Source organism: Ixodes scapularis, unplaced genomic scaffold (genome assembly GCF_016920785.2).
Source record: "Ixodes scapularis isolate PalLabHiFi unplaced genomic scaffold, ASM1692078v2 PGA_scaffold12__126_contigs__length_90152505, whole genome shotgun sequence".
Lineage (NCBI taxonomy): Eukaryota > Metazoa > Arthropoda > Arachnida > Ixodida > Ixodidae > Ixodes > Ixodes scapularis.
In genome coordinates, this window is record NW_024609838.1 from 46762061 (window position 1) to 46906239 (window position 144179).

General features: G+C 45.6%; 1 protein-coding gene and 4 pseudogenes across 1 annotated transcript; 3 read left to right on the forward strand and 2 right to left on the reverse strand.

The window, feature by feature from the left end:
- Positions 1-21849: 21849 nt before the first annotated feature.
- On the reverse strand, positions 21850-26535 carry LOC115311164. The gene is made up of 2 exons (XM_042289197.1): positions 26460-26535; positions 21850-22703 (listed from the first exon to the last, which is right to left on the reverse strand). Exons 1-2 carry the CDS (start codon positions 26533-26535, stop codon positions 21850-21852), a joined length of 930 nt encoding a protein of 309 aa, XP_042145131.1.
- An 899-nt stretch (positions 26536-27434) lies between these two features.
- On the forward strand, positions 27435-33944 carry LOC115311165 (annotated as a pseudogene).
- A 7745-nt stretch (positions 33945-41689) lies between these two features.
- On the forward strand, positions 41690-77909 carry LOC115325274 (annotated as a pseudogene).
- Positions 77910-87199: 9290 nt separating this feature from the next.
- LOC115325348 lies at positions 87200-90460 on the forward strand (annotated as a pseudogene).
- Positions 90461-90685: 225 nt separating this feature from the next.
- LOC115325424 lies at positions 90686-111798 on the reverse strand (annotated as a pseudogene).
- Between the last annotated feature and the right edge of the window lie 32381 nt (positions 111799-144179).

Below are 144179 nucleotides of genomic sequence, written 5' to 3' on the forward strand. Positions count from 1 at the left end.
CAATACCTTCAGCTGCTACTGAATGTGATTTTCATCTTTGTTTCTCGGTGCTTCCCGTTGACCACTGTAAGGGGACCGAGGACCAGACAAGCTGCATATCGCAGCGTTTTTCCTCGGGCTCCCCCATCAAGATTGATGGAAATAAATATGGGATGGAAGCGGAAAGGAGCAGCACCTGAATGAATAAGTGCGTTTTCGTCATGGTGTCAGCAGCGATGTCAAGCCCAGCTGGCCGGGCGGTTGCAGAAGCTTTATTCTACACTGCACAGTCGATGTTCCTGGTCGCAAGGCGAGGTTTGGGAAGCTGGTTGGGCTTAGCAGAGTGAGCGAGTACTGCGTTGACGTGGTGTCATCTTTGAACAGATGATGTGCGTTGTCACAGAAACCATGGGCTTCGGTCGGGTAATCCCGTGCAAGCTTCGGTGGGATGGTAGGAGTCAGGAGAAGCACCTGAATCAACTAGCGTTTTCGTCACGGCGTCAGCAGCTAAGTTGATTCCAAGCTAGCCAGGCGGTTGCAGAACCTTGACTGCGGTGGAAGAAATCGGAAGAACTTCCAGTAGAGGGAACAGACACAGAGAACGACTCAGGTGTAATACGACATGATTAGCTACCACCAGCTCGCCTGCACTCTCACCGTCTTTTCACTAACGGTTGCAGAAGCTTTAATATGCACGCCACAGTCGATGTTCCTGGTTGGAGGGTGACGTTGGTGAAACTGGCTAGACTTAGCAGGGTGAGCGAGTATGGCGTTGATGCGGTGTCATCCTCGAACAGATGATGTGCGTCGTCACCAGGACCACCAAATTCAGTTACGCAATCCAGTGAAAGCTTCGGTGGGATGGGAGCAGACAGAAGCAGCACCTGAATCAACAAGTATGTTTTTGTCATCGAGTCAGCAGCGATGTGGAGCCCCAGCTGGCCGGCCAGTTGAAGCGGGTTTAGTAGACACTCCCAAATCGATGTTCCTGGTTGTAAGGCGAATTTCGCGAAACTGGCTGGGTGTCGCAAAGTGAGCGAGTACGGCGTTGATGCGGTGTGATCCTCGAACAGATGATGTGCGTCGTCACCGAGTCCACGGACTTTGGTCGGGTAATCCACTGCCAGCTTCTGGGGGATGGTAGTGTACAAGAACAGCACCTGATGGAACAAGTGCGTTTTCGTCATGGCGTCAGCAGCGATGTCGATCCCTAACTGCCATTGAGGTGTAAGCGGCTTTAGTAGATGCTCCTGTTTGGAGGGTGGCGTTGGTGAAACTGGCTAGGCTTAGCTGGGTGAGCGAGTGATCCACTGATGATGCGGTTCTGATGCGGTGTCATCCTTGAGCAGATGATGCGCGTCGTCACCGGGACCACGAACTTCGGTTAGGTAATCCAGTGCAAGCTTCGGTGAGATAGTGGCGGGCAGGAGCAGCACCCGAATGAACGAGTGCGTTTTCGTCTTGGCTCAGCAGGGATGTCGAACCGAAGCTGGCCAGGTGGGTGAAGTGGCTTTAGTAGACACTCACCTGTCAGTGTTCCTGGTTGCAAGGCGAAATTGGGCAAACTGTCTGGGCTTAGCAGAGTGAGCGATTACTTCATTGATCCGGTGTCATTCACGAACAGATGATGTGCATTGTCACAGGGACCACGGGCTTCTTTCGGGTTATTCACTGCAAGCTTCAGTGAAATGGTAGCGGACAGGAGTAGCACCTGAATGAACAGGTTGATTTCGTTATGGCGTCCGCTGCGATGTGAGCCCTAAGGGACGGGGTGGTTGAAGCGGCTTTAGTAGACACTCCCCAGTAGATCTTCCGGGTTGCATGTCCAAGTTGGGGAAACTGGCTGGGCTTAGCAGGGTGAGCGAGTACGGCATTGATGCGGTGTCAACCTCGAAGAGATGATGTGCGTCGTCACCGGAACTACGGGCTTCGGTCAGGTAGTCCACTGCAAGCTTCGGTGCGATTAAGTGGACAGGAGCAGCACTTGAATGAACAGGTTCGTTCTCGTCATGGCGTCTGCAGCGATGTGGAGCCCCAGCTGGCCGGGCGGTTTAAGTGGCCTTTGTAGACACCCCCGCTCGATGTTCCTGGTTGCCAGGTAAAGTTCAAGAAACTGGCTGGGCTTAGTAGGGTGAGGGAGTATGGCATTGATGTGGTGTACTCCTCGAACAGGTGATGAGCGTCGTCACCGGGACCATGGGCTTGGGTCGGGTATTCAACTGCAAGCTTCGGTGGGATGGTAGCGGTCAGGAGCAGCACCTTGATGAACAAGTGCGTTTTCGCCATGGCGTCAGCTGCGATGTTGAGCCCCATCTGCCGGCGGTTGAAGCGGCTTTGGAAGACACTCTCCAGTCGATGGTCCTGGTTGCAAGTCGAGTTGGGAAAACTGTTTGGGCTGAGCAGGGTAAGCAAGTACGGTGTTGATTCGGTTTCATCCTCGAACAGATGATGTGCGTCGTCAATGGGAACACAGGGTGCGGTCGGGTAATCCACTGAAAGCTTCGGTCGGGTTGTAGTGGACAGGAGCATAACCTGGATGAACAGGTACGTTTTCGTCATGGCGTCAGCAGCGATGTGGAGCCCCAGCTTGCCGGGCGGTTGAAGCGGCTTTAGTAGAAACTCCCCAGTCAATGTTTTTGGTTCCAAGTTGAAGTTGGAGAAACTGTCGAGGATTAGCAGGGTGAGCGAATACGACGTTGATGCGATGACATCCTCTAACAGTTGATGTGCGTCGTCACCGGGACCACGGGCTTCGGTCGGGTAATCCACTGCAAGCTCTGGTGAGATGGTAGCCGAGTGCGACAAGCTTCTCCGCGCACCCGCAGCTCTTCTTGCGTCCAGACCCTATTGAAAAAGGCCAATATGAACTCGGCTTATTGGAAATATTGTATTCCAATGAAGATGATGGAAACCAATAAAAACTTATTGTTATCCGATTAACCCAATACGCACGATGGGAATTCATATCGGAGCACAATATCCCGATATAGTATGCGGTTATTGGTATACAACAGGACATTGGAGCACAATATCCCGATATAACTTGCGGTTATTGGTATACAACACGATATCGGAGCACAATATCCCGATAGAACTTACGGTTATTGGAATAGAATACGACGTCGCGTGCATATTGGTGACCGACATGGAAATACTGTACGGCCACACGATATACAAATATCGGTCGTCAATCATGGGACCAAAGGAGAATACAATATGATATCGCGTGCATATATCTCAGAACGCGGATACCAAGTTACCAACATGAATCACGTTGGCATATCCACACGGCAATACGCGAGAAATATATTGGGTGTGGAATCACACATAACATGAACGTTCTGCGTTGCGAACATATTCACATTGATCGACAGTGCAAGTATGTACAGCTGTTAGTACGGCACACAGTACACACAGCCTCACGCGCTTAAAATGCTAGACAACCACCAAACCATTCAGAATAACTAGCCGGAACACCCGCCGCGACCTACCTTTTAATGAGAAAGACCAATAACGACGTGCTCATTGGAGTGATCGTTTTCCAACAAATGTTTATTGCAGTTGTAATGCAACAAAAGTTGATCGCCAAACGATAAACCCAACGTACCGGGATACAATTCGATGTTGCAACACAACATCGCAATACAACAAGAAACTATCGGTTTTGGTACACAACCACCACATCGAATACGATGTGAGAAATACAACATCAAACACGATATACTATTCCAAGTTACCGGTGTTGGGACCGAAATCGAACGCGATACGTGACAATGTCGGTTCGCACGATAAAATAATGAGGGTGAATAGGTTTGACAGGTCACGTGCAAGTAGTTGCTTCTTACGCGCACATTTATCGATATTGACCCACCTTTCTGTGTAATCCTACGTGGTACACAAAATCCACGACGACATGCGAGCACATTTCACCCAGCACTTTTCGTCGCCTGTTTCGCGAGATTCACACACTGTACAAAAAAGGACGTGAAAAATACGTGCATTTGCGCCATCAAACGATACGTTACAGCCTCGTTTTTCGAGAAAACTAGTTTCCATCGCCAACCCGCGCGCGCGCGCGCAAGCTCGCGTTCCGGAAGCAGTTTGAACTTCGAACTGTTCAAACTTCAAAGGGAGCGAGCCCGGCCGCCCGGCCGCCCGGCGAGCCCGCGCCCCGCGCTGAGAGAGTTGCCAAGCCGAGCATGCGCAGGCGCAGTGCGCAGCGGGCGGGCGTCGGTTGCGCGACCGGGCGACCCAGCCGGCGCCGTCGCGCTGCCGGCGTGATTGGCATTCGTCGCACTCTGTGCTCGTGGGCATCGAGCGAAACCTACACACTTTGAATTGCTTCGAAAGGTACGTATACACGACTCTATTACTTGCAGCATTGAGTGCTTTGGTGTACGCGGATCAAAGTAAGCACCGAAGGACGGAAAGGAGACGTGAAGTTTTTTAATCGCGGCCTTTTTGAACGCATGTGTCCCCTGTTGAAAGCCTTTAGGCACGACCACATTGGCGTCGCGGAGGCCTGCGGCGCGGCGGTCGGCGCAGCCGTTTGCCGACCCAAACCAGTTTTCGGCTTCAACGGCGCGACGTACGGCGCCGCAGAGTCAACCGCTCCGTGCGCGGTTCAAAGCCGGGCGCCGCACGCCGCAGAAGAGAGGAGCCAATGGGAAGTGCCGTAGATAGTGACGTCGCAATGCCATGGCAACGCTCAAGCCGGTCCTCGGCTCGTCTTTCACGTTCCGAAGGACGTGTTTCGCGTCGTCTGCTCTTCCTATTTTCCCCCCGATGCCTTCCCCAACGGAGCGGTTCCTTGAAACTGTGCGACTGTTTCCCTTTTTATATGACAAGACGCAGCCAGACTACCTAGATAAGGACGCTAAGAACAACCGCTGGGAAATTATAGGAGAGGAATTCGGAATTACAAGTGAGTTTCTCCGTGGCACTTGTTGCATGTCGTCTCTGTTGTGACGGATGTCGTGTTGATTTCGTGACACTTTCGAAAATAGCCTTCATCGGCGGCGCGCCCGACCTGTCCTGTCCCGCGGTGTTTCGGTAGAACCAACTCGGCCGGACCCAAAACCTGCGCCTCCTTCCCTTCAGAGCGCGGCGACGTCGCAAGATCAACGAACAGGCTAGGATAATCACATTCATGCTGATCACCAGGTCATTATGGATTCCTACCATGTGTGGCAGCGAGTGCGGAACGGAAGAATGTAACGAAGAGCAGACGACGAAAGAGCGGGAAATCCGACGGGAGGCGTGATCGCGGGAAGCAGTGCTGTCACGTGACGCCTGCAAAACGGAGGCCAATGTGGACTCCTCGCGTTGCGACGCCAGACGGCGGTGCCGCCCGGCGGCGCCGCCCGGTGGCGCCGTTCACGCTAGTGTGGTCGGGCCTTTTAGCTGTGCTCTGTTACAGGCGTCATTTCGACTGCGTGTGCTCCAATGTAACGTCAGTCACTGTTCACACTCGGCTAGCTTTGCCAGTTTGTTATCTCATGTGCGAAATGGACGTAGAAACCAGCGCCGCGTCTCTTTCGGATACCCTCCAGCCCCCTTCCTTCCGGCGTGCTTTCTGCCGCGACCGTTCGGCACATTGGATTCGCTGGCGCGTCAGGCTCGTTCGAAGAGGCGTTGTTTGAAGCTGACGAGTCGCCGATGTGTTACCGGAGCTTCTCTTTAGGAAAGTCGCAATCGACGCTCGGCGGCTCGGCTCCGCTCGTACTTTTCTCCTCCCGGGTAGACCATGAGTGCCGATGAACGAATTTGAAAAAACGCTAGCGAGTGACTTTGTGACGCCGCCCAACTGTCCTTCTATCAACGGTGCAAAGCAAATAATGTACAGAAAAAAAAAACGCGTTTTTTTATATTTTGTTGGCCATGTTTCGCCTCAACGCAAAGTGAATCGCGGCTGTACGTCGGTTGACTCATTACTGTGCCTAGATTGTAACGGAACCTTTTTGGTGTGATCTTATTCTGATATCGTTATATCTCGCCTTTTCATCTTGGCTGCACACTTCTAGACGACATTCTACACATTGCACTCCTTGTCGACATGTCGCTGGTGCTTGAGACTAATTGGAAGTCACTGTTTGCTCACTCCTTGGTGCACATAGTTTATGTTCAACATCAGTTATCTGAAGGCGGCTCCATAAAACCCTGGAATTTGTTTAGAGGTACCTCTAAATACTTAGGGTTGTTTGTTTTTTCGGGTTCTATATTTTTTTAAATTCGGGGGGGGGGGGGGGGGGGGTAAAACTTGGGTGCTATCTCTCAGCTGATAATCGGGGAGAAATCGGGTTTTCTGTGGGAACATTCCGAAATTCGGGTTTTTTGGGGTTGAATTTACAAATGTACTCAGTAAAAGATCCAATTTTTTTATTATTTAAGGGTATTACAAGCTACCTAACGCTAACACGTTAAAATTAGGGGTCTGTTTCAAGCTGGTAATCGGGGGACGTCAGGGTTTTCTAGCTCCGATTGCCGTCTGTCGCTTCAAGGGAAGCATCGCCCACGGAATCCTCCTCTCCCTCAGATGTCAACAAAAATTCCGACCGTTCGAGGGATGGTTATCTTCGAGCAGATATTTCGCTATGCAATAAACCTGTTAAATTATTCCGATCTGTTTACGCAACTGACAGACTCGGACATTCTTCGTGTGAAAGGTCGGACGCCAGTGAGATGGCCATGCTACCCCAGAGACCTTGCTGGGCGTCGACACCTAAGAGCGGTCGAAAGGGTATTGATAGTGCATTTCATTAGCTGCATGTAGCAGGGTCAAAGCTACATGGCGTGCCGAGGTGGTTCCACCTGCACAGCGGGGGGACGGAAATGTCCCTCCGAGGCCCCAACGCCTATTGTCGCTTTTCCTCAGCCGGCCTCCGTAAAATGGCACGGTGAGTTGGGCGGTTGGTTGAGAGCGGTGTAGGGGGGGGGGGGGGGGGGGGGAGGCGTCCGCAGTGCTGCACGCAGTTTGCGAAATGAACTATAGGTCACTGTTCTCCCGAGGTCAGGTAGATAGCGTGTGTGCATTGCGAACTCCACGCAGAGTAAAAAGAAATAGGTTGGTTATGTGGTTTTAGAATTCGGGGAGAAATCGGGTTTAACCCGATTTTTCTGAAACATGTTTGGGGTGTGAAAATCGGGTAAAATCGGGTTTCACCCGAAAATGAACAACCCTATACATACTGTATTAGAGTGCTGTTTTGTGTGTTGTAGTTTCGTACAAAACAAAATTGCACTTTGTAATATACCCTATGACTGTTTACTAGAATTAAAGTTGCAATGAAACATTGGCCACGAGAGGTGACTTGGCCAACGTGGCTGACAAATTCCTCGCATAATTTTCTCCATGGGTCATTTTGGATGTTGACAAATTTTCTTGTGAATAATGAGTGTTATGCACATATGTTTCTTCTACTTTTCGTACAGGTACTTCAGTTAGATAAACCCCAGCAAAGGCAGCAAGAGAGTCTCATAGGGTGACATCAAGGATAACGGCATTCCTGCTCGAGTCACGGGTCTTCTCACCGAACTTCACTGAACATAATGGTACATTCCCTTTCCTTAACTTCGTGGGAGCCAAGGGTGAAAGACGAGGCAGAGGGCACAGGACAGACGGTCGGCGGAGAAGTCACGAGCTGGCGCGAGACAGTGCGTGCTGAGCAAGGCTGGAGCTGGGCAGGAACATTGGAGCCGGGCTGCCTGGCCTGGCCCATGCCGAACCCCGGAGCGGTCCACCAGCGAGGTTCGAAGTCCGGACCGGTAGAAACGGCGAGTCCTGGCCATCTAGCCTAGGCCACGACGATCGTGGGGTGGTCCCGCAGCGAGACTCGGGCAGTGATAGCCCGGGACAGCCAGCCTACGCAGCGCTGGCGTGGCAAGGACGATCCGCAGGCCTGGACACTGACTCCGACTGTGAGCTCTGATCGACGGGCGACAACAAGGGTCGGCGTGCCTGGACTGCCGACTCTGAACGACTGGCAACCGTGAGCTACAGTCAACTTATTCGCTGTCTTCTTGTTACTGTATGTCACTCCCAGGGTGACGGGCGGAGCGCATACCGATTCTGCGGTGATTATTAGTAGCTAAGCGAACTCCATAAAGAAACCAACACTAAAATGGCACATCCAACGTGGGCCTCGTTCGGTATGCCTCTGCTTCTAGTCGTCCCCAGGGAGTCTCACGGATTCATTGAGCGGGTTGTTCACTAACGCTATCAATGCCCGTTGAGACAAATATGTTGAAATTTTGGCGACTTGTCTCACGGCAGAGCTCAGCAGGTGTTTCCTCGAACTGAGTACCCAAAGGGCTCGAAGAACGAGGTTGCAGACACGCTTTCTCGGGTATCCCAGATTGGTGGTTGGCAGGAGACGGGGAGCGCGTTTAAGATGTAAGAAAGTCGTCTTCAGAGGCAGAGGAGATCCACTGCATGTTCGCTGGAAGGCAGGATAACGAGTGGCAGGAGGGGAAGCAGCCAGGACTCATTGCAGATTTAGGCTTGGGGTGATGCGGTAGGCAAGTAAGCGCTTGTCGAGGCCTGGAGTGCAGATGGGTGTTTGTCAGTGGGTGTTGGAAAGATTGTGGAAATGGCAGTTGATACCGGGAAGACTGGCAGACGAGATAGTCAGCGGGTGTCGGGTAAACTGGCGGAAATTGCGGTTGGCACCGGGAACGCTGGCAGGCGAGTTAATGAGCACTATGATTTGTAACTGCTGGGCCAAGACGGCTAGTTGCTTCGCGTCAGTCCAACAATCGACGAAGGGCAGAGGGACGACTCTCCCTTGAGGGGGGTCGTTCCAAGAAAGCTACGAAATGATTTATGTGATTCTTTATCGACTTCACTCTGGCCGGTCGTGGCAGTGACAGCAAGACTTTTAATAAGTTATGTCGCGTCACGACCTGGCTAGGGATGCGGCGGTAGACATCTAGGTGGCTTGTAGCTGTCCAGCTTGCCTTGAGGTGTGAACGGTTGAAGCGGACTTGCTCGCTGAGAATGAACGGTGGAAGCGAGTCTAAGGCCCACTTCAGACGTGGCAATTTACCCCAGCAACTTAACGTCGCAACACCAGGAACACGGGCCGCCTGCGTTCACAAGCTGCAACGGAATTGCTACGACTTGCCATCATCATCATGAAATTTGATTTTTCTTGCACTATATAGACGCACAACTACGTGCTAAAAACATGTTTTTATATCTTTGAGTGCCGTTGAGAATACTCACTCATGTTTCTGAAAAAAGTTTATTTCCAAAAACGATCCATTTCAAACCAGGACCAAGTCTTCAGCTGTCATCCTCACCACCACAGGGGTGTCACGTGAAAATATTGCGTCCCCTATTGGCTGCTGCCGCTTCAAATTTCTCCAGTTTGTTCGAGTTGCCAGGGGTGGAACGGCTGCGCCATTTGCGCCATTTTGCGCCAGGCGCATGTGTCTGCGCCATCCTGCGCCACAGCCAATACCTCGCGCCATTATGCGCCAAATCGCAAAACGTGCGCCAAAAACTTTTTACTTTGCTTTGGTTTCGGTTTTATTTACTCGATGGGCAACAATGAACGCGTTTAGCTTGGATCGGTCTTGCAATCCTTTGTTTTTTTTATTCTCCCTGTGTATCCCGAGTCGGAAGCGCGCGAAAAAACTCGGATTCTAAGCGCTACACCACCTGCGACTGAATTGTTATTCTTCAACCATAAGCGGTTACACAAGTCGGCTGAGGTGAGGTCGAGACGTTAAGCGTCAGATTGCCTGAGGCTCAGCAGCCTAGGTTCCGGACGTCAGCCAGTTGAAAGCACATCAGCAAACGATTCCCTTTAGTACTCCATCGTTAGATGTCGGAACCGCATTCTCGCAAGATAAATCATGATTTGATATAACTGAAACGTGGTCCGATCCGAAACCTTGCCGGCTAGCAGCTCTTGCTCGAGTGGTAGATCTACTCGGCGTGCATTAACCTTGCTCCTGCTTATCGCTTCAAATACGATAACTTCGCTAATCGTAGTCTGCTGCTTCGATATCGAGTTGCACAATAGGATAAACTCGAAACTTGTTGCCCTGTTCCTCCGTGCAACTGCACGTCCGTTGTTTACGCACGTCACGTGGTTCGCACATATAATTACTATATCGAGCACGTGTGGGTTGTGCGATAAGCAGTGCTGTTTTGCGTTTTGAGCAGCTGAAAGCCATTCAGAAAATATCAAGGACGCTATATTCAGAAACATAGGGTACTTGCTTTTTGATTCTCATTAAGGCTCACAAAGTTTTCGCATCTGTTACACTGTTCCCCCATCTACCCGGGTCCCTAACCACTCATGTTCATCTTTGCTGCTAAGCACGATTGAAATTGCTCCCGTGCTTGTCTAAGACACAAGCTGAAGTGTAATGCAAACTGATCTGAGCTGCTCCTAGCCTGCTCCAGAACGTAGTTTTAGCTGCTCCCAACCTGCTCCAAAACAGCTGTTTCAGCTGCTCCCGTGGCTGCTCCCGACTATATTGCATGAGTTCCACCCCTGAGTTGCTTGTCTGCTTTGAGCCGAACCTGATCTCAGAAATTCGTGCTGATCTGGGAAAACCTAGGGAACAACTTGCCATCAACCTGAAAATTGCTAGAAAGGTTGCCCCGTCTGAAGCGGGCCTTAGGGAACTGAAATCAAGGGCAGTGGAGCTCTGGGTTCAAACCCACCTGGGGACGTTTCTTTTCTTTTTGCCTTTTTTTAGTATACTCTTAACGACTTAACTTTCGCGGGCTCAAATTTTTGCAAATCGGGCCAAAGCTGAAAATATGAAATTATTCGCGGGTTCTAATTTTCGCGAATCGAGCGTAGCTTCCGTAGTGTTCACATATTGCCCGAGTTGTTCGCGGGACATATTTTTCGCGTTTGTAGGCGATTCGCAAAATCGGCGAAAATTAGGTCCTCTCGAAAATTTAGTTTGTTTACATTATATATATATATTTTATATTTATAAATAATACTTTTTTTTTAAGTTTTAACGTATAGACTCATAATTTACACACTAATTCACATTCAGAAGTGCTTTTATTCACACACTGGCTCCCTAGTGCTTGCAATAGCTTCTTGTTGAGCTATTGCAAGCTCTGCAAAGGGAGGGGCATCTTCCCACCCTTTGCAGGCTGTAAAGCTGTGGCTTGCACAGCTCAAGCAGGTCGCAGCTCGCACACTGGCTCCATCATCAAGCATAGGGGCTGCATGAGTCGCGCCACTGTAAGGCTATATACGGTCGGGTCACAGCACCTGGGACCATTCGTCGCTGGATTCAGCTGTGGTATGGTGGCATGGTCAGGGCATGAAGCAGGGGTACAACTTGGAAATGCTCATCTTCATCACATTTGAAGCACATTTTTTTATTACTTTTGTGTCGATTTGTCAGCATTTTAAGGGTGAGGAAGCAAGCAGCAGCGAGAGCAAGAAAAAAAATTGAAAGCCGCTCTTATTGAGAATTTATTACAAGCACTAGGAAGCCGTGGAGTATTCTTAAAACGCTTCTAAAGCTGAATTAGCGTATAAATTATGTGCTAGTGCCTCAAAAATAAAAAGAAAAACAATTTAAGTATAATTAATAAGGATAAAAATATACACCAGGAGGACTTCAACCAGAACAACACAGTCTGTAAATTTGAAATTTGACACCATAAACCGCTTGGCCACCACCCAATTTTATTTTTAGGTCGTTTATCGAGGTATATGAATTTCGTTTGCAGCTGTGGGCTGCAAGAGAGATAGCCTTATTTTCATTTACTTTACTATTCCCACCAAATATGACAAGTGACCAAGAATAGAACCTCATTTGTCGGCCGAGGCACTGTACTTGCATCAAGGCAAACTAGCCTGGCTTGGTAGGCTTATATTTTGTTTCATCACCTGTTTAGGATTCTGTTGTCGCTCATCAAAAGAAAAAAAACTAAGTCTGACTTATTCTGGTGTACAGGTACCCTTGGCAGTAAACTCTGCTAAATGGGGCAAAATATATATTATACATTTTTTAGCAAATATGCATTGTTTTAGCAAAATGAGCTACACTATTTGACTAAGGTGAAACAGAACCAGCCTCTCCACCTGGGTCTGTTTTCATCTCTCGCAGACACTATTTCCTGCTTTTTGTGGTTTGTATCAGACCTTTGTGTCTGTCCGGCCAAAGCATCTGTGTTAGACTCAGACTGGTTTCTTTTTTGGATATGTGCAGGTATTCTTCGCAGCAAATGGCTGCCAATCAGGAACATGAGTTTGTTTTCGGCTACCAAGAGCAAGTATTTTCAAGGTGAGCTATTACCCGCCTATATGAGTTTTGTGTTGCATTCCTCTTGGATGCCGTTTCCTATGTGTTGTGGTCTTGCATTGGTATTTTGTTGTGTCTCTTCTGCAAAAACACCCAAGTTTGACTAAGATTGGGTTCTTTCTTATACATGCAGGTCTTGGTGGCAAGCCCCAGCCAATCAAGGCCAGAAGTTTGCTCTTTGCCGCTCATCGCAAGTGTTTTCAAGGTGAGTGATTGATGCCTATCTGAGTTGTGTGTTTTATTCCTCACAGACACTCTATTTCCTGTCTTTATAGTGGTCTTGTGTCAGGCTTTTGTGTCTCTGTCCTGCCAAAGCATCTGTATTAGACTAAGACTGGGTTCTTTAGGATATGTGCAGGTATTCTTCGCTGCACATGGCTGCCAATCAGGAACACGAGTTTGTTCTCGGCCACCAAGAGCAAGTATTTTCAAGGTGAGCTATTGCCTGCCTATATCAGTAATGTGATGGCTGCGCCAATAGTGCCAAACTGCGCCAAGGGGCTAACCCTGCTACATCCTGCTACATTTTGCCAAAATATGGGTAATCTGCGCCAAGCCTGCGCCAAAGGGCCAATTTTGGTCGCCTTTCAGAACTGAGACTAAACTAAGTACCGTAACTGAGCATGCATGAGCTAGGCGGCGCAAACGGCCGCCCGACACAAAATACCCTGCATCAATCGTCCATAGTTTTTTGCATGGTTTTTTCCGCCATGCCGTCGACGCTAGCGTGCTGGGTACCAGCCATGACGTGACGCTGTGAAACGAAACTATGTTTCGGCGCGGCGGGAGTTACTTTTTGAGCTGAAGCTCTCTCTCCTGAAATCAACGGCCACACGGCGTTGCAGATATGGAGCTTCCTAAACTGAAACATAAGGACCGCCGCATGTTCATCAACATTCACATTCTTGTTTAAAACATATGCTGCTACAAAAATCCCTCTCTAACTCAAAGACTGCTGTGTCGAAGTATTGATTACGTAGGTTTCTCTTGGTGGGCTTTCTTTCGAGAGGGACCCCGGTACGTGAAAAACTGTGTCGCGAAGAAAAGTTGAAGTGAGCTAAAGCAAAGAAGGGAATGTCTGCACGCTGAACCCGCAGAGTGCGCTTATTTGTCTCGAGTTCAGTCGTTGCACAAAGCGACCCTGGCTTGCGATGTCTTGCATCAATGCGCTCAGGTTCTTTTTTTTCTGTGTTTAGCTTGTACCTCGCCTGCCGGCCTTGCAAGCACGCGGCGCTGGACTCTTTTTTGTCGCATGCTGGGCAGTTACATTTTGCATAGACTTTTGGCAACCAGTTGGCGACGGAGCAGAAAGGCATGGTTTCGGTTTCGATCGAACAGCCGTTTCGCTCGCGCGACAAAGCACGTGCACCTGCAAGCCTGCCGGAGTTGCCCTCACGTGCATGCGAACCAGCGATGCGAACATAATTGCACGACAGAGGCACCAGCCGGGACGCTTGCAATTCATTGTTTTACATTTAATTACTTTTGACGATAATCTGGCACGTCGGCAATCAGTAAAACGGTGGCAAGCGGCTTTTCGGAATTGCTTGGCAACACCTACAGCACTGTACACTTGTGGGATGTCGCAATGTCTCTTTGGAGACATTGAAATTGGACATTCATTACTACCCTAAGCTAAATAAAGCAAAGCTTGCTCCAGCCTTGCAGAATGTTTCGAAAAGCAAAAAGAAATCTGTCATGTCATTGGAATTTCAGTTACATCTTGAAAGACTCCCAGGTGGCCGAACTTGACCATAATTGGTTTATTTCGGCGAGCAAGATTCTCTTCGCGTGTCCAGCATTTAAGACAAATATTTTTATTTTTATTAGAATATCTGCTTTAAAAGCTACTTTTTCTGCTCCAAAACACTGTTTTGGCTGCTCCAAAAGACGCTTCAAAATGGCTTAGGCCAATCACATCACTGCTATATGAGTTTCAGCATTTGTCAAGGAGCGCAAAAATCAAACCCCGGGGGTTGGCCATTGCAAAAATGTTGACTCGGAAGCGCATAGGGAGGAAGCTTTACAAAAGTATCCACCTGCCTCTAGAAGTGAAACCGAAACTAAGAATGTGGGTTCCATTTGAAAAAAGAAACATTGTCAGCCCGAATTAACTCGGGGGCGGCACGGAGCAAAGAAGCCACGGTACGAGTAGGCTTGGTTCAGGCTTTTGTAGGGGTGGTCGATGACTTGGTGTTTTCTAAAAAGTTACCTTTTCTAAAAGTGTGGTGGTCGAATATTCGGGGATGGGCATTGAGTCAGGATCTTAAGGTAAAAATTTCATCCACATGCCGGGATTCATGTGCCTTGTCCCCCTAGCGAGGGGGACAAGGCCTTCAAAATTTTAGGTTCGCAAAAGGGGTGCGTCAGTATACGTCTCATTTTACGTCAGGCCTTTCATTTTAAAACTCCCTATGAATGACATGGCTAAAATTCGTTTGGGTGTACTTCCTCCCAGCAAGTATATGGTTCTGTCTCAAAAGGTCTAATTTGATGTTGACTGCACCTCAGGTCTCCACCGACGATTCATCAGGACGAGACCCATCCGGGACACTAGGGAGGAGCGGCTTAAGCAAGGGAGGCTACATATACGACAGCTTCTTGCGGACAAGAAACGAAAATAGATAGATGGTGAGTGTTTCAATTGCTAAGCCTTTTGGCATGCACATTCTGTTTGTTATGATTGAAGATTCCTGCAGAGTTCAATTTCAACTATTGTTAAATACCGAGCATGCGCTCAGATCGCAGAAGCGCCTACCCTCTGATTCGAAACGATCCGCAACTAATTAAAGGGCATACCAGACACCCACCCACCTGTTTTCAGCAGTGCTCAAAATATTAAAAGAGCACATCAAGCGCCAGGTGCTTTGGCGTCTTTGCCACAATGGCACCAGTTGCAGAGCTGACACACCTGTGACTGGCACAAGCCATGGCATGGCCTTTGGGAGCCAGGGAATCGAGATTAAAGAAGTAGCGGAGAAATTGGAGGCGGGTGGTGAAGGTGAGCAGAGTTAATGGAAAACAAGGATGAAGGGGGTCCGTCGCATGAGGCATCTATGTCCCGTGCATGTAATTTGAATGTGCTGTAGGCAGCTACTCGAAAAAAATTGTTACTTGTACGTAACTAATCAAAAATCTCTCTTGCAGTTTCCACGGCCCACAAGCCAGCAGGTGCCAGTTCGCTCTCGTTCAAAGGTGAGGATTGCAGATTTTCTAGTTTGCTCTGAAGCAGCAATACTTAAGCCAAACAAGCGGTACGGCATATTTAATTGACGGAACTTAGAACGACTGGGGACGCTTTCACTGAAGCTTGTTTTGCTGCAATATACGCGTGTATTGTAGCAAAACAAGCTTCAGTGAAAGCGTCCCCAGTCGTTCTGAGCTCCGTCAATTAAATATGCCGTATCGCTTGTCTGTCTGGCTTCAGTGTTGCTGTAGGCGACAAAACATGTGCCCAGTTTTGTCACAAGAGGCATATTATGTCACGCACATGTAATTTTGATTTTATCTGGCTTAGTGTGCTGTAGGCGGCTGGTCAAAGAAATTGGTACTTGGACGCAGCTATTCGCAAATCTTTCTGACAGTTTCCAAGGCTTAAGAGCCAGCAGGTCCCAGTTTGCTTCTCCTCAGAGGTGAGAATTCCAGATTCCCGAAGCAGGAATACTGAAGGCAGACGACCGGTACAGCATTTTTAATTGACAGAGCTCGGAACGACTGGGGGCTCGTGCATTGAAGCTTATTTTTCTGTAATACACGCAAGCGACATTGACGTATGCCCAGTTATGTTGCAAGAGGTTATCTATGTCCTGCGCATGTAATTGTTTTAATCTTTTCGACTTAGTGTACTTTACGGGGCTACTCAATGTAATTGCTACTTGAACGCAACTAATCGCAAATCTCTCTTCCAGTTTCCATGGCCTACAAGCAAGCAAGCACCAGTTTGTTTTTCCTCAAAGGTGAGCATTCCAGATACTTTAGTTAGGTGCAAAGCAGGAACTGTACGACTTGCGCGTCCGAAGGGGTCCAAGGGCTTTGGCGCAAGCACGAACGACACCGAGAGACTCGAGCACTGTAGAGCACTGCATGGTAGCGCAGAAAGAGCAGCTCCTACCTCGGTGCCCTTCCTGGCTGCGCAGGAGCCTTTCGGACTCGGGGTCCGGTTGGTCCCGTCGCGATTGGCGATCTGGCGCGGCGAAGTGCGGAGGCGTCCTCAAAGCGTGCGCACACACGTCGCCTCTGGTCCAGAGTGACCAGGCGACCCGGCCTAGTGCCCTAAACGCCTGGGTTTTGATGTTTCTTCCGTCTCGTAACTTCTTCCACAGCACCGAAGACAGCGGGCACGATCTTTACGTTCACTGAACGTATCGAAAGGCCTCCACGTGCGATGCACCGGAAAACGTGGTGCGGCTGGTGACAGAACTGCGTAACTTCTAGCTTTGACATGGCGTGGCGCAACCTTCAACAACTCTTCACGGAGACGTCTTGGGGCGACTAGTATCACATGCTTGTGCACCACAAGCATTCGACCGCATAAAAAAGCCGACCTGCACGGCAACAAACCGATCGTGACACCAAGCCACGGATACCGCATCGCCGGTCGACAGCGGCAAACGGCCCGTTGCTCGTATCGAGGGCCGTGACTCGTGGGCCGTGACGTCGCAACAAGCCGCAAACCCACCAGCCCGCAACCGTAGCCGACGTCGGAGGAAGGCAAACCGAAACATAAAGCTTCCGCCCAGCGGCTTCCGCTACCGCGGCTTTTCTAACTTCCCGGCTTCCACGCTTCCGTCGTCGCGCGGAGTTGGAGAAAATGTAGGGATGTGGGGGTCTTTGGCTCGTTCTACGTTTTACGGGACAGATGTTTTGCGGTTCGTTTCTACTGTGTCTCTGGTTCTGAACTCGACGGCGCCTCTCATAGTTCAACCAGGCCTGGTCATCCGGGGTCAGCGCAGCGCGGCCGGCTCGCCTCGTCCGATCGCCGGACCGCCGGCGACTTCCAAGTTCAGCGGATAGGCCAAGGATCCGAAGGCGTCTGTCTTTCTGTGAAGCGGTAAGTGAATCTCGTCCCGTTTACCTTCTACTTTTAGATTATATTAGCTGCGCTACAATATAAACATGCGTGCCAAGCGTTCGTAGCAATTTTGAGCTTGCATAATTGTGCTTAATCACGGTTTTTCATTTACCGGAAATGTAAATCGGGCCGATGAACGAGGAGCCATGCTTGGAAACGGTATACGATATTAACTTGTACTGTGGCGGCTTAAAACAAAAAGAAGACAACTGGGTATGGCTGGATGCTAGGCTGGTCCCAATGCAATGGTAAGCACTTAGCGCGACTTTCTGAACGGCATGTGAGCAATATAGCGATCAGCGAAACAAGCGGCGACGACAAGCTACGTGTGCCTGCGACCAGCGACAAAGATTTGTCACTGTCACTGCTTGCGGTTCGCGGTTTTGGGGTTTATAGAGAACGTCCCTCATCGCCTTGGACGTTTGCACCAATCGCTTTCATAAGGTGTGTCTCGTCGCGCGGCTGACTGAGCGACAGCGAGCCCTCGTCGTTGTCGCTTCTATCGTCGCTCGCCAAATCGCTTACATGAAGTATAACGCCTTACACATCTCTGCACCGGTGCAGGAGGAGCATGTAAATTGAACGAAGCTTTTATACACCGCGAGCGTTCTCTTGACCAACTCATACTAGCGATTATGTTCACCCTGTCGATTACATTTATGCAAAACGGGGCTGCTGGTTCATTATATCAAGCAACCATTTATATTTAATTAACACGCGTCACTGACCTAAAAAAAATACAGCTATCCTAGAGTTTATGCTATAGAAATGTATCTATTCGGATAAATTTGTTAATTTTTACTTTTAGTCCCTGCCCCGCCAGATACAACATCTGGCCTAAAGCAGTGTTCCGGATCTCCTTCCAAGACCTCAGGCGGGTCGTCATTCAATCCAGGAGTCGGCGGCGCCTCATGGGTGTGTTGCTGGTGCTTCTTACTGAATGGTGCTACCGTGGGAAAGGTGATCATGCTTGGGGAAGGGAAGTAGGATAAGTATGGCCGCCGTGAGTATAGACCGACACTCGGGCTTGACGTCATGGAGCTGCGGCGGCGCTGCGATCGCGCCGGAGCCGGGGTGTGTGGGTAAAAGCGCGCACGTTTCGCATGGTCGTCATAGCGTTTCAGCATGCCGCGAAGCTGCGTTTCCGTTAATTGCACAGAAATGTACAAGAAAAGCAGTGGAGTGAGTTTCCACAAGTTCCCGGCAGACTCTGAAAGGCATAGAAGGTGGATAATATCCGTCGATAAAAAAAAAATGGTCACCTCGCGCGAACGACCGTTTGTGCGGCAAATACTCAATTTAAGGCAAGTCCGGCTTCCATTTCAATCTCCGTCCCGAGGCTTGCTTATGATCAGGGAAACGGTCGTCTGATCGAGACCACCCGGATTTTGTTCCCATGGTGTTCGTTCACAAAGCATTCGGCTAAGCGCTCGTCGGAGGCTCATTACGCCCGTGCTACCCAGCAGAAAGGGATCGGCGACAAAACGGCACTGCTGTAGGCGTTACCGGAAAAAAAATTAACGAAATAGGTTACGCGTTACTTGCAAATAAAAGGTACGCGTTACTGAGCTATGTTACCTAAAAGTAAAAGGAACGCGTTACCGCTACCGATAAAAAGTAACGCACGTTATTTCTGCGTTGCTTTTTTTAAGTTGTGATTTATCACATTTTACGGTTTTGACGATACAGGTCATATATCAAGAAACATTACGTTCATGCAGAAACTGAACATAATTACTTTATCTCTTTTTCGGGTTTCACCTAAATACTCACGAAAAAAAACGCAAAGAAAAACATGGTTTGACGCCTAAAACACGGAAAAAATTGAAGTGTAATTTTTTTAAGACTTGGGAAGTAGTAACAAGTAATGTAACTACTTTACTTGAAATAATAACGTAGGTACGTTACCATCACTGTGTCGAAAAGGTAACGAGTGGGTTACTAGGTTACTGAAAAAAGTAACGCGTGACCAATAACGCCGTTACTTGTAACCTATTACCGCCAAGACTGCAGAACGGTCAAAGCGTTACTGCTTGTCATGCCTTGTGGTCATGAGACTAGGAAAAATATAATATTTCGACTTGAAGTCGCTGTGTGTATTGAATCAATTAATGAATACACACACTTCCGCACACCCACAGTCTGCTGATCCAGCCGGCAATGCGGAAACCGACTCGAAGTAATCGTAGGCCTCGCCAGACTTCTACGCCTACACCGTGTCCGCCTTCCGCAAAACATGTTTCGAGCGTGTTCCTTATGAAACATGGTGGCCAGCGGCCGAGAACAGGCGAGAGACGAGCGCAGCGAGCCGCGCGCCTTTCAGCCGAATTGAAAGCACACAGGACGCGTTAGTTCTCGTTCGATGTCTTTTATACACAGTAAAGTCTCCAAGCGGCGGACGTAGCTACGTGCAAAGGTACGTACGTGCGTCGTCGGCGGTCGGCGGCATCGGTACACTGTAAAAAAATTTGCACCCTCAAGGGTACTTTTTTTCTGAGGACACCCTTTCTACACCCTTTTGTTTTGTATGTTTTATGAAAATGCGTGTAGCCATCGCCTGAAAGCCCTTAAAACACCCATGCACCTTTTAAAGGTGCGTAGGTGCAAAGGTGTTGAAGATTAGTAGGGTGTATGGGTGCATTTATAGATATATTCGCAGCACCCTATCCTATAGAGCTCATGCAGTTACCACTTATTTTTAAGTGGCAGATTTCAGACTAATCTTTGCATGGACAGGCTCGCGAGCGATGCACACATATAGTACGCGCTTGTTATTAAGCGTATGGCTTGTTAATTAAGAAAAATAAAGAGGGACTCATAAGTGTATCAGCACATGCTTACCGAAATTTCTTCACCTTGCTGCCGCGCATGCTGATTTTTAAGCTCTGTGAACCAAGTGTGACATGCACACACCGGGCGTCTCAGGTAGCATGCAGCAAATTTGAAGAGAACGTCTAAGTACCCTTTAGGTGGATGAAACCAATCGGGTAAGCAGTCGTGCTGAGATGGCGTCACCATTTGTTTTATTGTGGCTAACTAATTATGTAAAAATAATTAGTCAAACTTTTTACTTATTGATAAAAGAGCCCACTTGAGACTTAGAAAGATGTAGAGCAGCATGAGAAACACCAGATTGCGGTGCTTCCCAGCAGAGTGGGCTTTCCGTACTTCAGTTCACAATGGAAGAACGAAACGCCCACGGAAACTGAGAAAACACGTGACCACGCGCTTTCAAATCGTGGCCCACTGGGACGCGCTTCGTGGACGTCCTTTCTTGCCATGTAAACAAAACCATGCAAAGCACACCTTGTTGGAAACATCATAATGTGAGGTTTCTCATACCGCTCTACAACTTTCCATGTCACTCATGAGGTCTTAATGACTCAGTAATTCGATCTAGTTAATTAGTTATCCTCAGTTAAACAATAGTGACGCTATCTCAGCACGACTGCTAACTAGGGCTGGGCAATCGATCGATTAATCTACCTATTAATCGATTAATGCTTTAATTGCAATTAAATTGTTTAACCGGTTAATCGGTATAATTTTGACGAACCAAAATTAAATAAAAATGAAACGTTTTCACTATGCAGACATGAACGAGCACTCCAACATGAAGTGGAAAATTTAGGTGAAGTATTAACTTAAGCTAAACTGTAAGGGGGAGATTTGTAATTTCAGACATGTGCAGAAGGTTACACATTTCCCAGCGACTTCAACGCCGTGCGAGTGTCCGTTTAGCGCAGCAGAGACTACTGTGAGCAATAAAAGGAGGTCGCCCTCCTCGGAGAATATCAGCGAACATTTTTGCCTCATGGAGCTGAAGTAATAATGCGTGAGCGTGAGTGTTTTTTTAACTGTTCTCAACTGTATATCGAAGTTGATTCATAAGTAAAATAATTGCGTCGTTTAACACATATTCAGCAAAAAACGTAGATGCAATTTTTTAATCAATATTATTATGCATAGAAATGAACGAGACCAATTAATCGATTAATAAATCAATTAAAGGGTGGAGATTAATCGGGTTAAAATTTTTAATCGACGCCCAGCACTACTGCTAACAGTTGGTTTCATCCGTGCTTACAATCTGGGATACCCCTATAGGTTTTTGAATTCTATTTGTGAATGCATGCATTCAACTCGCGCTTAGCAAAGCAAGCCACATTTTGTTATTGCAGATCACTCCATTTCCTTTTGCAAATAAGTTTTTTTTCTGTGTGTTGACTAATATGTTGAAAAGCAGACACACTTTCATGTTAATATATAAATTTAAAAGGGGGTGTTCCCTTGAAGAGTACAGTCATGATCTCGCTTACCATGAACATGGGTACGCCCGGCTATATGCTTCCAAGTTCACGCTAAGCGAGATCATGACTGTACATGTCACAAACAACACAACGTTGCAAGGCATGAAGCCAAACTTCAAACTACTTTTATTCATTGCAACAAAAAACACAAGAAAAAGTTCAAATAATGTACACTGAGCAGTTTCTGGGATGTGAAATCTATATCAGAGCATGGCGTACAGAAACAAGGATCTTGGTTCCTAAAACATGAATGGCCAGTGCGTCTGTCTGGTGGCTTGATACATCAGTCAAAATGCTAGTTTCTGAAGTTTTCCTGATCACGTATGCATGAAAATGTTCATCAAATTCTATTGTCTCAAGCTTCTCTACCTGGAGCAAGACATGCCGGCTAACTGAAAAAATACCAGTGACCATGACAAAAGTTGGCTGGTCGGAAGATAAGTCGATCACTTTAACACTGCCAACTGCATGTGCAGTGCCGCCAATATCAGCCGACACCAAAGAAAAGATGTTTTCAGTGCTCATCGCATTTGCACACATGAAATTCTTTACAACGAAAGGAAGATGCTCATACAGTAAGGGCTTGCATCCCCTGGTGGTCATGTTCATATCGCCGGTTTCACAACACTGCAGATACATCTCATAAGCTTGATGACGATTTGCCAAAGTGGACACGATATTCTTGAAGTTTTTAAGCTTTCTGGCTAAGTCCTTAAAGTATTGATGCTTGCCCTCATAGCGCATCGACCAAATCCGAACAAGTGGCCCATACATGAGCATGTGCCTAGGGTAATGAATCAGGAAGTGTAATTTGCAAGGTACACGAACAGCTGGAAACACATCTTTGAAGTCTACGGAGAAGCATGTGATCAGGCGTTCGAGGTATGCAATATACTCTACTGTTACTCGCTTGCTCATGATTATGTCTACTACCTTTCTGAACAAAAGGTACAACTCCCACACATTTTGGCCCCTTGGTATGCACTCCCCCACATAAAAAGGCAAGTACCGAAATAAGCAGTACAGCTGCGAAGCACTCCCTTTGATAGTTCCTTTTTTTGCAAACTATGTTTCGTGTTATCCGCAATTAAATCAGTATTTTGTTTTTACGTTTTCCGCTCTCATTGGCTTCTTCAAGTGCTGTAATGTCTATTAACTGGGAAACTTTGCTATGGTGGATCTCTGCGAAATAAAAGATGCAGCAAGCCGCGGCCGTCGAGCGCGAACAGTCTCTGTCACGCGAGCGTCAATTTCACGCTCACAAGGATCGCTTCATTTTGAAATAAAGATACACACATCCGACTCTTCCGGATATCGAAGATACATGATCGAACGAATCACACTTGAGTTCTTAGGAAAATAAAGATTAGTTGGAAGATTAATTAGTGTATACGCCCAGATCCAACTTTTTTATTTTAGTCTTAACGTAGGTTTTCATAACACAGGCAAACTTGGCACTGCATAAAATTCTTAATAGATAAAATAAGTTTTTATCACTTTTATATCAGAGCAAAATTATTGATGACTTTACTTTTCGTGTGCATGTGAACTTGTGAACAAACGCTTTATGTGAGTCCTGAACAAATTCCATGTCGTCGAACATAAGTGCGCTTGTGTGTGTGCCTGTGTGCGCCCAAACAGAACAGTTCGAACAAATGCGATATTGGCACGCTCGTCGCAGAGCGAGCGCGTACGTGCCGAGTGGTTACCTTGCTCGGCTGTCGAGCGGAGGATCTTGGTTCGATTCAAGGAACTGGAATGTTCTTTTATTTATTCTTTCTGTTTGGCGTTCTCACAAATTTTAGAACATCCTCGTCTGATCGAGTTACGAATGTTCTACGCGCCGAACGTTCTAAGCCGAATGTTCCAGGAACGTACGCGGCTACAAAAGGTGCCCCGCGTGGCAAGCCGGAGTCAGCTTTCGCCCCATGCGCTCGATCCTGCCGTTTCGCCGACATCGACGCCTGCAACGCTAACCTACCCTCTTTTGTTTTGTGCAAAAGTTCACACCATTAAGCGTTCAGTTTATTCAGTTATTCGCCTCCTCACCACTTGTCATTCGTGACAATATGTCCCGCGTGATCGTAACAAGTTGGACGCAAAACTAGTGTTATAGAATCCAAAACTGACGTCCGCGTCTGCACCTGTATCCGCGTGAATATCGAGATCGCCGTGGTACGCCGATGTTGCCAGAATTACGAGATCTCCACGCGTCTTCGAAAACAAGCCGCTTGCATTTTGCGGGGAACGAACGGCACAATTGTACTATACGCTGCACGGCTTTTTCCCAATCACGTATCTCTACACGTCGTCGAAAACGCACCCCTCACTTTTTTTCCAGGCACGACCGAGCACCATTGGCAGAATCCTTCGCACCCACCTTCAACTACGTCCAACAGGGTGTAGTTTCGCTTTGGCCAGCTCGAACACTCAAGGCGACGCCGCGCAGTTGATGAAGCGATACTGTTCTCGCACACGCTCTCCCGTGCACGAAAAACACGAAACAATTACATGCCGATGCCTCGGTTGATTCGTGGACACTTCATTGAATGTCTCACGTGTACGCAAGCTTCTACTGCGCCTTCAGGTAGGGTTACGTCACTTTCGCCAGGGAGGTGAAATAAAACAAGATGCGATGCTTTTTTTCTTGGACCCGTATGCTTCAGAAATACACACAAATCTACCTGACGTCCGGTTTTCGACATACCTTTTGCAATTTTCCGCTGAGAAAAACTTAGAAAATTGCGCTGCTCCTTCCTGCTCGTTCAGATATACACATAAAGATGGTCAACCGAAAGTTGTCTCGGCCCCAGGAAGTTCCGCCATTACCTTGGAATACTCTGTATATCTTTTTGTTTTTCTCCCGGTTTCTGGGTTTGGCGAGGGCGCTGTTTCCCCCGGTTAAGATACGCTCACGGGTATATTGTTCCAAATTCAACTGTTGAAGTGCAACTCGCTTTTACTTACCAGCAGAAATGTGCTGACATCAGTTGTAAGGCGGCCTCAAAGCACGGGTCAAGCTCGCTCGATTTGTGCGATCTCATCTGACGTCTCCCAGCAAATCCTTTGGCGAAGGCCGCGCGGCGTGGAGGGGGGGGGGGGGGGGGGGCGCCGGTAGCGCCGCTGGAGCTCAGTGGCAGAAAAAAAAAGAAGCGAAACCGCAACTAACTCTGGTTATGCTGAACCTGGCCACGTCGTAGTTTCGAATTATTTTTTTTCTGTCTTCTACCGTTTTTACGAACATAGTAATTATTTAGATAAATATGTTTTATATTGTGATGAACTTTTTGTTACATTTTGACCAAATTTAATTTTGTTATTAACGAAGCACGACCTCAAGCAACTTTTACGAAAGTGGCCGGCTGTAGCCGTATTTACATCCGGGTGTCGCATTAGCATCGTGGTTCGCGATTCGAACGTTGCGTGTTGCGTTGGGTCGCAATAAGGACATAGCATCGTGGTTCGCGATTCGAACGTTGCGTTGGGTAGCAATAAGCAACAATTAGCTCATTAGGTAGCCGAAGTTCGGCGCCTTCAGATACCGAAATGTCGGTTACGTGCCTCCTAACAGTGGTCACTAATGGTGCACGTCGTAGGTTGACACTTGAAGAAGCGAACCTACGTGGTATAAAGGCGTCCGCGAGCACCTGCAGTCTCCTGGCTTCAGAGATAAACTTTGAAAGCGACAGATTTGAGGTAATGTGAACATATTTGAAAACAATTCGAACACTGCCCGTGCATACATAGGTTTCTTAATGCTGATTTCTTGTGACCTGTGATAGTGTGTATTTTTGAATGAGTAAAGCTATACGCACTCCGGAGTGCACTTCAGACGAAATGGCTATACGCACTCCGCTAAATTCGAATAAAACGAATGGTCAGAACGAGTTTTCTTATCGGGGGCATAGCATATGTTAAAACGTCCGCTTTCTACGTAATGGGAGGCGGGTTTGATACTCGGTGGGCTTACTTTTTTTTTTTTTTTCTTTTTTTCTCGAACATTTTGTTTTGTCGAGGCATTCGACGATATTTACGACATTCTTTTTCGCGATGAGCACTAAAACAACCGAATGTTGTCGACGAAACTTTTCCAGAGGTGCGATCGGGGACAGCGGGGCTTGGGTTGCCGGCTGGACGCCGCGAAGCTGCGTGTACTGGTTAAGTTTTGTAATTAGTAGCCGATACTGTCGCCGCGAAGCGGCGTGAACGCAGGCGGTGGGCTGTGTTAACGAGCTCCCCAGTGATACACGCGCCGTTCGAAAAGGTTGGCCCGAGGGGCATGAGCTCTCGGCTTAGTGCGTATAGCCATTTCGTCCGAAGCGCACTCCGGAGTGCGTATAGCTTTACTCTTTTTTAATTTCTATAACGTATTGTCGCCAATGGCTTGGACCCGATTCCCGTCCTGTGTCGTCATCTGTACGAGCCGTGGGTAAAGCAACTTCTTGTCAGCCAAGAAAGGCAGTTTTGATGGTGCGAAATTATGCTTGTGAGAGCTAGCTGCAGGTGTTCGACACCAGTGACCACATCCATTGCCGCCAGTGAATACGTCCTATACGTAAGGAAAAAATCAATCTCAACATTGAATTAATCAAGACCTAAGTGACCTATGTTGAGATTGCGATCACTGGCTTGTGCAGGAATTTGTGAATCTTGCCTGCTCTCGTTCTGTTGCTGCTATATCTAGTCGTTCACACGCGTTGTGAACGCTTCACGTCAGTGCGTTCCCTCCCGCATGCAATGAGGCATACGAAATGATGCTCCAAGTTTGACGTTTTAATTTGCAATGATCAGTGGCGAATCACAACAACTTGTGGTATGCTGGAGCTTCGCCAAGTTGCCTTTGTAATCCGGCTTGCAAAACGTGTGGTGCTCTCTTAATATCATTACTAAAACCCGGAGATCGGGAAAATTGAAGGACAGCACAACAGAAAACCTTACCGGGGTTTTGCAGTAATTATGGTTAACCTTCACCTGCTGGTTTGCGCACTAACTTTTTGTGCTCTCTTAATTTTCCATGCGAAATAAAGGGATGACTGCGACGATACTCCGGAGATTAGTGACAGCATCATTGGACATTTTCAGCTATTACCAGAGCTAACACAGTTTCGAATAGACTGTTGTGGCTCTTTGCTAACGCTGCAATTCTAAGTCTACTGTTTACGTTTTGGACAGGTGCTCGACAAAGATTTTAACAAGTATGTTGACATACTTGACGAGGACAAAATTCATGACATGGCCCTTCTTCGTGCCGTGAAGACAGCACATGGCGGTGAAACTCCAAGTGGAGAGGGCAGTGCCACATCTTGCAACATTACAATGTGTATTATACTTTCACTTAACCTTTCCAACCTAATTGAATCCTGTAAAAGTAAGGACATTCACTTGTGCCTTCTTATTACTAGCTGCTGTGACATTCATTCTAAAGAAACATCTCTACTTTACTCCACTTGTCCATTGTATCAATGAGAAATTAGTTTGCCCGTTTCCCCTTGCAAAATGAGTGAGACAGAATCAATAACCCAGTGCATTCCTCTTTTCTACACTTGTTATGTTTTGGTGAAAAGTGTTATTGGAGCTGATGAGCAGATTTTTCTAAATGTATTTTCATGGTAACAAGAAACTAAATATATTTATTTTTTGTTTATAACTTTGAAGAACCTGTATAATCGTCAAATTGTCCTCGTACGCCTGGTAAATTGTGTTTTTCTTGTTAATTCACGTATTTGCAGGGAAGCTCAGTTGATGAAAACACTCCAGGAACTAGCCAGGAGCGGCATTTCAAAATGACACCAAGGTATGCTCAACGGCCTGCACTTATCACGCCCTTGGCGACGCAATTGAGATACAATGGCTTTCCAGAGAATATCGTCCCTATAAACGACGGCACCTCGTTTCGGAGCGTCAAAATTAATCTCACATACTCCCACTCCCCTCTGTATAACCTCTTGCCCTGAAGGTAATCGAAATAAATAGACTGTCCCTTTTTTTAACCCTTTCGTATTCAGTCATGGTGACGACGATGGGGCAGGATTTGTACTTCCGGACTTCGACTTTCTTAAAGCAGCTGCAGCAGGAGGCAAGCCACTCGGCTCCTATGTCACAACGAGAATTGTCGACGTTTTGTTCCAAGAAATGTCAACGCATACATTGTGAGTAAGCTTGCATCAAGTCGTATACCTCTGAAGCTGTCGCTACCTGTTAAGGCCAGTGCTGCAATGACAGCCAAATATGATTTTTGCAGGTACCCATCCAGAGCGTTTTACCAAAATGTGGGGCGGGCACTCGTATCTCAATACCCACAGCTGGCAGATACCTGTGGAAGTGGCCATGTAAGTGCCTTGTTGAGATGCATTTTCTGTTTAGTCTATTCTCCATAGTAGTACAAGCTCCTAATGGGCAGCTTTTTTGTTTATGACTAAAATATGATTTTTTAGTCATAAACATGTTCCTTTGTTTGTGCTGGAAGAGTGCAATATTTCCTTAAAATTTGCTGCAAATTAAAACTTTTACCTGTTTAGGGAAGGGGCGTAATGTAACAAAATCTTAGTCAAAATAAAAAAGGAACTGCAGAAAAATATCAAACTGTTGCTGTACATGTTGCGTTTTGTTTTTTTGCATCAACAATAGTGCAATTTTTCTGCATTGTTTGCAAACACGTGTGTTTGAAAACATGGGATTAGAGTTGTGCTCTCTGAGGAGTGCTTGCCCTGTTTTTAACTTTGTGACAGGTTGAAATAAACTGTTTTGCACTTTGGTGCTATACACAAGTAGGGGAAAAAGAAAAAAAAGGGAAACGCATCCTGCATGCTGGTTTTCTTGACTGACAGCGTTGGAACATAACCAACTATTTGACGAAAGTCACAGGTCAGAGTTAAATATAGCTTTGAGGGTAGAAAGGGAAAACCATTTGTATCGCAGAGCCACCACTGAACTGTAGTTATTGAGTTATCTGATATTTCAGGATTCTTGGGTCATGTTTATAAGGCAGAAGTTCAAAAATTAAAGGAGGAAACTGTCAACCGATCGTGTAATGAGCAGCAGAGAAAAGTATGGCAGTACCGCAAAGAAACCAAGAACTTCCAGTGGAACCACGACAGAAGAGCTGCAGCGTGGCAGCATTGGACAAACTTTGGTTAGTGCTTTAGATTACAGTTGTGTGATAGTTTTTTCTTTAGTTTCACTAAACACAACCTTATTTTCTACGCAGGCACAAAGTTCGACTTCTTGTGGAGAAGATGCGAGTAGTCTTGCGCAGCATGAGGCATGGCTTTGCCAAGAGTGGAAGAAACCAAATCCTGACAATCAGCAAATGCGCTGCAGACTGGAACTGACGCATCAGGCCAGAGTGGAACAATTAAGCAGACTGTCGGTTGCTGTGGCCGTCACCAAGTATCCGTACTTACGAGACGACGATTTGGTAAGTGCTTTATAATAACCTCAGTAGTATATTTGTGAGTTTTATTTGTCAAAGTTCAGATTCGGCACATGCCAAACATAAAATAAGGAAAAAAAAGATTTGACAAGAATTTAGCAGAATCGAAGTATGTATCTATGTCCTTACGTTGTGAATACACATTGTCAGGTGTCTGCTGAATCGTTTTCGAATCAACATCATTCAAATATTACTAGAAAATTGTTTTATTCATTTAGAAATACGTTTTGTTACCTTTTCTATCAAGACTGGTTTTTCTGCGCTGCTGTCACAGCTGAGACCTACTCTAAACAAATATATAAGCCCACAGGTATTATCTTCGTCCCCCTGCAAGTTTACCCTACAAGTTTGTTTCAGTTATAGCTATCCACGACGGCCAGCTCTGCATGCGAATACTGTATTTGAAGTGTGTTTCTATCTTTTTTAATTCTGCAAGCTTTTTGTTTTCTAAAATATTTCAGTTTTTCCACGACTTTAATATGCTACTCAAGAAAGATGGAGCTGCAGCTGTGGTGGAAGGGATGCAAATTGTCCTGAGCCTAGCCCTCGGGGATCGCTTGGGAGCCAAAAGAAAGGACACGATGCCTGTCCTGGAGGCTGACAATGCGACAGCTTGTGCAAGGCGCAAGAAACGTATGTTCATCAAGACTTGTTAAAAATTCAGTGCGGCCATGTTATGTCGATAGTGTTTGCTGTAGCCTACTAAGAATTCCATTCTGCTTTGTGCAAGTTTAGAGTCACCAGAGTGCACATTAGTGTTCTATGATACAACAGTGACCCAAGACATTCTTGGTATGCAGTGTATTCACTGAAACCGATCAGCACAGAAGCGTCATTACCATTGTAAGGTTCTCTGAGCAATTGAGTTAGTGAACTTATCCACCTCGAGATGAAACCACACTGCCACTAAAAGACAGAAATGGTAACTGCTTTCTTTTACTTTTTCGCTGATTGTTGTGGAATAAGATGCATTCAAAATCAGTTGTTCAGCTTATCCGAATAGAGGCTCAGCGAGCTTTTACAGCAGACGGAGGTGTAATAGCTGAGGAAGCTGATGTTTATAATTGGAAATGCACGTGGTGGACATTTGATTCGATAATGCTGTGATTTACTGAAGAATTTCATATTTCCCACTAGAATTACTTCAAACTACAATATTCAACAGAATACTTAGAATTCTGTGGCGAATAGTTTTAAAAAGCCGTATGGTGACCTTGTATTGTCCACGCTTTGATGGTAGCGCGACGGTAACGCCGCCTCCTTGTGTATCTCGGCGAATTGCCTTTATAAAGATTTCCAAATTTGCCGAGCAGTCGTTTTTATACTTACAGTGCTCTAAATCTTGCTTTAATATTGCAGCTTATAATGCAACAGGTCTGAATTTGCTACCAATATTTGTCTGAGAGGAACCAGCTTGTTTTAGGCAAAATATTTACAAGATACGCCTTGCATGGGGGGGGGGGGGGGTAGGAGTAAACAAGGGATGGCCGGAAACGAGATGAGGATGAGAAAAAGCGTTAGGTAAAGAAAAGACTAGTCTTACTTTCCAGTCTTTTTGGTTCTTAAACAGCACAAAGTTTATATTGAGAGAAAAATTAAGGAGTATGTGATGTGTTCATATTGCAGATATCCGGGCTGTACGAACCTTGCAACTCCTGGCGAAACTTGTTCATCAACCAAGAGCAATGGAAGCAATGTTTGTGCCTCTGGTAAGTTTATGCAACATAGGGCTATCCTGAAAGCTTGAAATTGAAATGCAGATATACCATCCTGTCATAACTGTGTGTTACATTAGCTTAACAACAGATAACGTTTTCTAACAGGTCCGTCTCTCACGTGGATAAGACAACAATTGTTGCGGCGATTAGGTCAAGCAGCACTGCACATATCCTGTTGCTTAAATTCTTCGCCTTCTTTGCTGTACCAGATGTATAGCAAAAGTTTAAACGGGGCTTGAGTAAAAAAAAACAAGAGGAAACTCTTTTCCACAAAAATGTTCTATAAATCACAAAGAGCCGAAAATTCGAGCTAAATATGTGACTGAAAGTACAATCAAAATCTCGCTTTGCGTGAACATTGAGGTACATGACTGGGTACTTTCGCGTTTAAAGAAAGCATATTACGACTGTACATGATCGTTTGATAAGCACTAGGTGCCTAATTTTTTTTTCTGGGGTGGGAAAGCCCAAGTCAATGTATTACATTCAAGCCCATACAAAAATGTCCTATGGTCGGCTATAGAAAATTCTTTGTATGGTCGGCTTTAGCTATTTGGCCCAATTAGCTAAAGAATTTTCTATGGCTGTCTTTAGCATTTTTTATGGTCGAATTTATGGGCCTTTTTAGCTTTGTCTATGGCCCTATCGCTGTCCAGCCATAGCGCTCTTTAGCTTTTCTAATGGTTGGATAAGGACTTCTCTGTGACTTTCCCTATGGCTCTCTTTAGCCAGCAAACCCTAAAAAAAATTTACTTGAAGTTCCCCGACTTGCGAGCGCTACATGGTGTATATGTATATCCATGTGTACATATATATATATATATATGTAAATCAATGTATAGATATAAATACATCTCTGAACACACAGAACACAAGCAGAACACTTCCCCACACAGCAGCAACAACGCAGATCTACAAACGCTAAAATTGTTTGCTCTTTATGTTTATACAGCCTTGATGAAGATTCGCCTCAACGGGTAATCGGTCTCTTAGCTGTAGATGAGAAATTTAGCCAGTGCAGTACAACCGCTAACCTGGGGTTTTTAACGTGCATCACGCAGTAGTGATCACACGAACGTGTGCCGGTACGAAACTCATCCAGACCAAAACGGGCGGGGGCGGCGGGGATCGAACCCAGGAGGTTCCCAGCGCAAGCTTTCGCTCCACGCTCCGAGCTGAGACGCGTTAGCCCACTCGGCCACTTCCTCCCCTATACAAACGCTATGTTCGCACTAGCTGTATATATGGCAGTCTAATTTTTGAATCCGACTTAGCCGGTGACCCATTATTTGTCGCAAAAACACTGAGAGGCGGAGCAAATATTACTCGTACTTAATACATTATTTGAATTGTCTCTTGGAATAGCCCGCATCTCTTACTTCAAAACCCTGAAAAAAGCAAATGTAGATCATTAGGCTAATTAACTAAAATGTATTAATTATCTTTTTAATAAGTTTGATGAATCACGTTGACAATGCAGTGATGACATGCAGTACACTGGTACTGAAGATTGCAATCAATCTATTGCTTGATTGCAGTGTTCGCGCCAGTGTAAGTTACTTTCACTTTTCGGGGGTAATAATTTTAATTGTTGCACAAGTATTTTAATGGGTTTTTCAAACACACAATATTACTGGTTTTCACGACTCGTTGGAACAGCAGAGAACATATCTAGGGTCATGGTTTGTCATCGGCCTGACAGAAATTTAGTATTGATTTAATTTTCTAACGTGGAGTGTTTTTACTAAAAAAAAGTAAGCGCCGGTAGTGATTTTTTGTAGGCGTGGAAAGAAAATTTATTGGTTCTTAGTCTTTAGACTCGGGGCCATAAATGTTTCTATAGACCGCTAAAGACAATTTATTGCTTTCCGGTCTTTAATCTCGGGGCGAAGGAGTTTTTCATAGGCGGGAAAAGAGCATTTATTGGGTCGCTGTCTTTAGACACGGGGCCATGTAATTTTCTATAGGCGTCTAAAGAAATTTTATTGGTTCCCAGTCTTTACACTTAAGGCCATAAGATTTTATATGGACGGTTAAAGACGATTTATTGGTTCCCAGTCTTTAGACCTGTGACCAAAGAGCTTTCTATAGGCGGGTAAAAAAAGTTATTAATTCCCAGTCTTTAGACACAGGGCCATAGATTTTTCTATAGCTGGCTGTAGCTGTCTTTATTGATCTCTATGGCCGACCATAGAGGGCCATAAGGGGTGATAGCCTGCCATATAAGTTTACCCCCGGAAGAAACGAATGAGTATATTGTAATGAATAACCAACTAGCCCCACAGTTATTTTTGAGTCTATTGCACCTTAGCCACGCCAAAGAGAAGTTTGAGTCCGTTTCGGTCCGGGGAGTGTAGACGACCATAGACCATTTTTGTATGGGAAGGGGCTCTATAGTTATCAATATAATTTTGGCATACGGCGTGCAAGTGTGTCAGCTGCTCGCGCACCTACTGTGTTTGTTTAAACCCGGCTTGTAGACACATGCTTTCGTTTACGTCCCGGTTTTAGCCTATGACAGCTCACAATAAAATGACGAGTCATCGTGCATTTGTAGTGACTCCGCGCATTTCCAAGGCGTATCTTGATTGCCGTGCTTTTTTCATTTTTTTCACTAAAGCTTCCACGAATGTTTTCATGCACAAAAGACACATTTTTGTTTGCTTGAACGTCTATATCGTTAGTGTTTCAGACTAGATGGTGGGCAGGCCTGGCTTCCTCCAAACTGTACAATTGTGATCCTGTGACTCTACACTGCTGCCCCGGATTGTCTTTTTCTATGCAGGAAAGGGAGAAACCGTCTACACCATGCATTGCTTACAGTGGCACCTCTGTTGAGCAGGCAGACGACCTGTTCCTTTACATTGAGAAGCAGCAGTTACTGCATGTGATTGATGCTGAGCAAGGCATTGCTGCAATGATGGCGGCGTACTATCTTTTTGACATCAACTATGCTACAGCAGCACACAGTTTGTGCTGCGTTGTAGAACATTTATTTTTTGGTGTTCGTGTAACAAAACCAAGGTGCGCAACACAGCGCTTCATCTCTTCTTACGTGGCAGAGTTCTCCAGTGTTCAGCTGCAGTCTTCTGCCAAATAAGCAATCTGCTCACAAACCAACGTGTTTTAAAAGAACAATAAATTTTTCGAGTGATTGTTCCGCTATGTGTGTTCTTTAAATGACTATACTCGAGCATAGCTTTCTGTGGCAATGCAGCCGGAGCTGAGGGTGGCGTGTGGCAACTGGGCGCCAGTGCGGAGCGCAGCCAATGGCTGCGATATGATAGCAGCCGATGACTGCGCTCCGCACCGGCGTCCAATTGACCCCGGCCACCCACAGCTCCGATTGCATTGCCGCAGAAAGTTGTCTTTGAGTATTCCAGACCTACAATGACCATCAGATATGTGGCATGCATCAATAAGGCTCAATAGGGGTTATAAGGCTTCCTAGAATTTGCACCCTTTTAACACCCTCATAACACCCTTATATCAAAGGGTGGTGACAGGCTGCAAACACCCTTTATCGATAAAGGTGCACCTTAAACCACAACACCCATGAAAAGGGGTGTGTAGTCATTCGGAAGCACCCTTTCTTAGGGGTGCAAGGGGGTGAGTTATAGACACGAAAATGCACCTTTAAGGGTGCAAATTTAGCTTCAACGGAGCCGCTAGACAAGAGAAAAAACGAATGCCGAACTCACATGGATAAATAACTTGAGCAAACTATTTAGTATCGGGCGGTAATTTGCGCCAAATATCGAGATTTCTAGCAGCCTATATTTAAAAAAAGACGAGTCTGTTAACACACTGCGAACGACCTCGACTAGATAGCAACCCTACATACAACGCAGGCAACACCAGTACCACGTACCACACAGCCCCTACATGAACACAAACACAACAACGACACTACGCCCGACACCACTGATCTCTATTCCCGACACTTCCTATTCGATATTCGTTTCTCCCCGGGGCGATACCAGCAGGGTGGAGCCATAAGGCTCCACCATGTTGGTATCGCCTTTTCACTGGTAGACGGCGATTTTTTTAAGTTTCCAGTTTTGTTCAAAAAGATCGTTAAAGCTACACTTCTGCGGTTTGTGCAGGTTAGATATACGGCCTTGTGGTTCCGTACGCCTGCATGGTCCCGTGCGCCTACGGTTCCGCCATATTCCACTCCGCTGGTATAGGATGTCGTATAATACGACACGCTTATGTGGTTCCTACCTGTTCTGCCTTAATCCACGATGCTGGAGGCGCCTTTTCGCTGGTATAGAACGTCCCATATTACGGTTACGCTTTTATAAGTCTTTCCATCACCTTTCCGCTATCAAGATTTTCCAACAGGGACATCCAAGGCGTTCGTTCTAAGATCCGCATTCAAGCGTTTGACAGCACAGATCAGTTTAGCGTGCCTGGCACTTAAGCGCGTTCAAAAGAGTCGCCGATAGCAACGCGAACTTTCGAAGCAATCTGATCAGCGTCTCTGCAGTGCTCCGGTATCGCAGAACATTAACGAGATTCTCAAAATAGCGGCTAGCGTTTACGTAAGGTTTCAACGAACAGCCTCCAATAGCGATACCGATCGTTTGCCTAAAGGCAGCCAGCATTCCTCTGAACTGCGACGCCACACGAAATCGCGGAGACCGCTGAAGCGTCGCAAAAAGTTGAATATCATCTAAATTACGGTGGCAACGTGAGCTACGATGTTCGGAAGATCACCCAGCATATGTAGGTACTCTTTGGGAATGCGTGATCAATATGAAATGGGAAAAAACTTACCTGGAGTAGGACTTGACCCACGCACGTTGAGGCAGGCCTTTGTCTGCACGCACGGACGGACAAGAATCCGGAAGCTGCTTGTGGCTTTCGATTGGAACGATGCAATGTATTGAAATACGACGGAAGAACGGATAGATATGAGATTTTAAACGGGGCTGGTCTCAGATGAGTGACTATTAATATACCTGTGTACTTTTCAAATAAATTTTAGTTGAGAATGCGCCTGTCTTGATGTCTTTCTCTCTGTTCGTGTATTTTTCGGCGCTTTTCCACCCTACATGTAGTTTCGGTTTCGACCCAACTCTATTGCAGCTTATATTTCGGTGGCCGGTGTCACTACCGTGGTCACTACTGGAGTTATCTTGTTCTCTACGCAGTTTGAAGTAAATTTTTGGGGCGAGCAGACATAATGTCCCAGCTTCTACTCCTGTTATACGTTCCATGATAACCTTTGTTTGCTGACTGAAATCTACATAAACTTATGTGCAAAAAAAAGGTGTTCGACATCTTAATTTAGGTAGATTCTTTTATTTGTGTGGACATGAGATTGCTTAATTAATCATGGGATATTTGTTTAAAGTTTTTATTTTTTGCTTAAAAATTATTTGGTATTTTATTTTTGGTCTAAAACTCTAGTCGTGTTGCGCGGCTCAGTAAAAGCGTTTTTTTTTTTTTTTTAGATTTTCAAGATTCCGTAAAGCCGACAATACACCAGCGACGTAGGTAGAGGGGAGGCGGAGGGAGCTTTCACGGGGGGAGCCCTCTTCTTCCTGCTTTTTCTCCTCCTCGTCCCTCCCCTTCCTCCATCCTCCCCTTTCTCCCCCTCCTCCCTCCCGCTCGGTGCATTATGGGAGACGTCCCATAATCCAAAGCGCGCGTCGCCGCGGTGCATTATGGCACATTTCCCATAATGCACTACGCGGTTACACCGACGACGACGCGTCAAGTCGACGCGTTACGGCTACCGTCACGGTCGGCGTAACCTTAACGCGTTCGCGTAATGGTTTTTCGTTACGCGAAGCCTAGGCGTCACAAAAAAGCGTTACACCGACACGTCACGAAAAAGCGTTACGCCGACGCGTTACATGACACCGAGGCGTCGCGAACAAGCGTTACACCAACGCATTACGCGACGCATCACGAAAAAGCATTACGCTGACGCGTCACAAAAAAGCGTTGCGCGACGCAGAGGCGTCACAAAAGAGCGTTACGCGACGCCGAGGTGTCACAAAAAGCGTTACGCCGACGCGTTACGCGACGCTGAGGCGTCACGAAAAAGCTCTACGCTGAAGCGTTAGCGACGACGAGGCGTCACGAAACGTCGTTACACAACGCCGACGCGTCACGAAAAAGCGTTACGCTGACGCGTTATGCGGCGCCAAGGCGTCACGAAAAAGCGTTACGGCTACGCGTTATGCGGCTCCGAGGCGTTACAAAAAATGCGTTACGCCGACGCGTTACGCGTCGCCGAGGCGTCACCAAAATTCGTTACGCCGACATGTTCCGCGACGCCTCGGCGTCAGCGGAAGGCTTTTTTGTGACGCCTCGGCGTCACGTAACGTGGCTGGGGGTAACAGTTTTTCGTGACGCCTCGGCGGCACGTAACTCGTCGGCGTAACGCATTTTCGTGACACGTCGGCGTCGCGTAACGCATCGGTGTAACGCTTGTTTGTGACGCCTCCGTGTAACGCTTTACTGTTACGCCGACGGCGACGCCGCTCAAGCCAGAAACGGGTGGCTAAGAGCTGCACTCTAAGATGAAAGATGCATGAATCAACTAAGGTTATAAAGTCTGATGGTTAAGGTTTTATAGGCAAAAATGCTTCTGTGTCTAATCCTAGAACTTGGAAGCATCCTGGCGATGTTGCCGCGATTCGGCTGGTGCAGTGCTGTCAATCAGTGGTTGCAAAACAGAGCCCGATATACCCTTTCACATATACCGAGGATAGAACTTCACATATTTTCAGCATTATCGTTTAGAAGATGACAGAAACGGCAAATGTTGCAGTCATGTAGCCGGCATGCCGCAATATTTTTGGAAGCTGGCAGAAGTGGCAAATGTTAACATCATGTAGCCGGGGTGCCGACATATTGGTTGGACGATGGCAGAAACGGCAAATGTTACCGTCATGTAGCCGTCATGTAGCCGGGATGCAGCAATATCCTTTGGAAGCTGGCAGAAATAGTCAATGTTGCCGTCATGTAGCCGGGATGCCGCAATATTGGTTGGACGCTGGCAGAAACTGCAAATGTTGCCGTCATGTAGCAAGTTTAGTGCCAACATATGGAATGCTGGCTTTAGACTGGTCAAGCTGGGCCCATATGGGGCCACCTTAACCATGGTGAGTCCAATGTTGGAACAATATTTTGTGCTGCCTGGGTAGGTATATTGCCCTGCCGACCGTATGAATTCCGCACTTTCATGCGCAGGTCAGTGTGATTGCAAATGGCTTTCAAAATGGTTTGATAGTACCTAGTGGCCAAAAGCTGAAAAAGTGATATGTCGTGGGTTGTAAGGAAGGTAAAGAAACAATAAAATGGTCAAGGGAACTAGTTATTTCGCAGCCAGGCTGGGCAGTTACACATAATTTCAAGAATCCGTATCTCTCTATTGATATCCCTATTGAAAAATATTTTTTTACCGGAATGTCATTTCCAGTAAAAGTTTGCTTTACTGGATTATGATACTGTTTTCACGTCCAGTAAAGCCGTAGTTTACCGGAATGTCGCCGGATTTTCAGTGGAATGTCACCGGTTGTTTTACAGGGATGTTACCGGATTTTTACCGGAACGTCACCATATATTTTACCACACACTAAACTTTTTTACACCCCTTAGGGATGTAAAGCACTTGTCCCATGACGAGCACCCTTTGAGGGTGCAAACGAGCACCCCTGTACCAAAGCACCCTATAGGGCTGTGAAGTAGTATAGGGTGCACGGTGCGATGCAGCCTTATCCAAGGGTGCTGATGCTGATTTTAATGGGTACTCGAGGATGATTAATTCTAATCGAAACAAACTTTTGTAAAACAAAACTTTTCTTATTTACACAGATGATCTCGTTACAGATGAGCACTTAGAAAAGCCGACACTTTGCACAGGCATGCTGGCACTAAAAGTGGACTATTATCTAAAATAAGTTGATTAACTTTTTCAATTACTGGTTCGACAGCTGTTACGAAATTCAAGACAATCACCTCCTTAAACCAGTCAATTTTTTCATAAATCCTAAAATAAGCACAGACCCCCCCAAAAAAAGAAAAGAGAAAATATCATTTCACCAAAGGCAGCTTTATTGTAGCGATTCCGAAAGTTGTATCCCACAACCCGTTTTGTGTGCAACAATCTTTCTCAATCGTTTTTTTTATGTTTGTGCTCATTTTATGAAAAATAAGCTGGTCTAAGAAGGTTACTGCCTCCATTTTTACAATATGTGCTTGAGCCATCAAACCAGTAACTAAAAAGTTAATTCATGGATTTTATGCAATAAGTCCACCTTTAGCTGTTGTCTTGCCTGTATAAAGTGCCTGCCAGGACAACTATAACTCAACTGTAAAAAGATAATCTGCATAAAACACAAGTTTTATTTTACAGGACTTTGCTCCGATGAGAATGAATCACCCTGTATCTCAGCACCTGTCAAACAAGGTTCAGTATACCAGGCATGGCAACCAGAAAACCACGAAGTATGCAGACCAGATAAGTGAAGAAATAAGGAGATGCAAAAGTGCGGTGCCACCACAGGACCTTGTTACATAAACTGGATTCATGATTTGATATGTGTGCAGTGCATCGGCACACATGCTTCTTGAAGCAGCTGTGCATAGGTGCACTGTCCGATAATGACGGCAAGATGTGCATGGCAGAAAAGGTAATATTTCAATGTGAAGCTTATGTGCAAACGGAAGTTACAGGAAAATCTTGCGTGATTTAAGTTTTACTTCCGACAAAATTTGGAAGAAAAATAAAAAAAATATCACTGAATTAGTTCCATGCCTAACACTTCTGAATTTATTAATTGCTCGATGGTCTTAATACTCGTATGCTAGAATAGATCAGTGGGAGACATTCTCAAACATCATTTTAAATAAGGAGTCTATCCCCAATCTCAATGTGTCATCAAAAGTGACCAATTGTCAAACTGCCAACACTGAAGTGGGATATGCGTCACATGCGTCATCAGCACTTGTTCATACAAACTATAAAATGTGAGAAAGTTTATGGTACAAACATAAACAGCAAGGAGCTTAGCTTGTTCAATCCCGATACTTGGTCCTTGCATCCTGTTCTTGCTCGTCGGCCATTTGCCTTGCATTAGAGGTGATTACGAGTTGTCATACTTGGTATGCCGTAGTACCTTGACAATTTCGCCCAAGGCATGGCGAGTAGCATCAGCTGCATACAAACAGCATGTGATTAAGCTGCAGGTAAATAAAATTTGTTATAAAATGAAAAAAAAATTAAAGGAAAACTAAATTAATAACTATTTATTAAGGTATTCTGTGACCAAAAAAAATAATGAGGTATGTCCTCCACACACATATCAAAATACAATACTTGAAGCATTCTATCAAATATCACAGCATATATAGGCCTAGATGCTAGTAAAAATCGAGAAAACTTTGGGGGGTTTAAGTCAATAAAAGCCAAACTATATTATTACGAGGATAAAGAAGAGGTGGTCTGGGAGCAAGTTGGAGGAGAGAAGAAGAAGAGGATCGTTGGTTTTTGGCTTTGCTGGCAACGGACACTGTCACCTCTATTTTCTACCATCTCAATCACCTGTAAATAAACCCCATTTTCACCATAACACCTTTTGGTGGAGGTGCGGGGTACACTGGTTGCCGACCTGGACCTGCGAAACCGACGTCTCCCGCCTCCGCCCAGCATGACGAGTGCGTCCGGCACCCCTCCCGAAGGCGGAGCTTCTGGGTCAACCCCACCCCCTGTACAGACGCAACCTTTGGTCCTCGCCAAGCCTCGCGACCCTGGGCCTTTCACCGGCACGGGTGAGCAAGAATAGAGGAATGGTTAGATCTCTACGAGAGAGTGAGCGCCCACAACCGCTGGGACAACACGATCATGCTAGCAAATATACCATTCTACTTGAAGGATACCGCTCTCACGTGGTTCCAGACCCACGAAGAAGAACTTACATCGTGGGATATGTGTAAATCCAAATTGGAAGACCTCTTTGGCCATCGAACTGGACGCAAGCTCGCTGCAAAAAGAAAACTGCCATCAAGAGTACAAACGTCCACGGAGTCCTATGTTACATACATCCAGGACGTCCTCGCCCTCTGCCGTAAAGCTAATCCTGAAATGCCCCAGCTTGACCGGATTGCCAATATCCTCAAGGGAATTGCGGATGATGCTTTTCAACTCCTCATCATCAAGGACTGTACGACTGTCGAAGATGTGCTCAAGGAATGCCGTCGGTTTGAGGCGGCAAAAAGTCGTCGAATCGCAAACAAGTTCGAGAGACTGCCTAACACCCCTTCGACATCATCATGCGAGGATACTGACACGACGTCAACCAAAATAACAAAAATTGTTCGTCGCGAACTTGAAGCCATGATGCCGTCGGAAACCGTTGCCCCTTCTTCCGACTCGGCAACGAACGTTGTATCTATCTCCGTCGTGCAAAGCGTCGTCAGGAAAGAGTTGGACAGGCTTTATGACTCGTCTCAGCGTCCATGGTGCCGCACCCCACCGGAGGTACATGCCCATGCGGCCGACTGCTGCAGCTTGGGTTCACCAGCTGCTACACCCGGGTTTATACCACGCCGCCGTCGAGACCCTGCTGAGTGGCGCACGCCTGACAACCGTCCTATCTGCTTCAATTGCAGCAGGGCAGGCCATGTCGCTCGCTACTGCCGCAATAATTGGAGCATACAACAACGTCCATTTTCAGCTATAAGCCGTCGCCCGTACAATGGTCAGGTTTCTTCTTTTCCCAATCACCGCGATTTTCAAGACGACACACTTCATGTCCCGTTGCATAATCATCGATCGCCGTCTCCACACCGCCACCAATCCCTATCGCCTGTTCGCCGTCGCCCTTCGTCGCCGTCCTTCACTTCAAGGCGCTCGGAAAACTAAGCCATGCGGCCTCAGGAGGTGAGGCTGCATTCCACGGATTGGCCGAAAATCCTCTCCACAGTACTTTTGGCACCGCTCGTAACCGAATGCTCATTTATATTGACGGTATACCGACGCATGCACTTGTAGACACAGGCGCCGCTATTTCCATAATGAGGGAAGATTTCCGACGACAATTAAAGAAAGTGATGACCCCACCCGACACAAAAACTCTACGGAGCGCAGACGGTCGGCTTATCTTGTCACTCGGTATGTGCGGTGCACGCATTACATTCGATAGCGACACGGCATTTGTTCTTTTCACGGTACTGACGACTTGTCCCCATCAAATCATCCTAGGCTGGGATTTTCTTTCTTCACACTCAGCCCTTATTGACTGTGAAAAGGGAAAAATAGAACTCGGCGGAGGTGACACATGTGAACTTTCTAAACCAATGGAGTATAAATTATGTTGTGCCGAAACTTTGAGAATTCCACCCCTTGCCACTGTCTCCCTAGACGTCACCACTAACCTACCTGCAGAAAGTGGTGATTACGTAATTGCACCGAATATGAACATCTTCTTATCGAAACAACTCGCCCTACCCCACTCAGTCACCACTATATGCAATTGCACAGCCCATATTTGGATAACGAATATTGGTACGTCTACTCAAACCTTAGCTAAGGGTACGGCCATAGCTACGAGCTTCCCGACTAACCAATGTGTCATTTCAGCTGTTTCACAAAATGGCTCTCAAGCTACTACTTCGCAGCAGTTGCAGTACCCTGGCTCTTTACAATTCACAAATATGATAGACACCAAGTTGCACCCAGACAAAAGACAACAACTCCACACCCTACTTTCCAGATTCCACGACATTTTCGGCCTTAACAATCGTCCTCTTGGCCGAACTTCTGCCGTTACCCATCGTATCGATACCGGTATGGAAGTCCCCATTCATCAGCGTCCTTACCGCGTCTCTGCGAGCGAACGCCGCATTATTCAGCAAGAAGTAGACAGCATGCTGGCTAAAGATATCATTCAACAGTCCTCAAGCCCTTGGTCAGCCCCAGTTGTCCTAATTAAAAAGAAAGACGGGTCTTGGCGCTTTTGCGTCAACTACCGCCGATTGAACAAAATAACCAAAAAGGACGTTTATCCCCTCCCACGAATAGACGACACTCAAGACTGCTTACATGGAGCTGAGTACTTCTCGTCCATCGACCTCCGAGCCGGCTACTGGCAAATCAACGTAGATGAAGTCGATCGGGAGAAAACCGCTTTCATCACTCCCGATGGACTCTTTGAATTTAAAGTAATGCCCTTCGGCCAGTGTAACGCGCCCGCCACGTTCGAAAGGATGATGGACCGTCTGTTGAAAGATTTAAAATGGACCGTCTGCTTGTGCTACCTGGACGATGTTATTATTTTTTCGGACTCCTTTTCATCTCACCTAGACCGCTTGGCGCAAGTGCTGCAAATCTTTCGAGACGCTGGATTACAGCTCAATTCATCCAGATGTCACTTTGGCCACCGACAAGTTAAAATTTTAGGACACCTCGTCGATAAAAACGGAATTCAACCCGACCCCGAAAAAATCAACGCTGTTTACAATTTCCCTCTACCTGAATCGGCGAAAGACGTCCGAAGCTTTTTGGGCCTCTGTTCTTATTTCCGACGCTTTATTGGACAGTTTGCCCAGATCGCTCAACCTCTCACCATGCTACTCAAGAAAAATCAGTCTTTTATCTGGCACAAAGAACAGCAGACATCTTTTGCATACTTGAAGGCAGCACTTACATCACGCCCGATCCTCGGCCATTTTGACGACTCAGCACCTACAGAAATTCGAGCGGATGCTAGTGGCCATGGCATTGGAGCCGTCCTCGCGCAATATCAACACAACCAGCAGCAAGTCATTGCCTATGCCAGCAGACTGCTTTCTCCAGCGGAACGGAACTACACAATTTCAGAAAGAGAATGCCTAGCCGTCGTATGGTCAATCGCCAAATTTCGTCCATATATCTTCGGTCGCCCTTTTCGCATCGTCACCGATCATCATGCATTGTGCTGGCTCGCTTCTTTAAAAGATCCAATCGGTCGCCTCGGACGATGGGCACTCCGGCTGCAGGAATACGATTGTACCATAGTCTACAAATCTGGCAAATTACATCAAGATGCCGACTGCCTATCCCGCCATCCTGTGGACCCACCAGATATCGGTTCTGATGAGTTCGAACTTCCGGTGCTCCCCATCTTTGACCTCCTCAATCTCGCACATGAGCAGCGTCTCGATCCAATCCTTCAACGCATCATTAACGACGTGACGGCTGGCACAAATCTTCCTTCTTGCGGGCTCTATCGTCTCCATAATCAAGTCCTTTACAGACAAAATTTTAGACCTTACGGACTACCCTGGCTCCTCGTCGTCCCAAAACAACTGCAGACAAGCATCCTTCAGCAATTACACGACGCCCCATCCTCTGGCCATCTAGGAGTTGTCCGGACCTATGAAGAAGTAAAACAACGGTTTTACTGGCCCGACCTCTATCGATGTGTCAAACGGTACGTTTCTTCCTGCAACCTCTGCCAGCGCCGGAAAAAGCCGCCTTCACTACCAGCCGGACTCCTGCAACCACTACACCCGCCTGAAACCCCATTTCAACGCCTGGGCGTGGACCTTCTCGGTCCTTTCCCTTTGTCATCGGCGAGGAACCGGTGGATAGCAGTGGCAGTCGACCACACGACTCGATACGCAGTAACTGGAGCACTTCCCACTAGCACTGCAGTCGACATCGCTCAATTTCTTTTACAAGAAGTTATCTTAAAGCACGGAGCGCCTAGTGAGCGTCTCACCGATCGAGGACGCGGCTTTCTATCACGAGTCGTGGCAGAAGTATTACAGTCCTGTTCCATACTTCACAAGGTGACCACCGCCTATCACCCTCAAACAAATGGCTTAACTGAACGATTTAACCGGACACTCACCGACATGTTATCCATGTACGTCTCTTCAAACCACACCAACTGGGACGCAGCACTGCCTTTTATAACCTTCGCTTATAACTCTTCCCGTCACGATACAACTGGCTTCACACCTTTTTACCTTCTCTTCGGTCGGGAGCCCCGGTTAATGCTCGATACCCTCCTCCCTCTACAACCTGATGCTTCGCTTACCGCCTACACAACAGATGCAGTCAGTCACGCCGAAGAAGCCCGACAGTTAGCGAGAATTCGTACCCTTGATTCTCAAGAACGCCAGTGTACGCGCTACGATCAGACTCACAGATTCGTTACATTCTCACCCGACGACCTGGTTTTACTCTGGACCCCGCAACGACGTGTTGGACTAGCCGAAAAACTCCTCCCTCGTTACACTGGGCCTTACCGAATTCACCGCAAAGTAAGTGACGTCACCTACGTGATTGAAGCGATCCAGCCAAACCACACCGGTCGCAACAAACAACGTCAAACCGTCCACATCCTACGCCTCAAACCATTCCTTACTCAGTGACACCACAACCACCTTCAACTCAACGACGAGGCGTCGTTTTCTATCTGGGGGGGTAGTATTACGAGGATAAAGAAGAGGTGGTCTGGGAGCAAGTTGGAGGAGAGAAGAAGAAGAGGATCGTTGGTTTTTGGCTTTGCTGGCAACGGACACTGTCACCTCTATTTTCTACCATCTCAATCACCTGTAAATAAATCCCATTTTCACCGTAACAATATGAATAATCATTTATTGAACTATTATGTGAGCACAACACAATAACCAGCTATGCCCTCCATACAAATAACCAAATATATTTTCTTTAAATATCACAGCGTAGGCTTGAGATGCTAGCAAAAATAAGAAAAACAAAACAAAAATCAATACAGATTACCTCAGTACATCACAATGGTTCTTCATAAAATGACTAGCACAGTAGAACAATTTAGATGCCTTCCGTTTCGAGTGTATACTTTTTGTTCCATTGCATATGCGAATTTCATTTAAGGCCCTAAAGTTGCATAAAATAAAGCTACACTTCTTTTACTTTAGGGCTTAAAACATTAAAACAAGCTACCATATTTTTCAGACTATAGTACACAATCCGGTGTATAATGCGCAAGGGTAAATTTCGGTTAAAAGGAAAAAGTATTTTCTTAGATAGTCCGCACTCGGTGTATAGTTTTGGGGGAAAACTTCAGGCTGGAGAACTCCACAAAAGGGATATCTGCGGATGAATGACAGGGGACTTTCTCTAATCCGCTCGTCAGCCAATCGCAAAGCTCCTCAAGATTAAGCTTGACCCAAGTTGGTTCCGTGCGGGCTCCCAAGCAAACACCATGTCAGATGCGAGGTATCGAAAGCCTGGAAAACAGACTGATGGTAAGAGGTTGTATTGTTTACTTTATCCCAGCGTAAAATATCCAAAACACGGCAATCTGGCCTAACAAGTTTTGTAATATTGAACAATCTTGAAACAAAAATTGTTGAGTCCACACCTGCAGATAGACCGTACGATGTAAAATATCAACTTTTAGACATGTATAGTTTGTGCACTATAGTCTGGAAAGTATGGAACATTCATTTTAGTTTAGAGTTAGAAAGTTAAAAATGATGCGTACTGTATTGAAATTTGACCTCACAAAACAAGGCACCAGAAGCACACACTGGGATGCTGCAGACCCCAAAACGTCACTCATGCAGCGGTATCTAAACTGGATGGGCATAATTCCGAAAAAGGGAAGAGGAGAATGCCGATGTCGCAAGCTTTGTTGAATCATGCTCATATTTTCCAAAAAGTACTGCCATCCGTACAAGATACCGTCATATGAGTTATGTTCTAAGGTTTGCAGGTTCCCACCTAGTGCTCCTGCCTGGTTTCGTGCCCTCCGAATTTCGGTTCAGCATTCCTTTGGTACTAGAACGGTTGTTTGTCGGCCTCATTGATTTTACGCTCTTGCGACCTTGTTCAGGAATGTCGTCACAACTGGCCTCGGAGTAGTGCTGCTGATGCCGACAAACAACCGTTCTAGTACAGGAACTCTGTTTGCTGCCCTTTTCGAGTACTTTATATTAAAAAGCCAGTAAGCCACCATGATGGCAGCGATGTCGTCCTCTGCATTCTTCACGGACAAAAACCGCTGCCTATCGACAGCGAGGTACAAAAAGTCAGCCACCTCGTCGTCATTGCAGAGTGCACGACGCAGGGCATTGCCGGGATGTCTTGCTCCTGTGTTTGCAAGCAAAATCAGTGCAATGTAAAGCAGGAACCATGCGTGATAGTCTTCTCTAAATCATGACTGTTATAAATATCACTATCTACCAGCGAGCTGGTCCATTGTTATTTGCAATAGTTACTTGATCTATGTTAATTATATAATACTCCCACCCCTGCAGGCCTGATTAAACTTGTACAGAATGCAACTTAGACAAGTGGCAGTAAATCATGCTTTCCCAGCACTGAAAAATATGCAAGATCATCAGTGCAACAGGGACACCTGCATTATTTCTGCGATCAGTAAAAGTTCGGCAATGCTAGCCAGAAGTCGGGTTCCACATAGAGACGTAAACGTTGCTTTGGCTTGCTCATTACAAAAGAGCCAGAATCAGTCAAGAAGAGCCCGCATTCTCCTTCTGTGATCTCCTGATCTGCAATTACTTCACCTCCCATGTACATTTGGGCAAAATATTTTGCTTCAGATGGTTAGAAATCTTGGGGAAACTACTTTCGGCCATGATATTTCCAACCATCAGTGTGTCAGGAAAGACGGCTACTGGATCTTTTGTACCTTTCTAGAAGAGTGTGCGGTGCAGTGATTAGAAAGCTTGTTTGTCGAAGTTGTAGTCAAACATGTGAAGCAGTGCCATCGGCATCGTATTGGCTCCCCTGAGACCATGCAACTCCTAAACATCACCTCCGATTGCATACCTTTGCTAAACTCTGATCTAGATGAAGGCTAAACCAGGTACAAGCTTGGAACATGGCTCTATCCGTTGTGCAAGAAAGGTAATAGTTTGTAATGTACCGCGTGCTTGGCTGCCATTAAAAAAAATGAAAAACATTATTACGATGGATACATTCACAATTGCATATGTGCCCGAATGTTGCCTAAACATTTGCTTAGAAAGATTGTGCGCAAGGGAGTTCATAAAAACGCTAGGTTACATTCTGCAACCTATGCTAGAAAAGATAGTTGAGAGCTTACCCCCTCTCCAACAAACAGATGTGACAGTGCCATGGTTTCCTTCACATTGCAAACCACGATCATCGTAGCCGCTACTGCCAAGATGTCTGAAAAATAGTAGCACCGTTCTAGTATAAGGTTAGTAGAAATTCTCTACAGTTTTCATGCCCTTGGCGCCGTGGGGGGCTCGCCCTCCACGGCGCTTGCCTGCATGATTTTGCAAGGTCCATCGAAGTTGGGGCTTCGGGTACTAAAAGGAGTGTGGAGCTGGATGTAGTGCTGTACAAGCATACTTCTTGTAAGCGTCTAAAGCGCACAGGCGAAGACTCTTGGCTCCAGCCGGTTTCAGGGGCAGCAGAAGACGACCAAGACCACGCTAATGTTCCGAGCATGCCTACCTACAGCGACCGGCGAGTCGAAGGCACAGATTGGCGAGCATTTGTTGCATTAGTCCCATAACCACATGTTGCACAAAATTAAGGAGCTTGGTTCTAAGCAAAGTTTCCTGCAATCACACAGGTGTAACTGCAGCCACTGCACAGCTGTTACAACTGCTCAAGTGTGCTTTCACTGCTGAGGGCTACTGTGGTGCGCCTCCTGTTCCACCGCTGCATGGCGGGTGTGTTGATTATTTTATGTTTTCGTTGCTTAATGATTCCATACTTTATAATTATAACTTCAGATGTTCCTCGTTTATCTGCAATAATAAATACAAAGTACCTTAATAAATAACTGATGCAGCTCCCTGATTATAATATTCATTTTGCTTTAAAAAAGACATAGCGGGTCTGACCCATCGTAGTTGCTTCATGAGGCATCGCCAATGCGTCGCAAGCCACGTGCATTCGGCATTGTGTGACGTTACTGCAGCACAAGCTGTTTCTGGCTTGTTCAATTAAAACATAATGCACTAGTAACATAATTCTCTCCTTATTCCCTAGGATGCCCAAACCAACAATACAGGGATTCTAAGGATTCCTTTTATCTCAAGAAGCTGAAATGGAAGGTCATAAAATGCAACAAAAAAAATGCTCCTTCGTCGTCTTTTGCCCAGTACAGACTGACATGTCTAGCTAATTGCTTCAGGGAGCCCAACGACGTTACAACGCACAAAATGAAGGCAACTGCATGGTAACTCCATCGGTAGTGGATTATTCTGTCCGTCTTGTTTGTCTGTATTATTTTTCTCTCGCGTGAGCATTCAATTTTGTTACCCTCTGCCTGCATTCCTCCAGGGCAGTTTCTCAGCCACTAATACATATTATAGCTTCTTGGATCCAATTAATTTGAAGGATATGAACCCCAGCTTTCCCAGTGGCACAGAGGTATTGCCAGAGCCTGTCCTACTCAAAACATAACGAAAGCCCATCCCCCTCTCCGCTTCCCCTTCCCCCCTCCCCAAAGTCTTCCATTTTGCTGGGGCCTCTTCTCCCCCGTCCCCCTCATACAGCATTTTGTCATGGGCGCCGCGAAATCAACATTTTTGCTACGTGCCTGGATTGCACCCATTTTTTGTTTGTTCATTACGGTAGGATTTAACTGTGAGCACAGTGTTAATGCAGAGTAAAAACTAGCAGCATACTCTTGTTGGCTAGTGCTGATGATTAGACCAGTTGGTAGACAATTATTAAAAATAAATTGTGAAGAATATGGGAACAGGGCATACGGACATGACAGAGCACTGTGTTCATCTCCTCCTCCTTGTCTGTGCTACTCCCATTCCCTGTTTCTAATAATAATTTATTTTTAATGATTTTCTGTTTGGTATCATCTGTATGGGGGTTCACTGTAACGACCCACACCTGCCATTGCATTCACTTTGGGGGCAGCTCCCCCTTCCTTATGGTGCCATCGTAGAGGAAGTGCAGGGTGGGCGTCACTCTCACTCTTGTGGTGCAGTTCTCCAGGTTCCCAAAGGTTGCAAGCTGCCAGCCAAACTAAGTCAGGCCTGCCAGCCCTGCGGGAAATGTCAATTCCACTCTTTTAGATGTAGACACCCAAGTTTTGAGTGTACCTGAAAAAAGCTTTAACAGAGAGGAAACGCAATAATTGACCCCTTTTTAATGCATCTTTTTCTTTTGCTGGGAACATACATAGAAGTCACAAGCTATTGTACATTCAGTGGTGCGGCTTAATTTATGATGAGCATTTTTTATATAACTTCAAGCATTTAGAGAAAACATACAATATAATGGGTCGGACACAAATTGTTCCTGTGAACTATCCTATACATTTACACATTACCTGATATCATGAAAGCAACAGAGCAGAGAAGGATGTACTGCATGAATTACACATTTATAACCAATTAAAAGTTGGCATTTATTTCGTTTATTACTATTGGCTATTATTTTTTGACAGAAAGAATAACTGGGCGAGTCGGTACGTTGGTAGTCTTTCAACACCATCGAATATTCAGGATCTTTCGCATTTTTTCATACTTTTGCTTTTTCTAGCTGCTCTGCTTTTTGTAGCGGCTTTCGCTGCCCCGTAAAAACGCGACATCCAAACTCACTTTATTTACATCGCACAATCGTAAACTTCGAAAGCGTGCCGCTTCGGCATACGCGAAAAGACCGCGCGTCTCTGCGGCACAAGCATAAGCATAATCAACAAATCATGCTGCTCGCTCTTGTAACGTTTTTTCTCGCTCCCGCTTTACGAAACGAATCGGTGGCGAGCGGCTATTGAAACCACACGGCAGAACTAGCATGACATGTGATTCCTTAAAGTGCCGTCAGACTGCACTTGAACGCTCCGCAAAAGCGTCGTCGGACGAACGTCGTAGAACGGCGCCCAGAACAGCCTCTCGGCTCCGCTGCACATGAATCTTTCACACACTGCGGAGCGAGCCATAAGTTTTGTACAACGTACGCTCTTTTTAAATAACGAAATAACACCGGCCAGAAGCATCGTTAGAATCAAGCATAGCTTATCAATCTCACGGTACACGACAAAGTTTGAAACAGCGACGCAGTTCGCAAAAACAATATTGCTCACCGGCGTTTGGAGCAGTGTTGATGGACTGTCCGCAACTTGCGATGGTAAGACGCAGCGTCTCCCAGCTCTCAGTCATCGCTTGCTGTTCTTGAACACGTTATTCGTAAGGAAGATATCTAAAATGGCTAAAACGTAAAAAAGAAGCGATTCTCGAAGCCTGCGCAGCCCCAACGGTCAGTGCCAACGGCAGCTGATTGCAATAACGACGGTCCTTGCGCAGTGGCGCAGTCTTCAAAAGGCTCTTCGTTTTTTTTTCGTTTTTGAAAACGAAACTAAGCAAATCAGTATTATATTACTATAAATAGTGTCACTATAATGCTGTAGAAAGCTAAAAAAATTTAGTCTATTATAGGTTTTATCTAAACTTTCGGTTGTTTTTTCAACACTAAACTGAAACTATAGCTCAAGCACGTTTTCTTCGTCGTATTCATTTCCGTGCGTGTGTGTGTGTATACGCCCGTGTTCGTGCGCGCGTGTGGATACGTCCGCGTGGTTGTTTGCGCGTGTGTCTGCGTCTGCGTGCGTTTGCGCGTGTGCATGCTTGCGTACGCGCGTGCGCGCGAGTATGTGTGTCTGCGCGCGCGCAAGCTTATCTGTTTAGGCGTTGTATTGAACTACGCTAGCAAGAAGTCAAATAGACCGATCTCACCAAGCGTTCCACGCATGCGTGACGCCACCATAGCTGTAGTTCGTAGGAGGCAGACGCCAATTCACGAGATCGCTCATGCTGCCTCGTGCTCTGCTCGCGCAGACCTCTAGCAGCGTTGTCTCACGTGCAGAAAGACTACAGCTCTCACGATGCATGTCGGCAGCGGTGGCGTACTCAAACTAGCTGTGGGATCGGTCTATTGGATGTCCCTGGACACTGCAAAAAACAATAAATGATTTTATTTTTATTGTTATCATTGAACTATGCCAGCGTGAAGTCCAGTGGTTTTTCCTTAACTCTGCAGTAAATACTAGTTGATTGGTTGATTGATTGTTTGATCGATTGATTGAGCTTTATTTTTGCTGGTCGTAATTTGAAACAGAAGCCAATCGGATTTTCAGAGTAATATATTAAAGTAACATATTTTGGTTAATTAGTCATAAACAAAAATAAAATGAATAAAAAATATACTGTGGTTTATCAATTCATCTAATGTACGTTGAGCCCAGTTATATAAACTGAAGACGACATACATATATCTATCGCTTCCTTTTTTTCTAAATTATGTTGCTAAAAATAAAGAACAACTTGACCGAATAACTAATCACCCTTCCAACACCCTTCCAGCACTCAGCACCCCTCACAATGAATCGGAAGGGTGCTCGCACTCATGCACCCTCGCGCTCGGCGTGAGGGGGGCTAACCTTGCAAGAAAAAGGGTGCTGGACGGCTAAGTGAAGGGTGCGAACCCCCTGCAGCACCCCTAAAAAGTGCTGTAGCACCCTTAAAGGGTGTAAAAATGTTAAGTGTGCAGAATGTCAGCGGATGTTTACGTGAAGCTATTATGAAACTCTTTTTACTTCCAGTAAAGCCAGAATTTACCAAACGATCACCAGAGTGGCCGGGATTTACCGTGTTTTTTCTTTCGTTTTTCGGACGTCAACGGAAGGCACTTAGGAGGAAGCCTATGAACCGTGGTTGGTTATGTTTACCGGATGCTGGACGATTCGGTAACAATTAAAGCGGTTGTAGACGTGATGGTTCTATGCAGACTTGTACGTAATCCGTTACAAGTAACGAAATTACTTGTAATCCCTTACATTTATCGGTAATTTAGTAACGGAATAATTACATATTTTCTAGAGTAATTTTAAAGTAATTCCCTTACATTTTGGACGTAACGGATTCCTTGTAATCCGTTACATTTTTTTGACAGAACCAACCCCCCCCTCATCCCCTCCTAAATAAAGTTTTTGTTTTCATTTTTGTAGAGTGAACGGCAGTGAGCGCAAAGGGAGGCTTGGCACTTCAGTTCCGCAAAGCCTTTTTTTTGCGACACCAAGCCCCTGAATTTATTTTATTAGACCCTAACAACCCTGTCACGAAAATCCAAATAAACATTTCTACAAAAAAAAAAGGAAAAAAAAAGGGGGGGGGGAGGGCGGATGGGGCTAGATATTCCCGCTCTTTTTAGTCCCTCTGTTTTTTCTTTGCGATCGAAGACGGGGAGAGGAGGACACCAAGTGATTGTGCGCCTCTTTGAGAAGCGCGAGGCGGTAAATGCACTGAAAAGAATTAACAATGTCCTTCTACGACAATTTTCCTAATCTCACAACACGAGAAAACGCTCCGTCTACCCTACCCTTTTTGTAAGTCAGCTTTTTGCGTTTTGCCCCAGCAGGGCCCATCTTATCTCAAGCAGATATTTTTACAAATAAAACATAATGGTGGCTGACGTAGACTTGATATTCTGGGCTGGGGGAAAGACTGAAATTCGTGACTGGGGCATAGCGCGGCTTACTTCTACCCTTTGCTGCCCGTGGCATCAGCGGACGTCTATCTGGAGAACACCGGAGTAAACTGCAGTCGGTTCGTGCTCCGTGCGTTTTTAAACGGCAACAAGAAAGGTACACACGGCAAACGTGCGTTTACATTTCCTTGTTTTAACCGACGTTCTAATTAATTGTTGTTATGAGTGTCCTTCTTTTTCTGCTATTACTTATATTTATATACTGGAAACTTTTTTTATTCACCAACGTTTCAAGTGGGGCTCGAACTGTTCAGAACATAAGGAAGAATAATATCGAGCCAAACCTTATTTATTATTTAATTATCACCTTAATGTTACAACTATGTTTTGCTATTGATGACTTCCACAGCTTCACGATTTAAACAATGGAGAATTTTAGTAGCTCGGTCCGATGACTCCGATAATGATATCCGATACTTCGCCGCCGTCTTTGCGTATGCATCATATCGTTATCGCGGGTATCGGAGGTATCGGAAGGATCTACTAAATCTCTCGAATAGCAGGCAACGGCTGCAACGTCGAAGCTTTGCTCTACATTCGAGGTAAATAGTACTTCCCTTGCTTCGCTGAAGAAGCTCAATGCAGAGCATGAAGCATTCGTGAGGAACAATTTGGCACTCCCATCCAGTGCCTCACCTCAAAAGGTGTTCAGCGTAGCAGTCGGCATATTGAGTAAGAAATAACGCAAAATGTCTGACGAGACTTTGGAGAGCCAGCTGTTGCTCAAAATACTCAAGGTCATTAAATGGAACACGTTACAACAACAAGAACTTGAATAACCCCCTTCCCTTTGTTTCTTACTTGAGGACATAAATGTTAAAAGTGACGCCACGAAAGTAACGGATTACTTTTTGGGGTAACGGTCACTTACTTTCATGGGAGGGTAATTATAATTGTAATAAATTACAATTTAGCCTTGAGTACTTGTAAATGTAATTCGTTACTATCTTTCAGTAACGTGTACAAGTCTGATTCTATGTATTTATTTAACAGGGTCGATACCAGTGGAACAATTTGCACAGCTGTAAAAAAGCAATCAAAACAAATAGGAATAACCAAGTTCTTTGCCGCAAAAGATATCGTTCAAGGTACTCATAATGCCGCTTTGTAAATTCTAGACGCACGGTAGTTCAACTAACAAAACCGCGCAGGTGCACCACAGGGACACATACACGTAGACTGTCAGCAGCACGTTTAGAGAAAACCACAAACGCGTGGAACGAGCACCCGCCGCCATTGAGAAATCCCGGGCACACTCACGATGTCATCCCTGATGCCGTCGCCGCGGATGCAACAGGCGTCAATAGCACGCTTAGCGAAAACCACGAACGCGCGAAACGAACAACCGCCGACGTTGAGAAATCCTGGGCCCAGTCTTTTTCGCTCGCTGGATGCTTCTGAAGACGGACGGACAAAAGGCGTAAAAACAGGTCACTGAAAGATATATTCTTTTCATCTGCACACCCAGCTGCTTTAAAAGATACAGGTCGCACACATGGAACGAGAAGCCGAGACTGAGCGTTCGTTCCCGGTCGGCCGTTGCTCGTTGACGGACAAGGAAACCGGTTTTCTTCAAATAAAAAGTCAACAAAACGACCCTCTTCCATTTTCCCCACGATCCCAACGCGAGGGAGAGAGGGTGCGTGGGGACTCGTCCTTGATGCGAGGCACCATAATTACACACCCAGTCCCCGGCTCGTCTCGCCTTCCCCCTCCCCTCGCGTCGGCTTCGAGTGAAGGTCGGTAAACAGGGAAGCGAGTCACCCGTTTCGGATAAGATTTCTAGGAAAACCGGGTCGTCTGGTATACGAAAGGGGCTGCAAGTGACATTCGAGCGAAATCTGTTAGCTGGAAAATAATCTACCAAAGACTGCTAAACTGGTTTCGGATGAAAGCGGGTGAAAGTGCCCACCTTTTTGGATCAACAAAACAGCTCACTGCACGCACTTCTTGAGGGTTGCAACGTCGTCCCGAGCTAAAAGTCGCACTCACGAGAATGCCGCTCGAGTGGTCTCGTATCTGCTCTGGCCCAGACTTTTGCCTGTCGAAAATATCAAGTTGCCGGTGATCGCTGCCCACCTTTTTGGATCGTCAAAACAGTTCGCTGCACACACTTCTTGCAGAATTGCAACGTCGTTTTGAGCTAAAACACGCATTCACGAGAATGCCGCTGCATTAGCGACCGCCATTGCAAACACAGTCCCCCTGCTCGTTTTGGCTTCCTTGACTTTAGCCGTTCCCCTTGTGTCGGCTTCCAGGCATGTTCGGTGTCCGGCAAACGAGAGTGGCTTCCGGTAGGATTCCAGTGGCGGGTAATCGAAAGTGGTTTTGGTATAACTCCCAGCGAAAGAGGCTACGCTGATTTCTTGTGAAAATCAGTGAAAATTAATGCGTTTCCGCCGGATGTCACGGGAAGTTTTTTGCCGAATTTTAATCGTACGTGGCGGCCGGTAATATTTCCACCAAAGACTGGTAATCTACGCTGGTTTCTGGTGAAAATGAGTGGAAATTAACCCGTTTCCACCGAATGTGTCTGAAACATTTTGCCGGATTTTTCAATAGGGATACATTTGAAAAATGTGTTTGTATATCAGTTTTCAAATACATTTGCAATGCATGTTACAGATACTTTCGAGTATCCATATCTCTTTTCAAGATAGCTTTGAAAACCGTGTTTGTATATTCGTAGTGAAATATATTTACCAAGTATCGCTTGCATCACGATATTTGCCAGCCTTAGGTATCTCACTAGATTTGGTGCTCTCAGGCACGTAGCCAGGGGGCGGGGGGGGGGGGCATGGGGCCGCCCCTTTCCTCCTTCCCAAAATCTTGAATTTTCTTGGGACCTTCTCTCCCCCCTCCCTTTCATAGAGCATTTTGTCATGGGCGGGGCCCCCCTAAACAAAATCCTAGCTACGTGCCTGGCTGCTCTTTTTAAGGTCAAGATAAAAATATCGGTTTCCTGCAAGTTGCTTGGAATTTATTATTTTATTTTTTTATTTATTGATACTACTATCACCTTCAGGAGATGTGGTAGGAGGGGGTACATAATTGGTCGTATAAAGGCATACATTTCTAGTCATTTTAGCACACGCGAATGAGGCAATCAGTGTCATCATAATACAGTATTGAGTAAAAAGTAAAGCACACAAAAACTTGCAAGAAATACCTTTAATCGCAGGAGTTACAGAAACTGCGGAGGTTAGTAATGAGTGATATGACTCAGATGCAGCATTTATTACATAACTAGGTAGGGCAATCCAATCATGAATGGTCCTTGGCAAAAATAAGAACTTAAATACATCGACCCTACAGCTGTATCCTCGTAATGATCTACAATGAAAATTTCGCGTGGGGTAGTTATGAAAAGTAGGTGAAATATATGTAGAGGTGTCCATATTAAATCGGTTGTTTAGTCAGTGGAGCAAAAATTTTAATCTTTGACACATGCTTTTATGGCTTAATGGGCTAATGCTGGAACACGCATATAGTTCGGAAACCGGTTATTGTCTCTGAAATTCGTTGTATATGAAACGCAAGCGTTTTCTCTGAATGAATTCAAGTAAAGTTATGTTGGTTTTACTAAACGGGTCCCAGACAACGTACGCGTACTCTAATATAGGCAGAACAAACGTTTTATAGGCTTTTAATTTTACACCCGTTAAGGTTTGCTTTAAATTTCGCCGTAGAAACCAGAGCTTATTTAATGCCTCGCGAACAATGTACAGTGCACCCCAAAGTTAACGCCCCGTCTGGGTTCCCAAATATTGACCTCGTGTCGGCTACTTATTTTTAAATTTGTCGCCGAAACGTTAGGGATGTCTTCTCAGGGTGGGATAGAAATCAGAAACCCAAACAATCTGCAGATAATTCAATCGGCAGCCGCAGGGACTGTCAGACACGGCAAATGCCGTGGAGGCGTTAAGTTTGAGGCGCACAGTACTTAATGTAGGTGTTCTAACGCAGGTCGTTTGAAATGATTATACCGAGGTATTTATAGGAAGTCACTTCGGCTAGGGCAGTAGTGTTAATGAAATAATTATAGGAAACAAAACCAGTTTTGCTGGTTATATGCATTCGAACATATTTGTTAACATTTGGTGACATCTGCCAAACGTCACACCAATCGAGGATTATAGATAAGCAGCTGTTAAGTAAAGTCTGGTCACTAACATCATTTACCTCAGTGAAGATAACAACATCGTCCGGAAATAAACCTGCTCGCACAGGAATGTTGGCAGTGATTTGGTTTATAAAATTGAAAAAGGTAAAGGCCCAAAGACTGGCCCTTGTGGAACGCCTGATAGCACAGGGACTGGTGGGCCAGGAAGATAAGGGTGTTTTACTGTACATCGGAGGAAAGAGTAAGTCACTTTTGTTTGTATGCAAGAGTAAAACCAACAACAACAATCACGGTGTCGACACTTTGTGAGCCTATCTGTGTCCATTGAATGATATCAATTTTGTTTTAGTTCGTTAAACATTGTTGCCTGTACATTCTAAGATGTCGTCTTCAACACAAGCCGTGGTTTCCCTCTGAAGCAGGCAGCATGGACGTGTGCCATACCACAACATAGTTCATTTTCAGGTGGCAGCGCAGTTTGAAAGATAGTTCGCACAATATGGGAAATCACAATTCAATGTTCTACCTCGGACGTAGACAAGATTTGCTCATTCTAAATCATTTTGTCTAGAAATCGGGGATTTGCGACGAATGTACCCGCATGGTTGGAAGGGCCAGACAAACCTTGTGAGCTCTTTGTCTTCGAGCCTCTCAGTCCTGAACCCACTCACGCACCATATGTGCAGATGTTCCAATAGGTGGGAGCACTTATTTGAAAAAAGGTGAATGGCAACTGTTATATTTATCAGAATTCTGTATTATGGTCAAAGGTGGACTGCATATTTGCATTGCTTTTTCTCGCTTAAAAATATCTCATACTAAAAGCTTGTAGTATAGCCGATGACAACAAGAGAATGGCTGGGTGTCCTCCAGCACGTGCTTGTGCTTTTCACTCCAATTTGGACAGATGTGCTCGCTCCAGGCTCATGAGGCGCTGAAACGTCATCGAAGGTAGCAGGCGGGCTGGTGGTGGAACAACGGAGACTTCTCCCTGCCTTTCTCATGCTGTCTGTGAACGTGCACACTTCTATACTCTAACTTAGCTTAACCAGCACAGAGCTGAGGAGAATAGGCTTGGCTAGTGCCCTTACAGCATATGCATTTGTACAGCTGAGGTACTTTCTGCATCAAGAACATTGTGTATCTTACCTTCAAAAACAAATCATTTTGGAGGTGCAAAAGAAATTGTAACGCATATTTTTGTTTGTATTGTCCTATTACGCATCGCAGGCACGTAGCCAGGGAGGAAGCCCGTAGGGCCCGCCCCCCCCCCCCCCCGAAATCTTCTATTTTGCATGGGTCCTCCTCCCCCCCTCCCCCTCATACAGCATTTTGTCATGAGTGCCCCCCCCCTGAATGAAAATCCCGGCTACGTGCCTGACGCATCGACTCCTTTAACTTAATGCGGAGTCGACTCACCCTGGTGAAAAATTTAATGCCAGTCAGGTAATTGTTTTGCATTTAGTTAATATATCAGAATTCAGTTAGGTATCCCAAGTCATTAGTCGTTGAGATGCAGTCTCTCTGTAAGTCAATCATGTTTACCATTCATAAAACTTCTTGTCAAATAATGGCACTGTCGAGGACATGTACTCGGCTAGAACAATCGCTGTGCACAAGCTGGTCGTGTGGTTGCAGGCAGCAAACATCCCGGTTGGAACGTCCTACCTCGCAATGTAGCTGAAGACTAGGTCAGGGCCCCACTCACAAATGTCTATACTTCGCATCTCTTTAAGCTGGACCACATTTGGCACTACAAGCCATTGCAGCAAAAACAGTGTGACTCACGATTATAAGCTCGACGTACCATTGCATCCAACTAGAAGATCACTTGGCTTGCAGCTTCTGTCGTGGTTAGCTTTATACTGAGATCGTTTGGAATAATGCTCTCGGTTTTTAGTGTTCCCGGCACGGTTAACAATTTGGTAATATAGTCACTGGGGTGAAGCTCTCGGCTACTTCCCTCCGGCCGCGTATACTTATGACGTTCGTCAGGTCCGGCGAACTGCTTCCGATTGTCGCGCTCCCAGCGGGTGTTGGCACTTGTTATTTTATTTTAAATAAATATGATTCATTTATTTAATGAAGTGAAATAAAAGTGAAGTTGTTTTGAAGGTGTGAATGGCTTTGAAGCTTGTTATCGTAACTTTCTCTTTCACTTTCAACGTGTCTGGGCACTGGGCGCGCTTTTTCTCTCTCCGAACCCACGCCTCGCGCCTCGAGATGCGCTGGCCGCTGGCGCCGGGAAGTCGGTGGACCGTTACAACGCGCGAGGGACGCGAGCCGGCGAGCTGTTTCGCTTCTGGAGTGCGTCGCGGCGCGAGATTCGTGCCTCGTTCGTGCGCGCGCTGCTCTCTTTCTTTTTCGTTGGAACTCGCTGTTTTTGTAATGTGGTCAAGCATGGATTTTCGTCATCCCCACACCACCTGATGTGCCAAGTGGGGAAACAATGACTGCCGAAAGCCGGGACATTAATGGTTTCGAGTTCCAATGGACGTGCGGTACGCTCTTTTGGTCTTCTCTTGCTTAAGTTCCTGATTTGATGTTTGCAACAAACCCTAACTGTCGCAGTGGTAGTGAGTATTAATTGTTTGATTTTGGCAATAGCTACGATGGTTTCCAATCACAAAACCAAATCCTATCATTGTTCAGGATTGCTCTTCACTCGCCGCGAGAAATATGTCATTGTCAAATTACTGGAGACTTTTGTGTCATATCGAGATCGAGCACATATGCTCACTTTAAAAGGTGGGAAACTTTTTGCTGTGAGCTGATTATTTGGTATTTTTGTCAGCGATTCGCGCGTCTGTTCGCGTGGAGTGAAAATGAGCCTAAATATTTTTCGATTAACTAAGGATGAGCGATGGAGCGATCCGCTCTGGTTTCCCGTTTCGTTTAGCAGTGATGCACCCCTAAATTTAAGTGATAATATTAAAAACGAATGGGCAGGTTCTCGATGAAGACTCAATACCAAAGAGCTGAGTTGTTTTTCTTGACCTCATTGCTTATTTTCCTCTAGTTGCAAGACACCGTCGTCGGTCTTCACTTACATGCTTACTTATATAATCAAATTCGAAATGATTGTCAATTTTGCGTGGAGGCATTTAAGTCAAGGAGAAGAAACATAAAGGAGACACGAGTTTTTACTGTCGCAGTGTTGAACTCCAAGTACCGTTTTTTGAAAGGAGGCGCAGAAAATGCTTGTTGTTTTCAAATGACCATATCAGGCACGTAATGTCCAATCAAGCAATTCAACTTTTTTTTTCAAGGCACCAACCCTGGGACTGGATGGCGTAAGGATTGTGAGTATTCGCCAAGAAGCTCGAAAAGGATCACGAACCTAGACATTTTATGTAAGTTTAGCGAAGTGTTTTTGCAAGGACGCATATCATCGATACCCCGCACGTAACCTTAACGTTTTATCCTGTTTTGTTGTTCATATCTTTGATTCTTGTGTGCAAAATCGTGAGAAATTTCGTCTGTATTTTCTACTGTCTGTTGAATAAAAATGAACGCAAAAGAACAAGCATTGCATATTGTTTTGTGTATGTGTCACTTTCGTTGCTTTGCTAGGTTTATGTTGCTTTGCTGCTGGTCTCGCATTTCAGTGCTGGCTTGTGTGCGCTTGCGCGCACATTAACCAGCATTGAAATGCGAAAACCAGCCGCAAAGCAGCAGAAGCCTAGCAAAGCAACGCGCAAACCGGGCAAAAGAAAAAGCTAAAATATAAATATTTTAAATCTAGGTAACGCAAGCTACCGCCCATCCATCCAAACACAATGGCGCTGCCGTGCAATTGCGGCTTTGGTTTCGCTGAGCCGCCATGTTGATTTTAGCACAGCCACCAGATACCAGGGTATTCAAATGGCGCTGCGACCTCCCTGGGATTTCCGATTTGCGTTCCATGGGTGGTATAGGAAGTTGTACTGCTCTGATATAGTGCTGCACTGAAAAATCTGAATTCATGACTGTATCACCTTATGAATGCGTACTACCTATTAAACGCTCCATTCTGCAGACAAATGAAATGCAGTCTGCTTCCAACTGCAGCTATTTCTAGAACTTCATGGTATGAAGCACGTTATGGCTGCAAGCTCTGACCGATTTTGTTCTCTGGTCTGCGCAGGCCCACTGCAGGGAGTAACTCCGAGAGCCTCACCAGAGTTTTCTGCCCGTGGTCGTTCTAAATTTCTTTGTTGTAGGTATGCATCCTTTCTGTCGTTTCCTTAATTGCACTCGGGCGTTTTCTTTTCATTGTCGCAGATTTGCCTCAAAATTTGTTCAGCACACAAATGGACGCTGTACAACTGTATCTCACATATTTTTTTGAAGGTTTTGTTTTTTTTTGTTTGTATAAGTTTATTTGAGACAGAACTTACAGAATGTCTCGGGGGACATGGCTAAAGGCACTTTGAAGTGCCTGACGAGGCCACGCCGCCCTTTTTGGCAACAGCGGTAGCAAAACAAAACAAGAGTGACATGCTTTCACTGCTATACAATAAAAAACAAACACAAAAGAAGACAAATCACAAACAACCAGGGGTGTGCGAACACAGGTGGGCCAATTATCTATAATATTACATTTTGCTACAACAGGTAAAAAAAAAAAAAAAAAAAAAAAAAAAAAACATTTTTGTGATATTACATGCATTTATCATTCAAGAAGTTTAGGACATATTTTTCGTTGTTTTATTCATCCGTAAATAAAATTTCTTTCACACTTTTCTTATAACTAAGGGGTGACCTGGCGCTATTTAGAAAGTCTAAAATAGTTGGGTGTTTGTTCAAAAAATCTGGTATCTGAAAACTTAGCTTCTGGTCTCCATAATTTGTCCGTGAACGAGATTTCATTATTACATTTTTTCTTAAATTGTACGGCCCAATTTTCACGGGGTACTTTGTATGGAACAGCCATTTGTCAGCATGAAATTGCCGCCAAATCTCGAGGGACAGTTTATATTTGTGTAGATCTCTTAAGTTTAATATTTGGTATGTTCTAAAGTATGGTGTGGCATTCCCAAAAAAATTTATGTTTCCAATTGCTCGTAATGCTCGCTTTTGTATAGATAAGAGACGATCTAAGTTTGTTTGGGACGTACTTGACCACACTAATAGACAATAACTTATGCGGGAGTGTATGAGGGCGAAATAAATTTGACGTTTAGCTTTTTGGGGGAGATAATACCTTAATCTATTCAAAAGACCAACAGCTCGACAAAGATTTCCTATGATCGAATCAATATGGGGTGCCCATGATAAGTTTTCGTGGAATACAACTCCCAAGAAACGAATAGTTGAAGACTGCTGAATGAAAGAGTCCTGGAATTCTAAGTTAAAATTTGACGGTAATGTCATTCCTTTCGGTTTAAATAGTAAGTACTTAGTTTTGTCTACGTTTAAATAAAGTTTATTTGATTTAAGCCACATGTCTAACCCCCTTAACCATTCGTTTGCCCTACCAAAGAGATCGTGTATGTCTACACCGGAGAAGAAAATATTGGTATCATCTGCATATAATACTATATTTGAACTACCATGTATGTTTACAATGTCATTGATATATACCAAAAATAGTATAGGTCCAAGAATAGATCCCTGGGGAACTCCATATCTGATGCGTTGAAAGTCTGACTTCACTCCGTTTATGGTTACATACTGAGTTCTGGACGCGAGATAGTTTTTAAATAATAATAACGCAACACCACGGACTCCATACAACTGAAGTTTCTTTAAGAGTATGTCATGTTGAACGCAATCGAATGCTTTTCTAAGGTCAAGGAATATGCCTAGCGTATATACTTTTTGTTCTATGTTCTCAAGGATTTGTTCTTTTATTCCAAGCAGTGCAACTTCTGGTGACTTATTTTTCTGAAAACCGAATTGCTCCTTTACTAGAATATTATTTGAGGTCAAAAATTTAACAAGTCGTTTATTTATAATATTTTCAGCTAGCTTCGAAAAAACTGAAAGCACAGAAATAGGTCTATAGTTGTTTAAATCATTAACTGGTCCACCTTTGTGTATAACAGCCACACGTGCATGTTTCATTTTGTCCGGGAAGACGCCTGTAGATAGAATGAGGTTACAAACGTGAGCCAGTGGAAAGCTGATTTCTTCACAAACGGCCTTTAAAGGTCTAGGCTTGATGTCATCAATACCGGAAGCGCAGTCATCTTTTAGTGCCCTAATTAGGTCTATAATTTCACACTGATCAGTCGGATATAAGAAAAGAGAATCTAGGCAATTTGTCCTTATGAACTGTTCACATGGTAAATCTACGCGGTCATTTGAAGGAGCACCAGCAGTAACAAAGTGGGCGTTAAACCGGTTTGCTATCTGCTCTTCCGATAGCGCCTCATCGTAAAATGGCACTTTTCTAGGCGAGACGTTTTTAGAAGTTAACTCATTTACTGTTTGCCACATCAAGCGGGGATTCCCCATAACTTCCGAAAACTTTTGCATGTAGTATTCACATTTTGCTTTTTTAATATCAGTGTTTAGTTTATTCCGTACTTTTTTAAACATACGAAGGTCAGTTTCACTCCTTGTTTTTAAAAATATCTGATACAGCTTGTTCCGGTTTTTAATCCTCTGATATAATTCGCTAGATATCCATGGCTTGCGAGTTTTCTTATGTTTTTTTCGCACCTTTAAGGGAAAAAACGTGTTATACGCGGAAATAAAATGGGATAGAATGATAAAAATAGGATAAAATAGGATAGGATAAAATGGGAAGGTAACTTTTCTTTGCAAAGTTGCCTATTTTTTTCAGAAAAGTTAGTCTTTTTTTGTTGTTATTTACAAATTTATTTGAGTTTGCATGGGCAACACTTAAACGTTATGCCAGGAACAAGGACAGGTACACTGCTCTAACTTGTTCTCAACTGATTGCAAGAAATTTTGTTACTGTCGTGAAACCTCTTTCCAGCAATTGCTTTGCAGCATGTAAACAAATTATACATAGGGCATCCTCTGTTTTCTAGACTGCTTGCTCATTCTGCAGGTCGTGCTACTGGAGAGCAGGCGATTTCAATTGTTGGTTTTGCCATTGCTTTTTTTTTAGCCGTCGTCTTAATAGTTCTTGTAAATTTAAAAATTTCCTAAAAAGCAAGTCGGGAGGAATATCTAGTTTGACTAGTTAGCTGAAAATAATGATTTAGTACCTTTTAGTCAATAAAATAGATACTGTGTGTCGCTGTCAGTGTCAAGTCCAGATCCACGCTTTTTAGGCATTTTGCGCAGAGTTGTACCCATTTTTAATAGTTAGCCTCTTGGTGCGCCAACTAAACTTTTTTTATCCAGACACCTGCCCTTTCCCTTTATTTGGCAAGCTCTCGAAATAAAATGATATACTGTTATTCCTCAGTGGCTTAAAAACCTAAAGAAAGAGGTTTCTCTATGTTTAAACGCAAACTTTTACTCAGGCCAAATTGAAATAAGCCAGTAGCAGACGAGCCGTAACCTCAACAGTGCTCCGCACCGACAGCGTTGAGTCAAAATGGCGGTCGTCCCCTCTTTACTGCCTTCTCTCTCCCTCTTTCCGCGCTCTCCTCCCTTTCCTCTTCTCCGGCACCTTCGTCACCACACCCACTGGCTAAACTCTCCCACTATACGGCTCTGCATTGCAGTAGTAGTTTTTTTTTTGTAGTCTTTAGAGTTAAATGTGAATATTTGACAGAAATCTGTCGGGTTGGGGTGTAAGAGGGTTAAATGAATGCAGTGATCACTCGCCCTAATTCGGTACCAATCATTTCAAGGCATGTGCGGCCTTGTCGTGGGGTGTGACTATGACTGTGGCTGCGAAAGAGCAGTTTTTAATAGGTACAAGTACAAAGTATAAAAACAAAAGGATCTATGTGCTGATCACGATAGAATGTGCTAGCTATTCTAATGTAGCTCTGCAAAGCACTTGATTGTGATTTGGTTTTATTTCCAGCTACTTGGGTGCCTCAAGATCTGGAGATACTAGTGGCCACAAGCTTGGACTCAATCTTCTTCTGTGGACCGGAAAGGAGAATGGGGGAGGTAATCCTAGCAACAAGAGCATCAGAGTATCTCCCTGCCAGTGACTTTTGATTAGCATCACGACAAGGGAGTCCTCTTGCCACCAGGTGTTAGGTATGCTACTCGAAATAAGCATTCTTACCTATTTTTTAGGTGAAACAGCAAAAGCACTACTAAGCCCAAAATGCCAAAAACATATTTAAATCTTGTGTTGGACGGAGTTCCAATTACAAAAAGAAGTCTGCAGACATGATTCACATGTGAACTTAAAGCCCGGGGATGTAGGTTCGAGGGAGTCACAGAAATAATTTCCCGCAGATGGCTTCGCTAGTGGTATACCCAAACAAATTCCTAAATTAATCGTTGTGTTAGGTTGGTGTCATCAATTTTATGTACCTACCCACCCAGCAGTTGGGGGATGGGAAATATAAAAAAAATGGAACTTGCACATTGTCAGCTCTGAAAAGATAATATATTGAACCGAGCATAGCACTTTCAACTTAAGAAAGCAATTCAGTGCAGGCCTAGTTTTAAGGCTCACATGTGTGTTATTGCACTTCATAATGAAGTAAAACAGCTGAAGTTGTGGCCCACTACAAGCTTTCTATTAGTGTTAAATAGCTTTATGGTGTTTTAAACAGCTCGCACCAAATATTTTCTTGAAATACATAGGTTTATGGAAATTATTATTTGGATGTTTGCAGACAGGTCATGGTGAGACCAATCTTTAATGCCAAGTGTTTCACTTATTCTGAGTTGGTTGAGTCTGTATATATTGTAGGTCGCAAATTAAATTTTTATGGCATGCAATAAGCACAGTCATCCGTAATGACACGCTCTACCTACGGGAACTTAATACGTTTACTACGACAAGATGATTTCGCAAAACTAAGTATTTAGTTTATTCAACTGCTGCACGAACCTTATCCCTAGAAACTTTTTACATTCTTTATGAGGCCGAGATAAGATTCTGGAACTAGTTTTTCTAGAACTACTCTAGACATTTCCAGTTCATCATTTTTCTCGCAGAGCATTCGAGAGAGCAAACCCTGCAATATACGGATGGAACTCACAGAATGATGCGACTGGCAGTTTGAAACATTCACCACTGCAACAGTAATAATGACATGTCACTTGCGTATGTATACTCATTGTCGAAGATCAAACTGCCTTTTCCGGCTATACTCATTTTTAGTAGACTCATTCACCAAACTCCCACCCGAGACTGCAGCGCTGGATTCTGCGAAGTAATTTGCATAAATATAGATGCAACAGGTTTCTTTGAGTGTGCGTCTAACACGTATTCTTTATATTGAATCTGCTAACTGTATTCATGACCATATCCATAATTATATGTACATTCCAGCTTATTTTTATTTTGACATTTGAGTTGTCTTCAGTACTTTTCTCAACATCTGTGCTTGTTGAGCCGTACTCAAGTCTATACATCATGTCTGGCTATTACATAAATATATAAAACTGTTGATACCGAGTGAGAACTCAAGGTACCGAATCTGTCGTGCGAGTTAAATAAGAACCAATAAAAAACTCTACAAAGGAAATTTTGTTGAAGGAGGCTGTATGGGCATTAGAACAGCACATTCCGTGCTAAAAAAAAACACAAATTCTTGTTAGGTATGCAAGGATGACAGTGCTGTGCCGTTTCTGATGTGACACAAAAGAAAAGCAGTGCCATACAGTGTTCCTTATGGAAGTACAAACTGTCGAATTCGAAGCCTAGAAGTTTTATTCAAGAATGTTCCTCAATACAAATGTATTTAGAGATCTGAGCAACTGACTCATACATGACTATGTGGCAAACATTCATTTTCCTGTGCATTATAGTTTACAAGCTCTAGTCTACATTGATTTATTGCATTCGTGCTGAAACTGGGAGGGGTTCACTGGGTATGAATAAAGAGATAAACATTTCTTGAAATCAAGATTTGAGAACGGACAAAAGAAAGGATCTGATAACGTTATCTTCGATTCTCTTTTCTTTTTCTTATCTCTAATGTTCACTTTATTTCACCTGCCGCATTTAGTTTTTAGCGCAGATCTTAGCGCCCGTTTCCGCGTTTCGCGGTGTCACTGTCGACGTAACCGCCCAAGTAAACTTGGCAGGAAGTTGAATTAATGTTGCGGGCATGTGACGTTAATATTTCCGCTAAGTCTAGCTGAGAAACTGAATATTCTTATGCATGACGGGACACAGTCATGCGACGTCATTTTCCCCGCTACTTTTAGCGGGAAAACTGCACTTGTGTTGAGGTCATGTGACATCAATTTCCGCGCTAAATTTAGTGGGAAACTTAACCCGCTAAATTTAGTGGGGAAATTTTCCCGCTAAATTCAGGGAAATTTCCCGCTAAATGGGAGGGAGCAGAAGAGGAGGAGGAGAGGGGGAGGAGGGACAAACTCTCCCATCCTCCTCTTCAAGATCTGTGCTCTAATTTCACATTACAGAGAATTGTAAACGTCTCATATTTCATCTCATGTTTATTCAACTTTTATATTGCAGGTTAACTTGCAGCACAAATCTGGGTTGTGCTGATACTCTACGCACAAGTTAGGAACTCCCGAGTGGCAAGAGTGGGAGTTTGGTCTGACAGCTCAAGGGACAGTATTGTTCAGTATTGAATTTTTAATTATCTTCTTTTGAGCAAAGTTAAGCTTTGCTGCATGCAGTTCTTCTAAAAATAAGTAGCTGTAACCAAATTTACAAGGTCACGACATTTCGCCGCTGCTCTTAGTGCTCCTGGTGAGCCTCGGATAAGAGCTTGCTTGTGTGCAAACATAATGCTTGTTTGAAACCACTCACTGATGTAGAGACTCGCTGACATCCAGCATTCAATGAAACGCTAGATGTCCACAAGTCTTTCTGGAACAATTCAAGCGGGGAAGGAACCATACAATTGTATCGTATTGAGGGACATTCTACAGGGTGTTTTTTTGTGTGTTTTACAGATTTAAAAAAAAAAAAGCCATAAAAGCTACATTTACGCGGTCTGTGTACGTGAGTTATATGGCCAGGGTGGCATGATATAAAAGGCTAATTTGTAATGATCAGTCGGCTTATTACAGAGATGTGCAAGACTTCTTTCAGAAAACTAGATGAACGTTAATTCTAGCGTAGTTTTATACCGAGAATCTGAATATCCCCTTCGTTTTCCACAAAGATATAACTAAACGTGAGAAAACACACAAAAAAAGAATCCTAGCAGTAGTGACATCGTAAGAAGATCTTTCTGCCGCCAAGCGTGTGTCGCTTAAGTGCCGCGCGTCCAATCACAAGTTTTCTAAATATATTTTCCCGCACTGGCACGAGTCGTGAGATATTTTTCTGCACTTTTAAGAAATAGCATGTGCGTGCATAACTTTGATAGGCGCTGAAGATGCGTGAGCAAAGATTTCGAAAGCTGCTTTTGTGAGGTGGCTCTCCAGGGAAGTGCCTTCACAGCGCTTTAAAAATGACTCTATGCATTCTAAATTCACCAAATTACCAAATAATTTTGATATTTGAGATTCTGGAGGTGAAATAAAGATTTAAAAGTGTTTTCTTAGATACAAAACCGCTTCAGCCTCACTTTAAGTATAGTATATTCCTGAAATTTATAATCAGTGAAAATAGACCCATGGCTCCAATAAGAAACTTGCTTAGCATCAACAAAACACACTAAATCAGCTTTCATTGTGAAGATATAAGACAAGAGCGGCATTTTATGGCGTTCTAAAAAAATGGTTGATTTGGACGCGTTTCCAGACTTCGGTTTCTTACCAGAGCGCATCTTCGCGCCTGCGGTCCTGCTGCCCGGTTGCCGCAGTGCGAAGCCGCCTCCTCGCCTCCCTCGTAGGATGGAGGGAAGCAAGGCGCACGTGTGTTGCGCGTCTAAGCCCCTGGGGAACAGGACCGTGGGCGCAGATATGAGCTCCGATAAGAAACTGAAACCTAGAAGCTCGTCCAAATAATGCGTTTTTACAGAACGCGTAAAACGCTACCCTTGCATTATATCCTTCTAAAAAGAGTTCATTTTGTGGTTTTCAATGACTCAGCATGTTTCTAATTGAAACCATGTTTTCATTTTCACTAATTAAAAAATTTAATTAACAAATTGTATTTAATTATCTGACTGATCCTTACGACTAGGTCCCTATACTACGTACGCCTGGCCGTATAACTCGCCTGCACAAACCGCATTAATTTAGCTTACACGACCTTTCTAAACAAATATCTAAAGCTTAAAAAAATCGCACTGTACAACAATGAAAAGGCAATACCAACATGTTGGAGCCACATGGCTCCACCCGGCTGGTATCGCCTCTTCGCTGGTGTAGGATGTGCCATATTACGTTATGCACGTATTCTTCCGTCCGCCTTCGTGGTTCCGACATAATCCACTACGCTGGTATAGGATGTCCCTTAATACGACACGCTTGCATGGTTCCGCCTGCCTGTATTGTTCCGATTAATCCACTATACTGGAGCCGCCTTTTCTTGGGTATAGGATGTCCCATAATGCGGTTACGCTTGTATGAGTTTTTTCCATCCTCTTTCCATCTTCGAGATTTTCCAACAGGGCACCTAAAGCTGGCATTGCGGCTGATGTATCAATTCATGGCAAACGGTGAGACGTCTGTCGCGAAGATGCTGTTCAAGAGGCCAGCGAATCTGCTCTCGATTTTCGTAGCAGCTATAGAAAGCGGTGACACGTGGCATATTGCCACGCTCGTCAGCGAGCGACCGCGCGAGTGGCCGAGTGGTTACCGTGCTTGACTGTCGCGCAGAAAGTATGGGTTCGATTCCAGTCAGTGGAATGCTCTTTTATTTGTTCTTTGATTGCGTTCTCGTGAGTTCGAGAACATTCTCGTCAGATCGAGTTCTGAATGTTCCAGTCACCGAACAATCTAATCCGATTGTTCCAGAACCCAACGTGCGTACATAAGGGACTCCGCGTGCTGATCTGCAGTCAGTTTTCGCCCAGCGTTCGACTCTGCTACTACGCCGACTTCGACGCCCGCGACGCTCCGTTATTATCGTTTGTACCCTTTTATTTTTAGCACAAGTTCGCCACATTAAATGTTCATTTCTTTCTGTTTATTTATTGTTCATTGGTCACCACCCGTGACAATATAATGCTGAGTAACTGAAAGCTGGGTTTGAAGGCAATCTGTATAGACGTGTGGCGAAGAATAAGACGTGTATCATCACGAAGTGGTGCTGCAATGAATTGACCGAATGCTGGGAAAAATGGTCTTGTTCACGCATTGGACTCCTGGTAGTGTTCAGCTGTCACCTGATTTGAATACGATCGCGATAACAGGAACACAAAGCGGCTTAACATGACACCTGTAGTTCGGCCACCGAAAGCTGTCTTTGTAGGCAGTCTACGTAATGGCGTGGCGAAGAGTTAGATATGTGTCGACAAGATGCGGTGCTATTGTGAATTGACCGAACGCTGGGAAGGTGATCTTTTTCAAGCTCTTGATCTAGTTTTGTTCAGAGGCCTGCCAATCCGATCCCAGTCGTGGTAGCAGGGATAGAAAGCGGCGACAGGTGTCACATAGTGCTGAATTACCGAAAGTTGCCTTCGACGCCAGTCTGTAAAATGGCGTGGCGATGGGCTAGATATGTGTTGACAAGATGCGGCACTGCTGTTAAGTGGCCGAAAGCTGATAAAGACAGTCGTGTTCAAGCCTTAAAACCTGTTTTCTATCGGCGGCCATCAAATGCGATCTTGATCAAAGAAATAAAGATAGAAAGCGTCGAAGCGTGGCACGTAGTGCTCACCCAAGCAGAGCAGAATTCGGCCAAGCATTGGTATATGGCTGTCGTGATAATTTCGCCAGTGGCCCAAGAGTGGCCATTCATCGGCTCATGCTTGACCGATGGCTGATGGCCTGTGGCCATTGATCGATGGCCACAGAAAGGCCACTCATCGGCCAATGGCCAGCCACTGTATGGGCAGTGGCCGAAGGACCATTGCCAGCAATTGGATAATGATTGTCCAAATTTCTGCTGTTTGGGGAGTCACAAAAAATTTGGCTTTGACGGCAGTTTGTATAATGGCATTCCAAAACGTTGGCGCGTGTCGACAAGATGCGGCGCTGCTGTCAAGTGTTAGAATGCCTGCGAGGATGTTCTTGTTCAAGCCTTCGACCCTGGATTAATAAGAGGCCAGCGAATTGAAACGGGGTCCTGGTAGCAGGGTTAAAAAGAAAGATGAAAGCCGTTTACATCCTCTTGTAACGGCGAATCAGAGCGCAGCTCTTGAGGAGGAGAAGAAGGTACGGAGAGGAGGGCTATGTCCCTCGTCTTTTCTTGCTAGCGTCCCATTTAGGGGAAAGTTTCCGCTAAATTTAGAGGGGAAATTTTTTCCACTAAATATAGCGGGGAAATTTATCCGCTAAATTAAGCGGGGAAATTTGTTTTAAAAAGGTAGCGTGGATACTTTTTATGCTAGATACAGCGGAGCAATTTGCCCACTAGATTTAGCAGGAAATTTTGTTTTGCTAGATTTATCGGGATATTTTTTTCGGCTAGATTTAGCGGTAAACTTTTTCCGCGAAATTTAGCAGGGAAATTGTCCGCTAGATTCAGTGGGGAACGTTTTCCGCTAGATTCAGCGGAGAACTTTTCTGCTAAATTTAGCGGGCAAACTTTTCCGCTCAATTTAGCGGGGAAATTTACCCATATTGCACAGCGCGGTTACGCCGAAACCGACGCCGACGCCGCTCGAGCCGGAAACGGGCGCCTAAGAGCTGCGCTCTAAAAGCGGCCATACGTATCACGAACTGCGTTGTTTGCAGATTTTTCGCGGCACAGCTCATTCGCTTTCAGATCTAGTTACCTTTTAGCAAGACGAAGAAAGTTTTTGACGCTGAAAAGACTATCCGTATATCAAAGCAATGTGCTACAATATATTTAAAAATGTACAAGAAATATACCTGCTGTTTGTATAGTTCTGGTATGACACCACCTTAATTTATTGCCGTTATTGATGCCGCTACTTTGGTTTGGCGTTCTGCATAACTGGAGGTACCGACACCTCCATGGCTCCACGTCTGACTCCACTGGCAGCCAGTTTGCTTGACGATCCCTACTGAAAAAAAACCATTTGGGCCTATGTGAAAATAAACGGGTCCATACCGGTAACAGTTTAACCATACCGGTCACCAGTTTGTCAAAGGGTCGCCCGTATGGCTCAAAGGGGTCCCCCGTATGAGCCATAACGGTCACGTATTTGGACAAACAGGTCCTTTGGCAAACGGGTCGCTCGTCTGGGAAAATGGGTGACTCGTTTGGGCAAAGTTGTCGCACGTTTGCTCAAACCGGTGACCATGTTGCAAACTGTACCGGTTTAATCAATCGGCTCTTCGAAGCCCTTTTGATATTGAACGTACAGATCGGCGGCGTGGGCACGCCTAGCGTTTCAGCCGTGGCAGCCAATGTTTCCGGAAGGCTGGGAGCGCCGGTTCATCGATTTCAGATCGTCCGCGTAGTGCAAGTAATTATATATATATTTCAATTTCGCTGATGTTCGCTTATACTGCAACTAAAACTAACACCTTTTTGTTTTTTGTTTTACGTAAACGCGCGACGTTGGTGAGCCGATTTACTTATTCAATTTACTTATTCAGCTCGAATCTCTCTCGCAGAAGACGCGACCGCGTGAAAGAATGGACGTCTAGACTCCGCTTCACTTTAATTCAAGCCGCAGCGAAGGTAGCACGCGTACACGCGGCTGCAAGAACATCGAGCATTGCGAGAGCACGCTCGCCGTTGCCGCAGTCAAACTACAAGCTCGCGTTGAGTACTTTCTTCGCTCGGGCGCAAGCACAGCTTCTGGCCGTCCCGCCAGCAATTCCGAACTTCAAGCGTGCTAAAATACGCGCGCGCGCGTGCGTTTGTTTTTCAAGGCTACAAAAACACATCTCATTGGAACTCCTGGGGAGAGGGAGAGGGGCTGCCCCTGTGGTCTTCGCCCTGTCCCTCCTCTTTGTCAACATTTAGGTGACCCGCAGCCGCGCGCGAGCTACACGCTGATCAGCATCGAGATCCGGAAAGGTGCGCCTTGCAGCCGCTTTTTTCTTTGTCTGCTTGTTGTCAGTTCCAGCTCGAACTTCGCTCGTCCACCTGCTTCGATCTGTCGCCTGACCCTGCGCTCTTATTAGGATGTCTCTCGACAACGTATTGGATGTGCACCAAAACTCTCAGTGTTCGAAAAGTCCTACGCAAATATCGGCAACAAGCGATTCTTCAAAGAAGTCAGGAATTCTTGCGGTTTAGTTGGGTTCGGCAAATGACAGCTGTGGGCCACATCGTTTTGAAACTTCCAAGGAGCCGTTCCCTCTCGTTTGTGTTTGTGTGGTTGTCCTGCTTTGACCGTGTCGACAAATACCACGGATTACATCTTTGAAGTCCGCAATTTTTTATGGTAAGTGCAGTGCAACCTACTTCTTGGCAACGATTGACCGGTCTTCTACTCGTACTCTTTCAGATTATCTATATAATTATGCAGCTACTATTCTCGCGGCAGCCGGGCGAATAATTTCCCGAAAGTCTACCTTCATAGTCTAGAATTACCCCGGTTCTTGTTTGCTTTGCTATATTCTCAGTTGTATAAAAGCTTAGAGCGCCTCTCACATTTCACAGATCGCTTGCGCGTTTGTACTTGTCTACAGAAGACGTAATAAACTTTGAGGAGAATTGAAAACAAGCTTTTGTCTCTGTTTTCCTGTCTATTTGCAAGCACCTACGTGAGCACATTTGTTCTACGTCTTTCCGCCATGTTATAAATAGGTTTATGAGTTTCAGAACTTCTTAAATAAGTTTCAAATAACCAATCTACCAGACAATTCCCATCTAGGGCTAGCGCATAATCTCCCGATTCGTATGGCACGCTCAAACGTATGGTCACGTGCAAGGTCGAACGGGCCTCCGTATCAAACACGCACCCGTATCAAACGGCACCTGTTTCAAATGGGTACCGTTTTGAGCGGTTACCGTTTCAAAAGGCTACCCGTATCCCATAATCAGGTTTGATCCAAACGGGTCGACAAGTTTGCACCCGTTTGACATAAACGGGTGGACCATTTTACCACCCGTTTGAATTTCAAATGTTTTTTTTTCAGTAGGGATATGATTGGCTGCGGTTAGTATAATTTTGCGTCCGATGTCGTAGGTGAAGACGGAGCCAATGTAGACACAAAAAAAAGCTTATACAACAGGACCATCGTTATCACCAAATCATATAAGCAGAAAGCCGACCGTAATCCTTCAACAAAACGCTTATACCACAGGACCGCCGTTATAACCATATCATACAAGCAGAAAGGCAACGGTTATCTTGCATCACAACGTACATCATTTACCACCGGTATTGTTACATCAACCATATAATGTTGAAACGGGAAATAAACTGACATTGAGTAGACACAAATCCCTCGGTCAACTCTTCAGGAAGACGTCTTAGGGTCTTGGGGCGATTTTCTCGAATACTGAGCACCTCACCTATTCGACAACCGCACCAGCCGTACCGCATACCAAAACCAACGCGCACGGCAACAAACTATCGTGCGTCCAAGCAGAATATGCCGTATCACCGGTCGAAAGGGTCATACGGGCCGTATAGCTCGTACGGTGGGCCGAGACGAGTACTCGGCCAACTCAGCGCTTTTTAGGGGCGAAGCTCCTGAGGGCCTACCCTTGTCCATCCGTCCGGCGTCCGTGCTCACATCGATTGCCATCCCATCTGTCTTCTAATGAAAAGAAAAGAAATGTTTGTGCAGTCGCAGGATTCGACCCTGTGCGGGTAGCCCCGAATGGATTTCTACTCCATCGCCTTAACCACTCGGCCACCACTGCGGCACGATTAGGGGGGCTCTGAGAAGTGGTAGTAACTCAAGAGCTGGGGTTACTATTATTAGGGGTGAAGATCCTTAGGGGCTAGCCTTGTCCATCCGTCCGTCGTTCATGCTCATATCGATTGCCATCCCATCTGTCTGTCATGAATGAAAGGTTGCATGTAGACGCTCAACGTCTATACAGGAGAAGGCGCTGCGGTCAAATGTGTATATATAGCATTAAACTTTGCATGCATTGGCTCAACGTTTAAAGACGAGAGGGTACTGCGGTCAAATGCTCAAATGCCTATATAACCACGTTCCATACCACACATTCTCTTTCTGACATGGATTAAAATGAACGAAAATGAAAACGGAAAATCAGCACCATTAGCACTACCTATGAACAATAAAATCAGTATCGGTCATTTTTCGAAATCAGTATCGGTCATGCGGTCATTTTTGTGGCTACGTTGGCTCCGTCTTCGTCTTTGACTCCACCGCACCTTTGCGGACCGTTGCAGCGGTCAGCAAAAGCGCAATCGAGTATAAAATTCAAAGTTGGAAAAGAGGGGACCGGTTCTTTTTTTCTAACATCGGAGCTGTTAAGGGCTAGTTTTTCCAGTATCGTCACCGACAGGAAACAAATTTCGACACAAAACACTGGAGAGCTACCCCCATCTATGAGCGACGGCGGCTACGTTTCTAGCTTTTCCACATTGGGTTACTGACTTGCGGCCGGCCATCACTTCATTCACGCCATAGTAGAGCTTTGCTGTTCTTCCTTCTTCACCAGAGAGGAAAGGCTGGACATTTTTCTACAAGAGCGCCTCTCGTCGTCGCAACCAGCCGCAAACCCCGCCACCAAGGCCCGCCATCCCGCAACCGGAGCCGACGTCGGCGAAAAGCGAAACGTAAAGCTTCCGCCCAGTTGATTCCGCTTCCACTGCCGCGGCTTTCCCAGCTTCCCGCCACCGCGGAGAAGCCGGAGACGCAACTGCACCGGGAGTGTCGGCTCGTTCCACGTTTTATGGGACGGAAGCTCGGCGGTCCGGCTCTGCTCCGACTCTGGCTCTCAACTCGACGGCGCCTCTCATAGTTCAACCAGGCGTGGTTAGCCTCAGCGCAGCGCGGCCGGCTCGCCTCGCCCAATTGCCCGAACACCAACGACTCCTAAGTTCGGCCGTTAGGCCCAGATTCGAAGGCGACTGTCTTTCTGTGAAGCTTTAAACAAATTTCGTCCCCTTTTCGTTCTACTTTTAAATTATGTTAGGTGCCCCTCAATGTAAACATGTGTGCCAAGTGTTCGTGAAAATGTTGAACTAGAATAATTGTGTTTAATAAAAGTTTTCATTTAGCAAAATTGCAATTTGAGCCGATGAACGAGGAGCCGTGTCTAAAAACGATGTACGATGTTTACTTCTACCTAAGCCGCATACAAAAAAAATGAGTTATGGCTGGATGCGAGGCTGTTCCCAATCCAATAATACGCACTTAAAGCGAGATAGCTTTACCCTGGAAGAAGAAGAAGCGTTGATGAGACAGCACGGCAGTACAGCGAGCTCCAATAATTTTACCCAAACTCTACATTCAGTATATTCGCCACGAGCAAAGGCCATACGAAAAGAAATTAGCACAAGGACACCAGGCACGACAAGTGAGTAAAGGCACCACCAAGCCCGGTGTCAAAGAACACCGGGCCTATACTCATTTCCCATGGCCGAACGGAGACAAGCCTAACAACCGGCGTAAGAACAAGGAATCGACTACCGCCCTGCGGCATGTTGGCTACTCCCGCCCGACACCTCCAACAAGCATGGACGCAGAAGAAATCGCAACAGAACACGACTGGAAAGTCGTAGGTGCGCCAAACCAACGACTCTAAGAACATATAACTGTGATAATCAAACTGACAGACGGCACAAACCTCAGTAAATTACCACCTGACGCTATAGGACGAAGCTTGTACAAGCGGCGGCACTCACCAAGGCTGACAAAAGGGATGCCTACGTAAAAGTGAGAGCCATTCCGAACCTCATTGCGATCGACACGTACCGCACGACCGCAGCAGAGAAATTTCTCCACCTACACCAAATGTTAGTCCCCAACACACAACACCCCATTCTCGCCTATAAAACCAGGGGCAATAATACAGTCACAGGTGTTATACACGGCATCCAAATGTCTGTCCCAGACGAAGAAATTCAACACGAACTTGAGATCTAAGGAACCAAGGTCCTAGAAGTTTGGAGAATATGCTCATCCCACTCCATACTTATTGTCATGGAGGGAACCCGCCTACCTAGGTTCGCTTTCTACAGCACAGTAGTCATGAGGCTCCAACCCTACACCCCAAGGCGCCTCTTCTGCAACAACTGCGCCATCATAGGTCACCGAGCAGATGTCTGCCCAAACCAACTACACTACCAGAGATGCTTACAATGTGGAACTAAACTTCCACCTGACCCCAACGGGATAGCAGAGCACTACTGTCAAATCCAATGCCAAAACTGCCGCGGAAAACACCCGGCAGACTACCCACAATGTCCAGTACGCCAAGAAGCAGACAGAAACCGCAGAGAAGGAATGCGCATCCGAAGCTGGCGCCAAGCTAATATATCTCCACGAGTAGACTAACAAACCCAAGAAGTAGACAGGACACCCGGTGCAAACCACAGCACAGCCACGACAGGAGCACCTCAAGCACTCAATGGCGCAGGCTTCCAACTCGCAACAGCTTCGCAATGCTAGGAGACACCCAAAGATCAAGAAGCAGGAGCAAAAACCCCCAAGAACAAAAGAACGACCACCGAGACAAACAAGCGTAGTCCAGAACGAAAGGCCACGGCAACACATCAGGGAAACCCCACCGGCAATACGGAAGACGACGGCATCACCTCCCTTGGACAGACGGAGCTGGAGGGTGGGTAAATTATCTCCTTCCCCAGCAGCAACCGAATCAACATCCAGCTTTCGTCAACCCCCGCAGAGGACCCTAAGAAAGAGTATACGGTCGTGCTATCTGACGCAAAAGAAACGCCGTCACAAATCAACATCGTTAGAGCAATGAAGGCAGGCATCAACCTGGACAAGCACGTGACTGAAACAAACACAACACAAAATGAAACCACAATGGAAATATTTAGAAAGCTAGACTCCCTTCGAAGGGAACTACAACAGAGAAACGAACTCTCAAAAGGAAATCCAAAAAAGGGACAGAATCGTACAGAATATGCAAGAAGAACTCCAGAAAAGAGATACCCTTTTTGCTGAACAATTTGTCAACCTCGAAGTCGGACAAAGGCAGCTTGAAAGCTCGCTCATTATATTAGAATCCGTACGTAATTCTTTGAGAAGAAAACCCCAAACACCGAGCCTTGACGTCAAAATTAGCCCACACGAAGTAGTTATCACAGAGGATACCAACCAGGGCACTGAGGCAACTAAAAACCATGAATAAGATCAAACAACCGAACCAAAACTCCCCAAATGGCGAAATAATAATTTGGCAATGGAATAGCATCGGCTTGCGTAAAAAGGTCAATTTATTGAAACAATACATACAGCAATCAAAGGAACAGCCAGTCATTATGCTGGTACAAGAAAGTAATGGAGTCTTCAACATACTGGGCTACGACCTTCACTCCCAACCCAGTATCACAAGGAACCTCCCAAAAAAGAACCGTGATAACCCCGCTCCTCCCAAGGAACGAAATAACGTACAGTCATAAATCTATTACGGCGATACAAATAGACACTAATCACCTCAATTCTGAAGCACAAGAGCACATAGCAATTAAAGTTCAAATCATAGTAACAGATCTTAAACGCATATTGGACACCGAAGAAAGAGTTCAAACATTCTAAAGAACTAGATCGATTTATACAACAAAACAATAAATATCCAATACTAATTGCAGGTGACTTCAACAGCGCACATCTAGGATGGAATTACAGCTATTCTTCATTTAACGGTAGAAAACTCGAAAACATCATGACTAACAGACAATTAACTCCCATGAATGATACCCCGATACCCACCAGGACAGGATATAGCGTGCAAAGGGAAACCAACCCGGACCTAACCTGGTAAAAAGGCAAGCCAACGTGCCATTGGGAAAACCAGCTAGAAAACTTAGGTAGTTATCACAATATTATCAACATTACTGTAAAAACACGCAGGAAAAGTAAAAAAAAAAAACAACGGGAACAAAAAACAAAATCACCAAGTGGGACTAAATAAGAAATGAACTTAAAGAAACCGTAGAAAATAATCCTGACCTTACTGGCCGCAGGGACTAGGTAAAATACAGAGCAGCTACAAAAATAACACTAAATGGATAGCAAACAGTGAACAAGCGTCGTACGTAGACTCACATCTTCTTAGCTTATGGGAGAAGCGCAATAAGATTGTTAAAATTTGGAAAAAAGAAGAAATCCAGAACAGATCTCAAGAAAGCCATCCAAAGAATCACAGAGGAAGCATACAATTACGCGAATAAGTTAGCACAAGAAAATTGACTCCAAACTTGCGATCAACTAAACGGCCTCCTGCACACCCCGAGAGTATGGCAAACCCTTTGAACATTATTAGGGCAACCTAAAACAAAACACACTACAAATAAACTATGCCGCCATTACCAAACAGGACGTAAAGAAATAGCAGAGAATATACTGTACAAATTCTACCCTAACAAGGACGGAATAACTTTCCCTGGCACAGAAACAGAATACAATGTTGAGGACGCGGAAGGAATCAACAGCCAATTCTGTGAAGGGGAGTTAAGAAGCGCACTTAGTGAATTCAAACGAAATACTGCCCCGGGAGAGGACGGCATAACGTACGGAATGCTACCAAATCTCCCAGACGAATATATAACGATTTTACTTAAAGAAATTAACAGAGTATGCGACGAAGGTAACTTACCAACCCAGTGGAAGGAGGCAATCATTATACCAATCCCCAAACCAGGGAAACAACCAAACTCCATCGACAACTATCGACCGATTTCCTTAACATCCTGTGTGGGAAAGGTAATGGAAAAATGGTTTTAACGAAGCTAGAATGGCTCATGGAAAGTCAAGAATCACTACCGGAGACAATGATAGGATTCAGAAAACACGTAAGCACGCAAGACATGATAATCAGGATCAAACAACAAATGCTCGATCACTCGAGTATGGTACAACTTAGAATAGTCGCGGGATTCGACATGAGCAAGGCGTTCGACCAAATATCACACGCGGCTATATTAAAGAACCTAAAAGAAATAAACCCCGGACACAAGATAGATTTACAACTACGTGAAGAACTTCCTCTCTGACCGAACAGTTAAAATAAGACTGGACGACTACACCTCGGACAGCCACCCGATAAAGACAGGGACACCCTAGGGATCCATTCAATCACCATCCCTCTTCAACATAGCAATGAAAAACCTGTCGAAACAGCTTAACGTCATAGATTACCTCGAACATAGCATGTACGCAGAAGACATCACCCTCTGGGCGACTAAAGAATCCGCAGGATAACAAGAAGAAGCAATGCAAAAGGGTATTGACACAGTGCAGAGGTACGCGGCCTCCATCGGACTTACACGCTCTGCAGAGAAATATGAATATGCAGTAATAATTCGATCCCCCGAAAATAGAACCTCAGTATATAGAAAAATGATAAGCTTAACAATAAAAAAAAGAACCATTGCCAAGAAACAAACACATAAAAGTGCTAGAATACTATATACAAGAAGACGGTAAACTTAACATCACCTTAAATAAACTCATAGCAGAAATATAACAAATTCTTGTCATGATCCGCAGGATCACAATACGAAAGACAAGTATGAAAGAGCATGAATTAAGGAAAGTCATAGAAGCACTAATATATTGTACAGTCATGTACCACTTACCATATATCAGCCTCACCGAAACACAACAGAAAAAAACTCGAAACAACTCTGCGCAAAACCTCTAAGCTCATTGGGCCTACCCCGCTTTACAGCCACCTACAAAATAAAAGACGCGGGGCTCTTCAATTCGTTAGACGCCTAAGTAGATATCCACAAACTAGGACACAAACAAAGACAAGAAACATCGCTTCAAGGCAGAAAAATACTAACAAAACTAAACTATGAAACGACAAACCTTCCTCCTATCCCGCTGGAAACTCTCCCATGGGAACAACAACCTAGAACCCATGTAGACCCAATCACCAAAAACATGCATAAAAAACGAAATGCAGACAGAAGAATCGACAGAGTCCAGCGCCTAATGAAGAACGACGAGGAAGGTACTAGCACCAAAACATACTATACAGATGCAAGCTACAGCGCAGGACACGGCCTCATAGCTGTATGAAACATCGAGGGAACCTTAACGCGATGATACCAAGACATCCCATCCCCAAGGCTCGCCGAACTACTAGTCATATCTACTGCCATCACCGAATTCACCAAAAACAACGATAAAATTATCATAAGAGCAGACAGCCAGGACGGATGCAGGGATTTTCTGAAGAATAGGCTCCCCACATCAATACAGAATCGGCCACAACCTCACATGCACAAGTACCCACTACTCCAAATTAGAATTCAGTGGGTCCCAGGAGATCAGGCGTGAAGATGCAACATACAAGCACATCAACTTACCCTCGAACCGAATTCGGGTAGCCCTCTCGCCTTGCCCTGTGATCAGGAATACGACCCCAAACAAGAAGGATAAATACTTCACAAAGCCAGGCAACAAATTCTAAAGGAAAGGCGCAAGGCCTCCACTCTCCTCCTATTGCCCTCACTAACTCACACAAGAAAAGAATCAACCCTCATTCGCAGAGCTCAGACAAATTCCATCCTCACTCAAAGCTACATCCACTACATACACAAAATGCCAGGCTACCCCTCCTGCCCTCACTGCGGAGGACATCCACCCAACCAGCGTGCACTCTGGGAATGCATTGCATCCCACCAAAGCCGACAGCAATCTCTCTCTCACCTACCCACTGAACGTATACCAAGCAGCTGGGAGGAATGGACTTCTCCCCCTTCAGAACTTCAGAGCCTGTGGTGGCCCCCCCTTGTCCACCACATTCGCAATGTGCTGCATGGGACGGAGACTGCCCCGACCGCATAGGCCCGGACTAGGGCTGGGATATGAAAAGCTCCATTTCCACAATAAAGTTTACTCTCTCTTTCTCTAGAGCGACTTTCTGAACTGCATATAAGCAATATAACGAGCAATGAGCCAAGCTACGGCGACAAGCTGCGAGTGCCCGCGACGAGTGACCGAGCTTTCTCAGTGTCACTGGTTGCGTCGCCTGGTTTTTGAATTACTAGAAAACGCTGATCGCCTTGGTCGCTTGTTTCCTTCGCTTTGTTAAGGTGTGTCTGAGCGAGAGCGGGTCCTCGTAAGTGTCGCTTGCCTCGTCGCTCTCCAAATCCCTTACATGAAGTACACCACCCTACACTTTTCTGCAACGGTGCAGCAGGTGCACCTAAATCGAACGAAGCTTTTATACACCGCGAGTGTTTTCTTAACCAATTCATAATAGCGACATTTTCACCCTGTTGATTACATTTATGCAAAACGGGGCTAATGGTTTATCATATAAACGAAACATTTCTGTGTTTGATGTAAACACAGCACTGACCTAAAAATATTTCTATCCTAGAGTTTATGCTATAGGAATAAATCGTTTTGTTATGTCTGTTAAATTCTACTTTTAGGCCCTAACCCGCCAGATAAAACAATTGGCCTAAAACAGTGTATCGGATCTCCTTTTGTTACCTGAGGCGGGTCGATGACACACAATCCAGCAGTCGACGGTGTCTCATTAATGTGTTGCTGTTGCTTCTTACTGAATGGTGCTACCGAGGGTGAGCATGCTTGAGAAAGGCCTGTATGGCCGCCGTAAGTACACATATTTTACCTCTGCTCCAATTCAGTATAGTTAAAAATGCAAAGTTCGCATGCGCGCGTCACTGAATGCTTCTATAGTTGGCGTGTTATTATTCCGCAGTGCTCGAACTCGGTCAGCGCTACTTTTTCTAGACCATGCGAATGAACTACAACAGTAAACCACATACTTTTGCAACAGTGCTGGGCTGAAGCACTCTGGAAGCTACTCTAGCTTTGACAATTCTGCACAAAATAGTTGACGTTGAGTATAGCTAGTTTTGAGACTCCGTTTTACCAAAAGCTCTGCCAAAACAAGTCTGCCATCTTATGGGCAATGCGAAAGAACCTTGCGTGCCTAACCAGGACATGGACGCTTTTTTGCGTATGTCAATTATTTCTTAAATCAGTATGTTCAGCTTCCTTGAAATGTTAACATCATGGGACACAGGCAAGTGCTGTAAACCCATTATTGTTCGCGATCCCTTAATTTTCGCACATTGAAAATTACACAAAGTAAAAGAGCGCGGGGAAACTTTGGTCCTCACGAGTTTCAATGCAGCCTTGATATTCGCGAAATTTAGTGGCCGCGATTATGTGCTTTCTTACCGATTTGAGAATAAATAGGGGCCGCGAAGATCAGTGGTTTTGCTGTATATACGAGAAAGAAGGAGGTCAGTTTTGTTCGTATGCAGGAGTAAAACCATAAACAACAATCATGGTTTCGTCACTATGAGAGCCTATTTGTGTCCATTAAATGACGTGAATTTTTTATTAGTTCATGAAACACTTTCGCCTGTACGTCGTGGCACGTCTTCATCGCAAATAAGTGTTTTTCCTCCGAAGCAAACAGCATGAACGCCTGCGGCAGCACAAGAGGGTGATTTGCAATCGTACCTCGGATTTAAAAAGGATTCGCACAATCGGGGGGAATCGCGATTCAGTGGTATACCTCAACCTTGGATAATATTTACTGGTTTTAAAATCTTTTGGGCTAGAAATCGGGAATTCGCGACGAATGTACCCGCATGGTTGGAAGGGCCAGACAAGCCTTGTGACCGCTTCGTTTTCTAGCCTCTCAGTCCTCAACCCACTCACACACCACATGTGTGGATGTTCCGATAGGCGGAACCTTTTTTTTGGCAAATGGTGAATGGCAATAGACATACACTGGTGTCTTGATCAGAATTCTGTGTTATTGTCAAAGGAGGACTGAATTGTTGCAATACGTTTCTCTCACTTAAAAAAAAAATATATATCCTACTAGAAATATATATTATAGCCAATGACAAAAAGAAAATGGCTGGTCGTCCTCCAGCACACGCTTGTACTTTGCACCTTGCTTTGGACGGTCTGCTCACTCAAGGCTCATGATACACCGAACGTAATGGAAGGTAGCAGGCGGGTAGGTGGCGGAACTAGGACTTCTTCTTGCCTCTCTAATTCGGTCAGTGAGCGTGTACTTTACATGCACACTTGCACAGAGCTGAGCTGAATAGGCTTGCCGAGTGAAGTACCTGTATATGCATTTGTACAGCTGAGGCACTTTCTAAATCTAATAACTTGTGTATCTTGCCTTCAAAACACATCTTTTGGAGGATCCAAAAAGAATTCTAAGGCATATTATGCTTGCACTGCCTTATTACGCATAGGCTTTTTCGACTAAATGCGGAGTCGACCCAGCCTGTTAAAAAATATAATGCCTGCCAGATAATTGCTTTGCATTTCATTAATATATCAATACCTAGTTAGGTATCCTAAGTTATAAGTCGTTGAGACGCAGTCTCTCTGTAAGTAAAAGACATTTTTAACATTCATAAAGTTGCTTGTCAAGTCATGACACTGTCGCTGTGATGTCCTCAGCTCGAACAATCGCTCAGCACAAGCTGGTCATGTGGTTACGTTCAGCAGACATCCCAGTTCGAACATCTGAGAGCCTACCTCCCATGTAGCAGCTGAAGACTAGGCAGAAGCCCACCTTACAAAAATCTAGTTCTTTTTTTTTTTTTTTTAACTGGACCAGATTTAAAAAGAAAGAAGACGTAAAATAAAGCAATTTGAGCCCTGGGGCAATGGTTAAGGGCCATGGTGGCCTCTAGAAAAAAAGGTGAAATTAGGTAATTTGGTAGCTAATTAACTATATTGTTTTCTATTTTTTCTATTTTTTCACTCGAGGGAGCATAAAGTAATCAGACAATTGAAGCTCCACCTTATGGTCTAGCCCTGCACTGAAACTTTTATTAAAAATTTGTAGTAGGTGCTACAGGGTCAAAAAAATGTCACTTCACTACACGGCGTCAAACCGAAACTAAGCGAGAAAGAGCACCGGTAAAGCAACCGCTCCGCTCTTCCGGCCCCGATAGGATCGTCGCTATCGCAGCCAGCTTCGCCTGAGCAAGTGGAGCCGGCCGCGATAATGACAAATCGCATGCCCGGGAGCGCGGAGCGTTAACTTTACCGGCGCTCTTTCCTGATTAGTTTCGGTCTGACGAAATTTGCCAAAGTGACAGTTCTCGACCCCGTAGCGCATAGTAGAAATTTGTTTTTTCCAAAGTTGACGACACGGCTAGACCATACTGTGATAGATCTTCAATCGCCTAAATACATTATGTGCCCTCAGGTGAAATATTGAAAAGTTAGTTAAAACATCTTATTTAATTAGCCAACTAATTACCTAATTTCACCTTTTGTTCTAGAGGACGCCATGACCACTAACCCCAGCGCTCAAATTACTCAATTTGGCGTACCCATTGTTTTGAAATATGGTGCAGCTAAAACAACACGCTCTATACACTCGGTGCGGGAACTATAGGGGGCGCGGTGGGGCTGCACGCAGCGCCACTGGCGGCGGAGCTGGTGTTGCATCGCGAGACTCGTGCGGCAGCCTGCAGCCGCACTTTGCACCAGGACGCTATGGCGGCGCAGGCGTCCGCAGTCGGAGGCTTGGTACTTCGAGCCGGTTTTAAAGACGTCCTAGTAGGCTCCATGTTTCGCGATGCCACTACGAAAAAGGGTGAAGATCTCTACGAGAGTTGCCACGTCTTCGACGTTAACGAGAGAGTATCGGCGGCGTCGTCGGTCCTGAGGGCAAGGTGTGTGCGAAATGCGAGCGTCTCTCAAGGAGCTTACTCCATAACAATCAAAGTAAGTGCCCGTTCTTTCATGCTCACAGAATTATTTATTTGTATTTACTAGTACAGACTCCTTCAGAATCTTAGAGCTATTCGGGATTATCGACTGCCTAGATGAAATCTTGGCAATGATGTTTACCCTTTCGGGTCGCGGCAATTCGCACGGAGTCTTTTTCGCGAAATGTTTCGCTTCAATTTGTTGCGGTGTGTAACAATCTCCTTCTTTGTTTATCTTGCCTTTATTTAACTGCCTTCTAGTTTCTTCGCTGATTTCTGTGCACGCCAGCTCTTCCTCGTCGTAGCTGACTCGATCGTATCGAGCGCCGAGAGATATGGGTAAACAAATCTCGTGAGTGGGTGCTACGATCACAAAAGCCACAAGAAGCTTGCTATTTGATCAGAAAACTTCTGCCGCACCTGTAGGACCTCGGCAACTCCGATCGATTGCTAGACTCGAGCCCACTGCGAAATGTGACCTCGCCTTTATTATTAAAGCGGGATCATTTAACTGCTGCCTAAAGTCGGACCGCACGTCCGATCAGAGTTGCAAAGACAGTTTACTCACACTTCCCATTTTCGCGAGGGAGGCGAGCATTAACGGAATAAATGTATCAGTATTTGCTGCACGGTTGTCTCACTCATCCCATTCCTACCCTTGGTCGACCTAACAAAAACAAATTCCTGCACTTTCTGCCCTGTTGTTGTATATTTTTGAGCATGATCTTTTTGTTGCGAGAAAAAGACCAGACGCACAGGAGGACGTGTAGTGCTGATGATATTCATAATGACAATGTTGCATGAACTTGACTGGACATTAAGGAGTCTTACATACACGTTTTCTTTTTGTCATCAGATGGACAACAGCAGGAGGATAACAGAGGCGCACTGCACCTGTAGAGGTGGCACATGCGGCCAGTGCAAGCACACGACAGCAGTGGTGGCATATGTGAACAGGGACGGCACTTCCACAAAGAGGTCCATAACAGACGTTTGGAAGAGGCCATCGGCAAAGCTGCTTGGAATGTACAACAAGGGTGGGCTATTCTCAGAAATGTTCGCATCGAAGCTACTGGATGGCAGGCTGCAGGGACAACCGGTGCCAGCGTCCATTGTAAATTCCACCTGCCCGTTAGGCATTATGCTTCGTTAAGAGGAGCATGTGAAGGAGAACCTCAAAAGTCTCAACAAGCTTCTACCTCGTGTCGGACAACCGCGGGTAATATTTGGCGCAGATGACATTTTGAGTGAGGAGCTATGCGACGACGTTCTTCTCGCCGTCATGGTCAGCGAGGATGAGTGCAAAGCGATTGCACGAGAGACAATACTTCAAAGTGCATGCCCACAATGGAACCGTTTGAGGGAGCAAGAATTCCTGCAAGCTCCAAGGCACACAGAGTGAAAATACGTATAGCCGACTTCGATACCCTGGCCGAAGTCCTTGCCTCACCACGGTCACTCAAGAGTGCCTCATGTTCTTATGGTGTAGCGAAAGAACCGGAAGCCAGGAAAGAATACGAGTCCTCGGAAAAGAAAAAGGTGATACAAGTAGGACTTGTTGAATGCGTCCCACAGCCGTGGTTGTGTTGCAGCCCCGACGGACTGCTGGAAGTTAAAGGGGAAATCCGCCTCCGAGAGATCAAGTGTGCTTCTAGGTGCGAGACCAAGCCTGTAGTTGACGAGAACATTAACGTTGACTACCTGCAATACGAGGGGAAAAAGCTGAAGCTGCAAGAAAGCCATGTGTGCTACACACAGGTGCAATTCAGCGTGTATATTGTTGGTGCGAATGTGTGCGACTTCTATGCCCTACTGAAAAAGACCATTTGGTGCCTATATGAAAATAAACGGGTCCATACCGGTAACAGTTTAATCATAGCGGTCACCAGTCTGTCAAAGGGGTCGCCCGTACGGCTCAAAGGGGTCCCCCGTATGAGCCATAACGGTCACCTATTTGGACAAACAAGTCACTCCTTTGGCAAACGGGTCGCTCGTCTGGGCAAATGGGCCGCTCGTCTGGCCAAATGGGCGACTCGTTTGGGCAAAGCTGTCGCACGTTTTCTCAAACCGGTGACCATGTTGCAAACTGTACCGGTTTAATCAATCGGCTCTCCGGAGCCCGTTTGATATTGAACGTACAGATCGGCGGCGTGGGCACGCCTAGCGTTTCAGTCGTGGCAGCCGATGTTTCCGGAAGGCCGGGTGCGCCGGTTCATCGATTTCAGATCATCCGCGTAATGCAAGTAATTATATTTATATTTCAATTGCGTTGATGTTTCCTTATACTGCACCTAAAAATAACACCTTTTTTTGTTGCTGTTTTACGTAAACGCGCGACGTTGCTGACCCGATATTTTTGTCAGAACTTTAAAACTTTGTCCATCTTTCTTGCCTCAATTTACTTACTCAGCTCGAATCTCTCTCGCAGGAGACGCGACCGCGAGAAAGAATGTACGTCTAGATTCCGTTTCACTTTAATTCAAGACGCAGCGAAGCCAGCACGCGTACACGCGGCCGCAATAACATCGAGCATTGCAGCACGCCCGCCGTTGCAGTAGTCAAACTACGAGCTCGCGCTGAGTTGTTTCTTCGCTCGGGCGCAAGCCGAGCTTCTGGCCGCCCCGCCGCCATTTCCAAGGTTCAAACGTGCTAAAATTGGTGCGCGCGCGCACGCGCTCGTATGTTTTCCGAGGCTACAAAAACACATCTCACTGGAATGCCTGGGGAGAAGGAGAGGGGCTGTCCCGGTGGTCCCGGCGCCTTGACCTCGCCCCCTCCCTCCTCTCTTGTCACCCCTGTCACGTGACCCGCAGCAACGAGCGAGCTACACGCTGATAAGCATCGAGATCCGGAAAGGTGCGCCTGGCAGCCACTTATTTCTTTGTCTGCTTGTTGTCAGTTCCAGTTCGAACTTCGCTAGTCCACCTGCTTCGATCTGTCGTCTAACCCCGCGGTCTTATTAGGATGTCTCTCGACAACGTATTGGATGTGCACCAAAGTGTTCGAAAAGTCCTACGCCTATATCGGTAACAAGCCAATCTTCAAGAAAGTCAGTAATTCTTGCGGTTTGGTTGGGTTCGGCAAATGACAGCTTGTGCGCCACATCGTGTTGAAACTTCCAAGGAGCCGTTCCCTCTCGTTTGTGTTTGTGTGGTTGTCCTGCTTTTACCGTGTCGACAAATATCACGGATTACATCTTTCAAGTTCGCTATTTTTATGGTAAGGGCACTGCAGCCTACTTCTTGGCAACGATTGACCGTTCTTCTACTCGTACTCTCCCAGATTATCTCTATAATTATGCAGCCACTATTTTCGCGGCAACCGGGCGAATAATTTCCCGAAAGTCTAACTTCATAGTCTAGAATTGCCTCGGTTCTTGTTTGGTTTGCTATCTTCTCAGTTATATAAAAGCTTAGAGTGCCTCTCACATTTCACAGATCGCTTGCACGTTTGTGCTTGTCTACAGAAGACGTAATAAACTTTGAGGAGAATTGAAAACAATCTTTTGTGTCTGTTTTTCTGTCCATTTGCAAGCACCTACGTGAGCACATTTGTTCTACGTGTTCCCTCCATGTTATAAATAGGTTTATGAGTTTCGGAACGTCTTAATTAAGTTTAAGATAACCAACCTACCAGACGATCTCCATTTAGGGCCAGCGCATAATTTCCCGATTCGAAAGGCACGTTCAAACGTGTGGTCACGTGCAAGGTCGAACGGGCACCCGTATCAAACGGGTACCTGTATCAAACGGGTACCTGTATCAAACTGGTACATGTATCAAACGGGTACCGTTCGAGCGGGTACCGTTTCAAATGGCTACCCGTATCCCATAATCACGTTTGATTCAAACGGTTCGACAAGTTTGCACCCGTTTGATTGAAACGGGTCGACCCGTTTAAATTTAAAATGTTTTTTTTTCAGTAGGGTGTCTACTCACCCAAGGGGCCCAAGTGTGTAAAAGTAATGAAGGACACGCCGTTCTTGAAAAAAGCTGTGCCAAAGCTGGAATGGTTTTTTTCAGGCACTATATCCCAGCTATTCTGCGGTGGCACAGCCTCTAATCAGCTAGAGTAGTGATGATATGTGAAAAATTGTTTTGTATGGAATACGAAGTGCAAATGTCCAGTCGAAATATCACAAATAAAACGTGTGTGACCATTTATTTCTGAAGCATAGTGGCAACGTGGGCAAGTTCGCTTACGCTTATGATAAAGTACACGGCGTGCAAAACGACGAAGACTGATTGCACAAAATGACAAAGACTGATGAAAAAGGAACAGACACGACAAATGCTAAGTTTCGTCTTCTCATCCTGTCTGCTTCCTTATCGTCGGTCTTCGTCCTTTTTGCGCACAGTGTACTTTATCGAATGCTCAGATTTCTGTTCGAGACTCTCACCGAGTCTTAATGACGGGAACTTGCAGGTTCGCGAGCATGCTACATACATGCAGAATTTTGTCTATGTGGCATTTGTGTTCTGGCGTCAACCTCTGGCTCAAGATTGCGAAACACTTAATCCGCTGGATACATCTCTCAACATGAATTCGATGAGATGCAACCTTGTATGTCTCCTTCATCTCTGGCTCCGTGAACTGTTCATTAGCTCTTGCAAATGGTGGCATAACGAGAGTCATATCTTTACTATCCAAGTCGCACTTCACGTGAGGAAACCCTTGGTCGGCCATAACCATATCACCTGGTTCTAGCAGGTTAACTAACCGAGAGTTTGCTATGATGTGTCACTTGCCCTTTGCCATAAACATCTGAAATAAATGTGATGTACCCAGACTCGTGATGCCAACGAGAAATTTCAGCGTGAAGTCACTTTTGTAATTACTCCAGCAGTTCCCTCTGCCAGAGACTTCGCTCGTTTTCTCAATCCGAATTTCACTGCAGTCGACGATAACCCTACAATTAGGATACTTAGACTGGAACGATGCAGGCATTGATGCATGAGCAACATCTCTAGAAAACCATTGGATCCATCCTTGCTTACTAACATAAAGCACATCTAGAATTGTGTAGAAGATGCGCGACGCACTGGTTCGGTGGATACCAAACAATACACCCAAGGCAGAGAAGGCCAGTCCATGCTTCATCTTGACCAGAAAAAGCAGGAGCTTGCTCTCCATACCCAGATCCAAGTATCGCTCCCCACGCACCTGGAACGAAAATACTTGTTCTCGTAAACACAATAAAGTTTTCTTTGACCAGACGTTTTTGCTCGAAGTGTGGTGAAATCTTAACCGAAGTCCCTTGTAGCTGCCAAGAGTATCTAGCAAACTACAATGGCTGAATGCCCACTAGCTCTTGGCTTCACTACTACACGAAGCTTGCGTCACTCTGTGGTGATAAGAATAATTGCCAGCAAATTGTCATATTTTACAACAATAAAACTATTGTCTGCGAATTCTGTCTCTGATCGACTGAATCCTACTGCTCTTTTTCCCAACCCCCAACCGATCCCACCAGCTCCCCAGTCTCATCTCGGCTGTCAGAGAACAATGCTGAAAAGTGACGTATGGCAGAAGTACAAATGGCGAATGTAATGAGACACCGAGACCGGATGTACACTCCGACTCTGGTGGTGATGAGTGAGAGCTAATGTTCTGCGACTAGTTTAATCCCCACAGATAAGCTCGACGATCATTAACTACAGCAATAGTGCAAATCTGCTGAACTTGTGGGAGAGCGTCCTTCTCGTCGACTCATTATGTTTAGGCTCAAGCATTCACATGTCGCGAATGCGAACAGAATAAGAGACGCTTTGGCGCGGGCAGTATTTATTGAGATGCGACTTGCATTTCTGAAGTGTTGCGCATGATATTTCGTAGCTTTGCTGTGCATTAACGTGTTTTCATTCCCAGACTGATGGCGCAGAAGCTGAACAGAGCAGCTGCGGAGTCGCTAACTTAGACTATTCCCCTTGCCGTGACAACATGACTTAGCATTGTAAATAAAGAGCATGCGTTCAATTATCTATCGTTTTAGGCCCCACAGCCACATCCATTTGGTCACAGGGTTTGTTTGTAATACGACAAGCATCGTCCTGTTACTCGGTGACACGTGTCTTCAACAGACCACCGCAAGCATACATTCTGTACCTAAACGTAATGAAATACAAGTGTGCGCTAGCCTTCGGAGCTAGGCAATTGCTGTCCACCGTAATTGGGCAGACTCTCAGCTGAATGCGAAAACGCGCACTGGAGGTACACTGCCTAGCACTGCCCGCACCGGTGCAGGTGAATTGAGAGCACCTGCCAAAATCTCAAAATTTCTATGGTAGCTGCATCACCCGATCCCGTTTGCTCGAAGTGGGGATATCTTTAGCCGTGTTTAAAAGTTATCCGATGTACCTGGTAGAGGGATTTCAAGACCGCGTGACTAGCCGTGCAGGGACGCGGGGGGGGGGGGGGCAATTTTCTGCATCCCTACACGACCAGTCACAATCTTAAGATGTCCTACTTTGGTTTACTTGCAACCATCATTAAAGATATTCATGCTTCAAGCAAATAGAACCAGGTGGTGCAGCTACTTCAGAAGTTCTAAAAATTTTCCTCGTAATGAGGATAGCTTTCTGGTACATTTAAGACATACAGTCGGCATCAAAATGAGCTGGCTCACTGGATTGCTGGTCAGAGCGCAGAAAATTTCTTTGGGGCGCTTCTGTCTCGATAAGCCCTTGAGAGGAAGGCTGGAAGAAATGCTGCGACCTCGTGCACTGGGGAAGACGGCAATAAAAATAAGCGGTGCAGAGGATGCACTTGGAGCTGCTCGTTGCACATCGGCTTGTCGGTTTGAATGCACCATTGCCATTCATTTTTGTGCCTGTGTGTGTGTATGTGTGTGTGTGTGTGTGTGTGTGTTTTGTTTAAGGTTACTTGTCACGTTAGGGCATGGAACTCGTAGAGATAGCTGGTAGTTTTGACTTCTTAAAGAAAAACAAAAAAAATACTAGCAATTCAAGTTAAAGTAAGTAGGCAGGTGAACCGGTTAAGGATAGACATGATAACCCTTCAGCGAGGAAACAAAAAAAGACGGACAGACACGAAGCTTTTTGGAGCTTCGTGTCTGTCCGTCTTTTTTTGTCCCCTCACTTTATGGTTATCATGTCTAGCAATTCACACAGGAAAAAATTCAAAAAGACAATAAACACAGAAAAGCGACAATGAATGGCGCACGGCTCTGCCAGATGGCGCATCAAATACAACAGCCAGACATGCAAAGCGAAGCATCCCAGATGCGTGTCTTATTATTGCTAGCGTCCTCCCCAGTGCTTAAAATCGCGGCAGTCTTTTCAGTCTCCTCCGCAATGGCTTACCGCGACAAGGGAGCCCCATGGGGAACTTTTGCCGCTCCGGCCGGCGTTCCGAAAAGCCAGCTCATTTTGATGCCGACCGTACCTCTAGGTGCTGTTCTAAAATGAGTCGTGCAAGCATATGTCTAGATAAATAACTGGAAAAGACACGGGCGAGCTGATGGACTCTGAAGATTGCAGGATCTTGAGACCAAGGAACAAAACAAGGTGGCCATCGGGGTTTATCAGGAAGTCCCGTGACCAGGCTCCTCACACGTGTCGCATTAGTTGCCAAATCGCCAACACTAGCCAAATGCCACACTGTGGCTCGCAACAGTTCAGAACTTTGAAAGACAATGCGGACCACCCCTGCTATGGCTATTGTTAAGAATGGTTCACAGATTTGCAACCGAATTGGGTTAGTTCAGATGCGAAAGGCAGATGCAGAATCGTGTGTAGGAAGTTTGCACGAAGCCTGTGCTCACAGTTGTGTTGACAGGCAATAAACCGTAGCTGAGAACCAATGAGAACTCATTATTGGCAGTTGGGGCCCACTAATAATGAGTGATATCCACCGAAAACATGACAGAATACTTTTTGGCGCAACTGCAGAACTATCATTCAAATATCCCGTTAAGTCAGCGAGAAATGTATCTCAGTATTTGTATTATAGGCTTTCAGCACATGTATCTCGACATTTTTACTCCGGAATACTTTTTTTAGAATCTCTGCACAGTCCTGGTTTCTTTCAGTGCGTTGCAATACACAAGCATTGTCCTGTTACTAGGCGACTGTGATTTTTGCAAGCATACATTCTACACCTAACATCATAAAATGCAAGTGTGTACTAGCCTTCGGAGCTCGGCGATTTCCGTCCATGGTAATTGGACGCAGACTCTAAGCTGGGTACGGTGTGCCCAGTCAGGTATTAATTTTGCGTGAGCCCGAACGGAGTGACAATGCAGTGCTCGGGCCTGATCATCGTATTGCATTCAGCTAACACACTGAAAGGTTGATCCTCTTGTCTGTCGCATGTGACCCGTATGACCTTGCCACCAAGCTTTTTGAAGGCAAGAAAGAATGAAGTATCCTTCATTTACCTTTGAAACTAGGCATATAGTAAAACTCTAGGCTTAGTAGCATTACGTGGCTAATACTTGCTTCAGGCTTGTGTTAACATGCAGATAAAGTTCAAACCCTAAATTGCTGTGTCACCTTTTGAATAAGTTTCTATTTATGTTTGACAACAAATTCAACAATGTCAGGAACACCATGGCAGTCACTCCGGTAAGGTCCCTCAGAGCATCATCCTTTTCACTGTAGTTCACCAATGACTGCCCTATTGAAAAATCCACCAGCCCGGGTCTGGTGTGTTTCTGACGTTTACATCAGAGCGGAAATTCAGACACGGGTCTTGGCGTGTTCTGGTGTCCTGGTGTGTTCTAGTGTCCTGACGTGTTCTAGTATCCTGACGTGTTCTAGTGTCTTCACGTGTTCTAGTGTCTTGGCGTGTTTTGGTGTGATCCGGCCGACCTAGTGTCTTCTGGGGTGACCTGGTCATGCATGCACAATATAATTTAGATGCAGAAAGGACTGCTGATGACAACAGCTAGCAAATTGTGCAAAAAGACTGCTAATTTTTTGCAGGTTTAGGTGTTCATTCTGCCACGAAACAAAACTACAAAGACAAAGAGAATGGAACTTACTATTTTATTTTGTTCCCCAACATGCGCCACTCGCAAATATTCTCATGCAGACTGGGCTGTCCACGGCTCTTTTCTTCCATGCCACTTTTGCCAGCACATCTGGATGGCTAAGATGATGGCTTCGGCAAGTCGGTATTGTGTGATAAAACCTGCAGTGCATAAAAAGAAATACACGAGCAGTTATTCATAAAAAACCTTAAAATAATAAAATCACAACTACAACAGTAAACAAGGGGTTATGTCGTGTCGAGCCTGATAATCAGTCAATTTATCACTCTGCCCGCCCTCCCACGTTCTATCTGATGATCGCCTACCTGTGGGCAACATAATAAGTCAAACCTGACTATATCAAACTCTCAAAAAACCGTCTACCACTTTGATATAGCGGGCAATTCTTTATAGAAGTTTTAATGAATATGACAACGAACAAGCACGCCACATTTAGAAAAGTTGTTCACGCTCGAAGGGGCATCTGTACATCATGAGGGACGCCCACTGCAGTTATATAGTGGCCGCTTCTTCGTTTACCGGCTCACCCTCTCCCCCCACAAGACTTATTTTTTACTCCTGGGCGGCCGACGCGACTGCTCAAAAGAAAAAAAAGCCAGCTTTCTCTGCAAGCTGGCTCTCCCCCAAGGAAGATTCTGAAGCAGGGGGAAAGCCAGCTTGCAGAGCTAAACAGCGCTCTTGGCAGATCGGTTCATGGGGAGACGCTGCAATTTTCGTTCGATGTAATTGCATTTTTCGCTATGCATTTGTATAGCAGCTACCAGTCCATTTACAAATAGTTTAATTTAACCGGGTTTGATAATATCAGGTTTGACTGCAGATCCAACATTGTGGCCTCGCTCCCAGTGAGCAAAGAAAGTGCTGACCCCAAGTGGCATTTCTCCTGCTCTGTCCACATTCACCTTGTCTGACATCTTAGTGCCTCTCACTGTACATGTGTGCTGCACAAGGCAAAATCAACAACATGTTTATAAAAATCTCAAATCATAGTAAATCATAACTCACACTATACAAACATTATGTCTGCCATTAAAGTTGCGACGAGTCACACGCTGCTCATCTACAGCGTGTGCCTCGTCACAACTTTAATGGCAGACCAACTACACGCTGTATAAATATCACCATAGCTAAATTTTTTTGTTTTGTTCAGAGCTAAGCACAGCAGCCACAACAGGTGCTGTGCCCTTCCAGGTTGATCGGAAATACCCACCTGGTGTGGTAGGGGCTGTTTTCCCACCACACCCTCCTAGAGGACACACCTGCAGGCTTGCCCTGACACACCCTTGTCGAAGAGCTCCGCAGGCTCCCACAGTGATCGGCTGACCATTCTGAGAGAGCAGCCAGGAGTGGCAGCCTTTTCCACGGCGTGTGTAAATGCTGCCTCTCGCATTTTGATGCCAGGTCCTAGATGAATCTGCAGTGAGTAACACTGTCAAGAAAATGCACAAAAAGTGGAGAAATACAGGTAACACAAATGGACTCTCCACTTTCGTCTGCAATCATGTTCATGCTTTGTTTCACTGAAATGCTGAACTGTAGCTATATATAAAAAAATGAAATAAATTAAAGGGGCACTCTCCAGTATTCCAGGATGGCCTATTTATGTTCTTATCTCAACCTATGTGCTCTAACATCCCACAAGTCCAAAACTTACAATCATGTGTGGCCTATTTCACTATTAAAAAATGTGATCAAAGACAGCGAATGCGGTTGAACCGAATCAAGGTGAATAGGGTGGAACGGCAAAAGACACTTGTCAGTCAATTGCAAGCGAGGGCCTCTTGTGCAGACGAGCAGGGCTGGTTGGCTGCTTCTCCGGACGTGAAGCTATCGGTTGTGATTGTCTGATGAGCCCCGTTCGTTCCTCACCTACATTCGGCCGGGTTCAGTGCCGCCATTTGTATGTCTGAGATTCACTATCTTTTATCACATTTTTATTAGTGAACTAAGCTGCACATGATTTAAACTTAAATATTTGGGATGCTTAGAGCACATAGAATGTGTTACGGCCATAAATAGGCCGTCTTAGAAAGCTCCCGAGCGCCCCTTTAAGAGAAGTAATTTCAGCTTTGGAATATGCATTAAGAAAGGAGGTCCAATATTGCTGTACACATCAAATACTAATAATGATATAAAAAATTGTTTCATGAAAGCTTGACTTTAATGAATCATTTGACGATTTTTAAATTCGACATCGCCAAGTATGAAGGAAGTATACTGCTGTGCACTCCCATGTTTTGTACAAATATTTGCAACCTCGGGCAGCCGAGCAATGTGAAAAAAAAAAAAAAACCTTTGGCTCCACTTCATGACAAGACATGAAAAAAAAAACACGAATGAGTGTGCTATTACCAAAGCTCACTACCTTCCCTTTCTGTGTTCCGAAATAGGCATCAATATGTCTCACCAGTCAGCTGCTTATCAGCTGACAAAGAGGACGTGTTTTCCAGAGCCCCTGCGAAGCTAAGCAATATTTGGTGTATTTAGTTTAGTTGCGAGTGTGTTTATGGGTACTAGAAAGCACTTTTTAAAGTAGCGATAGGATAGGCTTGCTTGTTGGATCTGCTTCATTGGTGGTGTTGCGCGGGCACGCCCCATTGGGGTTGATCCTCGAGGTTTACCACTCTGCTGTAAAGCATTTTTGCTCTAACTCTGGTGGTTTTATGAGGTAGCAGAAAGCAGTTTGTAAAGTAGCGATAGGATAGTTGGGTTACAGCAGGCTTTTTAGGTAGGGTCACGAGACCAAACCACCTGCACGTTTGAAACTTTTGGCGGGCTAGTTGGTTTTGTGGACAGAGACGTTACCCAGGCTTTTTTGGTTTTGGTGCGATATTTTTCGTGGGGTAGCGCTGTGTTTCCGTAGGCAATGGTGAATATACGAAGGAAGAAAAATGCGCAGGCTAATGTAAAAGGGGGACCCGATGTAGAATCTGAAGAGTGTGGCCGTTGGTGCTGCATGATGGAGTTGGAGCTCAAAACTGTAACAGAAGCCTAAGAGAGCAACTGTACCTGTCGGAGTTGCTAGAAGGTAGAACTTGGTTTTGGAAGAATAGGAAGGGAATGGGCGGATACGGTTCAGGAGTCGAAGTGGGAGATACGGGTAGAGCGGGAGAAGCGGGTTCAGCTCGAGGCGCAAGTCGGATATATAAATAAGAGGGCCGAAGCGGATGTGGTGGAGATGACCAGAGAATGGGAAAGTAAGGTAGGGAGCGTGGCGGGAGAGCGGAGACGATAACAGGAACAGAGAGCCGAGGTTGAGCGACAGGTAGGGGAGCTTAGGAGAAGAGTGGAAGGCGGAGTTGGAAGAGCATAAGAAGAAGTATGAGGAGATGGTGCAGCAACTGACAGGAGTAGTTAATAAGAAAAAGGGTGAGGTGGCAGAGAAGACGGCGAGGGGGGGGGCAGACAAAGGGGGCCAGTTAAATAGTGACGAGGTGATTGACTGTGTAGGAAAGGAGCCTGCACAGCTGTATAGTACTGCAGTACAGCAGGGCTTGAGAAAGGCAGCAGAACTTGAGGCAGAGAAAGCACAGAGAGCTGGAGGGGGTGAAGACAAGCAGTCGGAGGTTAAGAGGGTGCTGGTGGTAGGAGACTCATACATAACAAGGGTTAAGGAGGGGCTGCTGGACAGGGTGAAAGGGGATGGCAGGGTAACCGTATGGCTCAGTCAGGAAAGTGCATGGTAGATGCTATGGCCAAAGCGAAGGTGGAGGTGTGAAAAAACAGGGAAGGAGAGAACCTAGTGTTTGTACACGCAGGACTAAATGATGTGTTAAAGGGATGGAGCCAGAATCTCGCCAGGCAGATAGAGTTGGGGTTACGTAAGCTGAGGGACGTCTTTGAGACTGTGCATGTGCAAATATGCACCGTCCCAGAGGTCTGGGGACACTCTTTGCAGATAGAGAGGCGGGTGGTGGAAGCTAACCGGGTGATAAGGCGGTTGAGCCGACGATTTGAGTATGGAGTAATGAAAGTAAACAGGACGAAGCACGAAGCTTGCTCCGACGCTTTTACAATGGGCATCCACTACAGTGGAACCACTGGAAGCACGGTAGGCGATAGGATTGGATGTCACATCATTCATTTCTTGGGGGGTTCCGGAGCCCTGATGGCGCCGGTGTTAATGAGGGCCAAAATGTAGATACAGGGGGGAGGGTTTGGGAGGGTGAGAGGAAGCCTTGCAGGACTAGGAAAAAGAAACAGCGTTCATAAACATGCAGGAGGGCAGGAACAGAATAAAGTGGGAAAAGATTGAAGAGCGATTAGAAAGCGACAACTTTGCAGTGTATGGATTAGCAGAAACACATCTCAGGCATATGGAAGAACCACCATACCTACCGGAATATCATTGGATGGGATGCAACCAAGCCAATGAGGAACACAAGGGAGGGGGATTAGGGGTATTAGTTAAGGTTCAGGAATGGGAAAGGGAATGAGAGGGCTGCAGGGAACACATGTGGGTCAAAGGCAATATTGGGCGTTTGGACACAACCCTGGGTTTTGTTTATCTAAAAACAGGAGGTGATGCAGGGGAGGAAAATGCAGAACACTTGACATGTATATCAGGAGACGTTAGGGAAATTGGCACTAGCAAGGAAATAATTATCTTGGGGGACGTGAATGCATATTTGGAAGACTTTGATGGACATACAGATACAACAGGGAGGATGTTAGAGGCGTTCTGCAAAGGTTAATGGGTTAATGTTAATGGGTTAACGCTCAGGTAAAATGTAATGGAAAAATAGCATGGGAAAGAAAGAACTCGCACTCGACTATTGACTACTGTTTAATGTCGCGTAAAATATACAACAGATTAGGAGGTATGTAGGTCTAAGGTCTGGGGAGCAACCATAAGAGAATCAAAATCAGATTTGGCACAATAAAACCAGAAATGCAAAATCAAAAACAAGAGGGTAGGAATAACTTAAATGTTAAACAGTTACAAGAGACATCTAAGCAGATCGAGAACATTGTATCCAAGCAACCGGAAAGAGAATGGACATATGAAGACTAAGTGTTTTCAAAAGAGAGTTAGAGAAATATTGAATCAAACAAGGATGAAGAAAACTAAAACGCAAGCCCAAAAGCTGGTGGGATAAAGAGGTTAAGGCAGCAATATCGAGACGCCAAGCGGCATCTAAAGAACACAGATGGGCAAAGAAAAAGGGGGCCACACTAGCCGAAGTAGCGACAAAATGGGAAAAATTTCAGGAAAGAAAGCAGGAGACATTCACATTAATACAGGCCAACATTGGGAAAGCAGGGGTCCAGTGGAAGATAGAGATAAGCCAAAAAGGATAGGAATGGGGCAAAAAGATTCTGGGAACACATCAGTGCACAGGGAAAAATGACCGAGGCGTACCAGCAGGCACTAACAACACAGGAAGGGACAAAAGTAGAAGGGGATGAGGCAGGAGAATACATTAGACATACGATCAAAGCAGTATTTTCGGAGTTAGAATCAAATCAGGTCGTAGGGAATGGTAGTGTCTACACAACACACGCGGAGGATCATAGTGAGGAAGAGGAAAGGACCACAGAGGAATGGGAAAAAAGCAGAAGGAAAGGTTCTGGCTGGCACTGAAACAGGTCCAGGCGGCATACCAATGAGATTGATAAAAGTTCTAGGCAAAACAAGCAAATTGAAACTAAGGCAGGTGATTGACCAGATACTTATGGGAGGGAGGTACCCAGTGGACTGGAAATTGAGCAGGATGAGATTATTACATAAGGGCAAGGGAGAAAAAGACAGTGTCAAATCATACCGACCAATCACAGTAACTTCAGAAATATACAGACTTGCTATGCGAATTGTAAAAAGAAGAATGGAAGAATGGGCAAAGAGAAAACAGATTTTGGGGGAGCTTAAATGGTTTCAGGAAAGGTAGACGACTGGATGGAAATTTATTCATAATCACTCAGTGCATAGAGATAGCAATGACAAGTCAAAGGCCATTATGGGTAGCATTTTTAAACATCAAAGGGGCATATGACAATGTGAATCAGGAAAAACTCTGGAACCAATTGAAGGGATATGGGCTAGAGGGAACCACGGTTAAGTTTCTAGAATGGGTTTATACGGAGAATAGGGGTGATTATAACATGGGAAGCCGAAGCTACAAGACCAGCAGCAATAAAAAGATATCTCAGACAGGTTTGGCCATTGTCTCCCCTGCTCTTTATGATACACCTCAGTGAGATGGGAAAAAGTTAGAACAGTGCAACCTAGGTTTTGATCTGACTAATATGAAGGAAGGACATAAAGTAAATCAAATATTGCCACATTTACTGTATCAGACGACATTGAACTAGTATCAGAAAGTCGTGACACAAAACGGGAACTCATCAGGATTTGCAGCAGAGAAGGGGACAATTTAAGACTAAAATTTAGTAGGGACAAGTTGGGTAAAATCGCAGTCGGTTATAAAGACGAGAAGGGGGAACCCCTTGAGATAGAGGACACATTGATAGAACACATAGAAAAGTACAAATATCTGGGAATATGGTTAAGTGAAGGAAGACAGTGTCTGAAAGACCATGAAGATATTGTAATAAAGAACGGGAAGCGAGATTCAGCTGTCATGAAACACAGGGCACTATGGAACTATAATAGATGTGAAGTCGGTAGGGGTGTAAGGAAGGGAGTCATGGTGCCAGGACTGTGATTTGGGAATACGGTATTGTGTATGAGGTCAGAAATCCAGGGAGGTTTAGAGATACAGCAAAGGAGTGTGGGTGGGTTGGCATTGGGGGCACATGGGATTACTACAAATGAGGGAGTAGAGGGGGACATGGGCTGGGCATCTTTTGAGTAGAGAGGCGATAAGTAAAGTTAAATTTGAAATAAGACTAGGTAAAATTGAGGAGACACGGTGGGCAGCGAAAGTGTACAAGTAGCTATTTATAAAAAGTCTAAACACTAAGTGGACAAACCGAACCCGCAAGCTGATATTTAAGTACATTCAACGAGATGGAGCCGATCAGAGCATATCAGAAGAAAAGGGAGTAAAGGAAACAGAAAGGAAATTGTGGGAAGAGAGAATGCAGGGGAAATCAGCTTTAACAATATACAGGGCATAAAAACAAAAAAATAAAGAAGGAACAGCCGTATGCTAATTCAGTGGGGAGCTCTTTGTTGTTTGAAGTTAGAACGGGGGTGCTACGAACGAGAACGTAAAAGGCTAAATTCCAGGAAGTGGACGCTCTGTGCGACGTATGTAACCGCGAAAGGGAAACTATAGAACATGTAATTTTAAGGCGCACGGGGCTTCGTCCCACCCTCTTGAGCGGATAACTACGGATTTGGAGGAGGCACTGGGTTTTCTGGACATGGATGGACAAATGGATAGAGAAAGAATTGCGGTAACTAAGAGGAGATTGGAAGATTGGTGGAAAGGATCTAGGGAAGGATAAACAAAATGATATAAATAAGCAATATAATCACTTTAAAAAGGGGGTGGGGTTGTGTTAGAACAAAATTTATACAATTTAAAAAAAAGAAGGGATGACGAAATGTAAGGCTAGGTGGCATAAGCTGCCGCCCGTTACAAAGGGTATAAGCCCTTACCATCCATCCATACTCTATCTTCTTTGCTAGTCTATATTAGTGAAGCGGGCTAGATTACTAACCCCTGGATAGGTATTATTGGCACTGCTAAACTGTAATTTGTGGGACACGGCTATCAGATAGCACTGATGTCACTGTCATCCGCATGTACTTTTTCAAAGATAGTTCACCTGCTCGTCCTATGGCAAGACTTAAGTATGTTCTTTTATTTTTATTTTTAGAAGGAAAATAGGAATGGAACGAGCATAATTTTTTGGATATTTAGGATGCTTAGAGCCTGTCGAATGAGTTATCACCAAGAACAGACAATCTGAGAAACACTTTTAGTGCACTTTTAAGTCTGTACCTGTGTTTGCCTTTTTGTGTGCCTGCCTGTTTGTGTCCTTGTATTTTCTGCCATTAGTCTGCTCTCCTGAACAAGTCAATGAAGTGAAAACAATAAACAAAATGTCTTGTAGGCCCAGATACGTACCTCACCATCTTGGACAGCAAAGAGAGGTGGCCAAGAGGAGGCCACGGCCTCACCAGGTGGAGCAGCCACTGCAGCACCTAGGATAGCAAAATAAAGGTTAGAGCAACGAGTAACATTAAAATCTTGATTTGTTTGTACACTAGGACATACTGTAGCTGTAATAAAGAAAAAGATAGCCGCACGACATATTCAAAATGACGTGCAATGCAGTATAAATAAAGCACAATATTCCTTCACAACGTCAATCTAGCCCTATGCTCAGGAGCTATGTTAGTCAAAACATTGAACCCCATTTCTTTGTTGTAGTAATAGCAGAAAGCATGCATATTCCCAAACAAAATGCATGCTACAGTTGCTAATAGTGTGAGATTTCAGCAATGCATGCCCTCAAAATGTTTCGTAATTTCACTCCACCAGTAAATCACTTTCACTTGTTTTAGGATTTTCAGACCATTAGCAAATCGCTTTAACTTGATTTATGACGATGCAAACCTGTAAAGGTAAGGTCAGCTCTTTCTTGCGGTACTTTTAGTGAGGTGACACTAGGGCTGTGGTCACTACCATTAAGGTGGTATTGTTGCTTATGATGTTGCCACAGCCAGGCTGCTTTATGCACTAAATAAATGAACACTACCGTTTAAAATCACATTTTTAAGATAGTATTTATTCATGTGGGATACTGGCAACCTTACCAACTCTCGTTATTACAACTACTCGCCTGTCAGGTAAGCAATGACTGTATCGTGCTACGCTGCATAAAGAAGTCATGAAATGATGTCTTCCTGTTCTGTCATCAACCATTTGTTGAGTTAAAAGTCTGGCTATAGTAGTATGAAGGTGTTGTCCTGCCCCTAAAAAAGCGACTTTTGATCCCTCTGCTCCTGTGTGCAAAGAGGGTGAAACACTATTTTCTTAACGGTAGAAGGGCCTGAAGCATGTGAATAACAGTACTGGGCAGAGCCTCTCCTGAACAATCAATTGACTTGCTCCACTAAATTGAGATTGTCACTACCTGCAACTACATTATCAGCAGTTCAGATTGCAAATACATAATTAGATTTGGGCCCACCAGCACTGTCATCCTGTCAGTAAATTAATATCTGCTTTCATACAGATGAAAAACAAATTAAGACTTGCAACGTACAGTCGGAGGCGTCTTGGGCAACGACTCAGCAGAATCTCGATAATACAAATCTCTCCCCCCATTCCACTCCACCCACTCCCCTCACTTCAAGTGACCCAAATATTAACCGGCAATGCAATTTGTCACTACGTATTGCGCCATCTAGCGGCTGCAAAATAAAAGACTGGGTAGGCCAGGACAGCCCGGATCGCAAGGACTGCAGGCGGGTGCATTTAGAAACCAAGTGTGAATGTGGCATTTTGGATCGGGGTCAGCCTTTTTGGGAACCGTTCTTCTTAAAAGTAAGTCCCGGCTTCACGTCTCCATGAACCCAGCGGGTTTCTGTAGCACCTTGCCAACTCCTATAGGAGTAGGTGAGGTGCCACGGGAACTCTCTGGGGTTCGATAGGGTTCACCCCAAAAAATAAATGTCACTACTGCTGCGTGAAAGACTATCACAGTCACGAAGGCGACTCAAGCGCCAAACTATACCGCTTCCCCTCGGGATCTTCGGAAGTGACACGGCAACAGAAGTGGATCACTGCAGGGTGATGCATCAGGTAAGTAAATTCTACAGTAATTGTTGCTGTTGAAGTGAACGAAAATAGCTGTGCAGGCTTGGAACGTGGTCTGATGAACTTGTTTTGCAGACTACTCAGCAAAATAACAATTTCATACAAGTTGTTCTACGAGTCACTATAGTCCGTTGCAACCTAAGAACGAAGGGCGAGGGTAAGACGGGTCGGGGAGGAGGAAGCAGACGGAACACTGGAGAAGAGAGGGGAAAACCTCCTTCTCTCTTTAGCGTTCCGCCTGCTTCCTCCTCCTCGGCCCGTCTTACCCTCGCGCTTCGTTCTTAGGTTGCAACATATTATAGACACCACATAGGGAAATACGATAGGAACAATTGGGCCGATTGTTGCTTCGCTGTGACGACCAGAATCAGGCGATCAGGCCTTCAAGAAGCGAGAGGCCCGTCCCGGCAGTCGTATTTCTATGTGCGCATAGCCGTTTGGCACACGTGCGGTCGTAACCAAAACCTTCCAAACCTGCGAGTTCTCAAATAGTAAATTTTCGCAGCACATAAAGCTTTGCTTGTTTCGGCAACAAAATCTAACGCTGAATCTGGTAACAAATGTGACGGCATGCAGAAAACAGGATGCGTAAGTTTTTCTTTAGAAAAAAGCTCAAGTGAAGCGTAAATATCCTTCTCACATGTGCACTTTGTTGCCTGTCAGCTTTTCACACCAGGCTTGCATATCACGGTACAGCCATTGTAACGTGCATACTGTTCTCTAGCATGCAGAGTATGTTTCTAATTACTCACATTTTCTAGCCGGGGGCGAGCGCGAGGAAACAGGAAGAGCGTGCCGCACCAGGCTGGGGCCGCGCAGGAACGATGGAGCCGTTCTGGCTGGTCTGGCTTATGGCGACTCCTGGAGCGTTCCGCCAGCGAGGTTCAGATCAGGACCGGCGGAAACGGCGAGCCCTGGCCACACCGACCTAGGCCATGACGATCCCGGAGTGGTTCCGCAGCGAGACTCGGGCTGTGATAGCCCGGAACAGCTTGCCTACGCAGCGCTGGCGTGGGGAGGACGATCCGCAGGCCTGGACACGGACAGCGACTGCGAGCTCTGAATGACGGGCGACAACCCGGCTCGGCGGGCCGCAGTGCCGGCTCTCGAAGACGGACAACTGGGAAGTATAGTAAACCGATTCACAATCTTCTCGTTGTATTGTGTCACTCCCTGGGAGACGAGCAAAGCACATGCCGATCGCGCGGCGATCATTACGAAGAGACCCCACAAGTGGTAAAGACAACTCAAACTGGTGTCCAAATGATAACTCTAGAATATGCTCGCCGGCTAGCAATGCTGGGTAACAAAGACTTTCGAACTGATAGCCTGCCGGAAATTTTTCTTCTGTAAAGCTATACATTCAGGCTCGAATCGTTCACTGAAAATAAAACTATAAGTGTCTCAGCAGACCTAATAATGCGAAATCCCCACATGGTAATGCAGCAAGCACAAAAAGAAACAAAGAAATATCCTTAATCCTTACCTTTTCTCCCACGACCGTTTTTTCCTTCGCGCTCAGCAGCTCGCTGGCTGGAGGGGCCATTTGCCCTGTGTGCACAGACGCCGCCGACGATTCCTAGCACTTCTAGCAACACTAAAGTTTTCCTTTCCTTTTTATTTTTATTAACCCTTTTAGGTACTTTAAAAAAATGTTTGTGTATTTTTAGGACACATTCAATATAAAAATAGTGTTTTTGGGACCCAAAGCAATACTCATGCAAAATATTTAACGTATCTTAGGAAATACATTTTCTGGTTTCGGTTTCGCGGTCTCGACGTTTCGCCGCGAGGGGTTTCCAGATACTCCGTCGCTCCGTCGGCTGCGATGTGCATGGCGGCGCCCAAGATGCGTATCGTTTACGCCGTGCTACACACTTAAACTTTTAACACCCTTATTGGTGTAAATGGCTTGTCCTATGGGGAGCACCCTTATTCGTGTAACAGAACACCCTAGGAAATGGGTGTAAGTCTTAGCACCTTAAGAAAGGGGTGTGATTTTCGGACACCCTAAAAAGGGGTGTGAGATTCTCACACCCTAAAATAAAGGTGTGATTTTTCTAACACCCTTCGTCATGGGTGTGATTTCTAACACCCTGGGTGTGATTAATGTCTAACACCCTAAGAAGGGGTGTTACTTTCTAGACCCCCCCCCCCCCCCCCCGGTAATGTCCACCTCTCAGAAATTCCTGGGGAGAACACTGCTTGCGACATTTATTCTTTCTAGCTCTGGTGACATAAGCAAAACTCGACAGGCTTGGAAAAACAAAACGACCGGAAGTCACTTGGGACACAAGTGGCAGTTCACGTTTTCAAGCATGCTTGCAAAGTACTTACAAATAAGAGAGCGATTTCATGTAATCCGTGATAGATGCCTAATCCGATTCGGGCAGCACAGAACAATTCGCAAACACAATGCCGGGGATGAAGGCGGTCGCTCACAATCAACGGAAGCCTCGCGGTCACCGATGAGCAGCTCTCTGTCGCGATAGATGCACAATCCGATTCGGGCAGCACGAAACACCGCAAACACAATGTCGAGGATGAAGGCGGTCGATCACATTCAACGGAAGTCTCGCGTCCGCCGATGAGCAGCTCTTTGTCGAAACTCGTCCAACAAACACAGCACAATAATTCCATAGACTCCGACGAAATAAATGGCCAATAGATTAAAAAGTTGGCATAGATGTATTCCGGCCGTTCACGGGGAAAAACCACGGTCGCGAAATGGAACTCGCGAGGACCTGCTTGAACGAGAAAGAGAACACTGACGGACGCTTTTTGGAAACCGGATTTACGTGGTCCCTACAACTCACCATAAACTGGCAAACGGCGAAGGCTATGACCCCAGTAAGCCATCAGCGTGTCATAGCGAGTCGCGTGACAAATGTTCGTCCAAGCGTTTTTGTCCTACGGAGAGCGGTCACGTGTTTCGCTCCACACCTCCGATTCGCTAGAAGCGGCCTTCGCACTCGCTCACAGCCACACGGACACAAAAGAAAGTGGGGAGGCTTATCAGAAGAAGAGGTCAAAGGGGGGTAGACAAAGCTGCTAATCTCCCTCTGCTGCCTCCTGGGCTGCACAGGGAGGGTCGCCTTGTATGTGGGACCTTGAAGTTGCTGTTCGAGTGGCGGTTCCCTTTCGAAAAGTGTGGAGCCGGGGAGTGGCTTATGCTTTCTGGGTAGAACTCGTTGAACGTCGTCTTGTTTATGCGTTTGAATTTCTTCTTTCTCTTTCCTTTTTTTTCTTTATGTGTTTTATAAGTGTATTTATTGGTTCAGTCAGGTGAGTTTGTGCTACCCAATAAAAGGCGCCACTGTTTGTTCCAAGCTTCAGCGCAGTTAAAAAGAAAATAAATAAAAAGATTAAGCAAAGCGGAATTTGCTCGCTTTTTGCCCGGGAAAGACTTCTCGGGCTAAAAGCAAGCAGATTCCGTTTTGGCTATTTTTTTTAACGTCGTATTTTAGGCGGCAAATAAATAGAAATACCTCTCCGGCATAGCCAATTCACGCAGGATACTCTCAACACTCAACTAAAAACGGCGTCGCGTACGTCATGTCAGGATATCGTTGGCGCGACTCATCCCATTCGTTAAATATTGGCTGAACCAAAATGGTGTGGGCACAACCTTTTCGAATATATCCAATATCGGCGACATACGGTGTGTTGCCTGGGCTGTATAATTACACGTCTTCGGTCACCTTTTGGGAGCAGAGGGGATTTTTTAAATCGAAGTTGAACTGATAAAACTGATGCACGCGCGACACGTAATTTTCGGCTCCTCTCGGACGAAGAGTTCGATCGGAGTTGCAAAAAACATTCTCTAGCACTTCCTAATCATACGCGCCTTTTTGTGGCGATTATTTATATTCGATGTTGGTACCACCGTACATCAGCAACCGTTTCATCAAAGTAATAAACATGAACGGTTATAAAATCATGGGTGTAATCGACAGTATCAACATTACGCCCGTCTCACACCGTGTGAATGAAAAGTTTGTGGACGTCCGTTAACCACTTGACCGGGGACGGAAGCATAGAGCACTGCTCATCGTCATTTGCGCCGGGTTTTCGGGCAAAAACCGGTAGCAATAAATGGCCTCTCCTCTGGCGTGAAGAAAAACGGCGTCGATGACAATGATATTGACCGTACAGAGGGGAAAGCGGATTTGTGTAAGATTAATGTGACGCGCATTCTTGCACGTTCTCGTTGATGTCCTGAAGTTTTGACAGGACGCCGGACCGATGCATCGCTACATAATTCCAAGCAATTTGAGCTACGTCTTGGTATTGCACAAAGTATAAAATCCACCGCTTAAAGCACATATTAGATAAAAATTCGAGCTTGCTAATGCAGGCGACATTTTTTTTCCCGACTCATTTCATAGCTAGCTCCTCGATTTGGGGCACATGCTGCTATACCGCGATGACAATCAATCGATGTCACGATGCCCTTACCGGCTCCTCTCACAGACAAGGGTTTCTTCGACGTGATTAACTCCGACTCCTTGAAATCATATAAGTCCATCACACCCTTCCTACACGTTATGAAGGCGGGGTGTTGCGACGAGTGCCTACACCCTTCTAACACGATTTCCTGAGCATATTTCAAATTGTGGGTGTGATAGGGGTGTAAGAGGGGTGTATGTAGGGTGTAAGCCTTCCCGTACATCCCTGTTACACCCACCAATACTCAAAATCGTGTAAAAAGGGTGTAGGAAGGGTGTAGGAAGGGTGTTGGTTAAAACAAACACCCTTTTAACACGATTTTGGGTGTTAAAATATTTACTGTGTACGCACTTCGACCTGCTGTTACAAAGGTAAGCAGTACTTTGCTCTGAAGTATGCTAATTTTGAATTTTTACAAGTTCTGGATTCCATAGCGCTGATGTATTTTACCCTAAAACGTATGCAGGTCGGCGAAAAAAAAACATAGTAGATATGCGAAGGCTCTTTCACATGCTCTGATTCTCGCCCGAAATCGGTGCGATTTCTAGTATATGTGCGATGAAAATCGCAGTCGCACTGTCGCAGCGGCTCTGCAACTGGTTTCCACCAAGTTGGTATTTTGCCGCAGAGCCGGTGCGATCGCTTTCTCGTCAATCAGCCGTTCATTAGCCAGCTTTCATCTGCGAAAATAAATTTAGGCGCATAAAAGCTTCTGATTTAATGCTTCGTTATTATAAATTTCTGTTACATATTGCATTCCTAAAACATGTATGCTTATTAAGACGTTTTTGTTGTATTTTAGACAAAGTGGAACGCGTCGCGTCCGTGTCCGAAGCGCCAGCCGCTCCGACAGAAATCGCGCGGCTGTTGGAGCATGTGAAACCAAACATTGCGATCGCACTCGCTGCGTCGGCTGTCGCACCGATTTTTTTTTTTTTCGCACAGTCGCTGCATGTGAAACTGTCTTAAGGGAGGAGTCGCATAGTAGCTCTGTGATTTCTGTGGTGTTCCGTTCCGTGCTTAGATTTGGCAGTATTTCAGTAGTTTACTGTAGGGGCGGGCGTTCACTCTGAATTTTACATACCTGTGCACGAGGAATCCGCTGTAATTGTCGGGAGAAAGCTTCCTGTTTGGCGTGGTTTAGTACATCCCTGTTTTCTGGTAGAATTTGACGTGGTGCTCCTTTCTTTTAGGCTTCGTATTCTACTGCTGCCCCAAGGAAATTCCATCGGGATCTTTCTACCAGACACGGTGTCGCGATCGTCCCTGTGTGGTTTTGATTCCAGAAAGTGGAACAGTGTCTGATGCGGGACCTAGTGATAGTGAAGTGAGTGACAGTGACGAGGAGAACTTGCCAACGAAGGGCCTAACAACAGAACTTCCAAGCGATAACGAAACTGAAGGCAGAACGCCCGCCTGTCCACTTCTGTCAACGTCAAGAAAGAAGCAAAAGTCACCGCCGCAAGTTTTTGACTGGGGAAAAGAAGACCGGTGTTTTCTGGAGCCTGCGGAACCCACGTTTACGGCCTCCGATGATGTCAAATGCCGACTGAAATATTTTCAAGTTTTCATTGATGACAAGCTGCTGACGATTGTTGACAAGACAAACCTGTATTCTTTCCATCAGGCTATTGCATATAGGTAAACGTTTGTTACACTGTGCCAACATGCTTACACCAAGTACATATTATTTGAAGTAAATCGTTGCATCGCCCCTTCAATTAAGCACCTTATAAAATCAAATGTGGTGTTTGAGCTCTGTACATCTTATTTAATTTTACAAGAAAACATGTTTTCATTCAATACCATACATATATCCGTAATGTGTGCTCACCAGAGGCACCCTGGTGTGCATGTCAGGCCAGTTTAGTGTGCCTTGGTGTGGACATTAGACCAGTCTGGTGTGGCGTAGTGTGCACATCAGGCCATTCTGGTGTGCTGTGTTGTGCACATCAGACCAGCCCGGTGTGTTTTGATGTGCACATCAGACCACACTGGGATGCTGTGATGGGCACACCAAACCAGGCTAACGTGTTCTGATGGGGACAACAGAACACGTTAGGCTGGTCTGATGTGCGCACCAGAACACTCCAGGCCGGTCTGATGTTTACGTCAGAAAACACTAGGACACACCAAACCGGTCTGGTGGATTTTTCAATAGGGTGGCACCCATAAAAACCTTTCGGTTGGTGATCTTGGAGGCACACCGCAGCGATACTTGCATCAGCAGTCGTAGGTCGTTTGTGCGCTAAGTATGCAACCTGTGTAGATGCCTCGCAGGCACCAGTCCATACGACGCAGGATATCATCAGCACACCCTGATCCTGAAGCTCTGGTGTCCATGATGTTTGAGTTGATACCTGAAGTCGAAGCAATGACATGTTACAATATTTACAATTAAAGCAAAACTCAAAGGTTGTTTAGTCTCATGTTAGCAGAGGAGAACCTACCTCGACACCTTCCTGATGACGAGTTTCATTATGTTGTCCAGTGACCTGAGAATCTCCAAACTCTAGTGCGAATGCTGGAGATGCTGGCAGATCCACAGGAGCCTCGGTCACCACTGTTGTGGCGCAGCTTGCAGCAAGTCTGCCAGCGACGTTGAGGTCTAGGGCAGAGCTGCAGTAGCTGTCCTCCGCTTCTTGTATCTAAGAAAAATAAATCACATTTTCACTTCTCTCATTAATCACAGTGAGGCTGCATACGAACAAATAAGCTCCTGGCTTCTAAATAGAGGTAACACTGCAATTTTTCTCACTTTCCCACCCAGCTGTGCGGCATTTGCGTTTGACATTGTCTTTCCGCGACCTACGAGAAACCAGCGTCATAAAACTGCTTCCCCGACACCGTCGAAAAGAAAACAAAATTGCCGCGTCTCTAAGGATGCTAATAAAAAGCAGCCGACAGACCGGAACAAGTAGGTTCAAATACGGCAGTTTGACAATGTTCTCACCTTCGTAGCGTCCGGATTTAACGTCAGGAAGCACCTAACGCTTGCGGTACTCTTCGTGGAATATCGTCGGCGTATACGACGGGGACGAAACATCCTTCGAGGACGCACCTCCGACGAAATGAGCGCTGCATATCCGTGAGTGCCGGGTCAGCTCCCAGTCCGTTCCGTCGGCACTGAAATACGCAAACGTTAGTGGCAGAAGAAAAACCAAAACACAACGCGAGACGGAGAAGTTACGTTCGCCATTACGATCTAATGGAAGACAAGATTCGGAGCCAAACTGACTTCTTCCGCCGCACGGCTCTGATCCACTGTTGCCGCTGCCCGACGAAGCACGGACGAGTTGAAAAACTGTAAAATGTCGTCCCGGTGGGGCACGACGTATACCTATTAGTACAACCGACGACGCAGCAATTCATAATCGCAATAAACAGCGCGTTTTCGGCGCAGTTTGAACGTCGCGGCAGCAGTGGTGCCAGCCTCTGAAAGCCGTGGTGCGGCGCTGTTTCCTTCTGCTCGTGCAGCTCGGTTCTCGCGGCCTGTCCTCTCTGACGGCCGCGCGGCGGCGTGCCGGTCGCCCCGCACGGAGTGTATACTTTGGATCGAATTTAGTTGGACCACTTTTGGTACTACAAGCCATCACAGAAAAAAAATAATTTGACACGTGAATATAAGATCGACGTACCGTGGCGTCTAACTTCAAAGCCACATGGCTGCCTTTTTGCACTGGGGAGGGGTCACGTGACCTTGGGGTGACCTTGGGGGTCACGGGACCCTGGGGGAGGGGTCACGTGACCTTGGGGTGACCTTGAGGATCATGTGACCTTGGGATGACCTTGGGGTCGCGTGACCTTGGGGTGACCTTGGTTACGCTGACGCCAACGCCGACGCCGACGCCGCTCAAGCCGGGAACGGGCCCCTAAGAGCTGCGCTCTAAAATCATCCCATTGCATTAGCAGTTTTCTTAGAATTTACAGTTGAATCTTAATAGTCGACGGAAACCTCTCAGGTTGGGGCGAATGCGGGTTAAACGAAAACGTTTAATCGTTGCCTTAGTTGGGTAGCCCTAATTTAAAGGCCTACGTGGCCTCATCCTCGGGGGAGACTATGACTGTGGCAGTAAAATCCTTTTTTTTAAAGTTCAAGTACAAAGTATGCAAATAAAAGGATATATGCGCTGATCACGAAAGAGTATGCTAGCATTGTAATGTATTTCTGCCAAGTACTTGAGTGTGATTCGTTTTCATTTGCAGCTACTTGAGTGCCTTAAGGTCTGGAGGTCCCAGTGTCAACAAGCTCGGACTTAATCTTCTTCTGCGGTCTGGCCAGGACGTTGGGGAGGTAATCCCAGCAACAAAGGCATCGCAGTATCTCCCTGCCTTTCACTTTTTATTAGCGTCACGACCGGGGAGTAGTTGTGCTACCAGCTGTTAGATATGCCACTAGAAGTAAGCATTCTTCTCACCTATTCCTTAAGTGAAACAGAAAAAAGCGCTACTAAGCCTAAAATGCATAAGGCATATTGATATCTTGGTTTGGATGGAGTTCCAATTCGAAAAAAACAGTCTGCAGACATGATTAACATGTGAGCTTAAAGCCTGTGGATGTAGGTTCGACGGTGTCACATAAATAACTTCCCGCAAATGGTTTAGGGGATCCTCGAGCCCCGAAAACACCCAGAAGTTCCACAACATGGAATGTGAACCAACCCTACATCTCGACCAAGTAGACCTCACCCTGGCAGAGCCAGCGAAGCAATACTTGAATGACGACGAGGGCAATCCAAACCCCTGGATCACTATGCTACCGCGCCACTTCAAAAACCGAAGCTACGACACCGTAATCATCAAAATCAAGGACGGCTTCCACCTCAAGGAAACATCACATCAGAAGCTCGGACAAGGGATCACGCTTGCCGCCCTATTCACACCGGTTGAAAGGCTCGAGACCTTTTTTTAAAGTGCGAGAAGGCCCTAACCTGATTGCAGCCGACACTTAACGCCCCTCGTCAAAAAGTAAACTACTACGACTAACCTCGATTAACACTGACGGCGTCATCAGACCCACATCGACCTACCTTGCCATGGGCAGAGAGCAGGTCAGAGGAGTTGTTCACGGTCTGAACAATCTAGACGATGCCAGCCTACAAAACAGTATCCAAAGTCATAATCGCACCATATTATCAGCACACAGGATGGGAAGAAGCAACACCGTGCTCATCACTTTCGCAGGTCTTCACCTTCCAAGGTATATAAGGGAAGATAGAGTGGTCACCAAAATCTACCCCTACCGACCAAGAAGCATTCTTTGCCTATGCTGCCAGAAAATCGGGCACAAAGCAGAAGTATCCCTAAGAAAAAACCAACATCACTCGCCAACAATGCAGCCAGGAACTCCCCTGGGCTCGAGGGTGATCATCAATGCATGCATCCCTTACTGCCACAATTGTGAAGACGAACATTCTCCTGGAGACCCTCAATGCCCGCCAGGCTCAAGGCAGACATAGACCTGAATCACAGCATGGAGATGAGAAGACAGATGCATGTTGACCAAAGGATGAACGGGCCACCACAACAAACCACGCCAAAAAGTACTCCATCCTGCGGCCCAACCACCTCAAATCCGTACCAGCTGCTTCAAGACAATGCGTTTCCACTCCTGCCTGTCAAATCTAACCAAAGGAAAGACGCGGAAACGCATCAGACTTGACGCGCGCCACGAGAGTCGAGGCGATCCAACAACACTAAAAAAGGCACGATAGCTCCAGCCAAACCGAGGCCACGTGCTAGAAGTCTTAGCGTGGTCCAGCCAGAAGCGTGAGTAGGCCTTTACACTACCTTACAGCTGCAAATAACACACCAGCACGCACAGCACGCATATCACAAACGTATAAACAAGCGTTAACGCAAGCTAGACGCCGCCAATTGACAGAGAATTCAGACAAAGCAAGGGTTGACAACCTTCAAGCTAAAGCTTCGCAGGCCACAATTATGGACATGGAGGAGAACGAGAGTGTCGCGCCGTCAACGTCCTCTCAACCCCCCTCGAGTAAAATCACCTGCTCACAGAGTAGAGGAATCATACCTGGCTTGAACCCCCAGCGAACGCAATCATAATGCAACTTGTGCGACAGACGGAAATCATGTAAAAACAGATGACTCTCCTAGAGGAACACATAAAAGTTTTGTCGCCAAGATCAACATGCTATTGAACAGAAAAAAGAAGTATCCTTGCAGAACCAACCGGCACCACTAAAGTAACACGTTCAGAAACCCCTGAGCCCCAGTATGAATAAAAAGAGTAAAGAAAAGCAAATAGCAGACACAGTAATATGGCAATAGAATTGTAGAGGCTTTAGAAGAAAAAGGCTCAACTTCTTTTCTACATCCAACACGCGGCGCGTAAACCAGATATAATAATATTACAAAAAACAAACAGAGACTTCAGTCTCTCTGGATATCAGAAATTCACGGAACCAAGTATTACACGCTTGCAAAAACGGTCGAGTAAGAATCAAAACCCAAATAGACCTCAAACACCAACCACTTTTTGTTAAATATATTATATTGAAGGAAGATCAAAAATATCACTTTAAATTATTTCAATTGATCTACAAAAACAACCTCTATTTGACACAGACACCTCCTTCTAGTGCCTACACATTGCGAGACCCGAAACGTAGGATCCCAAGCATACGAACAAATTATGGCAGCAAAGTTTATCGTACATGACTACTAAATTATTAAATTCCCCTGGCATTGATGTTAATTTCAGTTCTCCTTTTCCAAAGTTAAAAAAAAAGTGCAGACGAGCTCTGATTTGCAGTGATATCGCGTTTTCGTCTATTTAAGGCATGCATATCTATTTATATTTATTTTCAATGAAGCGTAACGTATACGAAACTTCAAAATTCTCAATTTTGGCTTTGCAGCCTCATTTTAGGTTTTGATTTAGCTTGTTTCCGCTTTCTTTTATAAATCCTTGTTCATAAATGTTTAGTAGATATGCAAAAAAACTGTGTCTATTTTTGTCTTTATCTTTATTTTAATTTTATTTTACTTCTGGGTTATGATAAGCATATCGCCCCGTATTGTTCAAGCTGTGCCGCTTGTGTAGTTTTTTTAGTTGAGTCATTGTATTTCTTGTGTTTTCAGATATTTCTCTAACAATTGTTTCTATTTGTTTTTATGACGATGGCTGTCTTGTGATTTATTATCACTATGACTTCTTTGAAATGCTATTTCCGCTGTATGAACTGCAGGGGGCAGAGGCGCTGCAGGCATCATGCCTTTATCTCTGCCCCCTCTGCGGATGATTGAAATCCGCAAAACAAATAAAGAAAAAAAAACATGACTATAACATACGTGGCAAATAGTATCCCTATAATAGAGCTAGAAACAGAACTGTACAACTCAAACAAACAAGAAATGGTAGCAATAGAATACCAGCCTCAAGGCAATGACGACAAACTGATAGTGATCAACGCATACTGGATCCCGGAATACCATCATAGAAAAAACAAATTGGATCAAAGACCTCAAAGACAAGCACAAGGGAAAGGACGTGATGATAGGGGGCGACTTCAAGAGCCATCACACGGCATGGGGCTACTCTAACACCACTCCAAATGGCAGAAGGTTGGAAGCAGCCACAGGCAACGACAACCTGTCCCTACTAAACGACATCCATACCCCAACACGGACTTGGAATAGCGTAGAGAAAAACACAAATCCAGATCTCATGTGGCACATCGGCCCCAACCTAACTCGGTAGGAAAACACATAAAACCTGAGAAGCGATCACTACATTCTAATAACACAACTCACAAGCGAAAGCAAAAGAAAGAAAGAACGACGATCGGGATCGCGAACAGGAATTACCAAATGGAAAAAAACTTCGAGAAGACTTAGAAATCGGAAGACCCCTCCACCTGGGCTGAGGAAATCAAAACGGCATACCAGTCTGTCTATGCTGGTGGCGCAAACTTCATTGCAAAGAAAACTTCATCAGTCGCCCATTGGCTGCTGCTCCTGGGGACGAGCCCTGACGTCAGAGTAAAGTTCTGACGATAAAGTTTGGTGCATGCTGGTCAAAATTGTGAACTTTGCCGTGACGTCAGAATGTCGTCACGATGAAGTTGTTTCTGTAAAGAAAACTTCGAGAGTTTGGGAGCTCGAAGTTGCGAAGTTTATCGTAAAGATGGCGGAACTTTGTTGTGCGCTGCTGGTCTCCAAGCGCGCCGACCGAGTGTTTCGGGAGCACCGCGACGCCTTTCTGCTTTCGGAGGATAGGTTTGTAGCGAACTACCGACTGACGAGGGGAGTGACGAGGTGGCTGTGTGAGCTGCTCCGCCCCGACCTGCAACCGGACCGCACGACCGTTCGAGTGATCACCGTCGAGCAGCAGGTGTTGCGCGCCCTGCGTTTTTACACGGCCGGCGGGATTCAAGGGACGGTGGCTAGTGTCGAGCACTTGGCGGTACACCAAAGTGCCGTGTCTCGTGCACTCCACGCCGTCACGACCGCGATCGTCGAGCGCCTGGCGGATCGCTGGATTCGCTTTCCGACAACGGAGGATGAGAAAGCGAGAGCGAAGGAGGGCTACTAGAGAGTCGCCAAAATCAGCGGTGTTGTCGGTACGTAATGAGCGATTTTGTTCATCCAACGTGTCCGAGAGCTTTCAGGAACAGATACGCGTGCATTCCCGAGCGATCGTCGAAGGATGACTGCTCGCGGAGTGCTCGCGACGTGCTCGGGACAGGAGTTCGTTTTGCGCCGCTCCCGTCGCGCCGTTAAACTCTCTTTTTCTGAACAGTAGATTTGCCTAAAGCTGGATCTAACAACCCTATCATGTCACAGGATTCGTGGACGGCACCCAGATCGCCATCAAGGGCCCGTCTGAGAACGACCCGCGGTTTACCAAGGCTGCCTACTGGTGCAGGAAAAACTACTATGCGCTGAACGCAATGATTGTGAGTACCGAGTTTCTCTAATCGGCATGTAACTTAATCGATACAGAGACATGTCAGTACCTGCTGGGATCAATGCAAGTCCTGAATATACTAGGGTCTATCACCCCAGCACGTTCGTGCCTTGGAGCTATATTTGTAGCAGCAACTCAATCACCATGGAGACATGTCAGTATTCGTTACGATTAATACGAGTGACTAATATACTGGTGTTCACGACCAGCTGGTGGCTGCGTATGTCGTCCAGTCTTGAGTAACACAAACAAGTGTTTTGGTTTGTGGCAGGAGTCCCTGCAGATTGTTTGAAAGCATATTGCAAAGAAAATGGTTTCTACATTTCCGCTCTACACTTTTCCAGGTTTGCGATGCTGACCTCTGCATTCAGAGCATCGTGCCACCTTCCCTGACTCTGTCCACGACTCATTTGTGTGGCGAATTTCCTTCCTGAGGGAGGCATTCCTGCAAGGACACGCCGTGCGAGAAAATGAGTGCCTACTTGGTGAGGCTTGGAATGCATACACGAGCGCTTAACCGTATTTAGTGTCCCTGTGTGACATCAGTTGGTGACAATGATGGGACTCAAACGTTTCTGATGAGGTGGACTCCTGTGTAATGCTGTGTTGATTCGATCTGGCATGCTAATATTGCAGTTACGTCTCCATGAGGCTCGTCCTCTGTTCCTAGGCTGTACCTCTGAGCCAATGTCCAGTTTGGGAGGCTCTCCAAACCATACAGGTGCATAATACGGACACTCGACAGTGCAAATATTTATGTGGGAGAGATCAAGACGTTCCCAACTCAGTCATGCTCACTTGTCACTGCATGTTCGTTCAACATTGTGGCTTTTTGGAAAGGATGATACCAAGTTGTCCCAGCTAAATGAGGCAACCCATCATATTTTCAAACTGCAAAGAATGTAGAAATTTTTGAAGTTGCTGCCAAGCAAAACTCACCATGTCAGGTAGCTGGCAAAATGTCAAAGCACCAGTGCAATTAACATACAAGCCACGTCATGGTCTGCACTACTCAACTCATGGTGCTTGTGTTATAAAAATAATTTACTACGTTAGCCTGCTACTTGAAGCTCCGCCTTCCAAGAAGGCTAATCCTTGAAAGGAATTTGCTTACAGGTACTTAGAAATACAGTATACTGCACAAAAGGTGCAGGTACGTTTGTGACTTGACAAATTGATCCCTTTCCTTGCCCGATGCCCTGAACAAAGGATATAAATGTGTGATAAATGCATGTAGCAGGAAAAAGGTACCAACAAATTTGTATTTGAAAGTGATATCAATTTACACCATAATCTGAAATAACAAACCACTGTCGCCAATTTAATGCAGGGGACAGTGGATATCCACTTGAGCCATGGCTCATGACCCCCGTGCCAGGCAACCATGCAGCGGCAACCGACGAAGCCCGCTTCAACCGGGCACACCGATCTACAAGATCAGTTGTAGAACGTTGTATAGGCATGCTTAAGAACCGCTCTCGATGCCTGCAAAGGTATAGAACCTTGCTGTTTGACCCCATCAGGTCTTGCAACATTACAACGGCCTGTGCGATCCTCCACAACGTGTGCCTCTACATTAATGTGCCTGAGCCAGTCCCCGAGGCGGAGCCGGTCCCTGCTGTCCCAGTAGCTGAATCTAGCAGCTCAAGTGACACAGATTCTGATGACGCCTTGGCAGGTAACCTTCACGACCGGGGCATGGTTATCCGCCAGAGAAAAATACGACAGCTGGCTACAAGTGGGGCTCGGAGGAGGCTATCGACCTCCCGCCAACAACAGACACCAAGGGCCCCTCGTCAACAGCAGGCACCTCGCCAACAGCGGGCAACTCGTCGACAGCGAGCACCTCGTGGACAGCGGGCACCCCCTGCACCGCTGGGAGTGCAGACTGTACAGACACCGCACCAAACTTGAAAGTTCAAGTCAAATCAAAATTCTTTATTTTTCTTCATTTGGAGAGAGAAAACGGAGAAATAAAGCAACAGAACAGTTGCTTGACAGGTCACCATCTCCCCTCAGCAGCAGCATAAACAAAGCACAGAGAACCATTAACAAACAAAAAGAAATAGCATATGTAATTATTCCTATGAAAAAAAAAACAACGAAAAGGACCATACGTTATGCATCTACACAAAGATTGAAGGCTCAACAAAAAATGAAAACAAATATTTGTTAATTATAGACAATTTTTATGTTTAATTCCTTCAAACGATTTAAGAGACGGGAAAGAGTACTTTGCAGTTGCACCACGACACCTGCTTTTTCACCGTACTTCGCTCTGCTGGGGTATGCCAGATGCCCGTTGGTTTGGCACATAGAACTCCCAAATTTGACTTTTTCTTTTTCTCTCATGAAAAACAAATTAATTTACTTTAATGATTGGTTTCTGAGTTCTATTAAGGGAAACGAACATTGTTTTTTATTTTGCAATTTTTTTATTACGTTTGGCCTTGCTTATTGACGAAAAAATCCACCAGCCCGCTTAGCGCTGAGGCCTGCACCTCTGCAGCCTGAAAAGAGATGTACAATGCAAGAAATCAATTGAAATTTGTGAAACCAATGTATTCTGCAAATTTGCCATAATCATATGCTGTTTTGTAAGTTTATGGCTACGTGATTTTTGTAAGATTCAGTGGATCCTTTGTACAAAGAGGCACTATTGTGCAATGTACATTATGCTTTTTTTTCAATAAACACTCCTAGTGTTCTAAGCATACAAGTGCATAGAGTTATTGTCATGTACGTAGTGTAGTTTCTGCGTATTGTTATTTTTAGCTGTGTTGGCATTGCTTGTGGCTACTGGTACAATCTTTGTATTAACCTAACCCTGTAGTTTTAAGTGTATTTTCTGATGTTTAGTTCATACTTGCTCGATCAATCGTTTGTGTTTTGTCATTCTGTTTAAATATGACAATTTATGTAAATATAAGAATTGTGAAGACCTGCCTGCTTGTTGTTAGTGGCACACCAAGGACCATTATTTTCTTTCTTTTGTCAGCAACACACCAAGAAAATATTTTCTTTTTTCTTTCTGTGCTGGATAAAATTGTGCTTTCGCCTGCAGCAAAACATGAAGAGGGTGTAGAGTCCACCCGCTCAAGCTCCTCTTCGACCCGGTGAATCAAGTAACATTGCCATGTGCATGACCGAGCGAGTGCGTGCGTGGCCGAATGGTTACCGTGCTTCGCTTTCATACGCAAATGCCCCAGGTTCCGATTCCTGGGAACAACGCAGCTTTCTGTTATTTCTGTAAATGAGGCATTGTGGTAAATTCCAGAACCTTGTAGCTTGTTAGAGTTCTGAATGTTCTATGTGCCGAACCTTCTACGCCGATTGTTCCAGAAGCCCATGCGTGTACATAAAAGGCTCTACGTGGCGAGTCGGAATCGGACTCGCCCCGGCGCTTGATCGTGCTGAAATGCCGCCATCAACGCCTGCGATGCTAGTTTTTTTCTTTGTTTTGAGCACAAGTTCGCCCCATTAAACTTTTTGTTCCATTTCACGGCGTAACAGCAGGATCGCTGGTGAAAAACCGACTCTGGCTCGCCACACGGAGCCCCTTGTGTACATGCGTGTTCTTCTTGAACAATCGACATAGAAGGTTCGGCACACAGAACATTCGGACCTCGAACAAGCAACAGGGTTCTTGAATTTACCAGAATGCGACATTTACAGAAATAACAAAAAGCTGTGTTGCTCCCAAGAATCGAACCTGGGCCCTCAGTGTGAAAGCCAAGCAAGGTAACCATTTGGCCACGTATATAGCAATACACCCGGATTCGTGCAAATTGTGCTACAGACGAACAAAATGGTGCTACTCAGAGATCCGTAAGTAGAATGCTGCACAGACCATTGACAATCCCTAAAGTGTCCTTCACTGGCACTGAATGATGCAAATGCAACACTGTGAACTTAGTTTGGGAACAAAGTTTGCTTCTTGCCATAATAGGCCACCACACGACAATATAAACTGCGAGTACAATACTTGCATTGGCCAAGCGGTTGATGGCTGCCGCAGTTTCCTGCTGTGCAGTCAGGACTGCTTTCTGCACATCAAGAATGTCCCTTATTGTGGGTTCGTCCCTCCGTCGCCTTGAGGGGCAGCTCTGTGACTGTGTCCTGGGGGGATCCAGAAGAGCTGTAAACAGCAAGGAGAAGGCTGTCAAGCATTGCTGCTTTCATCCACACTTTTTCAAGTTTGCACCATGTGCGTGCCAACATAAAAATTGTGATCAGAATTGCACCATGTGCATTTTACGCCTCTTCTGCCGTGTTTATGCAGATGGGTCTCCGTAAAACAGACCATTCACGCAACGTTTTGTGGTGTACCGTGTTTTTCTATGGCCGATCTTGAAGCACTCGCCAGAATCGAACATTTAGAATGAAAAATACAGGCATGCGATTGTCATTAGCAGATAGAGTTGATCTGATGGTTAACTTACTTCTGAACGTCGAAGGTATATTTTAAGTTTTGATTCAGTATACCCTTTGACTTCACACTCTGAACTGCTTTGCGGGTCAGTTCCCAGTTTGAATGGGCCATAAGCAACACACAATATCAGTGTGGAAACAAACAGTGAACCCTGTATAAATTGGGCATGATTAAACATTACCTTCAAGCACGTCACAAACGACTGTAACGTGTGGCAGCATCACTTCTGTCAACTCGATTCAGCTAGCAGATTCATTTGCATTGCTGTTCATAAATTTTATATCTTTAGAGCATTTGTATAACTGCCAGGCCCCAAACAATTCTAATATCAATTGCTCAACTTGCGAAGCTTAAAAATCAAAAATAGATTATTGCATTTGAGAGGAGTAGTATATCAAAGCTGTGATCATGTAACACTAGTGACCACCTGACCGGCCATGATAATGGTGCTGTCGCTCAAATGGCATGCCATTTCATTGGAGTGAGATGTAAAAGCCATTGGTAGCTTTTCTCGATGCATGCAAGGATTACCGAACTTGTATGTTTCCTGTGAAAATGGAAGCGAGTCTCTATTCACCACATTCAACAGCCGGCGGTCCTGCTCCTGAAGCAGCTGGCTCGCTGGCCAGCTGAAGAGGCTCCTCTGGAGGCACCCCCAGACTCTCCTCGAGGTAGAGCAGCTCTGCTGGCGGTGGGGGCTGCAAAGAAAATTCACTGTTATCACTGCTGCCCCTCTACTGCATTGCAACAAAACATAGTTCCTCCTCAACATGAAACAGCATTTGTTCTTTCTCGCTGGCTAGGCAGAAATGTTCCAATATAAAACGCATATATTTCTAGTCGAGCAAAAAATTTTTACACATTGTGGTCTGCAGCAGACTGGAGTTCTATCGCACAACAGGTTGGGGTTCAGAGGCTCCAACGCTGTAGAGATTTGTGTACAATGTGCGACACGGTAAGCGCGAACACGACATCGGATTATTAGTGCGCAAAACGAGCACTTTCTTTCAGACTAGTTTTTATGGAGCCTTGAAATTCTACGAGAAAACCAGAAAGAAATCCTGCGATCGCTCGTTCGCGTTAACAGTACCGCACAGTGTTCTTGTATTTTCTATGTGCCTTCCTCCGTTTCTTAAGCTATTACGACGATTTTACACAAAACACAAAGTGGGTTTCTCACCGAGGCCTCGGAGGACGGCGGAAGGGACTGCCTGGGACGCAGACCACCGCAGCCCCTCGACGAGTCTCTCCCGACGATGGCCAGGATCCGGCTCACGACTTCGTTGAGGGGACCCACTGAGTTGGGACCACCGCCCGTCCGCGCCGCCTCCACCGCCAGCAGGTCGTCGTGTTTTCTTGCGGAACAGACTCAAGCATTCCAAAAATATTTCCATTCAACCCTTTCCTTAAAGGCTGGGCCTTCCGCGTTGAGGCGGCCCGTAATTACATCCCACAGGGCCGTCCTCTCTGCCGTGGTAAGCGTTGACTCCGTCGCTGCCCGGACCAACACTCGATTCGCGAACATGTAATCAATGAGCATGTCGAGCTGTCGGTCCGAGCAGCGAGAGCTCTGCTTCTTCCTCTTTGCCGCCAGAGTCGACGCGCAGCCGCCGGCGTCCACCATTTTCGTAAGAGGTAAACAACCAAAAACAACGGAGCAGGAACGGCGCGAACCTCGGGCGCCGTTCGTGATTTGCAAATAAACACAAACTATTTATGATAAAATATTGAGGGGTATTTATTTACTTGAAATATAGAGTTCTCTTAATTTAATGCGTACCTTTTATTTGTTTTCTTTCTGAAACAATAGCACCGCAGTCGACGAAGCGCGTGCTCCCTAGATTTCCCTCTCGGGACTTCCTCGCTCCTAAAAATCTGTGAAGTTTCAAGTTAACAAGTGCCGCGAACCGTGACGTCGTTGTGAAGATGCCACCCGATGAAGTTGAGTGCTTGTGAAGTTATGGTTCCTCCACCATGGCCACGTCACGATGAACTTAGTTTATAGGTTTCACGAGCATAGACAGACAGAAGCACAAAAAGCACATTGCGAAAACCGAAGCAGCACCGCTTATCGACCGGCACCTCCTCGAGCTATAGAACAAAAGAAGGAAAGTGGGTAAAAGGTTATAAAAGAACAAGATAAACAAGCACTTAAAGAAAATATTAAGAAGCATTACAGGAGGTAGAGGACTACGCTAGCAAGCTAGCAAACGAAAACTGGGTACAACTGTGCGACGGTTTGAACGCACTCCAACATACACCTAGAGTATGGCAAATCCTCCGATCCCTGCTGGGAGAACCCAAACCCAAGCACAGCCTACAAATATTACAGCTCAAACTGGACAAAAACCCACATGACCTGGCAGAATACATTAGAAGACATTTTTAAGCGTCACAACCGGTAACTGACACCCTTCCCGACAACCCCCCAAACGAAGAAGAGAACAAAGAAGATGGCATTAATAGCCCTTTTAGCTTAAACGAAATTCTCTCGGCTCTACAGAACATCAAAAGAAGCACAACCCCAGGAATAAACGGCATCACTTACACGCTCTTAAGAAACCTTCCGAACAACTACCTGGAGGCCCTACTCAAGCAAATCAACACAGCCTGGGAAACACGTCACCTACCAATGGAATGGAAAGAAGCTGTAATTGTACCCATAACCAAACCGGGTAAACCATCTGACAAAATAAACAACCGAAGGCCAATATCCATAATGTCATGCGTAAGAATACTCGCTGAAAAAATGGTACTGCAGAGGTTTGAATGGCATCTCAAAATCAAAGAAGTACTACACCACGCAATGACGGGCTTCAGAAGACCCGTGTCCACGCAGGACGCCCTGCTGAGACTCAAAAGCGACCTTTTTGACCACAAAAGCATGGCGCAAGCCAGGTTACCGGCTGCTGTGGACATCTACAAAGCATTCGATAATGTGGCCCATTCTGCCATACTGAAAAAGCTAGCAGAAACAAAACCGGGGCAACGAATGTTCAATTACGTGAAAGACTTCCTCTCAAACCGGACAATTACAATCAAAGCAGGTGACTACATGAGCCCAAAATCCACACTACAGGCCGGGGTTCTCCAAGGAGCCATTCTTTCACCGACTTCCTTCAATCTTGCCCTCAAAGACCTTCCGGGTTAACTCCAGAAGATATCGGATCTAAAGTCTGCATTATATGCGGATGATATTACTCTTTGGTGCAACAGGGGCTACAACAAGAAACAACAACACAGAAGGGACTCGACGTCATACAGGAATACGTAACAGCTATCGGACTACGGTGTGCACCAGACAAATCCGAATACATTGTTTTGATAGACAGTAACACCAAAGATGCCGAGCAAACCCGCAACCCAATTACCCTTGAGCTAGACAGTCACGTGATACCCAGACAGCAATCCATACGGGTCTTGGGGTTCTACCTGGAACAAAGTGGGAAAGCGGACAAATAAACCCCAAAAATAATAGCACAAATAGATCAGATCACCCAAATGAAAGAACGGGTGACGCGGAAAAAAGCAGGAGTGAAAGAACACGAGTTAAGAAAGATAATCACCGCGCTTATCAACTCACGACTCATGTACGGGTTCCCATACGTGAGTATTACGAAAATCCGAAAAAAAAAATTGAGACGCGTCTCAGAAAGGCCACCCCCCTAGCACTGGGGGTACCAAGATTCACCGCTTTGACCAAGATAGAAGAGAGAGGGATCTTTAACACCTTAGGGTTGCTAATAGATCTACACAATACAGCGCGGTATCAAAGACTCCAGACGTCTAAACAAGGCAGGAAACTCCTCCAAGAAATAGGACACGAAACTCGTGACCTTCCAGCTATACCAGATCTAGCCCCACCATGTGATCGGATACCCCGAATTTACACCAAGCCCATACCCAAAAACATGAATCCCGAAAAAGACAACGAACGAAGAGCCCGAATCGCACAGCGCATTCTCATTGAACAAGAAGACATAACGTACTATTACACGGACGCCAGCTATGACCCCCAAAACCAGACGGGCACGACTGCTATAGTGAGCCAATAAACGCAAACCACATACACACACAAAGACGGTCCATCTTCCACGAGTTTGGAAACCTTAACCATATCGGAGGCCATCAGGAACCGCGCGACCAAGGAAGATATCACCATCAGAACCGACAGCCAAGGGGCCATACAAAACTTCAGGGAGAACGCCCTTCCCCCATACATTACAACTATGCTCACAGACACCATGATCAACCATCCTCATACCACGGTGACCATAGAGTGGGTACCGGGGCATCAGGGGATAAAGGGGATCGAGCTTGCCCATGAGCTCGCCCGCAGAAACCTCAATTCGGGCGTCCCCATTTCATGGCCCCATTCCTACGACTTCTACATTCATAGGGCATCTATGCGTAAACAGAGAAAGAGGGCACTTAAAGAGCTCCGAGAAAACAAAGCATTACAAAACAGCTCCTCTTACCTACTAAACAGAGAAGACTCAACTATAGTGCGGAGAGCGCAGACTACAAGCCTCATGACTGAACACCTTAGACAATACATCTGCGGCGCACAAGGTACACCACAGTGCAGCACCTGCGGGCGGTACCCCAGCAATGCCCACCAATTAAGGGACTGCTCCAACGTAGCTGTCACAACTAAAACAGCACTACAAATACTTCCAGCCAGGCTTAAACCTGGGAGCTGGGAGGAGTGGGCCGATCCCCCTTCCGGGACCGAACTCATCCTCTGGCCGCTCTTAGTTCAGCACGTTAAGAACGTGCTGGGCGATGAGTAGTAAAGAAAATGACCCAGGACGAATTTTTGGGTGCGAATAAATCTTTGTTTACTCTCTGTCACAGAAATAACTTCCCGCAGATGGCTTCGCTCGAGCTATACCCAAGCAAATATTAAAATATTTATTGTGTTACGTTAGTGTCGTGAATCTTATGTACGTATTGAGCCTAGCAGTCGAGAGACGTGAAATATAAAAAAACTGGAACTTGCCCATTTTCAGCTCTGCAAATATTTATGTAGTGAATAGAGAATGGCAGGTTCAACCTAAGAAAGTAATTCAGTGCAGGCATTGTTTTAGGATTCACATATGCAAAATTAATGCTCATGATCAAATGGAAACTGCTTACGTTGTGGCCCATTACACTCTTTCTATTAGTGTTAAAATCTTATACTGTTTTAAACAGCCGGTAAGAATTTTCTCGCAATATATAGGTTCAACAAAATTATCACGTAGATGTTTGCAGACAGTCACGGGAAGACCAATCTTTAATGTCAAGTTTTTTATTTATTGTGGGTTGGTTGAGCCTGTAAATATTGCAGGTCGCAAATAAACTTTTTATCCTATGCAATGAGCACAATAATGCGAAATGACTGGCTTTACCTAGGGGAACTGTATACGTTTATTAGGGCAAGATTGTTTCGTAAGGCTAAGTATTTATTATATTCAACTTTTCCACTAACCTTGCCTCTAGCAAACATTTAATATTCTTTACGACGCTGAGATAATATTCTTGAAATAGTTTTTCTAGAAGTACGCTAGATACTTCCAGTTGAGCAACTTTCTCGCAAAGCGTTCGACAGAGCGAAAGCCTGCTGAGTACGAAGGGAACTCACCGAATGACGCGGCTGACAGTTTGTTTAAGTGTATAAAAAAAAACGTCGTTGCTGTAACAGTAATAATGACGTCATTTGCTTATTTAGTGCTCATTGCTACAGATCAAACTGATTTTTCCGTCTGCGCTAATTTTCGGCTCCCTCATTCACCGAACTCCGTCTCAAAAATGCAGCATTTGGATCTCCCAAGTGATTTGCTTGAACGTAGATGCAACAGGTTTTTTTAAGTGTGCGTCTAACTCATATTCTTTATATTGAATGTGCTAACTGTATTCTTGACCATATTTATATCTGTAGCCTTATTCTGCCTAAAAGTTGAATTTTTATGTTCAGGATAAAGCTTTCGGCAGCACTTTTCTACACATAAGAGCTTGTTGAGCCGTACTCAAGCCCATACATCTTGACTTTCACCTTACATCAATAAAGATGTGTCGATGCCGAGTGAGAGTTAAACGTACCGAATCTGTCATGTGAGGTAAGTAAAAACCAATAAAATCTCTACACAAGATTTTGTTAAAGGGGGCTGTATCTGCTTAAGAATCGCGTATGCCATGCTAAAATTATGCAGACTGTTGTAAGGTGTGCAGCAATGGCAGTGCTGCTACAATTCTGATGTGTCACAAAAGGGCCAGTGTCATACAGTGTTCATTATGGATGTTGGAATTGGCAAATTCAAAGCCTAAGAGTTTTATTCATGAAAGTTCCTCACTACAAATGTATTTAGAGACCTGAGCCACCAACTCTCGCATGACCATGTGGCAAACGTTCATTTTCATTTGCATTGTGATTTAAAAGGTCTAGTCTGCCCTGATTTATTGCATTGATATTGACACTGGGACTGGCTCCCTGGCTATGAATATACAGATAAACATTTCTTGAAATCAATACATTTGAGAAAGAACAAAAGGAATGATATTAATCTAGTAACTTAGATTCTCGTTTTTTTTTTGTTTTTTTTTTTGTCTCCATCTCCATTTTTCACTCTATTTAATGTAAGACATTTAGTCCCCTTGAGCATAGCTCTTAGGTGCCCGTTTCCGCACTTCCCAGCGATCACGTCGGCGTGGTGGCTGCGCCAAACTTATCGGGAAATTAAGTTAATGATGGGGTCACGTGACATAAAATTTTCTGGGACATCTAGCGTGGAAACTGAATTTGTTCATGGGTGACGGGACACGAAGCCATGTGACGTAATTTTCCCCGCTACATTAAGCGGGGTAACTAAACTGGTGTTGAGGTCACGTTACGTGAATATCCCCGCTAAATTTAGCGGGGAAACTTAGACCGCTAAATCTGAGGAGGGAATTTTCCAGCTATACTTAACAGAAAATTTAGCGAACATGTTTTCGCTTAATTTAGCATGTAAATTTTACCATAAATTTAAGGAACTTTCCCGCCAAACGGGAGAGAGCAGAAGAGGACGAGAGGCGAAGGAGGAGGGGCATACCTTTCCGTCTGTACCCTCCCATCCTCCTCCTGAAGAGTTGAGCTCTAATTTCGCATTACAGAGAATTGTAAACCTCTTTCATTTTTCATCTCATGTTTATTCAATTTTTATATCGCACGTGCACTCCCAGCAAAAATCTTGGTTGTACATATCCTACACGCACAAGTTAAGAACTCCTGATCGGCAAGAGTGGGAGTTTGGTTTGACTGCTCAAGGGGCACCTTTGTTCAGTCTAGAATTTATACTTATTATCTTTTCAGCAAAGTTAACTTGAGCTTCCTGCGATTCTTCTAAAAATAATTACTTGCTACCAAATTTACGTCACTACATTTTGCCACTGCTATTTCTGCTCCCCGAGGGCCTCGGACGAGGGTTTACTGGTTTAACCATTCAATCATATTGTATTAGGGGACATGATAAAGGGTCTTATTTGTAAGCTTTACAGATTTGTTGAAAAAAAGCCGTAAAAGCTACATCCACGCGACTTGAGCAGGTGAGTTATATGGCCAGGGGGGCATGGTATAATAGGCTAATGGTAATGATGAGTCGGCCTTTTAAAGAGAAGTGGAACACTTCTTTCAGAAAAACTAGATAGAGGTTGATTCTACCATATTATTTGTCCAGTGAATCTGAATATCACGTTCGTTTTCATTAAAGACATATCGAAACGTAAGAAAGCCGAAAACATGCGACCAGTAGTGACGTCGTTAGAGAATCTTTGAACCTCCAAGCGTTTGTCCCTTAAAGGGATACTTCAACGAAATTTGAAATATTCCCGTCGTGTTCAAAAATAGGTAGAATATGATCCACAATATCCGTAAATAACAATCGCACGTTTGTATTTTGATCCTGGTGGCTGTATTTTTCGTTATAAACGGCCCACTCTGGCAAGCGCTCGGAGAAGGCCCAGCTTAGAGCACGTGACATTCAACGCAATCGTGACGTAGGTCGTCTCAAGACGAGCAAAGCTGCGGCGAGGCTGACGTCGAAAGGATGGCCTAGTCGTTCCAGCCACCGAAGCGGCTGCTTTTGTACGAATTTTGAGTGACGGGTTAATCTTCTATAATCTTCTAGGGGGACAATAGCGACTTCTGGGACACTCAAAATGGATTCTCGGGAAGAGGGGAGTTCCTCCTTCCCCCCTTCTCTCGTCGTGGCCGGAGACGAGACAACCTCCGTCACTAGCTGTCAAGGTTCCTAAACGAGCATTACAAACGAGGCGTTAGCGACATCCACCAGGTGCTCTTTGCTAATCATTTAATTCGTTTTAAAATTCCTTTTCGAGACTTTTTTAACAGGATATTGGTATATTCCATGTGATACTGTTCTTTTGAACACATATAGACCAAAAAATAAGCGTCGAAATTTCCTTGTAGTATCCCTTTAAGGGCCGCGCGTCCAATCGCAAGCTTTCTAAGTATATTCTCCCGCATCGGCACAAGTGATGACGTCTTTTTCTGCCATTTTTAAAGATAGCTTTTGCATGCACAGCTTTGATACGCACTAAAGATGCGTGAGCGGAGATTTTAAAAGCTCCTTTTGTGACGTCGCTCTCCGTAGAAGAGTGCCTTCAGTGGTACTTTGAAAATGACTCTATGCAGCCTCGATTCACCAAATTACAAAATAATTTTGATATTTGATTTCCTGGAGTTTAAATGAAGAAGATTTAGATGCGTTTCCTCAAATACTTGCTAAGCATCGCAATAAAAACACTAAATCCACTCTCTTTATGAAGAGAATAGACAGGAGCAGCATTTTATGGCGTTCTAGAAAAAATGCTCAATTCGGACAGGTCTCTTAATTTCGGTTTCTTACTAGAGCGGATCTTTGCGCCCGTGATGCTGCTGCCCCGTGGCAGCAGTGCGAGGCCACACTCTCACCTCCTTCGCAGGATGGAGGGAAGCAGGACGCACATGTGGCGCATGTCGAAGCCCCCGGGGAACAGGATCGTGGGCGCAGAGATGCGCTCCGATAAGAAACCGAAACTAAGACGCTCGTCCAAATGAAGCGTTTTCCCAGAACGCGTAAAATACTACCCCTGCGTTATGTCCTTCTAAAAAGATTTGATTTAGTGGTTTGCAATGACTCTCAGCAAGTTTTTAATTGAAATCTTATGCTTATTTTCACTAATTAAGAAGTTAATAACCAACTGTATTGATTTGTTCGACTGATCGTTAAAGTTATGTCCCTATACCGCGTCCCCTGGAAGTATAACTCGCCTGAACGAACCGCATACGTCTAACTTTCATGACATTTTTAAACAAATGTGTAAAGCTTAAAAAATTCGCCCTGTATACAAGCGAAAAGGCGATATCAGCATGGTGGAGCCATATGGTTGAATTCTCCCCCATGACTCCACCACGCTGGTAACGCGCGTTCGCTGGTATGGGATGTCCCATATTATGTTATATTTGTATGATTCCGTCCGCTTCCGTAATTCCGTGCACCTACTTGGTTCCGTCATTATCCAATACGCTGGTATAGGATGTCCCATCATACGACAGGGTTGTATGGTTCCGTCCGCTTGTATCGTTCCGCCTTAATTCACTATGTTGGAGCCACCTTTTCGCTCGCGTAGGATGTCCCATATTACGTCACGCTAGTATGAGGCTTTTTTTCATAATCTTTCTATCGTCAAGATTTGCTATCAGGGTACCTGCAGGTTGTAGGTTACCTTGTGCCCGTAAGGCAAGACGACAGGTACGCCCATCCTCCAATTTACCCTGTCACATTGTGTGCAGTTGTCGTTCTTATCTTCTCCGCTAGGGTTTAAGAAACGTATAGAAGAACAGGCTGAGGGTAGTTTCGCTTTCAGTCTTGCTCGGGGAGGATTACTTTAGCGCTTCCTTTTACAAAAAAAAAATGAAGCAATGCTTTTCTTTCTAACTTTGAGTGGGCCGAGGTGAAGAGCATCATACCGTTTTGAGGAGGAGGCCCATACGACTAATGCATCTGCTCCGTCCCGAAGTGCAGTCCCAGTAATAATATGTCTAGCCGGCCGCAAACCGAGGTCGTAGGGTGAACTCCAGAGGAATGCACAGCTGGTGAACAGCTACAAGAGCCCGGCGATCGCTTGGTCATACGCTATTACAGGTTGAGGCCCACACAACTAACTATATTTGACGTAACTAAAACCATGACATGTTCCTTCTATTACAGTTTTTTTTCAAAAATACGCCTGTCGCAGAGTGCAAGAAAACTGACACAAATTAAGGTCAACTCTCGAACGAATAAAAAAAACGCGTTTTCACCCAAAGCTTTTTTATAAACACAATTATGTTCTTAAAATTTATCAATTTCTGGCTTGGCTTGAAACTGATTAGTGGAGAGCAGTTTGAGCGACTGAATAACTCAGAAAAGCTACACATTATAACATGAGTTCCTCAAGGGTGTGTACTTTGGCAGTTGCTATTCATCCTTTGTAGTAGTGTAATAAGCGGAAAATTTCACAGCATGAAAACTTAACATTTCGGCGACGTAACAATTATAAATTCAAAAACTAAATCCGCGTGATAATCCCTATATAATTAAATATGAAGTTACAGATACTGACAAGCAGGTGTAACAAATATCAATGAAATAAAGCAAAAATATATGCATAAAGATATCGCGGAAAATGTACCAGCATACGTAGTCTATTGCGTTGGGGTATGCTCCTAAATGTCTTCAGGAGTTCAAACTCCTGGGCGCTTCATTAAATCTACTCTGAACTAGAATGCACACATAAATGTAACCGATAATTCACACACAAAAAAAACTTTGAACAGATAGATGGAGGTTAGAATATGCCGGTACGGAGCTCAAATTAAATGCACATATGCGAATGAGATTATAAACGATTGAATATGTAAATCCAGTTTGGGTAATGTTCACCCAACAAAACATTTACAGAAAAGAACGCATACAATGTAGAACTCCAAACGTTATCTTCAATCGTTGTCGATCCACAGAGTGCATTCATACTGAAGTCAGATGTAAAACATTCTGCCTATAAGTTCCAGAGTAATGTTTACTGGAAGGAAATGTGTTTTTTTTTTATTTTAAGGTGCAACGTGTTGATTACTTTATTGACATTCATAAGTGCGTTACATATGGAAACTTCAAGTATCTAACTTGAACGAAACATAACTTTATTGTGGCTAATCGCTTTAACGCACTCTTTAAAAACTTTTTGTTCTTTGAAACGTGTCAATGAATAAGACATCCTAACCACGAATGCTGTAAATAGCCAAACTGTGTGTGGTTTTGGTATTAACATTCTAAAGATTTTAGTGTCCTCATATTTTCTAAAGTTCTGCCAACCTAATTCGGCCTTACAGCTGGCACTATGCCAAATGAACTAATTAAATAAATCAAGACAACATGAATTTATTTCCAAAATGACAATGAACAAAAAGTTTCGGACACTTTATTCTTGGTCGAACCTTTTCTGTGCTTTTTGAAGTATGGACCTGATAATTTCCAGTCGTTCGAACGGCATCGAATTACACTCCCTGTACGTGTTATCCAGATCGACGTCGTAGATTGCCCATCCAAAGCCGGCTCTGCGGACCTTTCTGGCCTCCAGTATGGCTTTGTCCATCTGCGGTAAAAATGTGGGGCAGACACGTATATATCCTGACTACCTCGTTGAACTCAATTTTAGACGACTGCTTTAAAGTTATCTCCAGTGTATAATGAAGAAGTGGCGCGAGCGCTTGCGTGGCCGAGTAGTTACCGTGCTTGACTTTCGTGCGGAAGCGCAGGATTCGATTCCTGGGAGTTACCCGTCTTTTATTTATTATTTTAGTTTAATGTTCTGATAAATTCGAGAATTCTGTTGCTTGTTCGAGGTCTGTATGTTCTTCGCGGCGAACTTTTTTTGCCGATTGTTCCAGACGTCAACGCGTGTACATAAGGGGCTCAGGATGGCGAGCCGCAGTCAAGCTCGCCCCAGCGTTCAGTTTTGCTGTTTAACCCGCATCGACTCCTGCGACGCCAGCTATCGCTCTTTCGTTTTGGGCACAAGTTCGCACCATTAAACTTTCAGTTTGCTTTTGTTTTCACTGCCTCATCAATTGTCATTTTTGACAGTATTTCACAAGCGCTCTTTAAAACCAGCTTTGTCTGTAACCACACTCTCAGGCAAGACCCTTTATTACGGCGAGAAGGTCAGGAAGAGAAAGATATGAAAACAGGAAGAGAAGTCAGAGCGCCGAGCTCTGATATGAATGATTAGTGGGTGAATGTAAAGGCTAGCTTCTTTTGTCGCTCTTCTAAACCTTTCAAACCTAAAACCATTCAAAGTTCATTTGAATTCCAGATTCCACCGGTGTTCAGCGTTCGTCCACGTTCAAGGAGGACGCAAAAAAAAGACAGTTAGCCTTTGCGTCTACCTAATAATGATTCATCTCAGAACCCGGCGGTCTGACTTCCCTGTGCTTTCATCTCCTCCTCTTCCCCAGTTTATCCTCGTAAGACTACACACAAGCTTAAACTACATGGACTACAAGGAAATGGTGACTACGTATGCCAGACATGCACAAAAGATAAGGCGGAAATTCTAAGTCACTTGGTAGCAGCGTCGGGAGGCATTAAAGAACACTGAACAACTGCGTAGGAGCAACTAACCGGAAAAGAAAAAGTGACGACTCTAAAAGGCAGTGCTCACCCGAGGCGCGAACTACACTGGAAGGCAATCGTGGATTTCCTGTTGGAGTTTATAAAAAATAAATCGGGACTGAAAAACCGCCTACTGCCAAAAAGCGCGCACGCGTCCTTTCTTATCGGCAAGCTTGCTCACTTGCTAGCTGCAACGCAACGCGCTGCTGTCTGATTGCAATGGCAATAGGCGCCGCTCCGGCAGCCGTGATTCCAGAACGTTCGCTCATCACCCTGAACAGCGGCTGAGCTCGCGTATTCATCAGTACGCGCAGTTCACGCGACTCTTTTGCGCGACTCGGCGAAGCATTAAAAGCAATCGCACGGAGTAGACAACTATAAAACCCTCTATTTTCGCGGCCCCTATTTTTCGCGAATCGGTCACAGATGACATAATCGCGACCACTAAATTTCGCGAATTCCAGACGCCTGCATTGAAAATCTTAAGGGCCGAGATTTTCGCGCGCCCTTAAATTTCGCGAATTCTTCAATTCGTGAAATTCGCGAAAATTGAGGGCTCGCGAACATTAAGGGCTTTACAGTACTTTCCTAAATCCGTCACGTCGCGCGTTGCATTCTGGGAACCTATAGGCCGAGAGCAGAGCAGGAATGGAATTTGCTGGCCACTGATTCACACAATGCATAACGTTGCACAAAGCTGCGATGATGCGCTTCGAGCTTAAGCATATTCCGCATATGCGCCTCGGAGACGACGGCGCGGGGGGCTACACATTTGCCTCTGCCGGACTCTGACCCACGGGCATTCGCTTCTTGCGCGCCCGACATCATCATGCAACAGGAGCCCGTAGACGTTTCTTCAGCTCCGGCCTTAGTACTACGAACATTTATGCAACGCTGTAAACTTATAAAATGGCAGATTTTTTCCTCTTGAACATTCATTTCGCAAAAATAACGAGACAAAAAAACGAACACGTCTCTAACCTGTTCAGATCTGTTTTTAACCATTTTGTTACCACTTCAGTTCCGGTTCGACTAAAAATAACGGTCCGGTTTCGGTTTTCGGTTGGTTTTCAGTTTGGTTCCAGTTCGACACTCTGGGCAGAGCTAGTGACTTCTATATGGGCGATTATAATAAAGACAAGGAATTCCAAATATAAAAAAATACAGAAACCTAAGGAGAGCTAAACACAACTAAAGAAAAAAACTAGACAGCTCGGCACGCCTGCTAAAAAGACCCTACCTAAAAAAAAGAAAAAAAAACATTTTAGATTTAGACGGGTGGCAAACTGGTCGACCCGCTTGAATCAAAGGGGCAGCAAACTGGTCGATTCGTTCGGATCAAACGTGATGATGGGATACAGGTGCCCGCTTGATACGGGTGACCGGTCGACCTGGCACGTGACCCCATATTTGAACGCGCCATTCTGGTAGGCAAAATATTCGCTAGCCCTAAAGGGGTATCGTCTGGAAGGTTGGTTACCTTAAACTTATTTAAGACGTCCCGAAACTCATAAACCTATTTATAACATGCAGGAAACACGTAGAAAAAATGTGCTCCCGAAGGTGCTTGCGAAATGGGCAGGAAAAGAGAAACAAAATATTGCTTTTGATTCTGCTAGAAATTATTACAACCTATTCCGTAAACAAGTACAGACGTGCAAGCGGCCTGTGAAATGTGAAGAGGCACTCTAAGCTTTTATACAACTGAAAAGATTACAAAGGAAACAAAAACCGAGGTAATTCTAGACTACAAACGTCTAGAATTACCTTTATAGTCCACAATTATTACCCGGCGGCAGCCGGGTAATAATTTTGAGTTTCGGCAAAATTATTCTCACGGCTGCCGCGAGAATTGACGCTGCATAATTCTATAGATAATCTGGAAAAGTACGCTTAGAAGAACGGTCAATCGTTGTAAACAAGTAGGTTGCAGTGCACTTACCATAATAATAGCGGACTTAAAAGATATAATCCGATATACATGTCGACACGGTCAAAGCAAGACAACCACACAAACAGCAAAACGGGAAGGAAGGCTCCTTGAAGTTTCAACACGATGCGCCGCACAAGCTGTCATTTGCCGTACCAAACCAAACCGCTAGAATTCCTGACATCTTTCAAAAATCCCTTTTTGTCGATGTACGTGTAGGACTTTTCGAACACTGATAGCTTTGGTGCACATTCAATACGTTGTCGAGAGACATCCTAATAAGACCGCCGGGTTAGGCGACAGATCGAAGCAGATACGACGACTCGAGCGGAGTTCGAACTGGAACTGACAACAAGGAGACAAAGAAAAGAGCGGCTGCCAGGCGCACCCTTCCGGATCTCGATGCTTATCATCGTGTAGCTCACGCGCTGCTGCGGGTCACGTGACAGAGGTGACAAGAGAGAAGAGAGAGTACAGAGGTGACAAGAGAGAAAGGCTGGCCTGGTGTCCTGCGCGGTGAAGGCGCAGGACACTAGGCCAGCCCGGTACCCACTCCACAGGCATTCCAGTAAGACGTGTTTGTAGCCTCAGAAAGCAGGCAGATCGTGCGCATATCAGCACGCTCGAACTCAGGAAATCGCGCCGGCAGCTCGGGTCGGGCCCGAGCGAAGAGAGCACTCAGCGCGAGCTTGTAGTTTGAGTGCGGCAATGCCGAGCGTTCTCTCGCAATGCTCGATGTTCTAGCAGCCACGTGTTCGCGCGCTACCTTCGCTGTGTCTTGAATTGAGGCGAAGTGGAGTTTAGAAGTATGATCTTCCACGGCGGTTGCGTCTTCTGCGAGAGAGATTCGAGCTGAATAAGTAAATTAAGCCAAAAAAACGCAGACATTTTAAAGTTCTGTAAAAAATATGGGATCGCCAAAGCCGCGCGTTTACGTAAGAAATTGTTTATTGCAGTTGCAGTTATAGCAAACATCAGCGCTGTTGAAAAGACCAGCACAGTCCGTGAGACGAGTGGGTTAGTCGAAGATCGAGAAATTGGAGGCCCTCCTGAGTAGCGTCTTCCCTTTTGAAAGTGAGGCCGTTGGCGTTAGTTGGGAAAGCCTGAAGGATGGGAGCATCTGAGCTGAAGACGGGATGAAGAACGAGGTAGTCGTGTACGTACCGAAAGATCTTACATTCATTACCCGAGCGAGCAAGCTGCTCCTGCACCGCGCCATCCACAAAAAAAAAAAAAAAAAGAGATAAATCTCGCTGAGGATCGGCGCGATGCAGGAACCGATACACACGCCCGACCTCTGAATGAAGACCCTTCCCTCGTGCTGAACCAGAGTGAAGCTCAGGTAGAGCCGGTGGAGATTGAGGAAGCCTCCGACTGGGAATCCAGACGCGTTTTGGAACCTCGTCATTCCATGCAGGTCGATTGCCTCGGACATAGAGCTCAGAAGAATTTTGAGGTCGAGATTGTAATTAATGTCCTCGACATCCAGCGAGAACGTGTTGCGGTCCTGATTGGAGTGCAAAGGTCGGATAATATCAATCACCTCAAGGGAGCCCTTAACGCGGAAGGGGTGGGGAAGATCAATGGAGGAAAGGGGCCTGTGTAGGAAGAGGGCGAGAGGTTTGTGCCAGCATCCCCCCTCGGAGATTATGCTTCGAAGGGGAATGTCTGCCTTTTGCGTTTTTGCCGTGAAAAAGATGGGAAGGTACTGTTTAGACGGTGCAGAAACCTGCATTTTTAAGGAAAAGAGGCTGAGAGAATCACAAACAGATTTGACTTCGGACCGGAGAGCACCCGATGGGCGCGTCTTTAGGGGGACAAAGTTCTTTTGTAGTGCCTCATCTACTCTCTCTTCGAATTTGTCCCTGTTCATTACGACAAATCGGCCCACCTTGTCCGCCTCCAAAAGCACCAGGTCGGATCGGCGGAGCTCCTCCACGACGCGTGTCACCTCCGAGCGCACCGGTGCACTCGCGCCGCCGTGATGGCAAACCACGCCGGCCGCCGCCCCGACAAAGTCCTCTCGATCGCTCTCCGAGACCCTCGCCGCAATATCGTAGACGGAGGCCAGCTGGTCAACTCTTGATGATGGCGCAGGCGGCGCGAACTTGGGGCCTTTTGACAACAGGGCAGCTGCCTCTGCCGACGAATCGGTGTCCGACAGATTGATCGGGGGATCCAGGCCTGCCTTGCGGTGGGAGGCAGAACCCGCGAGGATGCCCTGGAGCACGCGTCTCCACGATGTCTCAAGGAGGAGCTCTGAAGACTTCCGTAGAAAAACGAAGGCGGGATGCGTGTCAAAGCAAGTGCCGAAGCATCCGGTCATCGGAGGGTGCAGCCCGTCCTCATCACAAGGATTTCCCGTGACACTTCCTTCCTCGTTATCTGGATTACTCTGTAAGTGTATGGCCAACTTGATGCTTCGAAGCCTAGGAGATGGTGAACTGAAGGGTGGGCCACGTCCTCCCGAAGGCAGACTCCCCATGCTCATAGTTGCAGGCGGAGGAGACTCATCCTTGACTCGAAGATGGCGGCCCGGAAGAACGAGGAAGGGTCGAACTCCAGGTGGTTCAGTGGGGGTACCAGCAGCACAGCACATAACATGAAGCTCACGGAAGTATAATGTAGATGGTTGAGCGTGTTGGTTATTAATTTACGATAAGGAAACAGGGACATTAAAGACAAACAGACAAGGCAGGCTTTCGACTTTCAACAAAAACGTTTACTGGCTCGACTTCGCCTCCTGAAGCTCGACGGGGGCGTCCGGGTGGTTGAGAGAGAGGGTGGTGGGTGAGGGAAGCGTGGCCATGTGGCCCTGCTCCAAGCTACGCGTACACGGCGTAAACTGGGGTCTGCTGTGTGTCAATCGACACGTCGCCGTTGCACGCAGGCCCGAGTGTCGACGGTGCCCTCTTGGGGAAAGGAAGGAGGAGGGGAAGGGAAGGGTGCAGACAAGAGGAGGAGGAGAAGATGCACCGGCGTGCTCTGTTGGGGAAGGAAGGGAAGGGGGGGATGCGCGGAGAAGAAAAGGAGCAGAGGATACGGGATTTTTTAATTTTTTTATGTCGTTGGAGGATCCCTCTCACCCCGCAGGAACCGAAACTCTCGATCGGAAAGACAAGTGAGGAATGCCCCCAAAACTATGCCACGCAGCTGTGGCATAACAGAGTCTAGCAACAAAAGCAAGACATTGTTGCCCCGATCATGGGCACTGTCGCGAGGAGCGCAGCCTGGTCATGCAGTGCAAATGTTGAGAGATGCATGCGGCAACAGTTGGCAAAGACTGGTACAGCTGCAGTCCCGTTGTGGCACGCAACGTCTGCCGAATAGGTTTGAGCAACAGTCGACCAACGATGGTGTCCAGTGTTTCCGCAACAATTCTTCGACACATCTATCCAACCTAGCGCGAAACTGTTGTGTCGTACGGTTGGAACACTTTTGGAAAACAATGTTTGGCGACTGCATTCTGGCAGTGTAAACGCAAACTGTTTTTGAATCTGCCACGGGAACAGTTTAGCAACATCACGACAGCAACATTTTGTTGGGTAAAAGCAATGCTTCGGTAACCGTTGCGAGCATGAAACAATCAACAGTTGTCTGACACAGTTTCCGCAGTGCTTTAGCAGCGGACACTTCTGCAGTGTTACGACTGTTGCTACAACATTGTTGCGCGACTGCAATAAAACTGTTTAATATTGCGAAACTTTGTTGCGCCGGCTGTCTCCGCAACATAAAATGTTACCTGGGTTGGCAAAGGGTGAACGATAAGCCCCTGATTGCGTGCCGAATGCTTCGAAATGCGCGAAGTTTAAGAGCGCAACCCACACATATTAGAGCATGACGACGCGAAAAGCCTGATACTTCTTCGGAATAGAGGCGCGCTTCTGTGATACGCAGTCACGTTCCCATTGGCCCGCTAGGGCCGTAACTTCCGCTCTACTGGCGCGTCACGGGATCACGGCTTCCTGGGATATCCAGAATTTCTTGCTTCAGACACTAGGCTAGGCGGCGCCTCCAGAGTGAAAGTTCACGTTTGAACAAAGCAGCCGTCACTTCCAGGGGTACCCAATATTTCTAGCTTCAGTCGCTAGATGGCGCCAAACCAAACCGCATTGCAGGTTGCCTTTCCCGGTTACAAACCGGGAAAGTGCGTGCATTGTTTTCTCGTTATTGTGGAAACCTCGCATCATGGACTGTTTATTTTGGAGAATAAATGTGTCCATAAACAAAAGAGGCCACTGTAATTTTTTTTTTTTTTATCACAGTAGATATCCGACCGACGAATGAAGGGCGTTGATGCTTTTGACGACAGAGGGCGTCTCCAAATCAGTTATTGTATTCAACAATTACAGACAACAATTAGAACACAGTTGGGCTGCGTTTCGGCAACATTGTGGGCACCTTACAGCGGAACAGTAGTACAGCCAACGTTACTACAACTCAGTATACTGCTATGGAACATTCCCCAAAGAAGTTGCACCGATTTGTACAATGGAACCTAACTATCGCAGATCGCAACGCCGCCATTTCTCCCGCCTCGGCACTGTGCACAGCTGTTTGAACTGGCTCAGAGTATCGCACTCGATAACGTTATTTTGGCTTTAATCGGCAATATCGTAGCCGAAACAGATTAGGTAGAAGGCATATCAAGGTTGCCAACACCTATCTCCCATACTGACGTACCGTGAGTAAATTCAGAAGTCAGCACGGTGACTTCTGATTGTATACGAGTCACCATCTCCGGTGACTCGTGATTGTATAAAAACAATAGTAATTATGCCGCGAAACCTTGTAAAATATTTAAAAAAAAAAAAATCTTGTAACTGCTATTTGTATCAATCTCCAATAAAGTTTCCTACAAAAAAGGTTTATTTCTGTTTGTTTTTATGCAAAGAACTAGCTTTCTTAGGCTCATGGTGACCAGAGTCCAGATGCCCGCCTGTGAATGCTAGTAGAGGGCGCCACCGCCGCGTTGTTTTGGAGTTCTCCGGCCCCGCCAGCAGCGCTCCAGGGGGGTAAAGTTGGGTGAGCGATCGCCGTCCGGAGTTGACCCGCGGCGGGCAATTACGAGTGTGCCCGGCTTGGACCGCCCGCCTTTTTGCTCTGCGTGCCACACAAGGTCGTGGGTGTCACTGTCTCGCCCATGTTTTGCGTTTGCTGTTTGAATTTTTTCATCTTTTTATCTTTCTATTCTATGTATTTTGTGCTCTTTTGTTTTTCTTGCTTCTGAGGTATTTCGCTGGATTTTTGAGGTCTCCACTTTTCAAGTCCCGCTTGAGGAAGAAGGGTCCTCCTTCGAAACGTCGCGGTTTTTGTATAACTTATACATGTTGAATTAAACCTTCCAAGTTTGTTTGACCCTCGGTGGCTTCTACTTTTATAAAAATACGCCTACAGCCTACTTAGGCCCAAGATGTCATTATATATATATATATATATATATATATATATATATATATATATATATATATATATATATATATATATATATATATGATGCGTCACGTGTGATCAGGGATCGAGACGGACTCCGCTCAAACGTCTGTGTTTATTGTCTGAGCGAACATCTCCGACCGACTACTTGAGGAGGGGAGAGGCGCCCGGGAACCCCGCTCTGAGACGAGGAGGATTGAACGGGGCGCTGGTCTTGAAGAGAGGAGACGGAGGGCTCTTCTCGGTTGGCCCTAGGAGGAGGGGTGGACAGACCGGATGCGCTGTGGTTTTCGGGGTGCGGTGCAACTTGCCGGGGACGGTCCGCACGGCTCTGGTTAGGAAGTTTACGTTACAGGCCCGCCCCCACCAGTTGGAAGTTAGAGGGGAGGCGGTATCGCCGCAGCTTGCTGGCGTGCACAATATCCGTCTGTCTGTTTAGTGTGTGCACTGCACGGTCGATCTCGTAGTTGACAGCAGACACTTTTCGGAGAATCGGGTAGGGACCCTCGAAAACAGGAGCCAGCTTCCTCTTGTTAGGATGCCAGGCAATTTCAAGAAAAACCAGCGCGCCCGGGAGAAGGACGGCTGCGACGAACTTTTTGTCGTAGATGATTTTGTTTTTTAGGTGATACCGGTCCAAGTTTTTCACGGCTTGTTTTCTTGCTTCTTCCAAAGTGGGGATGGGATTCTCAACGACCAAGGCGTAGGGCTGGGAACCGAACATAAGAAAAGCTGGTGAAAATCCGGCTTCTTCGTGAGGCGTGTTGTTCTATTCCTCGACGACTTCTCGAAGAATTTTTGGCCACGGTGTTTTTGGATGCTCATTAATCTTGAATTTGAGTCTTGTGACGACCGTTTGATTCGTTCTCTCATTCGCTCTCTCATAAGTTGACGTCATGACGTGATGAATTCTATGATTTTTCATGAACCTTTTGAATGTGTTGCCAATAAAGCAGGATCCGAGATTGGAAAGGAATTTCTTCGGTCTTCCGGTGGTGAGGATTTGCTGGAGGCATGACAGGTACGCGTCTGACGTTTCGCTTTTGTGTGCGAATGCCCAGACGTATCGGGTTGCGTGGTCGACGGCAACGTGGATGAAGCGTTTGGCGGAGTTGTATCCGGTTAGTCCTCCAACGGTGTTCATTGCGAGCTAGTCGAAGGGCACCTAGGCGGGCGGCAGAGATTCGAGGAGTCCGAATTTGTTTTGCTTGGAATGTTTGCCTTTCTGGCAATTGTCGCAATGCTTACGTAAGCGGAGACGTCTTTTATGTTGTCGGGCCAGTAGT

Coding starts and splice junctions, on each gene's coding strand:
- LOC115311164 (XM_042289197.1), bottom strand. CDS start 26,535: ATGATATTAAGAGAGCACCACACGTTTTGCAAGCCGGATTACAAAGGC. Junction 22,704..26,459: donor GAAGCTCCAGCATACCACAA/GTTGTTGTGATT, acceptor TTGCAAAAAAAG/GAACTATCAAAGGGAGTGCT.